Source organism: Mytilus edulis, chromosome 3 (genome assembly GCF_963676685.1).
Source record: "Mytilus edulis chromosome 3, xbMytEdul2.2, whole genome shotgun sequence".
Classification (NCBI taxonomy): domain Eukaryota; kingdom Metazoa; phylum Mollusca; class Bivalvia; order Mytilida; family Mytilidae; genus Mytilus; species Mytilus edulis.
This window is the reverse complement of record NC_092346.1, coordinates 34,723,641-34,867,819: the sequence shown is the minus strand read 5'-3', so window position 1 is coordinate 34,867,819 and position 144,179 is coordinate 34,723,641. Positions and strand designations below refer to the sequence as shown.

General features: G+C 31.9%; 4 protein-coding genes and 1 long non-coding RNA gene across 6 annotated transcripts in view; all 5 read left to right on the top strand.

The window, feature by feature from the left end:
• The window catches only part of LOC139516308 (leucine-rich repeat-containing protein 74A-like), a 15,923-nt gene extending 10,177 nt beyond the window's left edge, over positions 1–5,746 (top strand). The window contains exons 6-12 of the mRNA XM_071306343.1: positions 399–448; positions 915–1,082; positions 1,610–1,804; positions 2,998–3,093; positions 3,825–4,097; positions 4,727–4,812; positions 5,410–5,746. Of these exons, the coding sequence (XP_071162444.1) occupies positions 399–448; positions 915–1,082; positions 1,610–1,804; positions 2,998–3,093; positions 3,825–4,097; positions 4,727–4,812; positions 5,410–5,557 (1,016 nt within the window). The 3' untranslated portion in view covers positions 5,558–5,746. The remainder of the gene's footprint in view (positions 1–398; positions 449–914; positions 1,083–1,609; positions 1,805–2,997; positions 3,094–3,824; positions 4,098–4,726; positions 4,813–5,409) is intronic.
• An 11,491-nt stretch (positions 5,747–17,237) lies between these two features.
• LOC139516307 (leucine-rich repeat-containing protein 74B-like) lies at positions 17,238–42,434 on the top strand. Its single transcript, XM_071306342.1, has 12 exons — positions 17,238–17,596; positions 29,342–29,818; positions 30,414–30,601; positions 32,439–32,546; positions 33,161–33,254; positions 34,085–34,134; positions 35,907–36,074; positions 36,400–36,594; positions 37,822–37,917; positions 38,571–38,828; positions 41,464–41,543; positions 42,066–42,434. Exons 2-12 carry the CDS (start codon positions 29,434–29,436, stop codon positions 42,247–42,249), a joined length of 1,806 nt encoding a protein of 601 aa, XP_071162443.1. The 5' UTR covers positions 17,238–17,596; positions 29,342–29,433; the 3' UTR covers positions 42,250–42,434.
• An 11,649-nt stretch (positions 42,435–54,083) lies between these two features.
• LOC139515212 (beta-1,3-galactosyltransferase 5-like) lies at positions 54,084–55,160 on the top strand. The gene has a single exon (XM_071304777.1). It carries the CDS (start codon positions 54,084–54,086, stop codon positions 55,146–55,148), a length of 1,065 nt encoding a protein of 354 aa, XP_071160878.1. The 3' UTR covers positions 55,149–55,160.
• A 12,413-nt stretch (positions 55,161–67,573) lies between these two features.
• On the top strand, positions 67,574–134,985 carry LOC139516304 (microfibril-associated glycoprotein 4-like). Of its 2 annotated transcripts, none has more exons than XM_071306341.1 (5): positions 67,574–67,914; positions 70,071–70,201; positions 116,745–116,841; positions 130,195–130,359; positions 134,371–134,985. In XM_071306341.1, exons 1-5 carry the CDS (start codon positions 67,632–67,634, stop codon positions 134,610–134,612), a joined length of 918 nt encoding a protein of 305 aa, XP_071162442.1. In that variant the 5' UTR covers positions 67,574–67,631; the 3' UTR covers positions 134,613–134,985. The 2 variants fall into 2 exon arrangements, with proteins under 2 accessions (XP_071162442.1, XP_071162441.1); XM_071306340.1 differs by lacking the exons at positions 67,574–67,914; positions 70,071–70,201 and adding exons at positions 103,715–104,101; positions 105,127–105,257.
• On the top strand, positions 94,744–96,311 carry LOC139516306 (uncharacterized). Its single transcript, XR_011662939.1, has 2 exons — positions 94,744–94,976; positions 96,030–96,311. It is a non-coding gene; the product is annotated as an uncharacterized lncRNA (long non-coding RNA).
• Positions 134,986–144,179: the final 9,194 nt, after the last annotated feature.

Below are 144,179 nucleotides of genomic sequence, written 5' to 3'. Positions count from 1 at the left end.
CATGTTGTAAATATGTTTTTCGTTGCTATAGCATATATATGCTTTTTGCAATAAAGTATTCATTCATTCATTCATAACGTCTTGTGTGGATTTGCAAGTTATGATTAATTTTGTTCGTACAAAATCGTACGTCATCAAAAATAATTGAGAAGAAATACAAACACAAGAACAATGAGAAAATGAGAAAGTAAACATAAAAAGCAGTAAAAGAACTTCTTTCATTTTAGGAATAAGACAGTTATTTTCCATTCGTTTGATGTGTGTGCGATTTTGATTTTGCTATTTTTTAAAGGGACTTTTGGTTTTGAATTTTCCTTGGAACTCGGTATTTTTTATCATTTTACTGTTTTTTTACCGTACAGAAATTTTAAATAAATCATAATTGTTATGAATTTCAGGGAATGAAATAGATGACTCAGCTGCTGATGCATTCTATGATATGCTAGTGGTAAATATAAATATGCATTCTTCACCATAAAGTAAACAATTTATACCAGATTTAAAAAAATACATAATTATTTTTACTAGAGCCAATATTTCTACTTTTAAAACTCATTTAGTGTATTTGATGCGTTTTTACAACCACTAGGTTAATGACACTGCTTGTGAACCATGTTATCACCAGCTCTTTACTCATCACTTCTGTTTTGAACTGAACTGTCTTTGCTTCAATAATTTGTTTAAAAGTTTATAATAGTTTTGATTATTCCTCACTATGGATTTTCTACCCCAGACAAAGATCACCTGAGAAAAATTTGACAAAAATGGAAAAATATTTTTATTTCAAAAACTCGTATTTAGTTTTTACAGAATAAAGTATCTATCTATCTCATAACATCTTACTTAATTTGGTCTTTCGATTAGTCTGATTCGAGTGTAAATAAAATGAAATAACCAATATACTTTTTTTTCAGGCAAACTCTGAAATAAAAACATTGATTTTGAAGCATAATTGCTTTGAGGAGTATGGTGCTGATAGTTTCTGTAAGATAATGGATGAAAATGTGACTTTACAAACTTTAGATCTCAGCTGGAACCACTTCCAAAGCAAAGGATGCGCTGCACTGGCCGAAGGGATTAAGGTCAGTCTGATAATGATGTTTTCAATAATAAATATATTAGATCTTGATAAGAATGTGAATTGGAATAAAATTTGAGAAAAGATGGTGTTTTTTGCGTCTTATGTTTCATTTCCATTTGACGTATTATTTGCACTATGCTTGTAAATATTGAAAAAAAATGTTACTTCCGACGAAGATCACAGATAATCGCTTCAAATACTGATATTTTTATTAAAAAAAACACCAGTCAGGCGACACTTACCTTTTATGCATAAATTATGTTGCTGTTCTGTGCGTCTCTATTAAACAATAAGTGTTAAACATAAATAGAACCATTTAAAAAAACATGTATATCATGCGCTCAAATTTCAAAACTAGCTCATTATCTATCTATCGCTCTCTCTGTTACTCTTTCGCACACACTCAAGACCATAATATATTCAGACACAGGCACATGCATACACAATGTTTGTAACAGACTAATGGTAAAGTCTAATGGAGAAACAGGAAGATTCGGACGGTCATGTGTTCAGTTCTTTTTTTTGAAGTTGAATGAAGGACTGAAGTATTTAGATGTCAGTATGAATGGATTCGGTCTAGAAGGAGCACGAGCGATGGAGGATGCGCTAAAAACTAACAGAATATTAAGAGAGTTGCATTGCACGCACTGTAGAATACCTGTAGAAGGTGCACCTCACATAGCAGCTGGTATACAAGTCAATGAAGCTTTAGTTAAATTGTATGTAAGTAATAAGAACATAGAAGAGTTACTTGAAGGTTATAGAAGATGACCAAGAGTTAAACGTGTAGTGTAAAAGACGAACCAATATACAAATATTCATTAGCAAGAGAGCCAAATCAGGACGTTGCAGAGGCAGCGCTTAAGTTTTCTTATAATGTATCGACAATGCAAACGTTTCAGTTCAAACCATTCTTCGTGTTTGCTAATGTTCCACTTTTCTGTAAAATTGTGTATACACATTTTGTTTTATATAAAAATGGACTTCATGCTTTCCAGAAATACAATTGGCATACGTATTGTACATATATAAGTGCATTTTATGCTTTGTCCACATTAACTTGATTATCTACATCTAATAGAAATTATCATTGTTTGCATTTCTTACTGTAACTGATATGCTAAAGCTAGTACCAGTAAGAATACAGCATTTCAAGGGATGTTTATTTCATGTCCATGACACAATACAATTTCTTTCACTATTCAGTTTTCAATTGCATAAATTTTTGATAAATACGTAAACTGAAAAAGTGTAAAAAAAACCCACATGTAAGAGAGTCTGGATGGGGGTGGGGGTGGGGTGGGGGTGGGGTCTGTTATTCTGTAAACATTTAATTTTCACCCCTTTTTTCTCGAATCTTCAAAAAAATAACCCCTTTTTTCTCTAACCTCTAAAAAATTAGACCACGCATTTCTTTAATCTTCATTTTTTTTGCCCGTTATTCTCTAATATTCATTTTTTTTTTGCCCGTTATTCTCTAATCTTCATTTTTAAGGACATTATTCTTATTATTCTTTAATCATTTAATCCCATCCAAACCCTCATGTAATACTGATGCCGATTATCGTCTACATGAAACGTGTTTATATAGAGTAATCTTTATCATGTACATTTGAGACAAAAAGTTAAACTTGCCGCATTTTTGCGCCAGTTCCAAGTCAGGACCATTTGGCCTTTGAAATTGTTATTTTTTATTTTAGTGCATGTTTTGGAGTTGAGTATGACGTCCATTTTTACTGAACTAGTACAAATATTTATTGAGGGGCCAGTTGAGGTCCACCTCCGGTGCGGAATTTTCCCATTTGTGGGCTTCGGTTGTTATTTGCTCATAGGTCGGGATGTTGTTTATTTGACACATTCACCATTTCCATTCTCAATTTTAATCATCAAATTGATAATATAAATTTTATTTCTAGATTGGACATAACGAGTACGGCTGTGATGGAGGATTTTTTATACTAGAAGGCGTAAATAGAAATGACAAAAAGACATTGAAATATTTAGACTTTGCGGTAAGCTTATTAGAAATAATGATAATATATTTAAAAAAGATGAACCCCGCGAATCGACATAGCTTAAAAGTAAACATAAGTTCTACGTAATTTAAGTATTGGGTGTTTATTGCATTTTATAAATTTTGATCGAATATAATTCTACTTCGGTTATCTACCTTTGACCAAGACAAACAACCAACTGAACATATTTGACTTTTCCCAGAACCTATACTAGTATTGTTCTTTTAAATCTGATACTTGTATGTTCGATACGTAAGTGACGCATACATTTAACTTGTATCAGTTCTCCATGCATCTCTTTTATGATAATGTGCTATGTGGGAACCAGTGGGAGGCAGAGAGAGCTTGCGTCCACCTTCGATAGCCAAACAATAGAACATGTTCTCTCGATTAATATTTTTACAGCAAAGCAACATTTAAAAACATCGTTCGTAGCGCTTAGCTCGCCGGTATACATATGTTATTTTTTACAGTCTTACATCTTTTTCAAAAATCCTGGAATTTCCCCTGATTTTAGGCGTTATCTAAATAAAAGTAATAAGTATTTTTTTTTAATGTAAACACCTATTAGAGAAACTTAACTGATTGTGGTATTAACAGAAGAAAAAAAATATATGAAAAACGATATATAGATAAAGTAAGATGTGGTATGAGTGCCAATGAAACAACTCTCCATCCTAATAACAATTTATACGCATATACATGTATTTATTTTGCTATCAAAATAGAATTTAATGGTAAGAAGATCGTTTAAAGCATTAGAGAAAGAGTTGAAAGAAGACCGAAGTTTAGTCACAGTATATGGAGGTGTTTTGGTTGACGTGGCCAGCTTTGCTAGTAAAATACCCCGAAATCCCGAAAAATTATTAGCGTCAGATCCTATGACGAAGCTCAGAGAATATGTAGAGAAATCTGGGTATAGGATGATAGATTTGCTAAAAACGTTCGATAGAGATAACGACTGGCAGATATCTAGAGAGGAGCTATCTATGGGTGTTAAGGTAATTTTTTTTAAATATATAGATATAGGAAAATGTGGTGAGAGTCCCAATGAGACAACTCTCCATCCAAATAACAATTTATAAAAGTAAACCATTTAAGGTCAAAGTACGGCCTTCAACACGGAGCCTTGGCTTACACCGAACAACAAGCTATAAAGGACCACAAAATTACTAGTGTAAAAAAATAGATTATTATTAGACATACCATTTGTAAAGCTATTTATTTTTTTGTTACTTTCAGCTTTGATATATTTTTTTATTTTTGTTTACATGTAGCCAAGTAACAACAATTTCATTCTTTACATAAATATAGAAAATGATGGATAATCAAAATGTATATAAAACTGGTATACATTTTTTATGAAGAAGTTTTCATTTTTAGAATTAAACTCCAGAATATAAACAAACGAATCTTCAGCTACACAACATTTTCAATGTTTTGCTGCCATATAGCCTTTTTGTGCTAATGTGGCCTAAAGCAACCAACAATCAATCAATCATTTTCAATGTTAACTGACATTCTGGGAAATTAACTAAAACGATACAAGATCTCACATGGGAATTAGGTAGCTAATCCTAGTCCTATATGATAATTTTTGTCAAAATATCATATTTTTTTTCCAAAATAGAAATGTGAAATTGATCTAACTGAAGACCAGATTGACAAGTTGATGAGCCAGTTAGACCTAAATGGCGATGGTCAAATAGATCTCAGGTAAACAAAATTAAGTACGAGTTATTGTTCTTAGATATGTGTTCACATTTTCTTTCAAAGCTATCCTGGTCTTTTAGATTCTTCATTTTATGGCATTACTATCACTTTTTTTTTTTATCACAAACTTATTAAAGTTTTTATGACAATAAAGATTATTATAATGCTTAATAGATGTTTGGGCTTGTGATATACAGACAAAGAACAATAATTTCAATATTATTCTGTACTGGGAACTCCAAGTATATATGTTCAAACGTGAATTGTTTACGTTCATAATAAGACTTGGAAATCACACGTTCATATTTAATACATAACAGATATAAGAAAATGTGGTATGAGTGCCAACGAGACAACTCTTCATCCAAAACACAATTTATAAAAGTAAACCATTATAGGTTAAGGTACGGCCTTAAACAAGGAGCCATTACGTACACCGAAAAGCAAGCTATGACGGGCAGCAACAATGACTAGTGTAAAACGATTCAAACGGGAAAACCAACGGTATAATCTATATTAAAAACCAGAAACGAGAAACACTCATGAATAATGGCCATAAAGAACTTTAATACTACAATAATAATATTTCTAATTTTGCAGTGAACTAATGGAAGGAAAGCTAGAAAATACTTTACTACAACGAGAAGCTATAAGATATAGAGAAGAGGTTGACAAAAAGACGAAAAAACAAGAACAAATGACAGCAAAGGCTGATCCGCAATCGTTCATGGAAATGATGAATGATTAGGTCGGACTACTTCAGTGATACTCATGTTTTTACTCGGTTCTTAAATAAAGAATGAAAATTCTGTAGATTGTAAAATTGGCTTTTAAACTGTCGATCCATTATACAATTCGAACAAATAGGATTAATGTCAGATAATATGTGTTTGTTGCTGTATATATATCAATGTACATTAAAATGTTTGAAGGCTAAGTGTTACAGTTAAACTCTGTAACATTGCTTTTGTCATACAACTAGGTTTATTTGTATAAATCGGATTCTTCTTTGTCAGATTTTTTCAGAACTAACATTTTGATAACACATTGTTACTGAATTTTTTCGTCTAATCATCATGACAACTTTAAAGACTAAGGCGGAGATATCTCAATTCATATATAAAAAAGCGAACGAAAGAAGACTTCTCTACTAAATATTTTAATTGTCAAGAATTGTATAAGGCATTTTTTGCAGGATTTTCTGTTCTTATTTGATCATATTAACATTATTCAGTAAACTGTCTCAGAGTGTTTAACGTTCTTGTTTTATATCAATATTACTCTGACGCACTCCAAATTATAATAAAAGATAAGGGACATTATAAATTATCATCCTATAAGGAAAACGGTACTATTTATTCTGCCATAGGCGACAATATTAACATTTTCTAAATTTACCACTTTTTAAGATAAAAACCTGGATAAAACAGTTATATGTTGTATTAGTACTTTATTATTCTGTTTTAAAAATTAAAGCCAAATAGTATCATGACCAACTTCCACATTTTGTTCCAACGGAGCTTGTTAATGTTATCCATGCCCACCGTCATTTTGCACCAAATTTATGAAATTTTGGAAGTCTTTCCGATTAATTCTCTAGAAAATATTTCAATAGGTTTCAACATTTATATTGTAAATATACACACTGCAGTTATTAATTATAGATAAATAAAAAAATATATTTTATCCTTACATCCAATTACAGCGCTCCTAATTTGACTTCCTTCACCTGCGTACACAAAAGGCCAACCTAATTCTGGGAAAATTTGATTCTCCTGTTTTCCCTATAGAATATCTTGCTATTATTGACTCGAATGATTTTAGAGTAAAACAAGTGGAAACTAAAAAGGTAAAATTTAGTTGATATTTGTTAAAAACGTCCAGCTGCAAATATTTCATGCGTAACAAGAACGAGAACAATCATTTAAGTACTTTCCTTCTGACTGTATTTAAATAGAGAGAATTGCAGGAGGGAAATTAAAAGTAATTTAGGTAAAGCCAGCAGTTCATTTGGAAAGGGCAGTTACGAAACAACTGTTATTGTACGAGTTGTTAAAATGCAGATATCGCGACAATCTCTTCATACGTATCATCAAATCTAAACCAGACATGACGGAGTATGTATCCATCATTGAGAGTCAAACAAACGGACAAAAAATGGTGAGTGGGAAGGTCGACCTCTATCTATTTAAAAAAGTTCAACTCAACCTGTTTACTGGTTTTATCACCGGAGTATTTCTATAAAATAGATGACAGTGGATATGTCCCATTAAAAAGTTTTGAATTAACAGAAATGTGCATTATTTATTCTATTACCACAACTGTTGCAGTCGGAATCGACAATATTTTTTAAATAGAATTTATCCTTCTACTACGTCGAGAAAAAAACACTTTTTTTGTTGGTTTTCTTATTCCTAGTAATTCATTCTTCGTTTTTTTAATAAGTTTATCAAAAATAACAGTTTACGGTTATTTTATAGAAATACAGGTCATCTATTAAATTGAACATTTGTTAGAAGACAAGTTGACGCATAAATATAAGTTATTGCATTAAAACAAGACAATGAAATGTCTTCCCTTTTGATTGAGAAAAACGACTTAAGGTGGTACCCAAGTGAACACTTTCACTAAAATTAATTTGGCTCGTTTAATTTCCATAAAATTTTGTCAAAGTATTTACTTTGACCCTCTTACAAAAATATAAAAATTTCAAAAATTTTGAACCAACCGTTTTATCAGAAAAATTACACTGGTTATATAGCAGTTTGACAAACACCAATTTTGATCATTGAGAAGCTTAATATCCCTTTAACAAAACAACGTTGTTAAAACGTTTAGCTGATTTCACAGAGTTATCTCCCTGTAGTGTTAGGTACCACCTTAACAGAGAAACAATGGGGTCGTTGAAATTGGAATCATTCTTAGATTGTCGACGAAAATGTTAAACAACACATGTACTGTTTGTTGTCGTTATCTATTTAAGAAATAATTGATGCAAGCTATACTTTATTTTAACATGGGTAGGCACTATATTTGTGATTATTTTTGTCCGAGCGATAGTGATAGCGATAGCTACCCATGTTAAAACTACAATAAAGTATACATTGTAGCTTGCATCAATTATTTCGATTCTGAATAGGACAATTGAGGTAATTTCTATGTCCGATAAAGGTAAAAGCGTTCGTGTAGGCTCTTCGGCTGGCACTGTGATTTTTCAGACGGAGGAGTGTGAACAGCTGAGCCAGCATGAACGGTTGTCGTATCTAGGTCAAATATGTCAATTTTGGAATGCAACACTTTACAGTGTAATAAATGAATTAATAACATCATGTGCACCATTGAAAAGAATTTGAAAGTGTTTTAAAGTTAAGGAAATATATCAAGTGCATGATAATTTGATTTTATTGGATTTAGAGCATGGGTTTGTTCACAAAGCGAAAGAAACACGTCATATTCGAATCACAAATAGAAAATAAATATTATCTTTAATGTGTAAAAATAAAATTCATAGCTATTAAGTTGTTTGACTTATTTCATCGAAAATGTCCCTACTTGTATGCAAACATTAAATTATTTGATTAACTGTTGAAATTGTTTAGATTTTACAAAATTAATTATAAGCTTAAAGTTCAAACTCTCTCCGATGATATATAATTGTTTTAGGTATAGCCAGGACGAGAACAATAGGTAGTGGGATGCTGGGTTGAACTGGTAATCTGCTTCTGTACAATTAGGGTGTGTTCTTCGTAAAAAAAAGTTAAAAATATCTCTGGTGACTTTTTGTCTCATACTTACCCGGTGATGGTGATTTCAGATTCACGTTATGCCTTCATCAAATTCAGTATCATATACATTTATAGATTTGAAAATATCGACTTAGTTTTTTATTAGGTTTTGTCAGGAAGACTTCGATTGAAACACTTTTTAAAACTTTAACATATAACAGTTTGACGCATTTCTTGACATCTTGTTAACTTGTACATTCTAATTGACATGCAAACTTTAAATCAATTTGAAATACTAAGATACTGGACACGACATATTTGTTTATATTTGCTATTCAAAGCTTTTTATTAGGAAATCACAGATAAGTATTTCCTACATCGTGTTGGAGATACTATGTATTGTACAAACGAATCAATACTGCATCGGAAGCTGTAATTTTCGACCTTAAAACAGCACTAAGAACAGCAAACATAATGCATTTAATTTAAGAGAGACAACGTTTCTATCTCATTTGTAGTTTCCGGTGCTTTACGTTTGCGCCAAAATAATCTTCCATTTGCGCGACAAAGCATATTTCATTTGGGCAAAAATAAAACATATCGTTTCCGACAATAATACAGGTTAATGCATGAAAATGGTATAAAAATACCTATATTCAAAAGATACTTTCAATAAAACCAATAAAACAAAGTTTTTGATTGCATTAATAAAACATATTCCTCCAAAATCAGTCATATTAATCATAATGAAAGCACTTTACACTGAAACGGTCTTAATAGTTTCTTGCAGAGAGATTTCTAATTTACAGCTAAATAAGTATATTCTAATTCTATAACTATTACTGGATCAACATCACATAGGAGTAGCATACGCCTGTTTATTAGTTTTTCGTAGTTGTCTTATGAACAAGATTCAAAAAGACATGTAGGTGGAATTCGTTTACTGCGTTTTTTAATTATTATCAACGAGCCAAAATTATGTTATGAATCATGTGTTTATTGTTAAAAAAAATGTGTGGAGGAACATTTATGCTTGTTCATTCATGCTGAGGAGAAAACACTTTAAACTCACATCAAAGCTTGGTATTTTCCAGCTTGGAAGCTCAGAACTGTTTTCTCTCCTCCGTTTCTTTTCTTATACTAGAATTAATAGTTTTCATATCGAAGGTCGGTTGTTCCCTCCGAGTACTCTGGCATCTTCCACCATTACAAATTTACCACCAGGATATAGTCAAAAGTACTGTTAATGGGAGGTGGAAGTTACCATAGGGACACTCAAACGCCATGGCTAAAATGGAAAAAGACCAACCGACAAACGACAGTTCACTTAAGACAATATAGAAAAAAAACTTGGGCAACGCGAACCCCACCAAAACTAGACTTGATCTCAGGTGCTCCGGAAAGGTAAGCAGATCCTGCTCCACATGTGGCATCTGTCGTGTTGCTCATGCCAAAACCTGGTAACCAGTCAGTTTGAAAGGCAACATTCGGGGATAAGGGGACGGAATTTTTAATTACGATATTTGAACCGTATTCGCTGTGAAACAGGTATTCCATAACGATCAGCCAACTCTGCAAAATTTACGAAGGGAGGATTCATACTTCATGACATGGAACTCTTGGTTGAATATCTTCCTTGTGAGCAGCAACCATCTTAAAATGAAATCATGATAGAAAATACAAGTCCTACTGTAAATATCGTATCAACTGGTAGAGTTATACTCCGTATGCAAGCGCTGTTGGAATATTGTAAACATATTAATGGAAATTTCGCAATTGAGAAGCTGTATACCGATATCTCTTTTGTCAGAAAGTTTTGTTTTCAACCGACCCTAAATGTAATTTTTAAAATGTGAGTCAAGGTATGAAGAACACTTAAATGTTTCTGTTGTATCCAATTGGATAGATACGTTCAACATAGTCACCAATTTTGAATTATTTAGAGAGAGAACATCATCTTTATAGCGGAAAGTAGAATTAAACGATACTTTTAACTTCATTTCTCTTTTCCTAAGAAGTTCGTGTATGAAGTAACTTAAAGCCTCGTATGAATGATGGAACAAGTCGCCAAGAAGAGGGCTATGATAGTTGGTTCACATCATAAGAATGTCGATTGTTTATTGAAAAACTATATGGGTGGATTTTTCATCGAGGAGTCGCACGTTAGACGCGGGCCCCCCTTTCGTAAGAAAAATTTGGTTGATTATATAGGGAATCACTGAAGCATGACTGGAGAGCCCCCCCCTTAGGTCAGTTAGCGCCCCCCCCCCTCCTTAGGAAAAGTTCTGGATCCGCCACTGGTAGCTTTTAAAAAAACAACCTTTATATCGACAAAAAACGGACAAAATGGTGAATTGCATATGACAAGAATATAAGTTAAACAAAATAAACATGACCGGAACCAAACGGAACATATCTCAATACTAAGCCGTAAGCGTTTGTACGGTAACTTCGGGATATTAAGTTGAATGTGACAATGATTTTTTATCATGACGAAGATAATATATTGAGTAGAATATTAAAATGTATTATTCAGATTTCCGTATGTAACAAACAATTTTTATTAAGATTACAAGTGTGGACACAGATGAGTGTGGATAGTATGTATGGATGTTTGACAGTGTCTTATGACAAAATGAGTTCTATGTTTTTTCTATATGGTGTTATTAACTATGTTGCACGATGACAACCAATCTGAGCATTATGAGTGTTATTTATTAAATTTTTTATGCCCCCACCTACAATAGTAGATAGGCATTATGTTTTCTGGTCTGTGGGTCCGTTCGTTCGTTTGTCCCGCTTTAGGTTAAAGTTTTTGGTCAAGGTAGTTTTTGATGAAGCTGAAGTCCAATCAACTCGAAACTTAGTACACATGTTCATTATGATATGATCTTTCTAATTTTAAAGCCAAATTAGACTTTTGACCCCAATTTCACGGTCCATTGAACATAGAAAATGGAAGTGGGAGTTTCAGGTTAAAGTTTTAGGTCAAAGTAGTTTTTGATGAAGCTGAATTCCAATCAACTTGAAACTTACTACACTTGTTGCATATGATATGATCTTTCTAATTTCAAAACTCATAACTGCTCCAAAAGTAATCTGATAGAATTTCAAGCATTTTAAGCCAATATTATCAACATCTACTAATGAGTCTTAATATGTCTACATATCTAAAAAGTCATAGTATTCAAAAGGTAATGCAAAATTATTCCTTTTCATTTTTTTTTGTTATATGGATACACATTTGAGTGATACATGTACCAATACAATATATGTTGTGGTATGAAAGTGCAGTAATTAGCATTTACTGTAACTATGTTAATTCACACAAATTGAAAAATAAACAAATGAATGGACCAGATGCTCCGCAGAGCCCAGCTTTATACGACTGCAGAGGTCGAAGCCTGAACAGTTGGGGCTAGTATTGACACAACATTCAAGCTGGAAACAGCTCTGAGTTTGAATTGTGATTAAATAGATGACACAGCTTAGGTTTCTGACACAGAATGAATGTGGTCTAATGAACTTAAATATTTGTTTTGCTTTTGTGTTAGGAGCAATTCACTATGCTGCTGAATATTAATCCTTTCAAACAAAAATATCTAAAGAAATTTTCTTTTTAATTTCTGAAATGAGAAACATTTAGAGGAGACAAACTTCAGTTAAGAGATCAGAAACTAAAAAAATGTATAATTTTTCCATTTGTAAAAGGGCATACCCTAGAAAGTGCTTGCAATCACTGAATGGTTATTAATGACTGCTTTAATTTATCAGTTGGTAATAAAGTGAATATTGCATTGTATATTGTATAATTGATTTAAGTTGACTGAACAAAGAAAGATAACTCCAATTTTCAAAGAAGATTTCATAAAGCATTGGTATTAGGTAATTCAAGAACCATTCTGGACAAACTCCAATTAAGGGTCTTGAATTTACAAAAATGTTTGTTTTTGGTCCGTAATTATTAGACTGTTTGTCCCATAACCCACACAATATATCCGAACCTTCTACTTATGGTATTAAACATTGTGGTACAATTTCAGAACAATTGAAATACTTATACACAACTTTTTAAACCGACACTAGATTAAAGCTTGTTTTGGGCACCTTTGTACCCCTTATTCCTAAACCTTAGGGACCATAACCCCCAAAATCAATCCCAAGCTTCCTTTTGTGGTTATAAACGTTGTGTTATAATTTTGTTGATTTCTGTTGACTTATAATAAAGTTATTATCCAGAAACCATCTTTCGGACAGGATACCAATTTACGACCCCAAATTTTTTGTGGTTGTATAAAAATGTTGAACATGTGCAATGAAGTATAGTTTTAGAAATCGATTAGGGAGCTACCATTTGATTTTTATGGGGGGGGGCTAAGATGAAAAATTTTGTCCTGCCTTTTTTTTTAGTTGTAATCTCTGTCCTGCCTTTTTATTTTTCAGTCTATTCGGTCCTGCCTCTTTTTTTCTTAGCTTATCCTGACTTTTTTACAACAATTGTCATCCTGCCTTTTTTTTTTTTGCCAAGTTACTCATCCTGCCTTTTTTTTTTACTCAAAATCCTGTCCTGCCTTTTTTTTCAAATTTCATCCTAGCTCCCCCCATAAAAATCAAATGGTAGCTCCCTTAGACTGGATAGGCCTTATAATTTTTTCCCTCCTAATTGAAGGACCGTTTACACTCAGGGCCGAGTCATCAGCAGGCAATACAGATGTATTAAAACAACCTAGCATCATATTGCTAGTAGTGGGAGTAGCATTGTCCGGTAAATTTGTTCCCACTTTTTTTTATAAAATGTATGGTTCAAATCAAAATAGAATGCTTTTATCTCCTGAATACTTACATTGTACATAGAGATGATACTACTTTGACAAATCCTTGTCCATTAGAGTTGTCTGTCAAATCTTAATTTCACAAAGAATGAATTGCATAACAATGAACTGAGCTCAAAGCAAAGTACTTTAATAATACACTTAGACAAAGAGCTAAATCCAGTGATATACTTTGTACTACAGGTCCTTCATGACCATCCATCCACCCAAACCATATCTCAATAACATTCCATACTACATGATTGGATTCAGAAGTCCTGAAAAAGACATGACTTTTTTTATCTTGTTTTAAGTATATATGCACAGGTTAAACCTTTATTGTGGATATAATCATTCAGTATCTAGCAACTATCAATTTGCTTCATGCACATATTGATATAGGTTGATTGCTCCTCTGTTGGAAATTAGAACACACCTCCATCTAATTTTAGTCAACTGACGAAGAAAAATTCAAAACTATATAAAATGTTATCTAAGACTTGTCAGTGTCTATTTCCTTTGCCACTGAATAAGATTCCATATTTACAACCAATGAAAATCAAATATCCCTCTAATAGACTTAGCATTGAAATCGTTTTCTAAAATGGTAGTTATGTGGAACCTAGAACTAAAAAAATTGAAACAATATATCTTAAATATTTCAAATGCATGTACATTTAATAATTCTCCAAAATTCACTTTATTTTTCCTTTTTTGGTTTTCTGTTGGAGACTGTATATTGACCTCTATGTAGCCTTTTCAACTTATAAAAGGGGGGATACATTTCCATAGAATTAAACTTTTCTGAAAGAATTGATTCCATTTATTTTCAATAAACAATAAATATTGAAGTCTATAACAGGCATCTAGGAACAGGCTCAACATTATTTCTAAACATGTATTAATATATACCAAAATGTGGACAAACCTACATTAAATATTCTACTTCAACGACTTTAATTAGTGGAGTAGATCAAATTAAAAAGTCACAATGGTTAAAAACTCCAATGGCAGTCTTTCCTGCTAAAATCTTGATGTGTAGAATGTGATATACCATTTTTGGGTCTATATACTGTCCTTTAAATTTAGGTCATTTTGACACGGCAAAATATGAAAAAAAATGTAAACTATGGTCTGGAAAGCACACAGTTTGTGATATTTTAAGGTATCTTTACTAAGAAAACCTGCAAATCTCAGTGGCAGATCCAGAACTTTTCAAAAAGGTGTGGGGGCTCTGATGGACCAGAGGGTTGCCCACTCCCATCAAGCTTCAATGATTTCTTACATATATGTCATAAGCTAAATTTCCCCCACCCCCTTGGTCTGTCTATGCATCTGTTTATCGTTCTGCGAAATAGTACTAATACTAATTTTTCCCCTCCCTTACCTGGCCCTAGACAGTTGCTTACCTTTGTAAACATTTTATAATTATAGTCAGGTATATATTGATTGAGAGTAACTTACATAGTAGTTAATGGGACTCTTTTTCACACGGTTCTGTGAAATATAATACGGCAAATATATACCCGTACATACTATCCGCATAACACAGAAATCTGATAGATTTTCACTCCTCTGGGAAAAATCAACCTGTGAAATGAAATACCATGCCTGGAAAAAAATTACCGGGACAAATTATCCTCAGGATAAAATATCACAGAAGACGAAATAAACCGTTACATTACATGAGAAGCCGGTTTGGTTACAAATAATTATGTCACGTGAAGGCGCACTGACGTCACAATTTGCATTAATTTTGCAATACACTACAGTTCACTCATACAGAACCCATTATCATGCAAACATGCAACGTGAATGTGATTGGTTATCAAATAATACAGAATTTATGCACGTACAGTTAATATAGAAGAAATTAGTTCATCAAATGTGAGTTCGTGATCTTGTGGTTAAGACCGATGGCTACAGTGCTGAAAGTCCTGAGTTAGATTCTCACTTGGGGTGCTAAAAATATCAGTACATCAGAAGGGTAATTTTCACCCTCTCACACACATCTTTGTTAATGTTCCGGGATTGTTGAAAACTTGCATATTCATCAATATTTGATTTTGTGGTTTTAACAATCCAGACAGACAAATAGCAATAAGGTGTTTAGGAAAACATGACCTAAAACCTCCTTCATATATGACAAAAATACATGGGAACTCATATTGAATGGTCAAATGTGTTCAATATGAAAATTGAAATTAAGATGGTAAAATCAAATATTAGCCGTTACTGTAAATGGACTTAAAGTATGACTTTTCAGCAAAGGGAAATGACACGGAAGGGGCCAAATAGTGTTCAAGGGGAGCAAATGCTATTTAAATTAGTATGCAGGTTTTAAATATAGAGGGAAGTTGAGTCATCTTTTTGGGTGAAGTTAAATACTGACTAGTGTGTGGTTCTCATTGGGTCTAAGCGTGACCAATATTGACAATTTTTCGCAAGCGTGAAACGTGAAAGTCAAATTATTGTGTCATGAAAACGGGAAATGAGGTCTGTCGTGAAAACGGGAAATGGGGTTCTGCAGGACCCCGGAAATGACAAAAAAATGAAAATTGCTCATGTACATAGTGTAAGCGGGATATGGGAATCTGACAAAACAGTAAGTGGGATCTGGGATCAGAACACCCCCCCCCCCCCAATGAGACCCCCTTATGTAGATTTACCTTCTAATTCTATATAAAAAAAACACAACTAAGAACTACGTTTAATTCACTTTGACTACTGATATGCAAACCTAGAAATATTTCATAAAATAGTGATTGAAAGATTCATAACACTTTGAAAGGATAATTCAGACACGTGTTACGCGGGGAGCATGTTTTAAATTTGTTTACAAATAATAATGTCACGTGATCGCGCACTGACCTCAAGTTGCATCGCCCTTACAATTCACTAATACATGACCATTTTCATGCAAACATGCAACGTGAATGTGATTGGTTATCATATAATACAGAAATAATGCATGCACAGTTTAAGAAGAAATTAGTTCAATAAATCGATGCGATTTTCACTTTTGACACGAATAGGTCGGGTTGACATTACTGTCATCGGAGATAATATTGAGATAAATGGGATAAAACGGACCGTCAAAAAGGTCTAGAGGAGCACATCAGTAGAACCTTAACATTAATAAGTAATACTTACCAAAATTTCTCTAATTAAAGAACTATATAACTGAAATTTCACAAAGATAACGGTAAACATTTTGTTGATGGTGATGATGCTATTATCGATCCGTTGAATTCAGGGTCAACGGAATTTTTTGCGTTGCGTTTAAATCATTGAGGCCATCTATTTTTATTGCGGGTTCCACATATATAAATCGGAATTAAAGAAAAAATGGAATGTTGTTAGCAGAATCAAAACAGAAATGATGAACATTGCAACATTTTCAGCAAAATATAAATAGGATGGAGGATCTGTGTATTCACATTATTTGTAAAACTCTCCTTATTCTTGTGAAGCGTGTGCTTTACATCGAGGCTTGCTATGCTTATCATTGACGCCACAGTACTTCAACCAATCAGACAATGTTTATTTTGGGCATTTGACTTTTTATAACTCAGATTTTGGAATATTTTAATCGAAATTATAGAAAAATGGAATGTTGTTAGTACATATAAAATAGAAAATGATGAATACTTTTAGCTAAAGATAATTTGGATGGGGGTTCTGTGTATTCACATTATTTGCACAACTCTCCTTACTGATGCCATATTTTGGAATTTCCGTGACCTAAATGGTTCGCGAAAATTAATATTTTTATATATAGTATAGTAATAATATGATGTATATTTTGTGTCACTGAAGAAATTTACATGTTAAATATTCTATTGATACGGGGGCATAAAATGTAGACTATAAAACGCTTCTTTTTCACATTTGTCTAATATAATCTGCACATGTTATAATACCGTTTGTCGTGATATGCAGTCAAATAAAACTTTAAATGTCAGATTATCGACGGTAGAACACGTGATTTTAACATCAATACACAATCCAAATCTGCTTTGTGGATTTAAAAAGAAGTGGATAAAGATTTCAACATAACTGTTTATTTACTTAACGATGGTTTGATCTGTTATCTAAAGATCCGCTGATGGTCTGGATCAACGAACAATAAGAATTGATATTACATTTTATTATTTTCTGACGGTATTATCCAAGACAATTGGTTTTAACAAATTAATGTTAGATTAACTAGTGTGTGTTTTTAGTGCGAAACATATCTGGAAGCTAATGGTAAGTACAGTATATTTGATTTTAAAATTAATTTATATATAACTAAATGATATCCAATAGTTATACATGACTATTTTGTGTTATATGAATGTATATATTAAAAGTATTCGAAATGTTGTTTCTCCGATAAAGGAAAAGGCTTTCCAATTTGGTTCGTAAGTGTTTCTCGTTTTTCGTTTTCAGACCGTTGGTTTTCCCGTTTGAATAGTTTTACACTAGATATTTTTGGGGCCTTATAATTAAAGCTTGCTGTTTTCGGTGCTAGTCAAGGCCCGTGTTGAAGACCGTACTTTGTTATATTATTGTTCGTTTCTGTGTGTGTTGCATTTTAACGTTGAGTCGTTTGTGTTTTCTCTTATTTTTGAGAAATTGAGATAAGACGTGGCACGGTACTTGTCTATCCCAAATTCATGTATTTGGTTTTCATGTTATATTTGTTATTCTCGTGGTGTTTTGTCTGATGCTTGGTCCGTTTCTGTGTGTGTTACGTTTCGGTGTTATGTCGTTGTTCTCCTCTTATATTTAATGCGTTTCCCTCGGTTTTAGTTTGTTACCCCGATTTTGTTTTTTGTCCATGGATTTATGAGTTTTGAAAAGCGGTATACTACTGTTGCCTTCATTTGACCTATAATGGTTTACTTTTACAAATTATGACTTGGATGGAGAGGTGTCTAAGTAGCAATCACATTTTGTACCTTTTTCAAATTTACCGTCTTAAAGTCTGAAAAAGTCAAACCAAAATTCATGTTTAATCGTGTGACTGGTAAAAAACCGACAGCACTATATTTATATTTATTTTATGTATCTCATAACCTTTCTCCAAAAGAAATATTTCACACCTGTCTGTTATTTACGAAACTTACTTAAATCGAATAAATACTTGTGCAATTTGATTTACATATATTCAATTTATCTTGGATACAATTTAATTAAAAATAAAAATTGAAATGAAATTGACACGAAATTGACAGACACAGATTTAGTATATAAGGCTTATGGCAGAGATTATTATAATTGAAAAAAGAATAATATTTGAAATTCATAAAGAAAACAACAGATTGAAGTATTTTTCTAAACATTCAAATATTGACAGATTAACTTTTGCTATTAAAAACTGAGCTATTTTAGACTTATTTTAGATTGCGATTGATCAAGTGAGCTCTGATCTACATGTAAGCTTTAAACAAGTCATTTTTTTCAAAATATTCAAATATTGACAGATTTAATTATTAGCTGAGCTATTTAAGACGTAGAGATTGCGATTGATCAATTAAGCTCTGATCTACATGTAAACTTAAAAAATTAAAAAAATATTTTTTCTTCAAAATATCCAAGTATTGACAGATTTAACTATAAACTGAGCTATTTTAGACTTAACGATTGCGATTGATCAAGTGAGCTCTGATCTACATGTAAGCTTTAAAAAAGTTATTCTACGTTGTATCAAAGATTAAATACTGTTGTGATATATTAACCTTTAGCAACACGTATAATTTCAGCGTTTCAAATTCATAATTATTTAACAGTTAATCCATTACAACTGCGACTAATAACCCTATATATTAGCACCATTCAAGATTTATTTAAGAACTTAATTCACGAAATGGGACGAATGTCATTAAGTACCTAGACAATAAAAATGCATATCTATTGATTTCACCAGTGGCGTATTCATGGGGTCGTGTTAGGAAAATGGGGGGGGGGGGGGGGGGGGGGGGGGGGGGGGTAAAGGCCATACTTCACTCTAATTCGAATGGAAAATATTTCATATTTAAGTTTAAAGTTGTCCGAAACATTTCTCGAGTCGCATCGCTTGGCAATATATATTAAATTTTCTGCAATTTACGCCTCTCTTTAAAAAAAATCATGGATCCGCCCCTATTCACAACATTGAATAAACCCCCATTTGAATGAACATAAGCCATGACATACACCATAATTTGAGCATTGTCTTTTGGGTTGGGTTCCTTTCGTAAATTCGTGTAATTTTTTTTTTATATAGTGTTGTGCAGACTCGTTTTTCTTTTCGACATGTTTCTTTTGACTATGGTGTTGTCTTTATAGATGTTATATATTGACCTTGTGATCTTTGCTTTTCTCTGTTGTTTCTTCTTACATTTTTACGGATTTAATGGTTTTACTATCTGTCTTCCTCAGTTAGAAAACGACTCACAATTTGATCTTAAATAAAATGGCAACAATTGAGTCTCATTTTCCCGTTGAAGTTCAAGTAAAAACAAATATAGGCGGGTGTTTATTGCAGAGCATGGTCTGCTTACACTTCTCTGGTGCACCTATCGTTAGTTCGTCCCCGGTTTTTTTTTTATTGGGGTCATGTTGCTAAGTATTAAGTTTTTTGTGTATTGTTTTGTGACTGTTGTTCGTCGTTTTTGAATTTGTCATGGCATTGTCGGGTTTTCTGCTACTTCGTATTTTTAATTGTTTCATTAGTATTGTCTGCTAATTTTATACTAGTTTATGTTCAGTATCATTATTTACAGCAATGAATCCTGTAAATCCACTGAAAAATTATTTCGTTCGAATAACAACATTGTGATTGTAAAAATATAAAGAAATTGAAAAATTCAAAGAGACGAAGGTAAATTTAAAACTCGGAGTCTCCAATATGAAGTTGCAAACAGTTAACTTACTAATTAATTGGCATTCTTACCACCACACTTTTATTGCCATTGGTTAACTTATTTTGATATCCTGCATGGGGTTAACTATGTCTTTGTTGTTTGTAAACTGGGTTCGTCAAAACTATTTATGTACCGTTTGTGTCACAATGATACTATTTTATTACCAATCTTTTGTCTATTTATGATATCAATGAAGGATTATTTTCATTGTCCCTACTATCATAAAATTCATTTACACAAAGTAAATATAAGATAAGCTTAGGAGGGTAAAAAGGAGTGTTTTTATTGTGGTGTTGCATGTAGAAGAATATCAACAGTTAAAACGTTTTAAGTTACAACTGCTCAATAATTTATATGTATATTGAATTTCCTACATATGCTAATTTTAGCATATTTAAAAATAGTGATCAAAGGTACCAGGATCATAATTTAGTACACCAGACGCGCGTTTCGTCTACATAAGACTCATCAGTGACGCTCATGTTAAAATATTTATAAAGCCAAACAAGTACAAAGTTGAAGGAACATTTTCATGACTATTGGACTAAACAGTACTGCTTAACTCGGAAATGGTACAAATCGGCTTACTAACCAGACGAGGCTACGTATTTGTACATCCCAAATAGACAAATGCATGTCCTCTTTGTCTTTGCTGACGGACGGATGTAGTATGGGAAACATGTTTCTGTATCTCAATCACTGAAAAGGGCCGGGAGGTAGACAATGATTGATGATTACACTAAAAATGGCAATCAAAGTACTCAAATGCTAAATTGTACAGGGAGAGCTCCGTTTGCGCCAAAAATGCGCCATTTTGCGCCACAACTTTTTATCTCCAATGCTACGTTTGCGCCATAAATAACACATACGATTTGGCCAATTAAAAGATATATGACTTCCCTCCTCCTTTATTCTGACTTGGAACCGACAGTTTATACGGTCAAATGTTGGTACATGGGTACTTCCCAATGTAATGTATGTAGTTACTTGTAACTTCACTTTATTGTAAAAAAAAAACTACCCCAAACATTTAAGGAATGACTGTAATATTTTTTCTGTCTATGAAGAAATAACATAAAAAATTTGGTGCACACTGAATAACACGCGTAGCGGGTTATTTAACAGTGTGTATCACATTTTTTATGTTATTTCGAATAGACACAAAAAATATTACAGTCATTTCTTATAATTTAATTCTAAATTCCATTCTAAACCGTAGAAAACCACGAAAAAACGTTGATGACGTCACGGTCACATGACTAAATTATGTCTATGGGCTCATAACAAAATAACGTCAGCCAATCAGAAGACGCGTTACATCCAAAATTAAATTATTGAAGGATGAAATGCATAAAACGGTTCACAATAATTGCCGTGGAATGCTTCTGCTCCATTACTGGTACGTCTTGTTGTAGATAGACTGAGTTTCAGTCCATACGGATGGTGGGAACGAAGCACTGTGTCATCAACATATGTGGCTAAAACATTATCAGCAAAAGCTTCTATTTTCTTCTCTTTTGGCATAACTTGTATTAAATATTCAGCAAGGCAATACGTTTTCTTCCCTCTCTCTGTACATGGATTGTCTTATGCATTTTAAGTCATTTCTCTCCAGATGCTCATCTTCATGGTAAAATATCTTCAAACATATGATACTTTTTAAGCCAAAAATAAGAATAAATATTAATCAATACTATTTATGATAGATATATGTACAGGTAAATTGCGGCAAATGAGGAATATTGGCGCAATTGATACATTTGAAAATAATAATTTGGCGCACATGATAACCCTGCAAAACAGTAATTGGCGCAAAAGGACTGCTGCCATTGTACTGTGGTTCAAAAGTATTTCTCGTTTCTCGTTTTTTATATAGGCAAGACCGTTGGTTTTCACGTTTGAATGATTTTACATATTATAGTAATTATCTGTGGGTCTTTTAGCTTGATGTTCGGTGTGAGCCAAGTTTCAACGTGTAAAGGACCGTATCTTGATCTATAATGGTTTACTTTTATACATTGTGATTTGGATGGAGAGTTGTCTCATTGGCACTCAACTCATCTTCCTATATTTATACACTGACCCGTGAAAACTTGCTTTCTTTGTCGGTTTTCTTTAGAATAGAATCATTAGAAATATTCTGGGCACTTGCCTATCCAAACCATTATGTTTGAAGACCCCACGTGACTTTCAAGATGAAGAACATCAATAATTTTCACCTTTCTCTGTCGTGGTTATTTTGAAGTGTTTTGTCCTTAAATACACAGCAATATGCCCCTATAGGCTTATAAGGACAAAAAAAGTTAACATGATAGAAAAGTAGTCTCGATCATCCAGCCGCTTTATTTTTCAAAGTAGAGCGTCCGCTACATTTAAATATGCGTCTGGGTGATCGAGACTAGATAGAAAAGTTGCTTTCTTGCTTACTTCGATATTATTTTGGTAGGGGTGTGCCATTTTTGCCTAAAAAACGTACCCATTTTAATATAACATTCACTGAAATTCAGTACCTATAGTTATATAGATATTTAAGAAAGAATGACCTATACTTATATACAATATTTAAAATATATATATGATATTTTTAAATGTCAAATACTTCCATGCAGAAAGGTGCAAATTTAATCAGATTTGCAGAAGAATAGATTGAATTTATATATGATATGTAGATCATACCCCAAATCAATATACAGTTATCAAACGTGAATGCATTTTAATATAGGATGTCATTAAAAAGGAGGGTCATTTTTATATAAAATCTCGCAAAATTATGACCCATATTTTTGGCACATCCCCATATACCCAATAATAGGAAGTTACCCCCGTGCTTTCTTGTCAATGTAATAACAAAAGAAGATAAATTTCCTATCCCCATTCGCATCAAGTGCTTGTTTTATGTAACTTTCAGGACAGACAAGAGCAGCAATTAAAGACCACCGTTCTCTAGTGTTACATGGTTATTTTCAAGTCTACGTCTTTGAAGTGTTTACCCCCTGTAAATTCTTTCCCCCACCCCTTGTTTTAATATGTAAATGCACCACATGGTGAGAAAAGCACTTGCGGTAAGGAGCTACAAAAATGATATAATGACTTCAAGTACATTAAAATTTGACACTAATTGTACTTTTCCGAAACACAATTAAATAGTGAAACCTACAAGATATCTACAAATCAACTTAAATGTTTCTAGATTTCAATCACTTTGATAGATTTAAATGAAAATTGAACTTTTTCGTTATCACCATGTCTTTGTACAATTAAGTTTAGATCGATATAGAATTTCAATATGATAATACTCATACGTTATTGACATTTTAAACTTAAAGGACGAAAATTAAGATTTGAGATTGTGTTGAAAAGGTGAACTTACATGATGAAATAGGAATTGTTTGATATATTAGATTTAATTTTGTGTTTCACAATTTGATGAAACATGACAAGTTGCACTTTTAACATCAAATGGAAAAATTAACGACCTTGACTGGCTTTACAGCCCTTGCACAGTTGGCCCTATACTTTGCGCCATTTTGGCAGTAAATATTTTTTACCATGTGGTAATTGATTGACATAATTTATACTTTTAATACATGTTCTCTAGAGTTTATATATGATATCAATTACATCTAGTCATTGAATTACTGAGAGAGAAAACAAATTGTTTTTCAAGCGACCACACTTGCATATTTATAAATACAGAAAGAAATTGATCGAGAAAAAATCTAAATGAATTAAATAAAAAATGATATATTTTTACTGTTGCTCACGTATGAAATGTTTAATGTATTTTAATTTCAATGAAAAACTTCAGCCTTCTCTGTCAGACTATCCTTTGTGATTAAATTTATCAATTTAGTTTGTTATAATGTAAATCATTCTCTATTTTCAAACGTCATTGAAGTCATGTTGAAAGAGTGAAAGAAAAGTTAGATCGTTATCTTGTACATTTGAGTGCAGAAAATGTACACTTTAATCAATTATACAAGCACCATTTGTTTAAAAAAAATATTAATTAAAGAAAATTTAATACTATATTGTTAGTTTGTAACGATCGTTGCACAATGTATCAAAATCGGTCTGTCATTCATCTTAATATTTTTATCGAAAATTTACCTATATTTTTAACCAATTATTTTTACGCAAAAGTTAGGTTCTATTCATAAATGAAAGACTGAAACCAAATATTAAATAAATCAGATACAATATGTAATTTTAAGCAGGTCGGCCGGGATCAATGACGAATTACTAAGTTTGGACTGTATACGGAAAAATATAATAAAATGCGGAAATTTAGCTATTCAGCATTTTAACGTAATCTGTGAATTTTTGATGCAACGATTCCCTAATTCATACTAGGGTATCATAACATTCACTCTACCTACGCATGGCATCGTTTATTTTCTGACTGGACGTGGCTGCGTATCTTTACATCCCTCTCATCAAAACGGATATCTTGGACCTCTACATTAGCTCTACTGTCGGGGTTGTCATATTTCTAGATATGTATCAATCTTTGTATGCAATTTAACAAAAAAAAATATTTTTTTACATTTTTGAATTTGTTATCGTGTAATTGATCATGAGGGCCTAAAAAGATGTCAGGTGCTCCGGAAGGGTACAGAGATCCTGCTGCTGTAAGGTTCAAATTACGTCGTCCTCGTTTGGAAATATCTTATATATAAAATACACCAACACTACTATAGACTAGCTATGACAAAACATGGAAACAACACGCATTTTAAAATTCAATGCGTCCGATGCGCTTTTCTGGATTTACCTCCATCAGGAACGCTCAAAGCCAAATATTTGACAGTCAATGATGTGTAAACCGAACCAGTTGAAATGCTATATATATAATAAAAAATGACACAAAATAATAGCCAAATCCTTTTAAAGCTGAGGGGGATAGGACCTTTATCGGGACTCCTCGGGTGTTTTTAAGCTCGGGATTTCGGATTGACCGCTTCGGGATCCGGGAATTCTTTTTTTCGAATTTCGGGACCTCGGGATTTTGTGTTTTTAAGCCCGGAATTACGGGATCTGGTGTTTTAAGTACGGGATTTCGGATCAGGACCCCTCCTACCCTCCATCAAAGCTAACTTTGCCTGAGGGAGTTGAAACTTCAATTCCTTGTAATTTCAAAATTAATGAAGTTTGTATAATAAAAAATAATTGAGATACTGTAACACCTTATTGGTGTTAGGTCGAATGGGTTTATCTACTTCACACTAATATAGTATTGTCTATGCAGAATGGTAGTCTTCAATGATTTAGGAGGGGTCTTTCAGCGATCTAAGCATATGTTATTGAAAAGCATGATAAATGCAGGGTATCCAATTTCATTAAACGATATCTTGGTGTTTATAAACATGTCGTCTCAAGGTCTCAATAGTACATTGAACACCAAGAACGAGATTCAAGCATAGACCTTGAAGAAATATTTGCGTCTCATTGAAATTAACACTTTAAAGACGTATTATTTATTTCGGTAAAAAGTTTCCTCAATTTATCAAATTTTTTATTCACCGATTTTTCTTAAATCTATCTTTTCTTTACTCTACTCATCTGACGTCAATTACATTTTATGGATCTCACCATTGTTGCGGTAGAATTCATTAATGACGATGGCACCTCGTGTTATTCAAATTATTTCATTGACTGTAGTCTATTATTCACATATTTCTACGTATTGAAAGATTTTTAAATAATGACATATTCTCCACTAAAAAATCATGAAGGTCAAACTTTGAGTTCAATATTTTTTGTATAATGAATATACAATTCAACGTAGTTTCGATTTAGTTTTTGAAATAGCAGCTTGTGGGTGTTGAATTAATTTAATGCACACGTAACTTGTAGCGTCATATTTCAAACCTGTAAGACATGTCACGGTACTTTTCTATCCCAAATTCATGTATTTAGTTTTGATGTTATATTTGTTATTCTCATCGGATTTTGTCTTAGTGCTTAGTTCGTTTCTGTGTGTGTTACATTTTAATGTTGTGTTTCTGTTGTGTCGTTGTTCTCCTCTTATATTTAATGCGTTTCCCCCAGTTTTAGTTTGTAACCCGGAGTTTTTTTTCTTTTTTTTCTATCGATTTATGAGTTTCAAACAGCGGTATACTACTGTTGCTTTTATTTGTCCTTTGGTCTTTTATGGGTAGTTGTTTCATTGGTAATCATACATGTACCACGTGACGTCTCATTATTTTCATATTAGAGCGACATCATGATATATCAAGACCACCGATAGTTTCAGACCAGAGCATCCAAGAAAAATGCACACATTTGTTTTTACTTAAATAATTCGATTTAAACTTATACGAAAGTTTCTATTACAAAATAAAAAAATAAAAAAAATAATAAAAATTAAAAACCAATTTTTCAGAGAACAATTGAAGGTCTTTCCACCAAAAACAATGTGTTTTAATATGAAAGTTGTAAAATTTAGTTTAAAATGTCATTTCAATCGTCAAATGATAGCTTATTGTGCGCTAATTCCCAAAATATATGGTTTCTATACAATATATTTTAAATAAGGGAGATAATTTGTTACTTCCGGTTTGAAAAATATTACTTCCGATAATATTTGAATATTTACTTGACACTGATTCCAAAAATATCTGGTTCTATATACTTTTATATTAATAATTTTTTTTAGCTACTTTCGGTTTACACAGGATCACTTCCGGTTGTTTTTTTCAAAGTTAAATGGTTTGATACCTTTTGCCAAAAGTCTCATGGCTTTATCACGTATACATATGTGTTAAAAGCAAAGGTCAAAATCTGAAAATCAAATTAAGCTATGACCTTGAAATCAATTTCAAGGTCATAAACCAAGGACCTCAAATCAAAAGACCATAGGTCTTAATTATATTTGGTTCATGAGTTATATCACCATACGCATATTTTTAAATAGAAAAGGGGAGAAAACTCCCTTTTACGTTCAACGTACCTTTGCGATCAAAATTTACGTGTTACGACATGTCGTAACTAACAATTTAGTAAAAATAATTTGTTGTTATCTTATTCGGTTTTTGGGAATAAGTGAAAATAAATTATAAGCCAAATTCAAAAATAACAATAGACCTTGACCTTTGACCTTGACCTAATTTCCATTTTTTTGGACCAAGGACCTCAAATCAAAAGATCCTAGGTCTCTATCACTTATGGTTTACAAGATAGAAATGCATATCACTTATATCAAATGCATAAGGGGAAATAACTCTCATATGGAGCGTTCATATTGCTTCGGTCAAAATAGGACAAATCATGCGAAGGATATAACGAGCAATTTTATAAAATAAATTTGTCATAATCTTTTACGGTTGTGAAGGAGTAGTGGACACAAGGAAAACAGTGTTTGGGGAGATAACTCCTACAAAAAAAAGTATTCGGTTACGCAGGCACTGTTTTAAGATATAAAGTAATCTACGAGTTACACACAAAACGAGAGGGTAGGGAGAGAAAAATGATTATTATGATCAATCATTAAGTTCAGTTTTATAAGCATGCCTCTTTTATGTTTGACCCTGTTAATTCAAACCTTCTACATAGTTCAGTTTCAGACTGTTATGGTAACTGACAAAATGTTCGCCCTGCTTTTAAAATACCGTAGACAGCGTAATATATCCAATTTTGCTTGTTATATTTAAAAGAAGAATCATCTCGACACACTTGGGGTAGAGGTATAATTTATCGAAATAAAAGAAATCTATGATCCACTACAAAAGTCATGAAGGGTGTTATAACGCTGATGTTCCCAGGGTCTTTGCTCTTTGTGACTATCAGTTATTGGACAACCGCCATCTTCCTAAAGATATAACCTATGCATGAAGGTTGCTACAACTCTTCTTGTCAACCTAGCGGTGTATTGACGAATATTTAATGATCTTGTCATATTTGTTACATCAATGTGTATATACAAATTCCTTTGTGTATACACAATCGACAAGTGGGTTTAAGTTAAAACAATTAGTCCATGTTTAATTAGTAAACAACGTTAAATTGGATAGTTGAATAGATTATTGATAACAATTGTGTCAAAGAGTATGACAAATAATAATTAAAATTATTTTTATCTTTTGATAAACAATTTAGATAATGCTGTTTCATCATAAAAATTATGATTCCAGGTCGATGTTTGTAGATTTTTTTGGAAAATACAATTTTCATATTATTAATATTACTGGCAAAATGGCTGATATGTTTTTTTTGTTTTCAAACCTTCTATATGCAATAATAAAACCTTACGAGTATCAAATGTTTTAATATTTTACAAATTAAGAGAATTTATGGGGTTATTGGTTAACCAGACCAAATCCCAACGACACAATTAACCAAATGACATCTTGAAATACTTATGCAGGATGGTTGTGTCTTGTTCTTAAGTACGATACATGTTACCCATCCTGAGCACCTGACATCACCACAGTTTTTTTTTTGTGGGGGTCGTGTTTTCTCAGTATTTAGTTTTATAAGTTGTGTTTCTATACATCTGTTTGTCTATTTGTCTAATTCATTTTAGCAATTTCGTTATTAGTTTATTTTCGAATTAAAGGTTTGAATGCTCTTTTGCCTCTCTTTTAATAGATACATATGTCCATTATCAAATCTTGACTTCTTCCAATGCTGTGTATTTAAGACAAAGGACCATAGTCAAAAGTTAATCAAGTATACCTGAAAAGTAAACCTCATTATTTGAAAGGTGGTCTATTTAATTCAAAATGTAGTCAAGTATACACAAAAAGGAAAAAGTTTAATTTGAAAGGTGGTTTATTTTGTTCAAAATGTAGTCAAGTATTTATAAACACATGGCGATTATAAAATTAAAGTTTTTAAAATGACATGCAAGGAGTTTACAGTTACAATGTAGGACTAATTCTATATTACTACAAGATTAACGAATTAAAATATACAAGGCTATAATTTGAACTAACGGAATCATGTTTACCCTTCACAGAACACACCATTGATTCTTATATAAACTTTTTTCCTTAAACTTGATACATGTTGTTAAATTCTCATTTATATCAATTATTCATTCATATCTAGACGTTTTTATGGAATACATTTAAACTGTTTAATTTTGATCTTGATTTTTCAGATTTAGACATTTCAACATAGAAATTGATATCAGAATTTGTATGCGTATTATGATTTAAAAAAAATGTAAAATCGTAAAATGATTAAATAAGAATGACATCATTTGTACAAGTGACATCTTCTGCGCCTAGTAATAATAATAACAACAAGATAAAGACCGCAAGACAAAAGCGATCTTCAATATTGTCTCCCCTTCCTGAAGATAGCGACGAAGAAGAACCACAAGCACCAAAACCTCCTACGCTAGACGATTTCATTCCTACAGGGCAAGGGGTATTTCTCACGGAGGGAGATGATAGTTTTGGAGATGATAACGGCAACGGCCAAGAAGTGTGTTCCGACGAAATTACTCTAAATGGACTTAATGGTGATTGTTTTATTGATAATGAATTTTTAGACGGAGAATTTGTTTCGGATGATAGTTCTGTGCAATCTACTGACGAGGATTATGATACCGACTTAGAGGTCAACGAAGAAGGTAGGTGAATCGTAAAAACCCGAAGATAATTGAAAAGGGCAATAACATTTGCAACCCTAGCCTCTTTCATAGTTGTTACCCGTATAAACAATACATAAATTTACCGTAGTATATATAGGTAGTAGAAAAGATTCATGGCTCATAATTTGATATTTGGTACGTCAGACGCGCGGTTCATCTACACAAGACTGATGATTGACACTCGAATCAAAATAGATGAATGACCAAATCAAATACGAAATGGAAGTGTAATGAAAACTAAAAAAAATTCCTCAAACGTGTGCTCTTCAGAACATTTGACTGACGCAGTTTCTGGTACGAATACATGAGATTCCAACTTTGATAATAAATGAGCTATCCCGGTTGAGTTTAATTCATTTTTGTAAAATACGCGTCATTTATATAGAACCATTTGATCTATAATACATTTTTGCTATGTGACGTCAATTTTTTTCCGGGCAGGAGATCAAAAATTGAATGCATGTCGTCTGTCATTTTCAATATCAAAATTCAAAAATATTATATATACAAGAATATATACAGGAATATATACAGGAAAAACTTAACTTTTAACTCCAATACTTTTATATTACAGAATGGTTACATCCTTCGAAGAACGACTATCATGACACAACGGGGAAGAAAAAATACATGAAAGTGTGTAGTGACATGGGTATACATCCTGTATCATATATTGTAAATAACTTAGAACAGAAAGAACTCAAGCTTCGATTTCACGGTCTTGATCAACTTAGTATAAAAGCAATATCTATCCCTCTGGAGGTAAATATTTCATGTGTTGCAGTAAGTTATGTGTTATCATGAAAAAGAAATACCATATATAAAGTTTAAAGTTTGCCAAAGAAACTATAAAATGAAAAAGTAAATATAACATAAAACATAAAAGTTATCATCCTTATTTTAGACAATGAATTAGTTTTGTAGCACGAAAGTCCGTACGAGTGGTCCAATATTTTCCTAATTTTAAGGCAGTTTCCGTTTATCTTTTAAACAACTGTTACGCTGGCAAATTCTCGTGAAAATGATGGTAAAATTAGATTTTCACGTGATGTTTTGGTTTCTATATTCTGTAGTCGTTCATTACTCATTATATTATTGTTCGTTTCTGTGTGTGTTGCATTTTAACGTTGAGTCGTTTGTGTTTTCTCTTATTTTTGAGAAATTGAGATAAGACGTGGCACGGTACTTGTCTATCCCAAATTCATGTATTTGGTTTTCATGTTATATTTGTTATTCTCGTGGTGTTTTGTCTGATGCTTGGTCCGTTTCTGTGTGTGTTACGTTTCGGTGTTATGTCGTTGTTCTCCTCTTATATTTAATGCGTTTCCCTCGGTTTTAGTTTGTTACCCCGATTTTGTTTTTTGTCCATGGATTTATGAGTTTTGAACAGCGGTATACTACTGTTGCCTTTATTCAAATCAGTATTGTTATAAGTAGTATTAATTTTTCTGTATTCAATTGTTTTCACCATCATTTCCAATTCTGTCACCCCATCAAAATCCTCGTACATCAGTAACAGGAAACTGCATGTTACTGAATCTAGAACATATTTTTCTATCATTTCAACGGTTAAACTACTGTTGTATTTTACAGTGTTTCAAATATTGAAACCATAAAACTTGGTCTTCATAACTTACGAAGTTTGAAAAAAAAATCGATATTGGCAGGCAGCTTTTACTTTTCTAATGAACACATAGTTCTACATGAAATAGTTCTTTAATCATAAGCTTTACCGTATCACAATAATATCAAGGATCTTTGACTTTTACAAAGCTAACATCCGGATGTCAGTCTTATTTGACAACACGTCTGCCTTTTAAAGCGGCATGACTTCCGGTGAAGCAGAATTTCACACATTATTAATGTCTTTGAAGCTCATGTCTAAAGTCAATTAGGCTGGTTCTACTCCTGTCATCTGGGTATTTTCCAAGTCAGATCTATATGTCAAACATAGTCGGTTGTGAGCAGAATGATTAACAAGAAAGCCTGATAAGCGCGAGGTTAATGTATTTTGTTCTCTAAGTATATCTTATGATATAATTGACAAGTTATTGCTGGACTAGGTCATAAAAAAAACTGTTTCAGAACCAAATGTTGACTGATATATATATAGGTAACATCCGACCATCGAAAGATTTATTGATTGGAGCCTAGGCTGTCGAGTGGTCTTGCGCATCGGATACAGTGCAGTCGATTTGGTGCCACGATATCTCAGTAGCATGAGTTCGAATCCCGGTGAGGGAAGAACAAAATATTTGCGAGAGAAAATTTACAGATCTAACATTGTTGGGATGATGTTTAGACGAATTATATATAAAATAATCTTTCTTGTTTATTTCGGTGCTTTTATAGTATTCTATATGGCATGGTTTTGCCTATTGTTGATAGCGATTTATACATTGTTGCTTGCATCGTTGTCTGACAGTCTCCGGTCCCTAGTGGATAGCTGTCTAATTGGCAACCAAACCATGCACATCATCTCATTTTTGTATTAATAGTTGTATGTTGTCAATATTATACACGAAGTAGTTGCCAGTGTACTTCATAACCGCCATGATTAATCTGAAGAATTGAATCTTCTTTTTATTTGTATTTTTAGACAAATACAAATGTAGAAATATTAAACTTACAAGGAAATGGTATAGATCCCCTAGGAGCTAGATGTTTATGTAGGGTTCTCCGAGAGAATCTCTTTTTGACAGAAGTGGTAAGATTCTTTTATTTTTAAAATAAGCATTCTTAAATACCCTTTCAATAAAAAGAATAAATAACATTTGTTTCAAGGTCGATGAACACAAAATAAATCGAAATAGCATTTGTATTCCTAACATATATTTGGCTCTGTACATATTCTATAAAAGTCATTTTAGGAATATTTAGAGTATGTCGAAAATAACATTTGTTTTGACATTGATAACGATTTATTTTGGAATAGTTCAGACCAAATGAAGGTTATATTTTAGAAATATAGGTCGAACAAACTTTTAAGATTGTCAAAAAACATTTTTTTGTATTTCAATGATCAAACAAACAGTTATCAAAGGTACCAGGGTTATAATTTAATACGCCAGATGCGCGTTTCGTCTACATAAGACTCTTCAGTGACGTTCAGATCAAAAAGTTTATAAAGCCAAACAAATACAAAGTTTAAGAGCATTGTTTTCAAAACATAGTTATTCGTTGAAAAGTGAAAGCACAGTAAGCGTCTAATTCTTTCACAATGTTCAATACTTTCTGAGCTGTGAATTTAGATTGTAAAGTTAATTAGAAGTCTACAGAACCAAACACAATCATGATTAATGTAAACATTGCATGTTGCAGGTGCTATCGGAAAACAAGATTGGAACAGAAGGTGCTATAGCATTATGTCAATTTCTTAAAGGAAATCGCAACTTGATTAAAGTTGACCTTACAGGTGAGGTACCGAATAACTGTTTGAATAGGATTAATCGGTTATGATTAAATACATTTGAAATTAGTTTATTAATAAGTTTGTTTAAAGGATAATCAATCATTATGGAAAATACTCAGAAAGACAATATCAGGCATCAGAATGATTTTCATTAATGTTTTGAGTATTTTATACAATTTGCATACCCCAATTCCATCAATATTTGATGTTAAAATTTCATGGTAGCTATAACTGACCCCATAACTGTTTTTGAAAAGAAATTGAAAGCATACAATAATAAGAAGAAAAACAACACGTCTGTCTGTACTGATTTGCCCTATATACTTTGTTTTTGCAAACTTGTACATTTTATTTTCACGATAAGCGGACGATACTTGAGGTATAACTCTAACTCTGAAGACGAAGACAAACAACGTCATGGCAAATGCTCAATACGACTATATACATCTATGACATACTATATTGACATTATACTATTCCCAGTTAACATTAGAAAAATATAATATATACAAAAAATTGATCCAAGTGTATTTAGAAAAACAAGTATTATCTAAACAAAGAATTTCAAAAGTAATAGAGCAAAGGCAAGCATTAGAGGTAATAAATAATTTTTAAAATAAGCGCTTAAACAAAGGACAGGAAAATCTTTAAAAAAAACCTATTACAAAGACAATCACCTCAGAGCGTACGAACGATAATGAATTGTAAAAACAGAGAATGGCATCAGGTCCTCCTGCCATTTCCCTAACAAGAAGTTTAAATACGAAATGAATAAGTAATGTCCTATTCATCAAAATTATAACTTCTTTTAAAAACCAAATGTTTGTTTACAGATAACGAGATTGGAGATTCTGCGGGACAGAGCTTCTACGAAGTGTTAAAGGTATGAAAACACTACAATATTTTCATAAGTTTTAACGATCAATGTAAAATATTGATATTAAACGACGGAGAAAGGAGTAAGGGCCGATTTTGGCCTCAAATTTCAGGTTCATATAACGAAAGTTTTTGGACACTTTTTAAACACTTAAGTGTCTATTTCAGTTGATTCGATTAGTGTATGTGAAATATTTTAACTGATTTAGTCATTTAAAACGCTCTGATTCAACTTAAATATGAAAAATTTATCAAATGTGCCAAAAAACGTAACTTTTCAGATGGTAATTTCAGGAAATATTCTATTGAAATTCATGCAAAAACGTCACTTTTTTTTACCTGTCCAATATTTTGTTGTGTTTTTTTCCTAACTGAACTTTTGAAAATTTCACTACGATAAGGCCAATGCAAGGCAATGAACATCTGAAGGAATCATTGGAACAGCATAATTTGGGCTTTAGATTGGCATCGATCATATTCGTGTACCAACATACAACTTCGGATTTTAATTTTTCTAGATTTATATATATTTTCTTAGATATTTCTAAATCTGATATATACTCGTCAGTTCATAAATGTTATTTCTAATTTAATCAAGTTAATAACTCTGTGATTAGTTACGCTAATAAAATCATGGATACTTATTCCAATGGCTAACTATCCGTCATGAAAATGAATCAAAGGACCAATTATTGTAATAAATTTTACGAATAGGAAGCTGGATATTGGAAAACTATTTCCACGTTACAGAACAAACAATTAAAGTAATTAAAACATCAATCTTAAATATGGGGAGCAATTTAAGAAATTGATTATGATTTGTTAAGAACAATTATCTTGGGTTCATATTTCAACTGTAGATATAAATACATTTATGCTGTGCAACCAGTGGTAGTATATTATGAGAAAAAAAAACTAGCAATTACATTTTAAGTTTTAAGAAATTTGGTTAATTTTTGGACATAATTATAATAAAACCCTGTTTAAATGATTTTTTATATATAATCACACAAATGTTCAAACCACCTTTCTTTATTTACGTGTCACACTCTATAGAGCCTTTATTCCAGAGGATGTCATAGTTCCACCTGCCAAGGCTGTTGTGTGTTAAACGTTATAAGCTGTATCTAAGGCCATTATTTATGATTTTTTGCTCTATTTCAAATTTTGCTATCTCGATTATCGTATAGTGATATATACGGTATGAGTTTTGTTTATGAACGTATGACGACCTGCAGTACTAGTTAACATCCTTATATTTGATAACACAATGCTCTTCAATGGGGACGTAAAATCCGCTGCCTCGTTGACATTTCTTTAAAGGTTCCGTATGCGAACTGTTGCAAGGCTAAATTACGGTCCATATGCAATGTACCCCATATTTCAGGGGGAAATCAGATTCCCCGACCTTTGTCCCATATGGTAACTATTACAAGACTAATTTGTTGTCGTCCTGAACATGCACCAAACATTTACAAGCAACACTCAATCATTCATATTTGACGGATAATTGTCATTCAAACCCTATTTGTTTTTATTGAAGTTAATATAGGTTAAAGTAAAAACATACTGTTATTTTTTTTAAAACTTTCACTGCATTGTCATGCAACCGTTTGAATCCACTTTCCATTATAACACTAAATCTGAAAGATTGTATTTCAAACAGGCGGCTTAGCATTTTAACTGACTGGTTTCGTTATATCTGGGAATGTTATAAGGACTAATTTACTTACAGGACACCATTCAAAGATATGCAGTGTGTACAATGCTTTTTTTCAGGGTAACAAGTCATTAAAAGAATTATTACTTGGTAATAATCACTTTGAAGAAAATGCCGCTACATGGTTCAGAGATGGTTTGTCAGAAAACGACACATTAGAAATTATTGATTTAGGCTGGAATCCGTGGAAAACGAGAGGAGCAGTATGTCTGGCCGAAGGATTGGCGGTATGAATTCATCAAGACAATGTCAATATTCATAAAAATGAAGAAAGAAGCATTTTATAATATTAAGATATAACGGAAATCTATTTCTCGCATAATCAAATTGCATAAATTTTTAAAACGGCGAAATAGATATTTCCAACACAAAATGTATAAAGAAAGACAACACAAATATTTTCCCAAACTTTAAAATTTCTGGTAATAAATAAGGCGCTTACTGTGTCAAGTAAAAAAATATGTTGAAGCCAAACTCAAATAAATTATTGTTAATATATTTGACTCGTCTGATTCAGTTCATTTTTAAATATGATTTTTTTTTAATTTGTAGGAAAATGTCGGACTACGGCGTGTTCGGTTTGTAATGGCAGGTCTGGGAAAGTTGGGTGCGCAGTCATTAATGGATGCCCTTTTACATAACAGGACTCTACAAGAGCTAGATATAAGCTATAATAGGATACCAGTAGAAGGAGCAAACTGTATAGCTTCCGGACTGAAGACAAATGATACTCTTAAAATATTAAAAGTATGTGCCCTAAAGGTCAAATGAGTCATAATGACGGGTTTTCACCTCAGCTTATATTGGTCAAGAAGGCAAACAAAAAATCCCAAAAAATAATAGAAACAACAACTACTAGTAAATTGATTTTGAACTGCAACATTCATTTTGATTAAATTCAACCTTTCATGACTAGAAAAATTCAGTTGTTCTTGTTTGTTTATTTCAATTAATTTTCAGATATATTTCTCACAGATTATTTACTCTGTTCTTTCATCTTTCTTGCAGAAATTAAGATATAGCCAGATAATATATACTGTTTAAAAGAGAATGAACGGAATTGTCTGAAAATGAAAAAAAAATCGCATTTTTAAATGTTATGCGTCCATAGCGCTATACTGAATTCGCCCTAAAAAAGCAAACCATAAATATTAAAAACCAAGTATGTTTAACTACTTGTATTTATGTGCAGCTAAATGACAAACAGGGATCTACAAGAATAACTGAATTCGCCTAAGTTCAACTCTGTCTGTCGGCATTCGACCTTATTGAAAAGCGTCAACTAGTATATAAAACTGGATATATAGACCACTTTCGAGTTTGTCCTTCACCGGAAAAACCCGTCAATTATGCGCGCCTTTATGACGTCATTTACCAGATAGAGGGGATCGCCTGTGTCCCTGCTCTGTTAAATCTCATCAAGCTTTTTAGTTATCGTCATTGTGCAGGATAAACTAGAAATAATGTTTATTCCGTAGGTAGTTAAAAACAATTCCCTGATGACAGCAGTGGTGATTGTCAATTATGAAAATTCAATTTGCCGAAAAAGTCCTGTAATATAGCGTCATAGTTTTCCAACCACTTGTTCAACATTGGAACGGAAGTGACGACGCCCCTAAACGCACGAATGATGTTCACTAAAACGAAAGTTTTTGACAGAAAGGCATCGAACTCGAAAGTTGTCTATTGCTAACAAAACATTTCTACATTTACCTCGAAGAAACTACTCGAATAATATCATTGACTAAAAGTGACATGACTTTTTATGTAAAAAACAAAATAATTAAAATTTTGCTATTGAACTGTAAGAAACAAAAAAGAATTTCAAGTAATTCTCCAGGTCGGGAGTGTGACAGTTGTTGTCATTCGTTCGATGTGTTTGAGCTTTTTGTTTTGCCATTTGATTGTGGACTTTCCGTTTTGGATTTTCCTCGGAGTTCGGTATTTTCATCATTTTTACTATTTACCTTATAGATAGGAAATAATCCATTTGATGCAGACGGTGCCATGGTAATACTGGAAGCCGTTGAGAGTAATGAAACATGTGCAATAAATCTTCTAGACTTTAGTGTAAGTATTGAACCCTCGTTAACAGTATTAATCTAGCATGGAATTTTTGAAACGCGTTTCGTCTACAAAAGACTCATCAGTGGCGCTCGAAAAAACAAATGTCAAAACACAGCATTAAAAATATTTAAATAGAATTAACATTATTGAACTAGCATTAACAGTAGTATTCAAATATATATTCACCTTCATTTAAGGTCATACTTTTTTTCTAATTTCATCATAGATAGTCAGCACTAAAATTTTAGAAAGTCAAATAAGTTTAATTTCACTATGAATTTTACTAAAAATATAGCGTTATTTTATTCAATTTGATCATTTTCTTAATGTAATTTCGACATAAGTTTGCTGAAAATGGAATCTTCTTATTCATCTAGATGTTCAAACATTTTCTCGGAAACTTTGTATAGGTAAACTTATTCTATGAAATCAAGCTTGCAAATGTGTAGTGGTAACCATTTTTTTTTTAACAATTGAGCTATTATATTACAAAAATGTCAGTATGTATAGCTAGGTACCTTAGAAGTCAGAAGCCTGTTATTTTACAAATGTAGAAAACTTAAAAAAACAAACCGTAGGCAGCCTTTTTTGACAAAGCTAAAGTCATTTTCGATACTATTGATATTTATCACATTTTCTTCCAATTATCTTTTCAGAATATCATGGTTAAAATAGAATTTAAAAAAATACAGGATAGACTCATGACTGAGCGAAATATGAAAATAACAAACGAAGGCGTTCTTCCTGACACTCAAACGGATCCAGAAACATTTGCAAAAATGACAGCTTTCCGTAAAGATCCAATTGAAGCTTTCAAACGGCATGTTTATAATTGTGGTGTCAATATGTGTGATGTGTTTAATGTGGATAATGATCTAAAACTTTCCGTCGTAGATTTCAAAGATTTAATAAAGGTAAGGTTTAATTATAAGAAGGTCTTAGGTAGGGGATATTTTTTTAAAATAAAATACCATAGAATAAATTGTAAACGGTTTGGATGAACGGTAATAATTTATATTTGAAGAAATTCCTTCTTTTTTCAGTTTGAAGACAATTCCATAAAAATAAAAACGTATTTATGTCTAACATAGGTTTCGTTATTGATAACTACCGTTTAGAAAGTAATAATTACATTATTTGTAAGTTTCGTTGTAATAAGTCATTTTGATTGGCTAACAGCAATCCCGCGTCACTCTTAAATTAACCTTAATTTTAAACACGAGCTTCCAAATAAAAGTGCAATGATTAATAAAAGAAAAACAAGATAGAAATCGTGTTTTCATGATACAAGCCAACAAATGTAATTCCAAGTAATGAACGCTACGTTTAGTTACTTGATATGGTTGTAAAAGCGTGCACAAGTGAAGAATGAACGCGCTTCATAGAAAATGTACTTAGGTCAACGTCTTTAGATCATAATAAATCTACAAAAGAAGCATTTAATTTTTCATGAAATATTTTTTTATTCAAAATGAACCGTACAAAGTACAATGTCATACCAACAGATTTTTGGGCAAAATGTGTTTACTATTTAGAACCACTTAGCGAGAAAATATTCAATCAACAAGACTCAAGTTGTGCGTAAGCCTTTTAACATTACCATTGCAAATTTTTACACAGAAAAACGACCAATAGCCCAATGACGGTATACAAAACGCAACATAGAAAACATAAATCTGAGAAACTAGGAACCCCGATAAAAACCGGAAGCTAAGCTAATAGGGAAATAAATAAAGACAACAGTAGTAAACCGCTGTTCAAAATTCATAAATCGATAGAGAAAAAACAAATCCGGGTTAAAAACTAAAACTGAGGGAAAAGTGTCAAATATAAGAGAACTAAGACACAACAGAGAAACAACACCGAAATGTAACACACACAGAAACGAACTATAATGTAACAATGGCCATTTTCCTGACTTGGTACAGGGGATTTTAAGACAGCGTTTCTATTATAAATATTTTAATTGTTTTCTCTCTTTATACATAAAGGGGAACACAGATCGTAAATTGAATAATATCAATATTTTAACGTCAATGATACACTAAAATACCGTAAAGATAAAACAAAAAACACACAGAGGAGACCAAGAATTTTTTCCAAAGTACAGAAGTAAATTAACGAAACGCCATGTTCTAAACGGAGAAAACTATGAGAAGGTCCGAATATAATTTTGTATAAAGCTTTACTTCAAATTGGACATGACAGTTTTGTTTGAAGAATTACAACAACGTTGATCATAATAATATATTCATACGGTCACATTGCAAGAATAAATCGGTCAATCAATTTTATAATCAACACTTATTTTCAAATTGCAATTAATCTTGAAGCCCTGAAGGCTGTACATTAATGTGTTGAAACCAATTATATTTGTTTAAGTCATAAATTATGAGCTTATTTACTTCATTCTTAAAGCAATTGCTGCAATACCTTATCAATAGGGATAATTGAGGTGATAATTACTTAACCAGGATAAACAAAGCAGTTAAGTCATTATTGGATAATTGGTACCTGCAAAAATTTCAATTAGAAATGAATTAACATAATTATCGTAAAGAGATCAAGGAGGTATTACTACAAAATCGATACTGTCTTAGCTAAATAGTAGATTAAATAGAAGGGTTTTGGTCCGAGGTTTTGTTGTAAGGTATTTAAGATTAAAAACTACTGATCCATATTAAAATACAACTTCAGACAGTATAAGACGCTTAGGGAAATGTAGAACAGTTTTTTAATAATTCGGTTAAATGTGCATTGCTACATGTATACAAAATCAAACTTTTCTTCTAAACCTAAGGATGTCTTATTTTAAAGACCTAAATATCTCATTGCCAAAATATCCCCCTTTTTTTCAAAGAGAAAAAAAGATCAGAGGTCTTTCTTCTAAACTTTTTTATGTCTCTAAATGTTTTTTGAGCAATTTTTATGATAAAATTCTTTTTATGAATTTTATAAGTTGGCCTTCCCACTGTGTTGTTTCGAGACCCACTCGCAGTCTTGTTTAGACTAAAGCGCGTCTAGTATTCTAAATAATAAGTATGATATACTTTTACATTCAGTAATTTTTGTTAACAAAAAATCAATAGCACCATTTTGATGAAGTGCGCCATCGTTGTTCGAATCCATAAATAGAACTTTTAAAAGAGCGAAACCCTATTCGTTTACAACATAAGCCTCTTCTGCTATGCATGCGTCAGATGTCCCTATGGGGAATAGGAGACGATGTATTTTTTTCTATCGTAGATCAGATAACTTTTCTTTTATCAAAATATCTTAGACCGGTAAAACATGTTTCAAGTTTCGAGCTACATACCGGTTAACCTATTTGTGTCGATTCCAGTAGTTATTCCACATAAATAAAGGCAACAGTAGTATACCGTAGTTTGAAAAAAGTCATATTCGATTGATGGCGAATCATTTCTTGTGAAGGAAGAACGCATATGTAAATCAATTCCGCAAAGTTTGAACATACACGAGCATAACATACAAAACGTAAACTACAGCTGTTCCATACCAATGTTAATTGTTCGGTTTCAATTTAAACAGGGTGCTGGCATTGATATCCAGGGACAGCATTTCTCTTTTTTGATGAGAGTTTTAGAAGAAAATGGAAATGTTAATTATTGGTAAGAATCTATTTAAGCACCAATAATGTCCACCTTCAAAGTTAGAGATTCTGTTTAACAAATGGTAACCACTTTGTAACTCTTAATTCTTTAACACATGTTGGTCCAAAAGTTTATGGATAACCAACATTTGCATGCATATTGATTACATTTTCTAAAATGTCTAAAGTTTACTGTAAAATTGAAGTTTAAAATTGTTAATCGACAAATAAATAAATGTGTCAAATTGTTTAATTGATTTGCTAATATGACACTAGCCAGTCGCGATTGTCTTTTAATTATTAGGCATTGATTGGTGGTTATCAAATGCAGTTTTATAAGAAGGGTTCAAATAATTTTCCGATACTGTTGTTTAGTTTTTTCGCCTGTTTCCTCTTGTTAAATATGTTTCCTAACTTTTTGAATACCAATGATTTCTATTGCTCTTTGCAAATAATTAAAAAATAATTAAACTCAAGCAATAGTCAATTTCAATATCATATATAACTTTTTAATTATAATCTTGAAATATTCTTGTTTTAGGCGTTTGTTTGATAAAAATTCAAACGATGAAGTTATGGAATCTGGAAACCCAGGAAAGCCACGTGTTACAATAAAAATCGTCGAAGAACCGCGACCAAAGGGGAAAAAATCGGCAAAAGACAGAAGTGAATCAGCTAAATCAACCAAAAAGAAAAAGAGTAAAGATAAAACAAAGAAGAAATAATATTTCATGTCAAAATTGCATTCCCCTTTCATTGACCTCATCAGTGCCATAGAATTTCGCCACTTCGTTTCATGTCATAACAGTATACATGCATTTATTACAAGGTTATGGCTTTTTACAATGCTTTGTTATTCTATTCTTATAGTTGTTGATATATGCATTAATAAAGTCAAAATGAAACATAACCATTGATTTTTTTGTTGTATTTCTTATCACATTTTTCTATTGAACTCATCGTAAATGCTCGCAATGAAATCAAACATAATGATGTTTCAAGTAAAAGTCAATGCATACTAAAAAAATATATGTACACGTTTCCTTATGAGACTGACGTTATCTGTTGTTTACCAAAATTCTTAATGTTTTATTGTTAGTTACTCTGAACGTGCATTTGAACAGATAGTCGATATTCCTGATAATGAAATTAGATTTATTTAATGATACAAGTGGGATAATTTTTTGATTTTATCATTTTGCTTGAAAAATACGAGATTTTTTTTAATAATAATTCAAGTTAGATGACTAATTGATTGTTGTTTGCTAAAATAAAATCTAGAAGATGTGGTACGGATGCCTATAAGACAACTTTCCATCCAAGTCACAATGTGTAAAAACCAAACAATCGTTGTAACGAGTTGGTTGACCGTTATGGGATAACCTTTTCACAGATGATATCGGATATGTTCCTTACGTCGTAACTACAATCCCTTCCCCTTTCATGAATGTGACCTACCGAATTAGACTATTTACCGGATTTGTTATAACATAAGCAACACGACGTGTGGAGCAGGATCTGCTTACCCTTCCGGAGCACCTGAGATCACCCCAGTTTTTGGGGTTCGTGTGGCTTATTCTATATTTCTATATGTTGTGTCATGTGTACTATTTTTAGTCTGTTTGTCCTTTTCATTTTAAGCTATGGCGTTGTCAGTTTATTTTCGATTAATAAGTTTGACGGTCTCTCTGGTATCTGTCGTCCCTCTCTTGTAGGTCAAAGTCTTCAACATAGAGCATTTACCCACACCGAATTTCAGTTGCAATTTATCATGAATATTCAGGAGCAAAACTATAAACAAAACAGTAGGCACGTATTGAATTTTATGTCGACTGGAATGAATGGTTTAAAATATGGACTGCCATAAAAAAAAGTAAAAAAAAGGAGTATTGATACATATTTGCTCTTTGGAACATATTTCCGGGATAAGGGTATCGACATATTGAGTAAAATTGTAAGCTATTCTATTTAGATATAATCTTTAAAAAAAAACATAGAATTGTAAGATCTTTATTTAGATAAAAGTATAAACATTGTCGCATTATATATGTCGTGTAAGTGAAATGATTTGTTAATTGGAATAGACTGTCCACATGACTTTAAAACAGAAATATCGCCTGAATTTTATATCGTATGTCGGTACTCTTAAAATTAATCATTTTACTGTAAAACATCCATCTGTATGCTTTATATATCATGTACCGTATTACGACGCTAGACAAAAGCTGACGAGGATATTCGGTAACACCAGGCCATCGAAAAGTTATTGTAGAACCTAGGTAGACGAGTGGTCTAGTGCGTTGGGCATAGTACAAGCGATTTGATGCTACGATATCTCAGTAGTATGAGTTCCAATCCTAACCTGGATAAAACAAAAAATACTTCAGGATAAAAAAACAAAGAGATGTTATATGATAACCAAATGAGACAATCATTCTCCAAAGTTCAAATTAAGTGGTTGTATTTGAGGATTGGCTTTTCATTTCTATCTATCATAACGTTATACACGCTCACATTTCAGGTTGACCGACAACTATTTTCACTTTTGTACACAACTGTGTCATGCACTTTGTGTTTATTTACTTACCAGGCCAGAATGTTATTTTTCTAAATTTGCCTGCACCCCTCTTCCAAAAAAAAAAAAAAACAACAACAAGAAAATCAAAAGATTGTCGCAGCTGTTTCTGGCAAAACTTTTAGGAATTTTGGTCCTCAATGCTGTTCAACTTCGTACTTTATTTGGCATTTTTAACTTTTTTTGGATTCGAGCGTCACTGATGAGTCTTTTGTAGACAAAACGCGCGTCTGGCGTATATAGACAATTTGGTCCTGGTTTCTATGATGAGTTTATTCATTAATGATGAAAATGACAAACATAAAATTACCTTCGACTTTGAAGCTAAAAGTTCATTGAGGAATTAATTAAAACTGCATATGGATTTGACTGAGTTCATTTAGTAGACAATTAGTCCATTATAAAACATTACATTTTCTAGATAAGAGAAAACGCGTTTCCGTTTATAATTAAGAGTAATAAGTTGCAGTTGTCTCTCTTACCATAATATTAAAATATTATTGTATTCTCCCTTTACAATTTAATTCAATATTTGATCATTATAAAAAAAATATCGAAATACTATATACTTATAAATGCTTATTAGTATACTGTTAATTTAATTACAGTGGTAATTCAGTCACCTTTGTGGTATCACAATAGCAAAGGCTAAAACAGTTGACTAAATTGCAGTTAAATTTTTTCTCCAAAGAACTGGTCAACTGGTAAATTGTTTTAGCAGATTGCTTAAGTGAAAGTATGAAGTGAGTGCTGTGAAATAAAAATTATTACATACAATCCTTTTTTTTTAATCTTTTATTCTGACCATCCTGTTCCAGTTAGATGATGTCTTTGTCATAAATTTCAAACAAAATGATGACTTAACATAAAATGAGTCACTGATCTAGGAGGTCTAACTGTGGCATGAAAACTTCTATCAACAATAGATCTTATAGATAATTAATTAAAAACATTGTTTTGTAAGTCTATAATGTGTAGTTCTATTTTCCAACAGCAAGTTGTGCGTAATAGTAATTTTAACATTTTTTCTAAAGCATTGTTTTTAGTCTGCTACTATTAAACGAAAATAATTCCAATTACAATTAAATCAGCAAAATATTGTTCTGTCTGACAAATATCAACTTCCGTTATTTTATAAGTAATTTGTTTGTAACATTATTTCCCTGATTATTAAACTATTATCCTTTGTTCTTGAAATATCACTGAAATTTATTTTTAAGATGATTAAAAAAAACCCCAAAAAACATGTTTAACGTATTTTGTGGGACACATTCAAAGTTCTATAAATCATATAAAATCCTTTGTAAATTTAGTAGATATCACCTGCTCGAAGTCAGAAAATCCTATATTGACATAATTTTTAATTGATATGGAAAAATTATAGATTATCTGTTTTGCAAAACTTAAAATTATTCAATTGAGTACTAATGAGTTTCTACCCCCCAGAATTAGATAACAAGTATAAGCATTATTTGGCAAAACCTTTCGTAACCTTTCAATGCTCTTAAACTTGTAATTGTACTAATTTAGCATTTCAATGTTTTTTTTAATCAAGTCGTATTGATGTTTCTACGCAAGCTAAATCATAAAATTTGGCTTTTATTATTCATTATATTTTTTATACAATGCCTCAATAAATATTTCTTCCCCTTAATGCCAGCAGATCAGTAATTCTTATAGAAAATGTTATTCAAATAAACTCATCATAGATAACAGGATTAAAATTTTATATTTACGCCAGACGCGCGTTTCGTCTACATAAGACTCATCAGTGACGCTCGAATAAAAACATGTTTAAAAGGCCAAATAAAGTACGAAGTTGAGGAGCATTGAGGACTAAAACTTCCTAAAAGTTTTATCAAGTACAGCTGAGGTAATCTATTCCTGAGGTAGAAAAGCCTTTGTATTTCCAAAATTCAAATTTTTGTTAACAGTTAATTTATAATTATGAACATATCGATGATAACTCAAGTCAACACATAAGTACTGACTACTGTGCTGGTGATACCCTCAGGTAAAATAAATCTCCACCAGCAGTGGCATCGATCCAGAGGTTGCAAATAAACTCATCTTAGATACCAGGATTAAAATTTTATATTTACGCCAGACGCGCGTTTCGTCTTCATAAGACTCATCAGTGACGCTCGAATAAAAATATGTTTAAAAGGCCAAACAAAGTACGAAGTTGAAGAGCATCGAGGACCAAAAAATTCCTAAAAGTTTTACCAAATACAGCTAAGGTAATCTATTCCTGAGGTAGAAAAGCCTTAGTTTTTCAAAAATTCAAATTTTTGTTAACAGTTAATTTTTAATTATGATCATATCGATGATAACTTAAATTACAACTACACATATATATATGTTGTGTACAAGTTAAAATGTTGTACAAATTATAATTTGTACAGAATTTTTGTACAAGTTATCAGTGTTTTATCACCTGCTGAACAAAAATGGATGATGCAAGCACACAATCGTTTGCTCCGCATATTTCTGTCAATTTTTCACAACTTCATGATACAGTCTAATACTGAGCATTGATACACAATCATTATAAGACCTCACAAAAATGTTGTATAGATATGAATATGGTATAAGGAAAAAAATAAAATTAGAATTCAAACCATTCAGGTATCCTCATTTCCAGTTTGAAGGCAAGGGGAATAGCACTAAATGTTAGGTTGACGTATATTTCTTTGAATTTAAAACATTACACTGGTACATTTTATAAGTTAAACCTGTATCACCTGTTGCAAGAAGGTAGGTGTCAAAAAACTTATATCTTGTACAAAAACCCTGTACAAATTATAATTTGTACAAACTTACATCTTGTACACAACATATATACTTCATCTTAGAATACAAAGCTATAAAATATTGACCTAGTCAAAGCAAGTTTTGAACTTTTATTTTTTTTAAATCTATTTATGATGAATGTTTTCATGTCAAAGTAAGACCTTCTAAATCATCGACTCATATTATAGTAAGGCATTTTTTTGTTTGTAATTTATGACATAGACATCATCTAACTGGAACTGGATAGTTAGTATCAAATTTTATTTCACAACGCTAACTTCATACTAATAACCTTTCACTTGTCAAGAGCAGTCTGCTGAAATATTATACCAGTTGATCAGTTAGATTAAGAAGAACTCAAACTGCAGTTTGGTTAACTGTTTTAGTCATTTCTATTGTGATACCACAAAGGTTACTGGATAATCACAGTAAAAAGAAATACATTACAACTTTTGCATTCTTGAAAAATGTCACAGAACATGTTTGATCCCTAGTTTAGGGTATTTGGATAAAGGTAAATTTCCAGGTTGAGGGTAATTCCTAGATAGGTGTATGACAGGACCACATGTTCTTGATTTAATGTAAGCAAACTACATTAATACGTCATCCAATTTGAATTATAATTACTCCCCCAGTGCATTTCATACAAAATGATCAAACCAAAAAAACGATACACTTGTATCTTTAAATAAATCTATTTCGTTATCAAGGATTCGGTTAAAAAAGGCAATATACAGCATTTAGGGAATGAAACTTTGAAACCTCTTGATACCGGATTTCGGAAATAGTGCAAACTAGAGCTGGTTCCTATTTCAATTTTTCTAAGGGGTAACATATACATAGGTGACATTATTTAATATCTTGGCAGCTATGATTCTTATTTTGAGTAAAATGAATGCACATGTGTAACTAATTTAGTAGTAAATGCATAACAAATATAATTCATCAATAAAACTTACGATCTCAAACAATAGATCCGTTTCTAAATACTTGTAAATATACTTTTTTGAAAAAAATGAAATGTCTAGGATAAGATTTTTTCGTAAGAGTACATTATCGGGCTAGAAGTAATTCCCAGATAAGTGTATAACATTTGTTCCTTCGAAATTAACATCAACTATTGCAACAAAATGAAACTGCGAAGCCGAATTATCACGAAATCAGTAAATATTCTTTTCTATAAAGGAATACCTCGAATCGCTATCCAAGGTAACCAATTATTATGTTATTTAAATGGAATTCTTTTTTTTTTAATCATCAACTGATTCAGAGCAAAAACATGAGATTTACAATAGAAATACATCGAGAGAAAGAGCTGTAGACAGGAAAAACAAGTCAAATACAACGAAATAATCTTTAAACGCATTAAGGTGGTACCTAACACTACAGGGAGATAACTCTGTAAAGTCAGCTAAACGTTTTAATTACGTTGTGTTATCAAAGGAATATTAATCTTCTCAATGATCAAAATTGGTGTTTGTCAAATTCCTATATAACCAGTGTATTTTTTCTGACAAAACGGTTGGTTCAAATATTTTTAAATTTTTATATTTTTGTTAAAGTCTCAAAGTAAATACTTTGACAAAATTTTTGAAAATTAAACGAGCTAAATTAATTTTAGTGAAGGTGTTGGGTACCACCTTAAAAGAGTTTACAAATATATGAACTATACTGGCGAAAAAAAGTATAACTTATGCATAATTTGCAAAAGAATATTTTATCAAGTGATAACAAAAATTATTTCACGAACAACTCTGTATATACCTTCCGTTTATCTTGAAATATGTTTGTTTAGTAATTCCAATACGATTATTATGTGATTAACAAAGAAAAAAAATCCCAAGAGACTGGACTTTAACTGTTAAGAAACGTTTAATTCGGAATATACCGGCCAGCACGAATAAAACGAATAACAAAGAATGGAAATATTGTTCAAACAAATAAACACAAGAGTGTATGACCGCAAAAAATGATATAGACAATACGAATACACTGAACGTTTTTTAGAGTAAAAGTTTTAAATTGGTTAAATATGCCGCTTTAAATCCAACAACATAAGATTTTCTAATATATTAAGCCCATTATATTTTTTTAGTAGATTCAAAATTGGAAAAAAATAAATATGCAAAAAACAATGACGTATTTTTGTAATGAAAAATATGATTTTTTTTTATCTAATCGTAAGTTTTAGGTGTTGAACACCACTTTTAAACACTCTAAGACATATCATTGCATTCGATTTTTATTGATCGAGAATTTCTGTGGACCTAGAGAGAAAACTTATCTTTGATAGGCTTGTGATCAATAAGATGATCTACTCAGATCGCCCGATTGGGTTACCCTTGCAAGATAAGATTTATCGATTGTAGCAAGATTTATCGATTGTAGCAAGATTTATGCTAACTAGTAGTTATTTTATGCATATTTTACTTCGACGGAGAGTTGTCTCATCGGCACACATACCACATCTTCCCTAAACCTACAAATATTTGGAATAATGCAGAATTAATTTTGGATTATCAATAATCAAAAAAGGTAGTTTTAACACTTTGAAATTCTTGAAAAATATGAGTAAAATAGAACCCCTTATTAGCATATGATTCTTTAGTCTACTTTAATGAAGAGTCTTTTTGATTAACGACGGGGGTATTTCATAAAATTTGTTGTTTATAATCCTTATGTTTTATATGTACATTGTGCTGTTACGTTTATACTCCGTTATTGTTGGAGCATTGATATGTGTTCTTAAGGAAGGAATTGATAGTAAAAAAGATAAAGGATGTGGAGATACACCATAGGCCAGTAAGTTGACGCTTTTTAAAAGATGTGTTATAAGTCATTCTTCACCAACTTTGACATAAACAAAAGTAAACAAAAAGATTCATATAATTGGGTTCCGAAAACTATCAAAACCGTAACAAAACTTATTATTTATAAGATTTCAAAAAAGAATCCTTCTTTGTTTGCGGTATAGTAACTTCCCTTCTGTTAACTGAAAAACCAGTAACAAAAGACAATTAAGTAAGACTAAATTAGTTGGATGAGTTTTAATTCTCGTTACAATTTTGAATAGTATGCTTTTTTTCTATTTTTTCCCCTTTTTTAACTGTTAAAATGTGCGAGGCTGGCTAATACAAATATTCTATTCTGTTCAACTTCAACCACTTTCCAGAATTCTTTGGTACACAATTACTATCCTTATAATTTCAAAACAGAAAATGCATCATTCTAAGATTCTAAGATTCTATCAACTGAGACAGAGAATTAAACTTTGAATAAAAAGTAAAAATGGATTAAGAAAAATTGCAATTGCGTGGCCTTGTATTTATTTACCCCCATACGCTATCATCCGTCCCTCTGTTGTAATTATGCAATTTGCAATTTAAAAAACAAAAACGGCTACAGTTTAGAAGCAATTGGGAATGATGCCATCCGCTATTGCTTGCAATGGCAAATCTAGTTTGTTTCTGAACAACCGAAATCCCCTTTCTTTTGCTTTACATATTAATTTTACGCATATACTTAACAAAATTGATGCACAAATATATGCATCTCTGGATGAAATGGAAATAAACTCATCATAGATACCAGGACTAAATTTATTATATACGCCAGACGCGCGTTTCGTCTACAAAAGACATTTTAGATGAATAAATATTCACAAGTAATATTATACATCTTGAACAACATATTCTGGGTAATCGTGTTGCTGATCGGAAAAAAATTAATAAATGCTTCGGATAGAAGAATCAATCATGAAGGAAATAAGGGCTGTTGTAAGTTATATAGGCACAAACTTATTAAAAGGGTAGGCTATTCAAAAAGGCATCTTAGATCTTTTTAGGATTTTTCGGCATGCGGATATGATTTGTAAACTAATCGTTGCTAGAAAACTACGAAATATTGATTGCAACGTTATCAAATGAATATATTTACATTAATTATGTTAAACAAATAGATTGGATATACGAAACAATTGAAAATCATTGATTATTTAATTTTAATATGCTAACCAACTCCACGTGGTCTTTGCTACGTTTTCTTATATGACAACTTGGAGTAATATTACATAGACAATAACTTTTAAGTGTTTTCAAATATCGGATGTGTTTGTATGAGGCTAAGAAACAGATATACATATAATGTTTGCTTCAGTCATCTTTTACTCCTTATTCGAGCTGATTACAAATACAGATGATATTTAAAGACTAAATAGAGCTTACCTTTATCATGCAATTGATTGCGTTCATTGGTTTTGCTTTGGAAGACTTAACAACTCATATTTATTACATTTATTCTCGATTTAAAACCGTTTGAATATAAAGAAAGAAGATGTGGTATAACTGCCAATAAGACAACTCTCCGCAAGATCATACATGACACAAAAACTAACAACTATAGGGCACCGTTCAGCCTTCACAACTGACGCCTACTTACTGATATTAAATAACAATTCACACGATCAGTTCATAACCGATAAGCCAGAAAGAATTACAAATGGTCAGCAATATTACATCGACCAAAATAAATAATTATTAATTATGATATAGCAACTAATTTTAACAGTTAAAAGAATTAACAAAACATTGTCTGATTAAAGAAAACGTGTTTGATGTATATTACGCTTCAGTATTTCGAACTGTCTGTGTATTCACTGATTGTTGCAAGGTTGATTTTATGTGTTACAAATTAACACATTTAAGTTTGATTGAAAATTGGCGCAGTTGAAAATTGAGTAAATCCAATCATTCGAGAATGTCTCTGAGCAGAAAGTTGGTTTGCGTATCAGAGACTTGGGGCTATCACAGACAAAGCAATACATTATTGGAATATGATTGTAATCCACATTTTCAGGTCACAAAAATACTCACAACACTCGTCAACTGCAATACACAAAAATAGTATTCCGGCAGTTGTCGGACCTTTGAAGCGATTTCTTTATAGTTTACCAAGACAGACTAGCGATATATGTTGGTTCTTTATAGTATCCAAAGACAGACTAGTGATATCTGTTGATTTACTAATGTATGACACTCAAATGCAGGGTAAAATAGCCAAAGCCGTTTATTTGTTGTTTCTGTATAACTTCATTAGAATGCACTGTTTAGACTATCTGATAATTTTATTTTTTTAACGTTCAAGGACAAAAATAGCATGCATGTTTAGAACGAACACTCATTAGCAATGAACCTTTTAGCTAGGATCTGCAAAATAGATTAATTGAAAATAAAGTTAGAAATTAGACAAAACCCTAAGGAAGGGATATTTTTGATTGGAACAGAAATACAACAACATACAAACGAACCACATCAAAAAGATAGTTACATGGGTTCTCTAACGCCTATGATTTAAACTGGATCTGATGCATATTGGTAATTAGATTCCGGAATGTAGAGTTAAACTTTTCAAGAAAAAAACTCATTTATTTAAAGAATGACAGTTATATTTTTCCTGAGTGAAAATTTAAAATGTGAATAAATAGTAAGTTAAGTGGGCTATTTAAAAGTGTGCGACATATTGTTTAGGTATGATTGCCAATGAAAAAACTCTCCACAAGAGACCAAATGACACAAATTAACAACTATAGGTCACCGTGCGGCCTTCAACAATGAACAAAGCCCATATGCTTAATACTGATCAAGCATGTACATTATTCGAGGCTATACCGACATAAATATATCAACTTTATCATTTGTCAGTTTTCAAGAAGCTTTCAACTTTTGCTCTACGTGCTATTGTAGACTTTATCCTCAACAAGCGTACACATTACGCTATAGAACGTCGTTGAAATCAAACTATTTTGAACTGAAAGATAATGATTTGTGATAAGTGTATTAATGCTCCAAATGAACTAGAAGAAATTAAAATGAAAACATTTGATATAAAAAACCCAGATTTTTGTTAACCATGCTATTCTGTCAACGTATATCTTTTCCGCCTTACACAAGTTCAAATGGAAACTTTGTTATAAACAATGTCATAATATCTGTTCTTGTTGTTACAAATATTCTATACTCTTTTTTGCTAGGAACATATACTTTAATTTATATTCCGTAAGGAATATATGCTGTATATTTATTTCGTTAGGAACATATACTGTAATATTATTCCTGCGGAAAAGGTCTATTAGAACTTATATTATGAAAGAACGATTGTTTCGTGACAATTCAAGTAAAAGACTTGCACGTTAAATGCAATAATCACATTGATTGCATTGATATACTCTCAGTGCTCCAAAAATAAATTTAATACTCGTGTTCGAGACATTTGTTAATGACAACATAATATTCTACGACCTAGACCTTGACCAATGTCAAATATATTACTGAAAAATAATGTTTCACAAAATCTCGGCAAGTTATGAGTTTGAAGAATCGTTGGGATAAATGGTGTAATTTATAATATATCAGTTGCATGTATGGGTGTATTTTGTAAGTACCCTACAAGTAAAATTAATGTTCATTCATTGCAAGTTTATGGGATTTATACAGTAAAAGTCTGTATGCTTTTAAGGTAGGATGGCACTATAAATTAAAACAAATAGAATGTGTTCATACTTCGCAAAACCGTAGTATATCTTTTGATATGTTAAAAAATTATGATAGGTCACTGAGCTTTTTCTCGAACAACAGGTTGAGAAAGACACCGTTCCTACCTCAAACATCAATAGATTCGCCTTTGAGAGAAAATAAACATGTGAACACCTAAGGAAAGGAATTGATTAGAATATTATTTTAACAAATACTAATTATTATGCACCTAGTCCTAATTCCTAAATATATGTACATACCAATATCATAAATAAGTTTAAGAAAATAAATTTCAATTTTGTGTCTGTTTGTAACTCACGTTTTTTTTGCTACAATATATACGAAGCAATTTATTATTTTCATTTTCTGCATTTACCCTTGAAGGCTACGTTTAATAGGATGCACCCAGTTACAACTAAAACCAATGAAATAAATAATCCGATATTCTGGCTATATCGTCCAAATATGAAGAGGAGGGGCGGATCGTATTTGTCTGTTTTATTGTTGATTTTCAATTGATAATGCAAAATCACACCTAAAATAAACATTATCTGAGACATTTTCAATTCCTTATGCACACACTTATGATAGTTTATAGCGTTTAGCAGTATATGTTAATTTTATATCACGCTTTGCATAGTTTAGGTGCAAGGTTTGGACAATGCGTAAGCAATACATAGTTTCCTGTTCGTGTCTCTTTTTCATTATAACAACATCTGCATTATTCAACATATTTTCAACATTTTTGTTTAAGTATACACCAATCATATATGAAGAAGAAATTGACCAGGCATTTCCGGATAGAACATCATTCCAAAAAACCTTTTATTATAAACCAGCTGGTAATAAAAATAGGAGTTCATTACTAGGAAGCGACCTATCCAGCATTTATAGCGAAGAATTTGTGAGAGCTCCAATCAAATCGCCTTTGTTTGATCGAGAAATTTGTGGAAATGCCTCTGTGTACCTTTTTATACTTATATTTTCAAGTCCTGGACATTATAATAAGAGGCAAGCAATTCGTGAAACTTGGTTATCGAATGTTAACAAATTTACCAGATATACGTTTGTAACAGCATATAGCAAAAGATTCAATGAACCGTTGGGAATCGAAATTCAAGAGAAAAAAGACATTGTCCAGTTTGATTTCTTAGACACGTACAAAAACCTGACTTATAAAACAATGTCATCATTTAATTGGATTACAAAGATTTGTCCGCAAGCTTCATACGTGTTAAAAGTTGACGATGATAATTGGTTAAACACTAAATCTTTACTCGAGACTCTCAAACGGGGTATGGTAAAAAGCAAAGTTGGTGGCAACTGTAAATCACGTGGATCTCCTAATCGAGATCCGAGCAATAAGTATTTTATCCCAGAAGCCATGTATCGGGAACATATGTATCCTCCGTACTGTTCAGGACCAGCGTATGTTCTTTCAACAGATGTTATAATACAGATTTTAAACATCCACAAACATGTGCCATTCTTTCCATTAGAAGATATTTACGTTGGTCTTTGTTTGAAAAAATTGAATATTAATGTAATTAATATTTGTGGATTTAATAATCTCCATGTTTATGCGAACCCTTGTTGGATGAAAAGTAAATTTATAATTAGTGTTCATGAAATGTTGCCCGTGGAATTAAGTAAGATTTGGACAACAAAATGTAAGGGTCTTTACCCCCTTCAAAAACTAAAAGGTCTGATGCACATGTATATTTGAGTATAATCGATTTTGAAGTGGTATTCAGGTGGTACTAAACACTTTGGCTAACATTAGTTTGGCATGTTTAATTTTCATTGAATTTTGACAAAACATTTACTTTTATACTTTGACAAAAATTCTATAATTTAAAACAAACTTAAACCACACACTTTACTGGAAAAATTTCATTACATATATAGCAGCTTAACAAACATTAATTATAGTCATCGAGAAGCTCTAAATTTCCTTAACAATAGAACGTGATTAAAACGATCATCTCAGTTGTACAGAGCTATCTCCCTGTAGTGTACCATCGTTATTTCTTAAAATATCCAACAAATGGTTAGATGATCAAACTGTTATCTAAAAATATGTGCAATTAATGTGAGAAAAACAATAAAACTAAACTTTTACACAATAAATGAAAATAAAAGTTTTAAATCCATTTTTATACAAACAATATTGATATTTCTCTTAATTTACATATAATTATACACTAGTACTAGTATATACTTTTAAATTGTAAAATGACAATATCTGAAACTAAAATTTTAAAATCTCACTCATATGAACAATTTAGATTTATTTTTTATTTACAAAATATTATATATTTTATTAATCTAATAAAATGATAATTTTATTTGAACACTTGCCTATTGTGAATATTGACATAGTTTTACTCTTAAATTCATACGAATAAATTTCATACGTTCCTACAATGTACATATATTGTATATCTGTTGTCCTTTCAAAAGCACAACTTTACATCAAAGTTAGAAATAATCTTATTTTGTTATGTATTTTAATCATTCGCAACACCGCATTAAGCTGTTACTAGTAAATTTGTCTTACAGAAAAAAATTATTAATACTAAATGTGCATTTATTTGATAATAATTTGATCATAATTTATAAGCTAATCAACAAGTTAAGGTGATCTTTCTTTTGGCAGATGTTCAGATTCCTCTTGTTTTTATCAATATATTGCTATTCAAAATAATTTTGTTGTTCATAATTTCATAAAAAGTAAAATCACAAAAATACTGAACTCAGAGGAAAATCTAATCGGAAAGTCCATAATCACATGGCAAAATCAAATGACAAGACACATCAATAACGAATGGACAAAAACCTGGTATATTCCTGAATTTGTACAGGCACGTTCAAATGTAGAAAATGGTGGACTTCAAAATAATTCATAGTTTAGTTACCCACTGATGAAAATTGAAAAAAGCCTCATTATTATTTAAATTTTAAAGAATGGAAAAAAATGTGTCAGTGATAACTGTATGTTTTCCTTTAAATTGTCAAATAGGATTAATACCATCATTGATTTGTCCCTATTATTCTTTGTCAACTTTGCATTTTTGAACTTTAAGACAGAATTGAATTTTGTTTCAAATAAAGAAATACTGGGCATGAGTTCAGCACTATCCTGTACAGTACAAAAGACACTATTTCGAATAACATTTCATTTCATATAAGAGAAATCATTACTATTAACCAATCAAATTTCGCCTCTTTTTTTGTACTTGTGTGCAAGGTTTGGTAACCATGTTATCTCAAGTTTTCAAAATAATATATAGAAACTCCAAATCAAAAATAATGGTGCTCTGAAATACCCAAGATATATGTTTATGACCCAGAAATGTTTTACTGGAATAAAATGTAGAATAAATTAACTTCAACTATCAAATTCAAGGAAAGACTTGTTACGACCATTTTTCTTATGCAACTGGCTGTGTATTACTATGATTTTGGTGGTATTACACCTCAATGGCTTAGATTTTAAAAACAAAGACACAAACCCTTCATGTAATGTTTTTTTTGTTAAGTTATACATACAACATTCTTAAAAGACTTTTTTAAAAGCTTCTTATTCAGAAACAGAGTAGCAAACATCCTTAAATCCGATTCGACTTACTTAAAAGAATAAATTAAATATATTAAGATCCAAACGGAAATTGAAATATTAATAACAAAAAGAAAAAACCCCACCATAAACCAAATAAAAAAAATACGCGATTTAAAAAATATTCACATCATAAAAAGGGTTTAAATGAACATAAATTAATAGTAAAACAAGTCAAATTGACATAAACCTGTGTCTGGTATATAAACACAAAAAATCATAACGTCGCTGGGCTTTCAAAATGTTGTAAATTACATTTTTCAGGAAAAAAATATCTCACAAATAGGTTTTGAAAATTTGGACAAAATGCATGCTTCCAAAATTTCTTATGTGAAGTTGAAATTTTTTGTAAATAGCAGTGAAATAAAAGCTTTGACATTTCTGGATTATCTGTGAACTTAAATTATTTTCACAGAAATAAAGAAATGTACAATTAATTTATTCCCAAAACCATTATACAACGATTTTTAAGTTTTCATACAACATTTTGGAAGCAAACTTTACAAACAACTGGCTTTGGCAATTTTGTAATATGTCTTATTTCAAATGTTTTGATTGTTCTAACTGTATGCTTTTTGTAATACCAAAGATATCCTCCCGAGCAGACCACTTGTGTCAAAAAGTATTTCTAGCGAAAAAAAGTCATATACGACATTTTGGAAGCCCAGCGACGATAAACGGTATACCCCAGGAGTAGATTACCTTAGCCGTATTTGGCACAACCTTTTGGAATTTTGGGTCTTCAATGCTCTTCAACTTTGTATTTGTTTGGCTTTTTAACTATTTTGATCTGAGCGTCACTGATGAGTCTTATGTAGACGAAACGCGCGTCTGGCGTATAAAATTATAATCCTGGTACTTTTGATAACTATTAGCTACACTTGTTATTCTTTACCCGGATGTTTATATACTTCTCACATTCACATTCACATTAAGAAAAAAATAACACACCTAATTAAATGGGCATTTAGAAAGTCAGAATGTGAATATATATGTTCAAACTCTTTAAGGTCATTTTTTAGTAGCAATAAACATAAAAACCATGTCAATTGGACATGCTTTGATACTATACATGCCCTTTAATTTTTACTAGATAACATTTTTGTTCGCTTTGAAGATTCCATATATCGCCAGGTTATCGGAATTCCAATGGAGACTAACTGTGCACCACTTATTGCGTACCGTTTTTTTGTATTGCTATGAGTTACAATTTATGACAAAAATCAGCAAAGACCCATCGAAACAACGTCTGATGGACAAATTTAATAATACTTTTAGATATTTGGATGATATTTTAGCTCTTAATAATGACGACTTCAGCATGTATGATCATGTATACTAAATAAATGTAACCTGTTGAACTTACTTTAAATAAAGCTAATACTAACAATGACCACTGCGCTTTCCTCGATCTTGATATCTATATCATTAACGGAATGCTTAATACTAAAATTTAGGATAAAAGAGATGATTTTCATTTCCTATCGTTAATTATCCATTCTTAGATGGTGACATTCCCTTGTCACCATCTCACGGTGTTTATTTATTTCAACTTGTACGATTCGCTCGTGTATGTAACAATGTTTTAGATTTTAACGAGAGAAATTTATGTATCACTGAAAAATTATTACACCGATTTTCGATATCACAAACTAGTCAAAACATTTACTAATTTTTTTTATCATCGGTATAAAACAATCATTCGAAAATATAGCTCAACATGCAGACTTCTTATACGTTCAGGTATTTCACAACCAATCTTTTATGCAAATATTCTTTATAAAGCACAAACATGTCAGTATTCACCTCAGAAGCTAATAAAATCTTTGAATAAACTTATTAAGAAGGGATCTAGTCACGATACTGTTGTCAGGTCATTTAAAATTGCATATTTTGGCGTTAATATTGATTCACTTATAGGGTCTTTGCATCGGAACTAAACACATTCATTTAAAAACCAGTTGTTGGCATGACACGGGTTATGTTCTTCTCATATATGTTATGAAGGTATAATACTTAACCCCTGACGGGAAGGATTGTACCTGATATTCATATGATGACGACATAATATTTCAATCAGTTTAATTGAAGTCTGGAGCTGGCATGTCAGTTAACTGCTATTAGTCTGTTGTTATATATGTACTATTGTCATTTTGTTTATTTTCTTTGGTTACACCTTCTGACATCTGACTCGGACTTCTCTTGAACTGTATTTTAATGTGCGTATTGTTATGCGTTTATCTTTCTACATTGGCTGGAGGTATAGGGGGAGGGTTGAGATCTCATTAACATGTTTAACCTCGCCGCATTTTTGCGCCTGTCCCAAGTCATGAGTCTCTGGCCTTTTTTAGTGTTGTATTTAACTTTAGTTTCTTGTGTACTATTAGGAGTTTATTTAGCGTTCATTATCACTGAACTAGTATATTCTTTTAGGGGCCAGCTAAAGAACGCCCCCAGGTGCGGGAATTTTTCGCTGCACTGAAGACCTGTTGGTGATCTTCTGCTGTTGTCTGTTCTTCTATGATCGGGTTGTTGTCTCTTTGACACATTCATCATTTTCATTCTCAATTTTATGTTCTATTGATAAATATTTTCATTAAGAGATATTTTATATTTTAAAGGCGGAATATCATTTAAAGTTTTCATCTGAAAAGTTTTCAGTCTTTTGTTTTGTTTTAAACACTATAAAATCTATGATTTGCACATATCGATAAAAAGTGAATTAATGTAAATACCAAATACCAAGGAAAATTTTAAACTGAAAGACCCTTATTAAATTGCAAAATCAAAAGCACAAATATATTTGTTTATTTCCCTTAATACAATTGGGAACTGCTGTCTAGAACTTTTGAAAAATACAAAATATACAAGTGTTTAATTTCTTTAAAGGAAATGGTCCCTTTTTCAATTTCATGGTAATTTTTTTTCCTTAAAAACGGGTTAAATTTCATAATCATATGGTAAAAATGACCCATTGATATTCAGTTTTCCTTTCTCTATGTTTTATTTTATGTTGTTTCGTTTTGCTGGTTTTTTTATTTATTAATATCTTCCCTTAAGCGATTTTCTATCAAATACTACATGAAACATGTAATTTTATTCAAATATGTTTATGCAACAAATTAAGTAAGGAACGCATAAACGAAGAAATGTTCCCTTATGTTTGGCACAAGGTGTTGGCAAAGATATATCTAATATACAAACATTCAAATCGAATCAATTATAAAGCCATTTTTTAAAAGGCTTGTCAATGTTAAAACACAACATGAAAAATATCAGATTTATGATTTTTACGTATCTGCAGAGGCTCGTTGCACGTACTAGAATGTTATTCTTTCAAAACCACAAACATACAGTAAAATGGTATGGTACTGTTGTAGGCTTATAACTGGGTTCTAATGACATGAGCAACATAACGGGTGCCACATGTGGAGCATGGTATATTTACCCTTAGATCACTCCAAGTTTTTAGTAGGGTTTGTTTTGCTAAGTCTTAAGTTTTCTATGCTGTGTTTTGTGTACTATTGTTTGTCTATTTGTCTTTTTCTTTGTTTGCCATGGCGTTGTCAGTTTATTTTCGATAAATGAGTTTCAATGTCCCTCTGGTATCTTTTACCCTTCTTGTAATAGAATGTACACAATATATAAACGTCGTTGATGTAAGCATTATCTGTCATTCTGCTTTAACGAATCTCATAGTTTTTTTTCTCGAAACTGACACCACCGAAAAATACTTCTCACCTATTTTTACCTGTTAATGGGCATGCGCGGACGTGATCATATTGAGCATTAATGTATGTTACATTTATTCTGTAATAACGGAATTCAAGAAAATATTTCGATATTTGCAAAATAAAAGTTAAAGCATCAGAGGCGCTTTAGTAGAACATCTGAAATAAAACGAAAATTCAATTCGTCCATCTTTTTAAAATTATCGTTAACAATCAGTCTCGAGTGATTGCATATGACTGTCATTTGTGACGTCTTTTGACGTTTACTGATCACGTTGGATTGTGGTCGCTCTTTCATTGACTTCTGATTTAAAGATACCTTGGAGTTATATTTTTGTTATACCTTTTAGCATAATCGAAAAAAATAGGCATTTTATACACATTTTTGAAATATTTTTTGTTTTTGTTGTTCTTAAACGGCTTCTGCAAAATTAATCATTAAAAAGATATAATTTCAAAAAGGAGCTAAAAAGACAGTGTTGCGCTTTTCTTAAAGTATCCGTAGAAGTTAGAAATTATTCAGAAACAAAGTTCCGATTTCAAGAAGGACAAATTGTCATTGATGGTTTTTACTATCATTCATGTCCCTTTTGTTCATTTATCTCCTCAAGCATGCACACATGCATTGCTGATAAATGCTACTTTATGCGTTTATAAATTTAGAAAGACGCACAACACATGTATGAAGTGGGGTTGTAAATAAAACATGCAAAAACATCTTTATAATGTCACTTGAAAATTTTTAAATGTTTGGGACTTAAAAAAGTTAAATTAAAATTCCCTCTATAAATTACGCTACCAGATAAAACATAACCTAAGATTAAACAAAAAAATCACATGCATGGCCATTATCTAATAAATCTTCTAAAATAACTATGCTTGAAGAGTGTTTTATAGACATTTCTGATTCGAATGTAAATTTATTTGTACTAGGCATATATTTCAAACAAATCGAAACCCTCACATGAAAGAAAACAATACATCAATATCTTATAAATCATGTAAAGTTATAAGACTAGTTAAAATTTAGTAGAATAAAACCAAAACTTCCACGTTAAGAACATATTCTGACATTTTATGCATTTAAGTTTAAAGTTTGATTAACAAAATTTCAAAATGTATGCAGAAATTTATTTGACTCGGCTTTGTTAAAATATATTATATATTAAGAAAAATATTTTTGTTGGGCAGAATATTATTAAAATTTATTTATAAAGAAAAAGAAGGAGGGTTTCAAAATAAAAAAGGAAGTTAAAATGTAAAATTTATCCGCTTAAAACAGTTTTTGGTAAGATAAAGTTTGAAGTATGATGGCCTCAAGATCTATATTGGAATTAACCAAAGCGTGGTATATCATTGGAAATATATGAGCACATTTGATGTATTAAGTTTCATAAAATCAAATCAGAATACCATTGCAAATAATTTTTTTCTGAAAAAAATTGGAATTTAGTTTTCAATACAGAAATCAGACGGATTATTTTTCTTTCATTCTGTGAATACTTGTGTCAGCTTATAATCCTGCATGTTCTATACAAAATCCGTCCAACAAAAAATGGTACTTACGATATTTAAATGCTAACAAGATTTATCTATAATAAAGGTCACATACATCATTTTTTAAATTTCAGTGCATTTGGGTCTACTATAGAATTAATTTTGATGCAATCAATGAATGTTGGAAATAAATTTGAGGCAGTTTTATTAAGTATTCCCCCCTTCGATATCATGCCATAATTTTTTTAAACTTTATTTTTTTTTTTACTTCTAATGTTAAAATATCCTTGATTTTTCATTAAATACATTTATTTGGGGTAAGATATATTTGATGCCTAAAATAATAATCAGCATATAACGATGTCGGAGTCTCATATACCAAGTAAACTTTGATGTAAGTTTATGTAATTAATTCATTTTATTAAAAAAAAAATTGTCACGCAATTATAGTCCCGTTTATAACAAACGCTAAAGAGTCAGTGCAGGTGGACTAGTTCGGAGAACATGTTTAATTATAATATATATTTAGGACACAACCAATAGAGAATACTCAATTTGCATTATAAGGTAATAATACCAAATATACCCCCCCCCAAAAAAAAAAACAAAACAGAGATTCCCTTCTCAAATGGCAAAATTAAAAGTTCAAGCGAATGGATAACAACTGTCATATTCCTGATTAGGTGCAGGCATTTCCTATGTAAAAATCGTGGTTTAAACCTGGCTTTATAGCTGACTACACCTCTCACTAGTTTGATAGTAGCATAAAAATTTCATTTTAATGACAACAATATGTGAACGAAACAAACAGACATAATTGGTATGAATGTCAAAGTAAGGGGTACAGCAGTCAACAATGTGTAAATTATCACTTTAAAAATATTTCAACATAGAAAAGCTAAGGCATATAGACAAAACACATGAGTAACTACAGCTATATTCGACTTTTATTGCATTTTCTTCATTTAACTGGATTGCAAAAAAACCAATTTGAAATATTCATAACTGGATTGCAAAAAAACCAATTTGAAATATTCATCAATGCTATTCTTTTTCGTGATCAATTTAATATTTAAACCTTTGTTTTTATTCGAGCGTGACTGAAAACACTCTGGACTGTAGTAACAACCCACAGCCTTTTATATTTTAAAAGTATTTGAATGCAAAAATCTGCATTTTACTTTTGATAAAAACAAATCATATTTAGAGAGTATGGAAATTTACAAAAAACAAAGATTTTAATGCAGAAAACTAATACGAACTTGAAATGTGTTAGTTGTTCGAGGCTATTCGTTGCACTGACCTTCATCAAAATATACTTCAAATAACTTGTATTCTTTGATACAGTTGTTTTTTAATTCATTAGTATAAATGAACCAGAAACTTTCATGTTCAACTATTAACAAGTTTAATATAGATTTGTACTTAAACATGTTTGCAGAAATTTTTGATGACTAACTCTTCATTACCCGCATTAAAATTTTGTATGTCATACACGCGCTTCGTTTAAAGGGGCACTAGTTGCCAAATTCATGTTAACCGATTTGACTAAAATTCTCGTATTTTATTTTAAACAATGTTAAACATTTTTCCAAACTATCAAAAATATCAAATAAACAATTTACAGGAAATAGTCTCAATAAGATATTGCTTCGTTTCGTGTGAAATTTGGCCAAGACGCCATCTAATTAACTATCAAGTTGACCTTCTATGACCATATATGCGATGTAAACATAAACACAGATATAAATAGATTAAGGAACTCGTGCAATAGAATGTTTATAGGTCTGTTAAATTTTGTATTATAGATTAAAAATTTATGTTTATCGTCGTTTTTACCTTTATAAGAATAATTTTGTGTGGATCAAATCAGTTAATCAAACTATTTACCTTTGTTTCACTTTCAATGTTGACATTCTTTTCCTTTAAATAGCCGTACACGGACAATGCATGTTTATTAGCTTAATTCGACAAAATTGAATCATTTAAGCTGATAAAATAATATTATTTATTCACTTTTTCACTTTTATTAATGATTGAACCAAAAAAAATAGATTTTTTATATATCTCGTAGCGAGTGCTCCTTTAAAAAAAACATTATCAAAACAGTTATAATGGCTCGATAAAGAACGAAATTGAAGAACATTGATGACTTAAAATGCAGAAAAAGGTTTTGCAAGCTATATCTGTTCTACATCCTAAGTAAATTTCAAGTTTCGAAACAGTTCAATTTTAAATACGACCACATCAATAATAATTACCGAGAATTAGTACAACCCAGTGGGTGTAAATAAATTATTAGTATTATTTATTTATTATTACACAGTAGTTATAACAGCGCATTATATAATATCAAAATTACCTTGAGCGCTATACAACATATCCATTTACATATATAAGTATCAACAATAAATGAGAGCCAATGTTATGAAATCCTAAAAAAACCAACAGATTTCAAATAAATAACATATAAAACTATACTGATAAATAATAATATTTTTTTATAAAATGGGCATGGTAAAAAAGGAGACATTATACCCGTACATATAAAAATAAGATAAAAATGCAAAAAAAATAAATATATTTGCTAGAAAATAAAAAAATTACGGTGATATAAAATATGTTTAGAACTACGACTAAACTGTTTTTACACAGTTTTAATATCTTTGTCAGAATAGGATCTTATTTGCAAGATTTGGTCGGAGCTTTAAAAACAATTTTTACGTACTTCCTCTACAGATGCAGGTGTGAAGAAGGTGGTGGTTGGTCGATTCACTCACTAAACATAAATTGGTCCTTATTGTTTCGTTTTTTCCAAGGAAAAAAATCCGAATCTATTTGATAGTTTATTTTCACTGTGTTGTGATGACAAAAACACCTGATTTGTGTTTTCCATTATACCGTTTGTGAGCGTAAGCAGTTTCTTTTGATCGTGTTCAACATTAGAAATGTTATTTGAAAAATAATCCGTCTTCAAGTTGCACTTAAAGAGCAGCTTACTTGTCTTGGAACAATGTTCTTTATGAATCTGTTTATGAACAGATGAACTTTGAGCTTTGTTTTCGCATTTGTCGCGCAGCTTTGCGGCGTTCTCGCTTTTCAACACGCTGTGTTTGGTCGCTGAGTGATAACTTTTGATTATTCTAGAGCATGCCAGTCGAGGACAGTTCGAATCACCAGGTCGTACTCAGCAACACAATGTTCAACCGCAGTATTTTGTTCTTTTAGGAGAAGAGAATTTTTCATATTCTAACGATATTTTCAATGTTTATTTCCTTGACTTTCCGAAAATTCATCATAGATCCCAAAATTGACTTTTTACGTGCGTTTTAACAAAACCTGATTAAAATGTGAGAACTGACAAGACCCATTAGTGACCTTCGGCTGTTGTCTGCTCTATGGTCGGGTTGTTGTCTCTCTAACACATTTTCCATTTCTATTCTCAATTTTATTTCAAGTGAAGAATCCGAAAAACTAAATACAATTCTAAAAATATTAGTCTCCATGAGCAACAACCCACTATCAAGGAACTGATACATTGGAATAATGATGAAATGAATTGATTCTCGTGAAATTTAACCTGTTTTTATTTTCCAAGTTTTTAAAAAAAAGTTTGTAATTTCTGTGTCAATAATTGTTTTTGCTTCATACATTGGAAAATGGGAAAATGAATTGATTCTCGTGAAATTTAACCTGTTTTTATTTTCCAAATTTTTAAAAGTTGGCAATTTCTGTGTCAATAATTGTTCTTGTTTTTTGTTTATTATTCTTTAATATTGGATTCTTATCGAATTACAAAAAAAATGTATTTCATCATAAAATTTCATATGATAATATTAACAATGTTGAAATGGCTTTTATCGTAACATACTTTAGAACACTTTTTAAAACACTTGAGGGGGCTCGCGGGTCTAATTTTTTAAAATTTAATATAGGATTTCTCTATATTTTTCTATAAATGAACTTTATCTTATACTTAATAGAAAAATGAAATAAAAAAATGGGTCACCGTTTATTTACGCTCAAAATCTGCCTTCGAAAGAAGCATACATTTTTGTTAATGTCCTTTTTTTCTGTAAAACTAATAGGAGAAATAGCGGTAATATCGAAATAAAAAAAAGAACTGAATTACAGAAATCGCTTAAATTTTATAATTATTTAGTTTATGTACAGCTTATTCGAAAACAATAATAAAAAATACAGGTCACCGATGAGTTAAAAAGATATCTCATTTTTAATGCCAAAAAAGGCATTTTTGCACCAAAGGGAGATAATTTGGAGCTTTTTTAATGATATCTACATGTTAAAATTCTCCTGGAGCCAACACGAATTGATTTTTTGGAATGATTTTTGTACCATATGATAAAGTAACAACTACTTAAGGTAATAAACAAAATTTGTAATGAAAAATTAAAATTTAATTTTCTTCTGAAAATCTTATACCCACGATCCTCCTTAACAGTTTATCTGTCTGAAAGTAAAAAAAAACCAAGCTTTATATCACTGTCCCAGGTTAGGAGGTGGGTTGGGATATCGCTAACATGTTTTACCCCGCCACATTTTTTTTATGTATGTGCATGTCCCAAGTCAGGAGCCTGTAATTCAGTGGTTGTCGTTTGTTTATGTGTTACATATTTGATTTTCGTTCATTTTTTTTTTATATAAATAAGGCCGTTAGTTTTCTCGTTTGAACTGTATAACATTGTCTGATCGGGGCCTTTTATAGCTGACTATACGGTATGGGATTTGCTCATTGTTGAAGGCCGTACGGTGACCAATAGTTGTTAATGTCTGTGTCATTTTGGTCTTTTGTGGATAGTTGTCTCATTGGCAATCATACCACATCTTTTTTTTATATTTATCTTCAACATTTTTTTTTCATCTAAAAATTAGAATTAAAATGGGGAATGTGTCAAAGAGACCAGAAACCGACGAAAGAACAGCATAATAAACCATAATCACGTAATTATATTGAGAAAACGTTCACATGTTTGAGGGAAGGTTTCGATTAGTGTCAGAAGCAATTCTACAACGACATCACTATAGCAGCTTTTATTACTTAATGTATACCACTTAAATGCCATCATACTTTAATTTATATTTGATATAAATATATTGCGTTTTATTAGTACAAGGCATGTTTTGAATAATTGATAATTTTAAAACATCAAAATTAATATAAGTACCGGATTTCTTGATACTTTTCAGAGATCACAAACGGAAATTAAATTATGTTTCTTAATTCATTACGTTGTAAATTATTCTCATCATCTGAAAGTTTTTTTTCTACAAGAATCAGTATATCTTATATAAAGTTAAGAGAAAACCTTGGCTAATATAGTTGAGAGTTGGTTTACTGAAAATGGAAAAGTGTTTGCTTTTCATAGGATTAATTTGTGCCGTACTTCTCGCAGGAGTAAAACCAACTAGTACCAGAGATGATATGGTAGAAACTCCTGTGGTCGATAATCAAAATGTCCCTTTGCTTGCAATGTTTGACATGACAAAAGTAAACAAGCGAATTAAGGAATATATATCAGACGCATTCGAAAATATGAAAGAAAATTTAACAGTGAACATAAAGAAGGAAATTAAAGACTATTTTAATGATATGAAACAGAATTCCACTGATGCTATTTCTGAAGGTAACTGCATTTATTATATTTCGTATATATGATAATTACTAAAGCAACAACCATTCATTTCTTGTTGTAACATTATTTTTAGTTCTCTCGACAGTTTTTTTTCTTTATTCACAAATTATTCCAAATTTAACAGGTTGTAACTATATTTGAAAATCCCTTCTAAGACATTTTATTTGATTTCAATAATTGTTTTATATATAAAATAAATTAGAAACCTATTGTCACTCATACCACATCTTCCTCGCATATTAGTACTCTTGAAAAATAATATAAATAAGGTGTATTTTGAATGATTCTTGTAATCACAATCAAAATCAAAACCTATAAACATACACTATTTAAGGTAACGGGTACATACTTTAGTGATTGTTTAGACTTTTTATGTAGTTTTGGAAGAGTTCACACACCTATTTTATTGTCTTCTTGTGTAAAACAATAACTGTAAATGTCTTTTTGATTCAGAACAGAACAGCACATCCTACATAAATCTGTAATCATGTTTAACATTTGAAATTGATTCCATTTTAAACCAGAGTAAATCATGAAAATACGTTCATGACGTCACAGTCACATGACAAAATTATGTCAATGATCTGATAAACAAAACGACGTCAGCCAATCAGAAGAAGTGTTACATCAAAAATTAAATTATATGTATATAAAAGTTAAGATAATGAATCAGCTAGTTCATTTACATGCATATGTTTTTAGAAGAAGAACCCGCATGGTTTGAAAATACAAATATATACACCGTTACCAACACAGCTCTATATTGATATTCTTGTAATGGAAAATTAAGAACACTATTACAAATTCAATCCCAATTTTATATTCTATTTTTAGAAATGTTTCTGTACTAAAGTAAATATCCCTCGGTTTTGGTATGTGACCCGGATTTGTTTTTTTTTGTTTAATATATTAATTAGTATTGGACAGCGGTATACTACTGTTTACCTTTTACAGCCAGAAGAACTGCGGAAGAAAACATTAAAAAGGAAATTAAAGACTATTTTAATGATATGAAACAGAATTCAACTGATGTTATATCTGCAGGTAACTGCATGAGTTGTTTTTTCTTATTTACGCTATATGCTTAAGCCCCAATCATAAATTTCTTGTTGGGACATTTTTTTCTTTATTTGGAAATTATTTTTTGTTTCACAATTACAATCAAAATTCGAACTTAAAAACACAATATTTGATGTAACAGGTACATACTTTTGCAATTTATATGCTTTCTATGAAATTATTCAAGTATGGACAGTCAGTAGATTGTATTCGATAATTTAAGTTTTTATGTAACCTTTGAGTAAGAACAGAACAGCACATCCTACATGTACATAAAGCAATAACCATGTTTGACATTTGAAATAAAGATATGATCGTGGTACATTAGCTGATTGTCAAAGAGACAACAGAACTATCCAGTAAAGACAGGAAAGCACAAATGCTAGTCACTACATTTCACCAATCAACATTCGACAATGCGAAACACCTAACCAGTAAGTTACAAAAACATGATTACAGTGTAACCTGCATAATCTGACACCTGAGTATTCCAACATCCCGCTTTAACTGACACATTTTCATGGACCCAAAATATGATTTTGATTTATGACATGTATGATGTACATGTATACATATTGTTTCTCTTTTTCTTTTTAAAACTATTTTACCATCAGATCATTCATAAGTTAATATATGCTGGATTTACTATTATTTTATTTACAGGTAAATTTTAAAATCCCTCATTGCAAAAATTCACTTTTTTCCAACATTCTAATTACCTGTAATAAAAAATATCAAATAACATGAACACAACTAATATAATAATGTGGGACAATCAGAACTCTAAAAATAAAAAAAATGGAGAAATCAAGGAATGAAGCTTATCGGCAATATAAATAATATATGTCTATGCACTCCCTTTTTTTTTTTTTTTTTTTTTTTTTATAGATTTATGGATGCAATCAATTATAATATGTACATTTCATGTTGCAATACAATTTAGCATTTTGAAATTAGTTTGAGTAAATTAAGGTCGATTCTAATATTCATCGTTTTTACTTTTTTTGCGGTCATCAATTGTGTTTCTATAATTTATATCTATACTGAACTACTTTGAAACTTTGATTTTGATTCTTCTCGAATTTCAGCGCTTACTCCTCGGGACTGCTCCGACTTAGATAGAAGAAAGATCGGAAGTGGAGTGTACAAAGTTTTCCCGGCGGGTAGAGCTGGATTTAACGTGTACTGTGATATGACGACGGACGGGGGAGGATGGACGGTAAGACTTTTACGAATTTCAATAATTGGCTGATATTTTTAAGCACGGAAATATATATCACGCTTAAGGTGGCTCGGGTGTCTGCCTCCATCTTATATCTTGAAGTAGCAGATACCAATTGGTCTGGATCTTTATTGAAATGTGCACATTTTTAGTGTAATGTGTATTTCATGTTTAGGACGTATAATTCTGTTAACAAAAATATGCGTTTAATCGTATTTTCGGATTTATTTTCTACAAAACACAATATTTTCATTCAACTCATTTTTTCTTTTTGTCAAATAAGGGGAAATAAGTTAGATAGTAGGAGAGTTAACTCAGGTAAAGTAATTTTATAATAGAAAGTGTTGCGAATTTACCTCTTTTTGATGTAGCGAGAAAACAAGTTGGGTGACTCCATTGTGTCTGTTTATTATCTGAAAGCATGTTCTAAGAGCTATCTTCTCACATTTTAACTTCAAATTCTATGGTGTAGTTTTCTTTTTATCAAACAGAATTTATACCTGCAAGCTCCCTCAAATGCAGATTATTCTAGTTATTTGTATTTCAAGTATCATTCTTGTTCCGTTCTAAACTACGTTACACCTTACACTCATGTTAATATTATGTGAAGAGTTGCGTATCGTTTCAGCTTAGATCGATTTTGGGTTAAGTGCGCCTATATGTTTTATTTGTCAAACTTCCAAAGGAGTAGGTCCATTAAGACCCGTTTTTCGCCCCAAAATATAGCAGTTTTACAGAATTTTTAAAATGTAAACGTTTAGTTATTCATTGGAAAGTATAATGCTTCTGCTATATAAATATGGGTTGTTTTTGATAATACAAAGCACATTGTAGGTTACTAGCATCATTAAGTCATGCTGAATTACTGAAATCTTCACAATTTTAGCAATTGAGTTAAATTTTAGACATTTCCGTCTTCAATGAAATTTTTGTTCATTCTTAATATTGAAATGTGAGTTGTATTTGATGATAATACATAACATATATAAAGGTTGAGGATGGACATGAATGCGGCCACTTTCATTTTTGACAAAAAATCATCGCATATTTGATAGATTTTTCATATTTAAGCTTTAATCGGAGTGTTTAAAAAGAGTCCAAAATCTTTCGTCAGATGAACCTGAAATTTGAGGGAAAATCGGCTCTTACCGGACCTACTCCTTTGCGCTTCTATCATGTGAAATATCAACGTACATGTAGGAGACCCGCAGGTTGTATGCGTCGATTCTTTAGCAACCAGTTTGATTAAAAAATCAGACTATAGAAATCGATATTTTATGAAATGTGCAAATTTGGAGAATAGTATGAAATGTATGTGTAAGACTTTCCATTTTAATATATGTTAATCGTGTCTTTTATTATATTTACGGATGTATTAAAATCAGAATATCTATGTTTGATTATCTTTGTAAAAAACTTTGCCACATAATTATAAGGGATGATAACTCATGTACAGTAGGAGACAACTCAGATAGAGTAACGTTTATAGCTAAATCATATGTGAAATTACCTATTGTATCATGTAGCAAGAAAACTAATCCGGTGACCCAATTTTTAATGTCTCTTATCTGAAAGCATATTTTCAGAGCTATTTTTCTTATCTTTACGTTCTATTTCGTAGTTTTCCTTTTAATCACACACAATTGGGTTTTTCATGCGTGATGGCAGTTTTGCACAAACTGTTGCTTGAAAACCCCCAGTTACCCATACTTTTTCTTACATTTTTTGAAAATGTTTTCCAAATGTCCTTCCTTTCATCTACTGATATTTATATTTGGGGAAATCCACATTCTAGCTAAAAGGAATTTAACATTGCTAAAAAAAGCTTTTAAATAATTCATAAAAGAAAGATGACAGATACTAGAGTGTCATTTAAACTCATACGTTGACATGACTAAAAAAGAAAACAGACAGTACAAAAACACAAAATAGACGTAAATACTGAGCAACACGAACCCCACCAAAAACTGGGGGTGATCTGAGATGTTTTAGAATGGAAAGCAGCTCCCGCTCCTCATGTGGCCCCAATTGTGTTGCATGACACAAGATTGAAGAAACTACAAGCTTAAAATTTGAAGCAAAATTTTGAAAATAAATATGTCATTCATGTTTTAGTTTTCTAGAGTCGTCCATGGGGTTGATAGTATTATATAAATAGTATATCAAATTATGGTGGCGAATTGAGGCGTATGCAGTTTTGTTTTTCGCATCATGCTAAAAAAAAAGTTATCAAAGGTACCAGGATTATAATTTAATGCGCCAGTGAGCGTTTCGTCTACAAAAGACTCATTAGTGACGCTCAGATCAAAATAAGCTAGATAACCCACAGTATACTAAATATTTCGTTAATCAACTCCTAGCCATTGATAGAATTGTTTAAAGTTTTTTAATGGACATTTTTTATTATCTGATAATCGGCTAGATAAGTGTCATATTGTAATTTATCTCTGTTAATGCGTTAGTGTATATGTGACATGTTGTACTTATAAGTATCTCCCATTATAACCATATAGCAATTGTCATACTACCTGGGAAAACATTTTATGTTTCACACAAATAAATTTTTTGTTCATATAATTAGTTTTAACATTTCATAACTTAGGTTTTTCAGCGCAGACAAAATGGTAAAGTAGGTTTCTATGGCGGCTGGTCAGAGTATGAAAAGGGATTTGGTGATGTCAACACCGAATTTTGGTAAGGTCAGTACTTGAATAATTTATGTAAAAGCAAAAATATATGAAAAACTTTTTACGGCTTACTAGAATGAATCAAAAATGTCCTTCTTGTTTCTAACCTTTAACAGAACAGATAAGTGCATTAACTTGTATGTGACATTAGTTGAAAGTTAAAAATCGACGAAAATATGAAATAAGAGATTGAATTTGTAAATACGAGTGGCAAGTATTACAAGGATACTAAGGACGAGAACAAGTCAATAGGATATAAGTATGAATTCTGCTTTGCCGACACGCATATCACTATTTTAACGTGCTGTTTTACAAATAAACTGGCCAACAAGAAGACCACCGAAGCGGTTCAATACACTAGAATTAACTGTTACATCCAATAATGTGTCTGTAACAGAAATGAATAACTTTTTATTTATTGTGATCGTTTTTTTTTATGTGTTTATTACGAGGGGATTCCTTGCTTGGTTTTAAATAAAAAATAGTCAAGGTAAACAAAAAGATGAAGCATATGTTGGGAGTATTTAGAGAGTGCTTCCTACATTCCGTTAAATCACGAACTTTAATACACAACACTACTAGTATTTAAATGTTTTATTTAGATTTGATGAAGTTACAAACAGAAGGAGATTAATGTATACCCCAAATAGTAAAAATAATAGGTAAAATGTATACGGTTACAGAAAACCGAATGCAAAAACCCGGGTACATTTCAATTATGTTCGACTTAATGTCTAATATGTGTTTTTACTTTGTATATAGATATAGGAAGATGTGATGTGAGTGCCAATATCTTGTTTTGATCATCCACGAAGGCAAAAAAGAAAACACTTCCCGATTTGCATTAAGGGGAGAACAATGATTGAAATGTTTATATATATACATATATTTAATTTCTCTTTTTCTGTGATTTGATTTTTCGTTTATAGGTAATGATAATCTTCATGATTTGACATCTCAAGGAAGTTATGAACTCAGGGTAGATCTGGAGGATTTTAATGGTGATAAGGCATATGCCAAATACTCTACCTTCAACATCGGTGATCAGTCAACTAACTACATACTGACTGTCAATGGCTACAGCGGAACCGCAGGTAATATTTACATTTTTTCAATGATTATCGTTAAAGGAACTTGAATGATTCCTTAATGTTATTTCAAAGTGGGATCTTCTTTTAACAATGACTGAATCAGTGTAGGACACTTTAATACACATATTGAATGAATAGACAGAAAATGCTAGATAAGACATTTTTCGCAATTTTACTCGTCTTTTATGTTTAAAAAATCTGATATAACAAAACAGTACTCAGTTTCCTTTTTTCACATTTTAGTAGAAAACCAGTTGAAAAATTACGTTTTAATTTTAAAACGTTATTTTTCAACAAAAAAAAACATTGTAAGTTGTATTTACGATATAAACAAAGTGAGCCGGTACGTCACTAGTGATACTGTCTTCCGCGTTATAACACTTAGTCTATCTTGGTCTGTAAGTTTTCAGTCAACACGGCGGTACCAAAAATTTTCACCAGATCTACAGAGTTACAAAAAATCTAGACTAATACAACCCTCATGACAGAAGTCCAAAGACCGTTATACTGACAAATATGATCAACAGAAACACAACACAAACTCGGTCTATAAGTCTGCATTATTAATTCGTACATGTTCATACAATTATGTTTGAGTCCTGATCAATAACAGGAATAATAAACAAAGCAAAGACAACTGTTTGATTTCAAAATGACAGAATGACGGACTCTATAGGCACCGACCAATTAGATGCTCGGTCATGGAATTATCATAATGCTAACGTATGCTTATATTCAACGCGCATTTATTTACCTATTTCTGTGTATGAATAAAATTTAAAAGCTGTTTTTGAGTCAATATGTCGAAACATCAATAAGGAATGAAAATCTATAATTCAAACAGCATTTTAATGCTGTCTGTTTTAATTGATAACAATGTCGATTTACATTTTTGATTTTATACAAACATAGGCAATGCTCTCAATTACCATAACAAGCAACCTTTCTCGACGAAAGATAAAGATAATGACGGCTATTCTGGCGTTAATTGTGCAGAAGATTACAAAGGAGGTTGGTGGTATAAAACCTGTCATCATAGTAATCTTAATGGTCTGTATTTAGGAAATAAACACAATAACAAAGGCATACGTTGGTGGCAATGGAGGAGAGATCAGTCAATGAAAACATCATCGATGATGATTCGTAGGATTTAATCATAAAAATGACAGCTTCCATTTTGACAAAAAAAAATCATTATGTCAAATTCTTTTGTGAGATTTATCTTATTTGTTTTTTGTTTGTTTTTTTAATGATGTTCAATTTAATAAATGAATGTACGCGGACACGTCTTTGCTGTGTTTAGACCCATTGTTAGCGTTTGGCTATTTTCTGCTCTTTGGTCCGGTTATTGTCTCTTTGACGATTTCGTAGTTTTTATTCTCAGTTTTACAGGTTGTAAAACTTATTTCACGAAGTTAGCTAAGTTTTATATCTCTTAAAAGGTCAATATGTCAGATGATGAAATGTTTGTTCATGAGGTATTACGTTCCAGTGATGCATCGTTTTTGCGGACAGCGTTTGAATGAAAAATCAAATCAAGAAATGTACCACCCTTATGATTAGTTTTGATTATTTGTTCGAAATGGCGTTATATCTTTACTATTTTTTATCAGCTCATAAATGCTCGAATAAGTTTTGGTCTTTCAAATAGTTTGGCCTCGATCATCACTGAAAAGACATTTATTATCGAAATGTACATCTGGTGCCGTTAAATTGATGTCGTTAATATCATACATAGTTTTTTATCGATGGTTTTCTAATGGAAAGTCATATGTGTACACAATTGTGGCTGCTGGACCTCAATTATTATCTCATTAATCTATCATATCATTTCGGTTGTTTAACCAATTTTGTTAATATAACGGAACTATAAACAACTGTCATACAAGTGTGAGATTTATCTAGCTTTAAAACCAGGTTTAACCTTCCACATGTTCCATTCTCTTTAATTGGGAAAATGCCTATACGATTTAACGAACTTGTCAGTTGTTTTCCATTCATTTTGTTGGATTAGTAGTCTTCCATTTGATCTTTTCAGGTTTCATGGATTTCCGAATTTTAGAACATACCTTGTAGTAAGGTTTTGTTGTTATATTTCTTTTCTTCTAAATATACGGTTATAAGCGTACCCGCTACAAATTATTTATTTAACACGATATGTGCGTACGGAATCATTTTGTAATAACATTTTTGAGATCAATAACGCCCACACACATGGACCAAAAAATGATTAAAATGGACGAAGGATAGTTATCACAATGATCAATACCAGTAAATATTTTGGATAAAAAACATCCTTAATCGGTACCATATGCAGTATTTCAAACATCAACCAAGGTATCAACCGATTGAATTCATTACGAAAACAATAATGAAATTGGTAATCTATTTAGAAATCGGGCTAGACAGAGGTTCAGTTTAGCATCATTTTAAGTTGGCATATTCATTTTTTCATAACATGCCTCTTTTAAGGATGTTTGCTGATTTTGTTAAAAATGTTGTGTCAGATATTCGGAATCCTTTTATTTTGTCCATGTAGTGTCATTAAAAAGTTTGCCGACCAACTGCTTTTCTTTACATAACCATATTACATTTACTTCAGTTAATTCATGTTGAGAAATCTTTGTTATTTTTCATAGTTTTATTAAAAAAAGTGATGCAATACAAAAAGGTATGGAAAGTTTAGAGAGAATCATTTGCCGCCAAATTTTCAAAAGCATATATGTCCAAAAAAATATTTATAAGTTTACTTTGATAGTTACAACCGGGTTGTTAAGTAGGCCACACAAAACAGGTCTTACAGAATTTGAGCTATATACCAAAATTGGTGGTTTTGTCAATAGGCACAGAAATTTTGATTGGTAATGAGTCACTAATGGATCCCTCAAAGAGTTGGAAAAAAATGATTCTCTCAACACAAATGATTTAATTTAACAAACAGACCGGATTTGTATGAGAATTTAGTACTTACAAAAACGGAAACCAAATACCAAATTGAATGTCAATTAAAAATTCAATTAATGGCTTAAACGTGTGAAAGTAATTTTCCATGATTTTCTGCTGTACATTATGTCTAACATAAGCTAAAGACCTACATATCTCATAAATAACAACAATATAAACATTGAATCAAAAAGTTTCCAAAAAATTGAAATGAATGATAAAAAGAAAAATGAATAAAATCTTGCTTTGATAGCTTCGATTAATAAACCATAAAATCAAAGCTCAATGAAAGTCAAGAACATAAAAACAATGTGCTATTAACATATTAAGAAAGATGTGATGTCTGAACCTAAGAAAAAAATACCAGACCGGACTGTTACATTGATATACTAATTTCCTCGCCAGAAAACGAATCCTGATATTGGTATAAGTAAAAATAGGAAAGCACCAGGAATCACTTTCAATATCAGTCGGTCTTTAAATTGAGGAAATAAAGCTTTATCTTATCGGGTCCTTTTATAGCTGACTATGCGGTATGGGCTTTGCTCATTGTTGAAGGCCGTACGGTGACCTATAGTTGTAAATGTCTGTGTCATTTTGGTACTTTGTGGATAGTTGTCTCATTGGCATACCACATCTTCTTTTTTATATTATATTGCAATATGGGATTCAAAAGCACTATAAAAATAAAAATATGTGGTTTAATTGTAAATAGGACATATTTCTACCAAATAAAGTAGACGTTGATATCAATAGATCATCGACTTTACAATATGCCCAACCAACATAGCGACATGCAATAAAAGTTCCCGACATGATTAATATAAATAAAAAAGGTAAAACCTTGTCTTGCCTACAAGTCATAAACAATATTCACAACTCATACAGAGAATGAGATGTGTGCTCGAAACACCACAGGTTTTTTTATTCAATTTCTGGAATTTCTTTCTGGAAATTTTTTAAAATGTTTATTTTTTTTGTCTTCTTTTCTGAGACAAAATGTGATTTGTATATTGAGAAGGATATAATAGTTAATATGTAATTAATATCCAAGTATGCTGTATCTTCAATTTTGTACCCTGTCACTAAATTTTCAAGGCTTATAATGTCTTTTTCAATACCAAGGAATTTCATTAATTTTATTACTATTTTTAGAAAGTCATCATTATATGAGCAATTGACAAACAAATGTCCATAATCTTCCTTTGTTTTACAATGCTTACATGAGTTGTCCTCAATTATTTTTCACTTTTTTAAAAGTTCATTACTTGGCAGTATGTAGTGAATAAGTTTCCATTTAAAAATGTTCAATCTGTTATCAGTGAGATATTGAAAAATAAAAACAAAAGTATTTTTCAATTTAGAATTTAAATGTTTTTCAAATATTTTTTCCCACATAAGAAACCCATTTGGTTTATCACAACTACCTTTCAGTGTGAATATTTTATAGAGTTGTGCTCATTAAGGGAGTAATTGTCAAGTGCATAATTTTAAAGTCATTTATAACTTTAACTTTATAGTTTCGAATGAATCGTCAGTGCAGAGAATTGTTTTCAATCAATTGGTATTGTCTTTTTTAACATATATATTTGCCTTATCCAATTTTGTTTATCTGTTTAAGTTTAGATAAGATGATAGTTTCAGAGATATTGCCCTGTTCATCAATACCATCATTTATATTAATAATGTCACCTTTTTCCAATATTCCGTTTTTTCCATTAAACCAGATATTATCGTTTCCCACAAAACTTGTTTTCTAATTTCAAGAAAATGTTTGGGATATTTTGTGGTACCTCCCTTTACACTTATTCAATCTTTAATAAGTTGTTTATAGAAGTCAGGTAGATATTGTAACTTACTTTTATGAATGTCGTTTATATTCTTTAAATTCATTTTAAATACAAGAAGATTTTTTTCTTTTTTGTTGAGGTAAAATTAGGGAATAATTGTTCAGTTATCATTTTTATTTTCACTTAATTTAAGAATCCAGTTGATATGCAGTGATTTTATATTAAGCATCACTGTCTGTCATCTTAAGTCAACCTCCCAAAAAATCATTTGAAAGTGTTGATCATTTTATTCTATCTCTTTTGCCTTTCCAAATAAAATTGTATATTAAAGTTTTAAAGTCTTGCAATATTTCTTTAGGAATAATAGTGCTTGATGCAACATATTTAAGGTTAGGCCAGTAAGGTCAGTACCCATCTAGTGTAACATTGTTATTTTTTTTAACATTTTACTCCTTGAGTATTACAATATGAAATGTTCTTATCAGGAAACAGATTAATATAAGCTAACAGCTTGTTTCTTGTTTTCCTATTAATTATTTCACTTGTATTATTATGTAAATGCCTATGTATGTACCTGAATATAATTAATAAAATATGTTTACACAAAGGTCAGTATGTATAATCTTTGGTAGCAGAGCTTTTAATCTTCGTGCTGAGGCATAAGCAAATAATTCAGCATCATAGTTTTAAAGATTATTAGGTCTATAATTGTCTAGTGAAAAGGGATCATCATTTTTTTTAGGAATAAGAGATATTAAACAACTTTCTGAGTTTTAGATAGTTCTCTTTTTTCATAGCAGTAATTAAAAATGGAGACTATAAAAGATTTAAGTTCATCCCACAATGTTCTGTAAAATTCCACATTCAGTCTGTCAAGCCCGGGCGCTTTATCAAGTTTCATTTTAAAAATTGCATCAGTACATTCATCAACAGTTATTTCCCCTTCACAAGAATAACTTTCACAGTCACTTAATTTCTTATATTCCTTGAGAGAATCTGAATACTTTTTAGTTGCTTCTATTACAGGTTTTTTTGTAGAATATAATTTTTTTAATAGTTTGCTTCTAATTTTATTTTTTTGTCTTGATCTCTTGTAACTTGACCTTCATCATCATATAATTGGGTTATTCTTTTTCTACTCTATCTAGATTTTTCCATCCCTATAAAATATTCTGATTTTTTCTCTCCTTCTTCAATCCATTTTACCCGTGCTCTTATTTGTTTCCCTTTTATTTTTTCGTTATAGAGTTTTCCTATTTCATTTATTATATTATCTATTTCTTTTAATATCTTAAAATTCCTTTTATCATTGCATGTGTCTATAATATTATTTGGTTCTGTTATTTTTTTTCTTTCAAACTTGCTGATTAGATCTTTTTTGTTCTTAGCCTTTATTTTGCAATAGCTTATTGTCTGGTCCCTAACTTCTTTTATGATGCCGTTAATAATATACATAGTTTATATCGATGGGTTTTTAATGGAAAGACATATGTGTACACAATTGTGATTTCTGGACCTTATTTATTATTTCATCAACTGTTTATATTTTTGTTGTTGTAAATATAACGGATCTTTAAACAACTGTCGTACAAATCTGAAATTATTGTAGCTTTAAAACCAGGTTTAAACTACCATTTTGTTCAATTGTGGAGATGCCCAACTATTTAACGAATATGTCAGTTGTTGTCCATTTTGTTGGATAATGTAGTCGTACATGTGATGTTTTAAGGTTTCATGGTTTTCCGAATTTTATAACATACATTGGAGTATAATATTAATCTTCTTCTAAACATATGGTTATAAACGTACCCGATATAGATTATTCATATTACACGATATGTGTGCACGGGATCATTTTGGAATAACATCTTTGAGATTAATAACACCAACACATGGACCCAAAAGTGATTAAAAATGGACGAATGATAGTTATTACAATACTTAATAAATATTTTGGATAACCAATGACCTTTAATCAGTATCCTAAGCCATATTTCAAACAACAACCACAGTATCAATCACTTGATTAAAAAAAACCCACGGAAAATGGTTATCTATGAAGAAATCGGGCTAGACAGAAGGTACAGTTAAGCATATTTTGAGTTGGCATATGCCTTTTTCGTAACCTGCCTCTTTAAAGAATGATTGCCGATCTTGGTTTTTTTTTTCAAAACTTTTTGTCGTATATTCGGAATCCTCTTATTTTGTCCATGAAAAGTCATTAAAAAGTTTGCCGACTATCTGATTGTCTTTTCATAATTATACAACATATTCTTTAGTTTAAAAAAAACCAGTTTTGATTTTTGTAGAAAATGTGTGGCAATGAAAAACGTATAAGAAGTCTAAAGAGAACAATTTGCCGCCAATTTTACAATGGCATATATGTCAAAAACAAAAGAACAAGTTTATTTTGATAGCTTCAACAGGGCTTATTTAGAAGGCCACACAAAATAGAACTATCAGACAGCAGGGCCATAATTTGAACTATAGGCCGTAATAGATGGTTTTGTCGTTAGGCGCGGAAATTTTGATTGGGAATGAGTAACTAATGGATCCCTCAAAGAGTTGGAAAATTGATTCTCTGAACACAAATGATTTCACTTAACACCCGGACTGGATGTCAGTACGTGTATCGAACAGTTAAATGGTTTCTGTTCCTAACTGACAATATCTATAACATGGGTAACATCGGGTTCAGTGTTTTACATCATGTAGACAAAACATAGGCTAATTTTTTTTCCAACAATACAATTCTACAGAAACAAACAAGTTGAAAACTACTTACTAAAGAAAAAGGAAACCAAATACCAAATTGAATGTCAAATAAAAATACAATTCATGGCTCAAACTCGTGAAAGTCATATTTCCATGATTTCCTGCTATACAATGTGTCTATCATAAACTAAACACACTACGACCGAGAAATCTCATTAAAAGTAATAATAAAAAACATTGAATCAGATGTAGTTTCCAAGAAAACATGAAAATGAATGATAAAAAGCTAAATAAGTAAAAACTTGCTTTGATAGTTTCGATTAATATGAACCATAAACCGTGAAATACAAGCTCAATAAAGTCATGACCATTAAAACAATGTGCTATTATGAACGATTTAATGTCTGAACATAAGAAAACCAATATTACCAAACCGAACTATTACATTGATATCCTAATTTCCTCACCAGAAAACGAATCATGAACGTTAAAAAAGGAAAACACCAGGAAACTTTTTTTTTTAATCAGGTCGTCTTTAAATGATTTAATTTAATATTTGAAAGAAGATGTGGTATGATTGCCAATTAGACAACTCTCTACAAGAGACCCCAATGACACAGAAATTTACAACTTTAGGTTACCGTACAGCCTTCAACAATGAGCAAAGCCCATTCCACATAGTCAGCTATAAAAGGCCCCGACATGACAATGTAAAACAATTCAAACGAGGAAACTAACGGCCTTATTTATGTACAAAAAAAGAACGAAAAACATAGTAAGGTTTGTTTTAAAGAAATTTATAATTACGAAATCCGTATCACTAGACATAGATTGCGTATATTGAAATAAATAAATAAAAATAACCCAAGAGCAGTGGAATTGCGAACGAGATAATAAATACACACGATACACAAACCACAAGAAGGCGACCATGCTGCGACTAGAAAAGAATTAATGCAGACAAAATTTCTTATTTTGATAACGTTTTATTACTAAACACACAATCTGTGAACAGTTTCCCTCTATATGTATGGCAAGCTGTATGAACACAAGAACATCTAGGTCGCTTCAAAAACTTCACAAATGTATTATACCAGAATCTAAATAACACAAACACAATATTATATTTATTAAATCCCAACCACTTCAAACAGTCAAGAGACAATCAGGACAACCACATAAATAGTGTGAAGATTTGCGTATAGTTTTTGAACTGTCTTGGATTAAACGACTAAAATCAGCCTATCACCTAGGACTAAATGACAATGTATTGGGCAAAGGGAACACATCTATAACTTCTTTATCAATATCATGACTAGTGTTGATAAAAGACAACGCAATCATTGGTCTCATAACAAACGCAATTACCGTCAACAACGAAGAAAACATCATTCTAATATTACACTTGAAATTATTTTTATCTATATTTAAAAACAATAGTAGATGTTAATTATTATGTAAACTGGGACAATCCTAGTTATTAAATAACATGATATTTATAATGAGTCTGATACATTATCGTTGTTCAGTCTTAAATATAAGTGTATACAAATTAATATAGCTTTTATCACCATTCACTGTTACCTCGACTCAGATTGACAAACCTGAAATTTTATTTTTAATTATACATCAGTTACATAAGACGTCAGTTTTAGAATAAATATACCTTTAACAATAAACCATGAAACAACAAAAAGTTAATGTGATCCTTATGATCATGTGATTACAGGGACCTCGATATCATTTAAGATCGAAAGGTCATAAACTTTCTGGGGAAAAAAATCACAAACAATTGTCCACCGGCAAAATTAAATTGAGAAGAGTGTTAAGTTATTAAAGATGCTGTTTCATCCTATCGTAAAAAATGGAGGAAAATCATAAAAAAAACCTCCTAGGAATATTCAAAAATGAAAGTCCCTATACAAATTGCAAAATCAAAAGGTCAAGCACATCAACCGAATGGATAACAACTGTCTAATTCCTGACTTGTTTCATGCATTCTCGTGTAGAAAATGAGGGATATAATCTGGTTTTACAGCTGGCTTAACCTCTCACTTGTATGACAGTCACATCAAATTCCATTATATTGATAACGATGCATGACCAAAACAAACAGACACAATAGGTAAACAGAGGAAATCCCACAAAAAACTCACTTGATTACTTTTTAAAGATATATTTTTGGTACATACCAGCTGACAATGCAGCCACACAATGTGATGGTGGTATGACATAAATACTACACGGTATTCCTGAACCTGATGTTCAGTGGTTGTCTTTCGTTGATATGGTTCACAGGGGTGTTAGTTTCTTGTTTGTTATATAGATTACACCGTTAGTTTTCTTGTTTGATTAGATTTACATAAGTCATTTTGGGATACTTTATATCGTGTGGTTCGGTGTGAACCAATGATTCGTGTTGAAAACCGTACTTAGACCTTTAAAATATCTTTTACACATTGTGACTTCTTAAATATTTATATAAACTATATAAGGCTAAGGTAATCTATTCATATTTGCCTTATTTGTTTTTCGTTAGTTGTTTTGTTCTAAGTTAGGTCTTTAGTTTTCTCAATTGAAATGTTTCGTATTTGTAATGTCGGGGGCTTAATAGCCGACCATACGTTATGTGGTTTTCTCATTCTGAAGCCCCGTAAGGTTACCTATTAATGCTTACAACCACCTTGTTTGAATTTTGGTAGATAGTTGTTTCATTTGCAATCATACCTCATTTCCCTATTTTAAATTGGTCTGTGGATGTCTTATGTAACATGTGTATCTCAAAATTTGAGTCATTTATTGCATGTTTGAATATGTACCGTAAGATAACGCCCTTTCTCTAATTCTTCGTAAATTTATCTCTTTCTGCATCCATTGTATAAAAACATAAGCAACGTGTGGTTCATTTGATCCCAGTTCATCATTGGTTAAAATTCGATTATGACGTGGAATTTTCTTGCTTTCTTCTGAATTTCCTATTGTGACTGCATGACAAAAGGCGACCATGCCTGATGACGTCACATAGAAAGAACACATAGTTTTGCAAATCATTCATATAGAAGGAATAAATTTGCTTGAATATTGTTTGAAAATCATTAGAGAAACAGATTCTAACACCAAATATCGTGTAAAACGATATTTATTCATTCTCGACAGTTTAATTTTAAATATTTAAAAAGCTTGGCGAGCCTCGCGTTTTAAATTTGTAAATTTAACTGTCTCGAGTAAATAAATATCGTATCACACTCGATGCAGTTGTAGAATCTATATATAATAATTCTTGAACAAATATTATATTAAAAATTAACGAACAAACAACTTACACATAAATGTATAAAAAGTTTAATTAATTAAAATAGCGAACTCAAAGGAAAATTCAAAAAGGCAAGTTCTTTATCAAAAGGCTGAATCAAAATTGCAAACACATCAAACTAATTGAAAACAATCGTACATGTTAACAGAACAAACAGTATCTAAACGGTTGGATAAATTTACTGATACGTTTAAAATAAATGTACTTGACATTACGAACTGTATTTTACAATTGAAACGAGAAAAACGATGGCCCGATGTAAATAGGAAAAAAAACCGGAGAATACAAACAAAGATAATACAACACTAGTATTACAATGTTTGCTTGAACTAGCGGATCTCATGGATGGATTTAAAAGAAGTTATTAGGTTTATTGGATTGTTGTGTTTTACAATTCTGATGTTGTTCATTATACAACTGACAGTGTAATGTTCATAAAATATTTACAAGAAGATATTTTGTTAAAGATCGGATCATATCGATTATTTAAGGGAAAACATGAAAAAAGATGATAAGGTACAATGTAGGGCAGTAAAAGGAACGTTTCGATCAATGACCAAATAATCTTAACTAGTATGCACGTGCAAAATGCTCAAGAATCTGGTCATTGTTATAATATAGGTCGTTTCTATGTGTTTTACATTTTAACGTTGTGTTTGTTTTGTGTCGTTTGATTCCTCTTCTATTTGAGTGTGAATTCACATTATTATAAGACGTGTCACGGTACTTTTCTATCCCAAATTCATGTTTTTAGTTTTGATGTTATATTTGTTATTTTCATCGGATTTTGTCTAATGTTTAGTTCGTTTGTGTGAGTGTGTTACATTTTAATGTTGTGTTGTCATTCTCTTATATTTAATGCTTTTCCCTCGGTTTTGGTTTGTGACCCGGATTTGTTTTTTTTTCTATCGATTTATGAGTTATGAACATCGGTATACTGCTCTTGCCTTTATTTAAGTTCAAACAATAATTAGGTTCACATGAAAATGTTTTAAATATAGAGATAAAAGTAGAACATTACTAAAGTACGTCGCCGTAGTTCTGTTGAATAACTGGGACTATCTACATGTCATTAAAGCGAGACATTACAGGAACATTGCGTTAATAATTTAGAGATAAAGCTTTTTCTTATCATCTTATTTATTTTGTTAACTAATATTCACCAATTACTCTTTTGTTTCATAGTATAATAGATAAACGCTATCATCTGTTTTGATATATATAATATGCAATTGTTTTGATAACGCGTTTTGTCAGTATTTGCGTATATGATATAATGGATTATTTTTGGGCGTCAAAGGGGCTATAAGTAATTTCTTGTCATATTTTCAAGAGATTATTAATACTGATTAGATAAAGTTTAAAATTTCATAACTTTGTAAATTATTCTTTACTCATCTTAAAGTTTCCACACGAACCAGTATATCTAATTAAAGTAAAAGAAAACGTTGGCCAATACAGTTGACATTCAGTTACTCAACATGGGAAAGTGTTTGCTTTTTATAGGATTAATATGTTCCGTACTACTTGAAGGAGTAACACCAACCAGTACCAGAGATGATATGGTAGAAACTCCTGTGGTCGATAATCAAAATGTCCCTTTACTTGCAATGTTCGACATGACAAAAGTAAACAAGCGCATCATTGAATATATCTCAGACGCTCTCGAAATAAAAATGTCAAATTTGGTTAAAATGAAGTTAGAAGAGGTTTTGCTGTCATTAGAAATAGATGAGGATGTGAAACAATACATTGAAAATATGAAAGGAAATTTAACAGTGAACATTAGAAAGGAAATTGAAGATTATTTTGATGACATGAAACATAATTCCTCTGATGCTATTTCTAAAGGTAACTGTATTTATAATTTTTCTTATATACGGTAATTGCTTTCGCACCAACCATTCATTTCTGATAGGCACATTACTTTAAAAATTGTTCCAGAAAAAATTATCACAATTTTAAATGGTTTCAACTATATTTAAAAATCCCTTCTAAGACATTTCAGTTGTTTTCAATTTTGGAATCACATTATATCTAAAAAAATATAAATTTCTTGTTCTGGGTAACGCGTTATTATAATTCTTATTTTCTGAAGAACCAACTGACTCTGTTAGAAAATATACTGCCGATGATATTAATAAAACACTTGACATTTTGATCGACAATATTATAGTGTTATTAACTGGCTGTTTCGCTATTGCTCTGGTATAGATTCGAGGTTTTCTGTATTGGCCCCGAGACATCTGACCGAGATTCTATACCAGGGCAATACAGAAACAGCCAGTTCATAACACTTTTATTAAATGATTTAAACTTACCGTTAAAAAGAATCAGGACATAGGGAATCTTACTGATCAGTTATATCCTTCCACGCTGCCAAAACTGATGAGATTTCTGATTTCCATTCCAAGTACAAAATAAATGCTAATTCTATTTAATGTATCTAGCAGACATAAAGTACTTGGGGAAGAAAATATTAGATATTCAAACTGTTAATCATTTCTTTCGTATTGTCTGCTTTGTTTTTATTATGCACGGACATGACGTTAGGATGATAAATTGAAACTGTTATCGGAAAGACTGTGTAATATTTCCGATTCTAATCATATAAACAAAATAAGTATTTTTCCTTCATTAGGAATAAAATTTGTATGATAAAAATGAATCCTTTGTATCAAAAAACATTCTGCATTTGATGAAGCATCAAACATTTATAATCGGAAGTGAAAACTCCGTATGAGCCTGTCGATATAAATCACATGATTTATATTGCTTTTCGGCCCGGTCCGTATTGGACCGGGCCGTTAAGCAATATAGATCACGTGATTTATACCGACAGGGCAGCGTCACCAGTATTACACATGCCGATTTTTTCGTATTAGGGCTGATTTTGTCGTATCATTTAATAAAAATATTTGTTTTTGGTTTGGAGGATTGATATTTCAACAGACAGTCGGTATTAGCCAATGAGTACTTATTTTGAACTTCGACCGGCAGGTTTAGTTAGTAATCGTGTTTAGCAGAATTTATTGAGAAGTTTCTTACAGACAAAAAAAAGCACTTTGAGAAATTCTTTAATTTTACTTTCAAATATATTAATGGTGTTCTATCACTGAATACCTCAGATGCCAGTTAGTATTTACATCCAATATCTCCCAGTGAACTTGAAATGAAGGTAACTACATATATTAATAGACTTCAACCAGCCTTAATATCTTCCTCGATATTGACACAATTTGATGACTTCATACTAATATCTATCAAAAAGTGGATGATTTCAACTCCCCATTTACCAATTTCCCTTTTCTCATCAGTAATACACCCTTTGCCCCATCGTATGGTGTTAACATATATCAATTGATACTGTTTGCTCGTGCATGTTCACACTATACGGACTTCATATACAAAGGTGTGTTCTTTCAACAGAAATTGCTCTAAAAGACTTATGAGGTAGAAAGATTAAAACTAATATCATCACGAATTGGTTGATCTATACAAGGTGTCTATGTTTAAACTATCATTTTGATCACAGTTAGATTGTGGTAAATCAGTATTTCAAATGTTTCAAATCTTTATGGAATTATTATACAAAATAAATAAAATCGTATAATAAAAAGAAGGAAAGTGAGTTTGTTACATTTTATGTATGCCTTTTTTGTGTTTCTTTGTTACATCTATTTGTTTTTATAGTGATTTAGATGATAACAAAAGTTTGTCTGCTGTACATTTATTTTTGACATTTGTACCTATTGTGTCTGTTTGTTTTGTTCACGCATCGTTGTCAATATAATTGAATTTGATACAACTGTCATACAAGTGAGAGGTTTGGCAAGCTATAAGACTAGGTTTAATCCCCCATTTTCTGCATGAGAAATGCCTGTACCAAGTCAGGAACATGACATCTGTTATCAATTCGTTTGATGTGTTTGAGCTTTTGATTTTGCAAATTGATCAGAAACTACCCTTTTTGAATTTTCCTCGGAGATCAGTATTTTTGCGATTTTACTTTTTACAATCTACGTCGTCTGGTATGCTAAAAAACGAAAGAGAGCTATTCTGGAATATTACTGTTTTGCCCAGTATAACTTCGCAATAACAAATGCAATCCAATTCTATAATCTATTTAAAGAAATTTATCTGTGCTAAAATAAGCGGTCCTAAAGTATGTTATGTTTCAGTGGCGGATCCAGGGGGGGGGGGGGGGGGAGGGGGAGGAAGTGGTTGGAACCCCTCCTTTTTTTTGGCCGATCAATGCATTTGAATGGGGACATATAGTTGGAACCCCCCTTTGTCCCGGGTTGGAAACCCCCCTTTTTTAAAATGGCTGGATCCGCCACTGTGTTTTGTGGCGTAAATACTTTCGTATGATGCACAATTCATATTTCGATTGTACTGTACGGGTATACTGTCATTAACTCATTGAAGTTGTTGTCAGTTATTATGTGGTATGTATTGTATTGCTTTTATTTCTGCTTGCCATAAAACCTAAGACAGAAGAAGGCAGTTAGTATCAAGTCTATGTATGTTGGCGTTTGTTTTTGTAACAGTTCAGTATTTCTGTTGTTCCGTCGTTTTCCTCTAAAAGTTTATATGCTTCCCTCGATTTTGTTAAGGGACCCGGATTTGTTTTCGTTTAATCGATTGATCACTGTTGTCTTAATTTACAGCCAGTAGAACTGTGGAAGAAAACATCAAAAAGGAAATTAAAGACTATTTTAATGATATGAAACAGAAATCCACTGATGCTATATCTAATGGTAACTGCATTTATTATATTCTTATTAACAGTAATAGCTTAAGCACCAACCATTATTTCTAGTTGGGACATTTTTTTCTGGATAATACTTTTGTTTTAACTTTCTGTGCTTATCTAGTTACCTTTGTGGTATCACAATAGCTTTGGGCTAAATCAGTTTACCAAATACTGTTTCAGCTATTGCTATTGCGATACCACAAAGGTTCCTGGATAAGCACTGTTAATATAATCCCCCTATTGTTGCAGATTTCAATGATATTTTTGAAGGTACTTTCTTTGACATTTCAATTCTTTTCAACAAACTCAGAATGACACAATTCGTTTGACAAAATGTTATCAACCAAATTGTACGAGTAAAAAAAAGATCAAAATTGATTTGATATAATAATCCCCCGTTTTTTTTTAAATTTAAGTAAGAGGTACGTCCTTTTGCATTTTAAAGGCTTTTTATGACAATATGGACGTATCTACAGCCAATAGATTAAAATCAATAATCTTAGTTTCCTTAAAACTGTATGAACAAACAGAATATTCAACAGTGAGCAGTAATTTTGTTTAAAATTTGAAATGATAATATGATATATGATCGTGCTACATTAGCTGATCGTCAATGAGACATGTGAACTATCCAGTAAACCAGGAGAGCACAAATGCAAGTCATATATTTCGCCAATCGGCATTAAACAATGCGAAACACCACCAGTTAGTTACAACAATTATTAAAAGCATTTACAGTTTAGCCAGTGAGTCCCTGTATCAAGTCAGGTAGACAACATTTGTTATACATTCGTTTGATTTGGTAGAACTGTTGATTTTGCCATTTGATAGAACTTATATGCACGATTGTATTCAATGCGTAGAAACTGCTCTAATAGATTTATGAGGAGGGATGATTGAAAATTACTTCATCACGAGTTTGTTGATCTATACGACGTGTCTGTGTCGAAACTACCTCACGACATTCTGAACACGTCTTAGATTGTCGTTTAACGTCGTCTGGTCTGCTAATAACCGAATGTGACCTATTCCCGAATACAACTGTTTGCCGAGTATAACATGTATAAATTTGCACTGCTACGAGAATTGTCTCGATATTCATACATTCAATTTTCATGTATTTAGTGATGATGTTTCTTTTTTAAGCTCTATTGAATATTGTGCAATGTCTTATCGTTTGTGGTATACATTTTATTTTCTATATGTATATAAAGGTTTAGATAATCATTCAGTTAGTGTATTTTCATAGATATGATTTTTGGTTTTATATTAAAAAAAAAGACAACTCTCCACAAGAGACCAAAATGAAACAGAAATTAACAACTATAAGTCAACGTACGGCCTTCAACAATGAGCAAATCCCATTCCGCATAGTCAGTTATAAAAGGCTTCGAAATGACAATCTTAAACAATTTGAACGAGAAAACTAACGGCCTCATTCCTGTACAAAACGTGACAGAAAAACAAGTATGTAAGACATAAACAAACGACAACCAATTTATTACATGCTCTTGACTTGGGACAGGTACATATATACATACAGAATGTGGCAAAAAATTAAACATGTAAGCGGGATCCCAACCCTCCCATAACATGGAACAGTGGTATAACAGTACTACATAAGAACAAAGTATAAAAATCAGGTGAAATAGGCTTAACTCATCAGATGGACAAAAAAGCATATATGTAGGACTCAAATCTTTAGTGGGTTTCAAATCTATGGCAGATTTCAAAATATGGGGCAGCAGATTTCAAAATATGGGGCAGCAGATTTCAAAATATGGGGCAAATATAACGTCATGCCATCCCAAAATCTATGGCAAATTTGTGCCAATGGAAAACAATGCAGTACACATACGACTATTGACTTGTAATACACCATTGCAATGGAAATATGCGACAACGGAAGCATGTCTATAAACATTTGTGAAATAAACATTCCGTTATTAATATGGGCAATCAAATCGCAATGGTAATCAAAACGTTTCGTTAATGATCATTTACCTTAATACCGACCTCAAGATTGAAATGATGTGCAATAATATTTATTTCATGGTTGATATGTATCTTTTTTATTTGATGACAGTTAAAATTAAATTGATATCTGGTAATTTTATCTTTCACTTTATAAACATTTCAAGCAATAGACGGTCAAATATTTTAATTATTATACTTTAATTTCTTTTCTACGATATCCGGTACTTAAAGCTGCCGGCTCCGGTTGGTACATCACATTTTGTCCCTTTTCCGGATAATAGTTTACATCTTCAAATAAACAATTCGCAAATTGTTGTAGAGGTAAATAACGTTATCTGGAATGGGGTCTCGCCATTGTTAGCGGCGGCGACGATGTATTATGGCATTATTCAATTGTGACGTTATATGTTACTCTTTTCCCCGGAAAATTACGCAATTTCAAGATCTACCATAGGTTTGGGGAATACAATATATTTGATATGTTTGACGTTTTTAACGTCACACTTGCCATAGATTATATAATTAGGAATCTGCATTAGATTTGGAACCTGTCACAGACTTGAGTTCTACATATATATATATACATTGTATTTAGGATTTATTTGTTTTTATACAGTTTTGATTTAAAAGAGCAACGGCATGGTTTGAAAATACAAATAAATACATCGTTACCAACACAATTCTATGTTAATGTTCTTGTAGTGGTACACACAATACACAAAATAACACAATTACAAACTCAATCACAATTTTATATTCTTCTTTTAGAAATTTACCTGTGCTAAAATAAGTGTCAGTAATATACGTCGCGTTTCGTGGCGTGGATACATTCGTTTAACGCACAATTCATAATTTGATTGTACTGGTATACTTTAGTAAAGTCATAGGAGGGTTTGTGAGTTGTTATACTGTGGTTTGTACTTTATTACGTTTATTTGTACTTGCCATAGAACCAGGTTAAGCCTATATTTTTTCTCAAAATGTCCTGTAAAAACTCAGGAATATGGCAGCTGTTATCGATGCCACTGCTGGTGGACGTTTCGTCCCCGAGGGTATCACCAGCCCAGTAGTCAGCACTTCGGTGTTGACATGAATATCAATAATGTGATAATTTTTATAAATTTCCTGATACAAAACTTTGAATTTTTCGAAAAACTAAGGATTTTCTTGTCCCAGGAATAGATTACCTTAGCCGTATTTGGCACAACTTTTTGGAATTTTGGATCCTCTATGATCTTCAACTTTGTATTGTTTGGCTTTATAACTATTTTGATATGAGCGTCACTGATGAGTCTTATGTAGATGAAACGCGCGTCTGGCGTACTAAATTATAATATTGGTACTTTTGATAACTATTATCAAATAGTCCGTAAGCGTTGGCGTTTGTAATTGTAGCTGTTCAGTATTTCTGTTGTTTTCCTCTTATTGTTTATACGTCTTGTGTTATAAGGGATTTGTTATTGTTCAAATGATATCTACTATTGCATTTTATTTACAGCCAGTAGAACTGTTAAAGAAAACAGTAAAAGGGATATAAACGACTCTTTTATTGATCTGAAAAAGAATTCTACTGATGCTGTATCTAAAGGTAACTCCTCAATTATATTCTTCTAAACGGTAACTGCTTAATCACTAAACATTGATTTCTTATTGCGGCATGTTTCTTTCCTGAAGAAAAAAGTAAGATATAATCAAAATTGAAATCTAAATAGTTAATCACTGGTTTGTATCATGGTGCTTTATTATGACATATGATGTATACATATTGTTTTTCCTTTTTTCCCTCTTAACGATTTATCCATCAGATCATTCATACATTTGTAAGTTAATATATGCTAGATTTACTGTTACTCCTCCAAAATATTTTTTACCTGTATAAACAATATCAAATGTTAGAAAAACACAACTAATGTGATAATGTTAGACAATCATCATGATCATTTTGTTTATGTTGGACAATCAGAACTCTAGAGTTCAAAAAAGGGAAAAATCGGGAATAAACCCTATGCATCGGCAATATAAAACGATAGATTTCATTTTTATAGATTATAGATGCAAATACTATGTACATTTTGTTATACAGCACATTACATATTTTTTTAATTAGTTTGAGTAAACTGGAATTGTTTTTATTAGTTATTGTAAATACTGATTTTTTTCGGTCACATATTTATGTATTTATGTATATACTGACCATACTACTTTGAAACTATGATTTTGATTCTTCATTTAATTTCAGCGCATATTCATGGGGACTGCTCCAACTTAGATAGAAAAAAATTCAAAAGTGGAGTCTACACAATTTTCCTGGACGATAGAGCTGGATTTAACGTGTACTGTGATATGGAGACGGACGGGGGAGGATGGACGGTATGGTTTTGAATACTTTCTCTAATTGGCTGTCTATTTTATATGTGGACATATGTTCACGTTCAAATGCAGATTATTCTTTTTCTTTTTCTTTTTCTTTTTCTTTTAGCTATCCCTTCCGTTCTGGTCCATGTTATGTAATGAGCTTTTTAACTAATCCGTGGATAAATTTATAGATTGCATCTGGTAAAAGCTTATAATGGATGGAAATTTGAAATTGTGGATTGATATTTGAAAGTAAAGTTGTAAATATTATATGCATTTAAGGATGAGAGCATGTATATGGGTATGAGTATGATTCCTGTGCTGTACCTTATTTACAAGAATATCAATATTTCAACGTGCAATTTTTCAAACTCACTGTCAAAAAAGAAGGCCATCGAAGCGGTTCAAAACACTTAAATTAAATGTAACATTCCTTGTTTCTGTAACAAAGATGGAAATGTTTTATTCATTGTAAATGGTTTTCTATTTGTTGATAACGAGAGGATTCGTGCTTGGTTTTACACAAACACATAGTTAAGGTAAAAAAAGATGAAGCATATGTGGGGAGTATTTAAAGAGTGCGAACCTAAATTTCGCCAAATCACGAACCTTGATACACAACAGTACTAGTATTAAAATGTTATGATTTAGATTTGATGAAGTAACAAACAGAAGGAGATTAATTTATACCCCAAAAAGTTTAAAAAAAATAGATTAAAATGTACACGGTTATACAAAACCGAATGCGAAAACCCGGGTATATTTCAATTATGTTCGACTTAATGTCCAATATGTGTTTTTACTTTGTTTATAGATATAGGAAGATGCGATGCGAGTGCCAATGTCTTGTTTTGATCATCCACGAAGGCAAATAAGAAAACACTTCCGGATTTGCATTTAGTGGAGAACAATGATTAAAATGTTTATCTGTATATATATATTTGATTTCTCTTTTTCTGTGATCTGATTTTTTTTTCAAGGTAATGATAAACTTCATGATTTAACATCTCAAGGAAGTTATGAACTCCGGGTAGATCTGGAAGATTTTAATGGTGATAAGGCGTATGCCAAATACTCAACCTTTAACAGTGGTGACCAGTCGACCAACTTTAAACTGACCGTCAATGGCTACAGCGGAACCGCAGGTAATATTTACTTTTTAGTCAATGATAATTGGACAAGGAACTTAAATGATTCCTCAGTGTTACATGTGTTATTTCAAAGTGGGATCTTCTTTTAACAATGACTGGACCAGTGTAGAACACTTTAATGCACATATTGCATCAACAGACAGAAAATGTTAGATAATACATTTTGTCACAATTTTACTCGTCTTTTTCTTTTTTTATAATCTGACATAACATGACTGTACTTATGTTCCTTTTTATTCACAATTAAGAAGAAAACAGTCGAAAAATAAATTTTTAATTTTATTACGTTTTTTTTAAACAAAGAGAACATTGTAAGTTGTATTTACGATATAAACTAAGTGAACCTGTACGGCACTTCTGGTACCGTCTTCCGCATTATCGCGCTTAGTCTAAGTCGGTATGTAAGTGTTTAGTATACACCGACGTACCAAGACTTAAAGCTAGATCTGCAGAATTACAAAAAAGTCCGGACATCGTTCAAGAAAAAAGTCAATGGACCGTTATACTGACAAATCGATCAACAGAAACAAAACTCAAACTCAATCTGTAAGTCCACATTATAAACTCTCACAATAATGTTCGAGCCCTGATCAATGTCAGGAATAATAAACCAACAATTATAACTGTTTGATTTCAGAATGACAGAATGACGGACGCTTTGATCAATATCAGGAATGATAAACAAAGAAATTATAACTGTTTGATTTCAGAATGACAGAGTGACGGACACGTTGATCAATATCAGTAATGATAAACAAAGAAATTATCACTGTATGATTTCAGAATGACATAATGACGAAAACTCTATACACCGACTAATAAGATGCTCGGTCATAAAATAATCATCATGCTAACATAGTCTTATATTCAACGCGCATTTATTTACCCATTTTTGTGTATGAATAATATTCAAAAGCTATTTTTGAATCAATGTGTCGAAACATCAATAACAAATGTCAATTTATAAATCAAAATCTAAGTTCAATGTTGTCTGTTTTAAGTTATATCAATGTCAATTTTACATCATTGAATTTTATGCAAACATAGGCGATGCTCTCGCGTACCATAACAATCAGGCCTTCTCGACAAAAGATAAAGATAATAATAGCAATTGTGCAGAAAATTACAAAGGAGGTTGGTGGTATAAATCCTGTCATCATAGTAATCTTAATGGGCTGTATCTGCGTTATCAACATAATTACAAAGGCATACGCTGGTGGCAATGGAAGGGAGATCAGACAATGAAGACAGCATCGATGATGATTCGTAGGACATGACCGAAAAAGACAGCTTTCATTTTCAAAAAATAAAATCATTATGCCAGTTTTACTTACTTTGTGAGATATTATTGATAAGTTCTTTTGTTTGATAGTGATGTTCATTTTAACAAATGTTGTAAAACGAACTTTATGATGTTGATTTGATTTTTAAATATTTCTTAAAACGTCTATATTTCTGCTGATGAACTGTTCGTCCACGAGGGTATGACCAACCAAGCAATACATTGCTTTTACAGAAAATGTTTGAATGAAACATGCTGTTACATAACTCTAAATAAATATTAAAATCAGGGAATGTATCTTCCTTATGCTTAGTTCGGATTCCTAGTTCGAAATGGCATTACTTTAGGTCTTTATTATTTCTTAACAGCTCATAAACGCTCGTATAAGTTTAGGTCTTTCAAATAGTTTGGCCTCGATCATTACTGAAAAGACATTTATTATCAAAATATACATCTGGTGCAGTAAAATTGATGCCGTTAATATTATACATTATTTTCTAATGGAACAACTTATGTGTAAAATTGAGAAAGGAAATGGGGAATGTGTCAAAGCGACAACAACCCGACCATAGAGCAGACAACAGCCGAAGGCCACCAGTGGGTCTTCAATGTAGCGAGAATTCCCGCACCCATAGGTGTCCTTCAGCTGGCCCCTAAAAATATGTATACTGGTACAGTGATAATGAAAGTCATACTAAACTCCGAATTATACACAAGAAACTAAAATGAAAAATCATACAAGACTAACAAAGGCCAGAAGCTCCTGACTTGGGACAGGCGCAAAATTACGGCGGGGTTAAACATGTTTATGAAATCTCAACCCTCCCCCTATACCTCTAGCCAATGTAGAAAAGTAAATACACATCTTTGACTTCTGGACGGTTTTTTATCAATGTGATCAATATAACAAAACTATAACTTGATTAAACAGCTGTCGTGCAAGTGTGAGATATTGCTAGCTGTAAACCAGGTTTAACATACCATTTTCCTTTATCGGGAAAATGCCTATAACTTTTAAAGACCATGTCAGCTAGCTGTTTTCCATTCGTTTCGTTGGATAAGTAGTTTTACATATGGTGTTTTCAGGTTTCATGGATTTCCCATTTTTAGAATAGACCTAGGAGTTAAGTCTTTTTGTAATATTTCTCTTCTTCTTAACAGATGATCGCAAGCGTACCCGAAACAGATAATTCCTTTAACACGATATGTGCCCACGGAATCATCTAGTAATAACATCTTTGAGATCAATAACACGACCACACATGCTCCTAAAAGTTGTTAAAAATGGACAAAAGATATCTATTACAATGATCAATAAATATTTTGGATAACAAATATCCTTAAACAGTATCCTATGCCGTATGTCAAAAAGTTTGCCGAATAATTGCTTTTCTTTTCATAATTATATAACATTTACTTAAGTTAAAAAAGGCATTATTGATTTTTGGAAAATCCTTGTTATTTTTCATAGATTTAGTAAAAAAACGTGATGCAATAAAAGAAGGTATGAAAAGTATATAAAAGTCTTTGCCGACAAGTTTTCAATGACATATGTATTCTACTTTGATAGTTACAACTGGGCTTGTTAAGAGGGCAAAACTAAATAGGTCGAAAACTTAGAGGTTGCACTTTGTAAATACAGCTGTTTCTCAAAACACGCCTCTTTTGGGGAGTAATTGAATATTCATAGAAAATTCATTTTGTTTACATACTGGTTCCCAGTTATGCTCTCTGTGTTCCATATCGCAGAGACAGAACTTGGGAATGTTACCAGTTAATAAACACGTGCATATTGTTTACATTGAAATCTGTGGTAACCTTTCATTCGAGGTAGGGGTAGTTAAGAAAATTAGTGTAAGTTTAAACTCTGAGAAGTTCAGGGCATATAAACGTTGAAAATATGCCGCACAGCCCTATATTTTGACCTTTGAAAAAAATTGTGGTGCATATGAACTTTCAATTCTAGGATAAGATTTTTTTCAAAACTTCATAGTAAAAGTGGTACAGTTTTAGCCATAAAAGGAGTTCGTCAATATTTACAGAAATGCAACCTAGAAGGGCGGGAATTCGAACTATAGGCTGAAACAGATGGTTTTGTCGTTAGGTACGGACATTTTGTTTTGGAGTGAGTCATTAATGGACCCCTCGAATAGTTGGTAAATTAATTCTCTTAACACAAATGACTTAACTTAACACCCGGACCGGATTTATCTGCGAATTAAGTACGTGTATCGAACAGTTAAAATGGATATCTATTCTAACTGACAATATCAATAACATGGGTTAGATCGGGTTCGGTAATAAAAGTAAAAGGGTTGTTTTACATCATGTAGACAACAAATAGGCTATTAATTTTTTCAAACAATACAATTCTACAGAAACAAACAAGTTGAAAAACTACTTACAAAAGAGAAAACCAAATACCAAATTGAATGTAAAGGGAAAAATACAATGCATGACTAAAACTCGTGAAAGTTATATATCCATGATTTCCTGCTATACAATGTGTCCATCATTAACTGAACACACTACGACCGAGAAATCTCAATAAAAGTCACAATAAAAACAGTGAATCAGGTGTAGTTTCCTAGTAGAAAAATAATTAAAATCTTGCTTTGAAAGTTTCGATTAATATAAACCATGAACCATGAAATCCAAGCTCAAAAAGTCAACATGACCATAAAAACAATATGCTATTAGAAAGATTTGATGTCTGAACCTAAGAATTTTTTTTTACCAAATCGGACTATTACATAGATATCATAATTTCCTGACCGGAATCCTGATATTAGTAGAAAGTGAAAGAACGAAACACCAGGAAACATTTTCAATATCAGTTCGTCTTTTAATTATTTAATTGAAGAATTTAAAATGCAGTGTGGGACTGAGGAGCACTATACAAATAAATATGTGTTGTCTAATTGCCAATAAGACAAGTTTCCAACAAATGACATAGAAGTTGGCAATTATAGGGAACTACCTTCTACAATGAGCACACCAAACATAGCATAGCATGTCATAAAAGGCCCCGACATAAAATATATATATATGAAAAAAAAAATAAATAAGAAAAATAAAAATATCTTGCCTTAAAGTCACAAAACTTCACTCAAAATTTAGAACATAAAAATACATGCTCGAAACACCAAATTCTGTTTTTTTAATTAGTTGAATTATGACAATCGTTTGTTTGCATTAAATAAAAACAACAGTAGTATACCACTGTTCTATAATTTTAAATCAATAGAGAGACAACAATTTTCGGTAGCCACGGGAAACACTTCAACTATAGGAGGAACACAACGGAACAACATACACACTGAAGTGCAACAAAAACAAACATACATACATGTAGAAACGATCTATTTGATAATAACTGCCATATTCCTGTTTGGGTATATATTAGTTATCTAACGTACCAGGATTATAATTTAGTACGCCTGACGCGCGTTTTGTCTACATAAGACTCACCAGTGACGCTTATATCAAAATATTTATAAAGCCAAACAAGTACAAAGTTGAAGAGCATTGAGGATCCAAATTCCAAAAAGTTGTGCGGCTAAGGTAAAACTAATAAAAAAAACAACAATTTAAATGAGAAAAGTAAAAATCTTGCGTTAAAGTAACAAAACTTCACTCAATACTTAGAGCATAACGATATATGCCCTCGTAATTTAAAAAGCTATATAGCGATTGATGTTTTTATGGACAAAATTAAAAACAATGTCAATATCAATATCGACTCAGACAGAGTTAACAGCTCAAATACAGATCTTTCAACCTTCAAAAATTGTATTTAAGGATGCATTATTTTCATTTAACGTAATGCTTATATACGAGTTCTTCAAACTACTACATCGTGAAAATCAAGAAATGATACCTCGTTTACAATGCGACCAAAACTTCATTTTTTTATCTATTGAAAGATATAGTAAAGTTATTGCTTAAAGAAATTTATAATTACGAAATTAGTATCAGCTAGACATCGATTGCGTACATTAAAATAAATGAATAAAATTAACCCAAAAGCAGTGGAATAGCGAACGAGATAGTAAATACACATGATACACACACCACAAGAAAGCGAAAATGTGGGGACTAGAAACGAATTAGTGGAGACAATATCTCGTTTTTGCTAATCTTTTATTACTAATCATATGATCTGTTATCAGTTTCCCTCTATATGTATGGCAAGCTGGACGAATACAAAAACATCTATATCGCTTCTTCGGACATCAAAATTAAAAAGTAAAAAAAAAACCACAAGCACAATATTACAATAAGAAATCCGAACCAGGACAATCACATAAATAGTGTGAATGTTTCTATAAACTTTATGAACTGTCTTGGATTAAACGACTAAAAATAGTCTATCCCTTAGGACTAAATGACAATATATTGGGCAAAGGGAACACATCTGTAACTGCCTTTATTAATATCATGACTTATGTTGATAACGCAATCATAGGTCTCACAACAAACGCATTAACCGTCAGCAACGAAGAAAACATCGTTATAATTTTACATTGGTAATTTGTTTATCTGTATTTACAAACAATGGTAGACATTAGTTATTATGTAAACTGGGACAAATACCAATTAGTAAATAAAATGATATGTATAACGTGTCTGATACAGTATCGTTGTTTAGTCTTAAATATGAGTGTTTGAAAATTAATACAGCTTTTGTCACCATTCACTCCTCCCTCAGATTGACAAATCTGAAGATAAAAATATCATTTTTCAAGACTCCAAAGAAGCTTTAAAACCCCATTAATTAGAAGTTTTATTTTTAGTTATACATCAGTTAAATAAGACGTCAGTATAAAAATAAATGTTCCTTCGGCAATAGACTGTGAAACAACAAAGTGTGGATGTGATCCTTATGGTCACGTGATTACAGGGACCTCAATATCATTGAACATCGAAAGGTCATAAACTTTCTGGAAAAAAATCACAAACATTTGTCCACCATCACAAAAATAACTGGGAAGAGTGTGTCAGGTTATAAAAGATGCTGATTTATCCTAATGTAAAAAATGGTTTAAACATTTAAATCACAAAAATACTGAACTGCTAAGAAAATTCAAAACAGAAAGTCCCTAATCAAATGGCAAAATCAAAAGATCGAGCACATCAATCAAATGGATAACAACTGTCAAATTCCTGACTTGTTACAGGCATTTGCGTGTAGAAAATGGTAGACAGCACCTGGTTTTACAGTTGGCTTAATCTCTCAATTGTATGACAGTCACATCAATTTATATTACATTAACAACGATGCGTGACCAAAACAAACAGACACAATAGGTAAACGGAAGAAATCCGACAAAAAATCACTTTATTACTTTTTAAAGATATGTTGAGTTCATACCAGCCCAGAATGTAGCCAATGTGGTGGTGGTATGACATAAATACTACACGGCATTCCTGAACCTGATGTTCAGGGATTGTCTTTTGTTGATGTGGTTCACAGGGATTTACAGTTTTCTGTTTTTTATATAGATTACTCTGTTAGTTTTCCTGTTTGAATGGTTTTACATGAGTCATTTTTGGACCCTTTTTATCGTGTGGTTCGGTGTAAACCAAAGATTCGTGTTGAAGGCCGTACTTTGACCTTAATGGTTTACCTTTACCAATTGTGATTTGAATAGTCCATTTGCCAATTACCGATTTGATTCTGTTATTATCCACTTTTAAAAAAAATACTTCCCTTTGTTAATCTTAGACTGGTTCCTTTCCGGACAATATTGGCTTTTGCCAATGCACAGTATGATGAATTTAAAATGATATATCGGCGGTTTAACTAATTTTTCATGAAATGTTTTTCTGATGTCGTTAGTATTCAGCTAAATAACAAATAAATGTAATTAAAAGATTTCAAAAGCTTAAAGATTACCCACATTATGCACAGGTAAATTTTCTCTCTCTGCTAGCTCTTCGTTGTTAATAAAAATTAATGTCCCTGATAAGTGAGATAACTAAAAAAAGTTTCTAAATACAGGGTCAATTACGGGGATTGGAAAATTGACTATTGAGAGTTGTCTAATTGACGCTTAGATCATATCTTCTCATATAAATTAACCCTGCTAAATTCTTTATGTGCCTGTCCCAAGTCAATAGCCTGTAATTAAGTGGTTGTCTATAGTTCATTTTTATCTGATTCGATTTTCTTTAATTGTTTTGTTCTAAGTTAGGTTTTTAGTTTTCTCAGTAGAATTGTTTTATATGTGTCATGTCGGGGCTTAATAGTGCACCATACGGTATGGGTTATTCTAATTTTGAAGGACGTAAAGTTGCCTATTATTTGAATTTTGGTGGATAGTTGTTTCATGTGCAAGCATACCTTATTTCCCTATTTAAATTTGTTCTGTGGATGATGTCTTATGTAACTTGTGGAACTCAATAGTTGAGTCATGTATTACATTGTTTTTTTTTTAAATGTACCTTAAAATATGATACAGCAGTGGTATTATATTTGCAGCTAGCTGATCTCATGAATGAAATATTTAAGTATACGTTTAAACTCATAGAAAATATATAAATGTAGAAAATAAGCCTTTATATTGTCACAGTGTGAAAATATTTTCCAATGAAACAACTATCTACGTCATATGAGCTGTCTTAAAAGGGGAACTCGACTTTACAAAAGGTAATTAACAATTCATACGAGAACACTGATTAGATGGCCTGATTGAAATACAAAATAAACAACAAACAAAATAGGAGAACAAAAACAAATATCATACAGCAATAATATTATATTTGAGGCTAGCGGATCTCATGAACGGAATTCAATGAAGTTATCAGGTTTTTGACTATTGTGGATTACGTATCCGAAGTCGCTCATTATACTACTGACAGTGTAATGTTCGTTATAACATTGCCAAGAATATTTGTTAAAAATGAGATCATATCTAATGTTTAACAAAAATGTAAGAAGATAATAAGCTAGGGCACTACAACGTTTCGAACAAGAACAAAAAATCCTTACTAGTCTGCATGTGCAAAATGCTCAAGACAAATCAAAATTTGGTTCACATGATAATGTTTAAGTAATAGAGATAATGGTAGAAAAGTACTTAAGTATGTCGTCGTAGTTCTGTGAGAAAATCAGGCATTTAAGAAAGACACTTCAGGAACTTGTGTTAACAAATTGAGTGATAATAGCTTTTTCTAATCATCTGTTTCAACTAATATTCAACAATTTCTCTTTTGTTTCATAATGTATACTTGTTAAACGCTATGAGATTTAAAACATGTAATGATTGTTATTAGTTAATGCGTAAATAATATAATGGAATATATTTGAATGCCAAACTGACTAATAATTGTTATTAGTTAATGCTTAAATAATATTATGGAATATGTTTGAATGCCAAACTGACTATAAGTAATGGAGCTTTTGTCGTCAGACATAATTAACACACAATTAAATAATATTTCTTGTTTGATAACATCATTTTTGCTCATCTGAATTTTTTTCCACAAGAATCAAAAATCTTATTCAAAGTCAGAGAAAACCTTGGCCAATACAGTTGACAGTTTACTGAAATGGAAAAGTGTTTGATCTTTATAGGTTTAATTTGTTCCATACTACTTGCAGGAGTAAAATCAACCAGTACCAGTGATGATATGGTAGAAACTCCTGTGGTCGATAACCAAAATGTCCCTTTGCTTGCAATGTTTGACATGACGAAAGTAAACAAGCGAATCAAGGAATATATATCAGACGCATTCGAAATTATGAAAGGAAATTTAACTGTGAACATAAGAAAGGAAATTAAAAACTATTTTAATGACATGAAACAGAATTCCACTGATGCTATTTCTGAAGGTAACTGCATGTTTTTTTTTTATATTTCCGTATATAAGGTAATTACTAAAGCAACAACCATTCATTTCTTGTTGTGACATTATTGTTAGTTCACTTGACGTTTTTTTTTACCTTATTCACAAACAAATTATCCTAAATTTAAATGGTTGTAACTATATTTTAAAATCCCTTCTAAGACATTTTGTTAGGTTTCAATAAATTTCGAATCAATTTTTTATATCTAAAAGAAATCATAAACCAATTATTACTCTTGAAAAAATAACATGAATGAGGTATATTTTGAATTATTTTTGTTATCACAATCAAAATCAAAACCTGAAAACATACACTATCTAAGGTAATCGGTACGTAATTTTGTGATTGTATAGGCTTTTTATGTAATTTTGGAAGAATAACATGTTTGCGAACACCTTACGAGTAAGTTACAAAAAACATGATTACAGTGTAACCTGCATAATCTGACACCTGAATATTCCAACATCCTGCTTTAACTGACACATTTTCATGGACCCAAAACATGATTTTTATTTATGACATGTATGGTGTATACATATTGTTTCCCTTTTTTCCTTTTTACCTATTTAACCATCAAATCATTCATCAGTTAATATATGCTGGATTTACTATTAATTTTATTTACAGATAGATTTTATAAATCCCTCATTGCAAAAAATCATTTTTTTCCAACTTTTATTTTACCTGTATAAAAAATAACAAAAGTTAGAGAGACAACACAACTAATATAATAATGTGGGACAATCAGATTTTTTTAAGTGGGACAATCAGAACTCTGAAATTAAAAAAAATGGAGACATAGAGTAATGAAGACTATCGGCAATATAAAATAATATATGTCTATGCACTCCTTTTTTATAGATTTATGGATGAAATCAATATGTACGTTTCGTGTTGAAATACAATTCAGCATTTTTTGTGGTCAGCAATTGTGTTTGTATAATTTATATCTATACTGAACTACTTTAAAACTTTCATTTTGATTCTTCTCGATTCTTCTCGAATTTCAGCGCTTACTCCTCGGGACTGCTCCGACTTAGATAGAAAAAAGATCAGAAGTGGAGTGTACAAAATTTCACCGGATGGTAAAGCTGGATTTAACGTGTACTGTGATATGACGACGGATGGGGGAGGATGGACGGTAAGACGTTTAAGAATTTTTCTAATTGGCTGTTATGTTTAAGCGCGAAATATATATCACGCTTAAGGCTCGGGTGTCTGCCTCCATCATAGATTTTGAAGTAGCAGATATCAATTGGTCTGGATCTTTATTGAAATGTGCAAATGTTTAGTGTTATGTGTATTTCATGTTTAAGACGTATAATTTTATTACCAACAAATATACGTTTTATCGTATTTTCGGATTTATTTTCTACAAAACACAATATTTTCGTTCAATTCATTTTTTCATTTGACCCAAATAAGGGAAAATAAGTTAGTAAGTAGGAGAGTCAATCAGATAAAGTAATTTTATAATAGAAAGTGTTGTGAATATACCTCTTTTGATATGTAGCGAGAAAACAAGTTGGGTGACTCCATTGTTTCTTTTTATTATCTGAAAGCATGTAGAAGTCGACACATGTAGAATTCTAAGAGCTATCTTCTCACATTTTATAGTGTTGACATAAATATCAATAATGTGGTCATCATTATAAATTTCCTGTTTATAAAACTTTGAATTTTTCGAAAAACTAAGGATTTTCTTATCCCAGGCATAGATTACCTTAGCCGTATTTGGCACAACTTTTTGGTATTTTGGATCATCAATGCTCTTCAACTTTGTACTTGTTTGGCTTTATAAATATTTTGATATGAACGTCACTGATGATTCTTATGTAGAAGAAACGCGCGTCTGGCGTACTAAATTATAATCCTGGTACCTTTGATAACTATTTACACCACTGGGTCGATGCCACTGCTGGTGGACGTTTCGTCCACGAGGGTATCACCCGCCCAGTAGTCAACAATTCAGTGTTGACATGAATATCAATAACGTGGTCATTTTTATAAATTTCCTGTTTATAAAACTTTGAATTTTTCGAAAAACTAAGGATTTTCTTATCCCAGGCATAGATTACCTTAGCCTTATTTGACACAACTTTTTGGAATTTTGGATCCTCAATGCTCTTCAGCTTTGTACTTGTTTGGCTTTATAAATATTTTGATATGAGCGTCACTCATGAGTCTTATGTAGGCGAAACGCGCGTCTGGCGTACTAAGTTATAATCCTGGTACCTTTGATAACTTTTATCTTCAAATTCTATGGTGTAGATTTCTTTTTATCAAACAGAATTCATACCAGCGAGCTTATTATGTGAAGGGTTGCGTATCGTTTCTGCTTAGATCGATTTTAGGTTTAGTGCGCCTATATGTTTTATTTATCAAACTTCCAAATTTGCGTTTCTATCATGTAAAATATCAACGTACATGTAGGAAACCCGGGTTGTATGTGTCGATTCTTTAGTAATCAGTTTGAATGTATATAAAAGAGGGACGAAAGATACCAAAGGGACAGTCAAACTCATAAATCTAATATAAACTGACAACGCCATGACTAAAAATGAAAAAGACAAACAGAAAAACAATAGTACACATGACACAACATAGAAAACTAAAGAATAAACAACACGAACCCCACCAAAAACTAGGGGTGATCTCAGGTGCTCCGGAAGGGTAAGCAGATCCTGCTCCACATGTGGCACCCGTCGTGTTGCTTATGTGATTACAAATTCGGTAAATAGTCTAATTCGGTGGTCACATTCATGAAAGGGAAGGGGATTGTAGTTACGACGTAAGGAACATATCCGATATCATTTGTGAAACGGTTATTCCATAACGATCAACCAACTCGTGATGGCGTCCGTAAAATTTACGAAGGGATGATTTCAACTTCACCATTTGGAACTCTTGGTTTAATAGCTTCCTTGTGAGCAGTAACCCTCTATCAAGAAAATCATGATAGGAAACGCAAGCACGGGAATATCGTATCAATTGGGAGATATATACCCCGTATGCAGGTGCTGCTGGAATGTTGCTACTTAGAAATGGAAAGTTCACAATTGGAAAGCTGAAATCATCTCTTTTGTCGTAAAGTTTTGTTTTCAACCGACCCTCATTGTCAATTTCTAGATGTAAGTCAAGATATGAAGCCGACTTAACTGTATCTGTAGTATCCTTTATCTCCAATTCGATAGGATAGATGCGTTCCACATAGTCACCAAATTTTGAATTGTTTAGTGAAAGAACGTCATCTATATAGCGGAAAGTAGAGTTAAAGGATATTGCTAACTTCTTATCTTTCTTCCTAAGAAGTTCCTGTATGAAGTCAGCCTCATAATAATAAAGAAATATATAAGTCGCATCTTGGAATTTGAAAAAAAACAGACCATAACAATCGATATTTTATGAAATGTGCAAATTTGGAGAGTAGTATGTAATTTATGTGTAAGACTTTCCATGTTACTAAAGTAATGTATGTTAATTGTGTGTTTTATCATATTTACGGATGTATTAAAATCAGAATATTTATGTTTGATTATATTTGTAAAAAAACTTTGCCACATAAGGGAAGATAACTCATGTACAGTAGGAGATAACTCAGATAGAATAACTTTTATAGCAAAATGATTTGTGAATTTACCTATTTTATCATGTAGCAAGAAAACTAGTCCGGTGATCCAAGTTTTTTGTCTCTTATCTGAAAGCATATAATCAGAGCTATTTTTTCTTTTTTTTATCTCAAAGTTCTTTAGCGTAGTTTTCTCCTAATCACACACAATTGTTTTTTCCATGCGTGATGGAAGTTTTGCACAAACTGTTGCTTAAAAAAACCCTAGTTACCCATACTTTTTCTTACATTTTTTGAAAGTTTTTCCAAATTGCTTTCTTTCACCTACTGTGATTTTTATTTGGGGAAAGTCCACCTTCTACCTAGAACGAATTTAACATTGCTAAAAAAAAAAAAAAAAAAATCTAAAACAATTCATCAAAGAAAGGCGACAGATACTAGAGTGACATTTAAACTTATACGTCGACATGTCTAAAAAAGAAAACAGATAGTACAAAAACACAAAATAGACGTAAATACTTAGCAACACGATCCTACCAAAAACTGGGGGTGATCTCAGATGCTTTAGAATGGTAAGCAGCTCCCGCTGCTCATGTGGCACCCGTTGTGTTGCATGACACAAGATTGAAGAAACTACAAGCTTAAACTTCGAGCAAATAAATTATCTAACTGCTTTAAACACTAATAATTGATATGTGAATTTTGCTTGTTTACACATGTTACAAGTCAAATTTTGAAAATAAATATGTCATTCATTTTTTAGTTTTCTAGTGTCGTCTATGGGGTTGATATTATTATATATATGTCAAATTTTGGTGGCAAATTGAGGCGTATGATGGTTTTTTTCGCATTATGCTAGAAAAAAGTTATCAAAGTCAAGTATGCGTATCAAATCAGTTCTTTAATTTCGTTGTATACGATACGATTCTCTGCAAATACATAAATTATAAATCATAAATAACAGTGAAACTAAATTCCGTTATCCATAAAAATAATATACAGCGCATTAATTACTTCTCAATCATAAAAATATAAAGAAACATGTTTCCTGATAAAAGTACAAAGTTTGCACAAATGATTAAATCAATATACTTCATTTACGGAACATTGTTACAATTCTTGCTAAAGAAATGAATGATAAAGTCGGATTAAATATATTCTTACCGATTATGAATTATATTTCATTTACGGAACATTGTTACAATTCTTGCTAAAGAAATGAATGATAAAGTCGGATTAAATATATTCTTACCGATTATGCTCTCTTATAAAAAACATCTTGTGTGTCCAAATAAAATCCAAATAATAAACTGCTGTAAACAAATTGAAATAACATTCATAGGAAAACATAACGTCATAAAGACGGACGGCAAATACAGCAAATATATTTAGCGCCGTAAACGTCAATTATTACAAAGAAAAAATAGCTTTTACAAAAAGCTTACCTATAGATTAAAAAGTGACAGCCAAGTGACGATCTATACACTATTAGTGCTTATATATAAATGTATCTTCTATCAAATATTAAAAATAAGAATATAAACAAATATAATTCTTACACTCCTCACCATGAAATTCTATAATTTCATAAAAAAAAAATATCAACACACACAAACAAAAATATATATACAATCTATAAATCTGAACCTTCTAGTAAAAATAGTTTTGTTATTGGTCTTACTAATTCTGATTTGTGAGTTTTGACAACACAGCTACGTACATGCCCATCCCGACCCACTTTAACCTCGGTAACTCTGCCCAACGGCCATTGTCCTCTTTGCACATTAACCTCAGCTACAAGTACGATATCGCCTTTTCGTATATCAGTGTTCGGTCTTTGCCATTTTGGGCGCATCTGCAATATTGGAAGATACTCGCGAATCCATCTTCTCCAGAACACGTTTGCGAGATATTGGACCTGTTTCCACCATCGTCTAGCATAAATATCTGTCTTTTTGAATATACCACTAGGAATACAGGAATTTGACTTCATTAATAGTAACATATTCGGTGTAAGTACAGATGGGTCGTTGGGATCATCGCTCACTGGCGTAATAGGTCTGTCATTCAAAATTTTTTCAACCTCAGCCATCAACGTTAAAAGCTGTTCATCATTTAAAAGCTGTTCCTTTACTAACGCTTTCAAAATTGTACGAGTGGACCGAATTAAACGCTCCCATGAACCACCCATGTGACTTGCTAAAGGTGGATTAAAATGCCATTCAATCTCCTGTTGTAACATGTGTCTTCCAATTTTTGATTGGTTCCATTCTTTAATTGATTTACGTAGTTCACTGTCTCCGCTTACAAGGTTAGTTCCATTGTCGCTGTACATCTTTGTTGGTACACCTCGTCGGCTTATGAAGCGTTGAAAAGCGGATAAAAACGACTCCATGGTTAAGGTGTGGGCCACTTCTAGATGAACTGCTCTTGTTGTGAGACATGTAAATAGGCAACCATATCTTTTTACATGTGAACGACCTAACTTTACCAAAAGGGGTCCAAAATAGTCGATTCCGACAAATGTAAACGGGGGTTTGTCAGCAATTATCTGTTCATCAAGAAGAGGTGCCATCTGTTGTACGCAAAGTGGACGATGTTGACGTTTACATGGAATACAGCATCCGATTACTTTCTTAACAAGACTAGGTCCTTTTAAAATCCAGTATTTCATACGTGTGGCTGCAAGCACCTGTTGTCTTCCTACGTGACCCTGATTTTCGTGATAGAAACGAACAATTAACGAAGTGACATGATGATTATCTGGTAGGATTATGGGGTATTCATCATGGTTTGAGGTACTTAAGCGTCCTTTTGCTCGGATAAGCTCATTATCGAGTACAGGATTAAGAGAAGCGATACGGCTGTCTTTTTTCACGGGCGTATCCTTCTTCAATTTGATTATTTCGTCTTTGAAGTAAGTTGATTGTACATTAACTATTATTATACCTTACATATATTTTAAACAATTCTATTGGGTGAAACGGTATCACGTGACATGGAATAATTCAGTTGTTTTTCATTCAATTGCAAGGAAGGACGAATAACCCTAAAAATTTGCACAGCGGTGAATAACCCTATTATTCACCGGTGAATAACCTTTTCAGTTTGTTGATTTGTACTTGAGTTACCTCCCATGAAAATGACGTCACAGACGTAAATAAACAAAATGGCAGCGTGCACGTTACACTGGAAGCCCACCGAGAGAAATGGAAATAAGGCAGTGGTCATGAAAAGAGTGCCAGCAGCCGTGTCTCTTATAAACGGTCCTTTTCAGGGCCATCAATATTTTACAAAAAGATTCTACCTTTGTTGTACATTCGAGAAATTCTAGAACACAAAGCCGTAAAGGTATTTTCAGCTTGTGTGTTTGTGTTGACTGTTGTGTAAAGTCTAAAGAAGTGTTCGAAAGGCCTTTCCAATGTTAGTTCGGTATAATAAAGCAATTGTGGCCCCTTAGAGTCGATGAATATCCAAAATTGTCAACCCTTAAAAGTTATTTCACTTCGGGCTGCGCCCTCAATGAAATAACCTTCTCGTGTTGACAATTTTGGATATTCACCTCTTCAACGGGCCATAATTGTATAATATTACATTGCTAGCAATTTTCAGTTCTGACAAAGTGAGATCACCAGTTCTGCACTGAACTTGATGATTAAGGTATCGTTGTCTGCAATAAAACTTGAACCTAATCAACCACGCTGTTGCTCGTAGTAGTTTTGTCCAGTCGGAGAAATAGTTCATTAGATAATCAGTGGTGTTGTTTGTCATAGCATGGATCGCCACCTCCTTCTTAAGTTCGGTGTCATTTTCTGTTACCTCTTGTAGCTCATTGCGTAAGTCTTGTGGCCAGTATTTTGAATCTTCCAAGAGAAAGTTCGGACCATTTAACCATATATTTAGTTTCTTACTATCACAAGCGTCTATTCCTCTTGATGCTATGTCCGCGGGATTCGAAGGGGAATCTACGTGACGCCATTGGTCTAGACTAGTTGTATTGTGCATTATGCTTAATCTATTAGCTACAAAGGTTTTGAATCGCCGTGAAGTATTTCTAATGTAGCCCAACACTATAGTCGAGTCTGTCCAGAAGGTAACGTTATCAACCTTTATTTCAAGTTCATCATTCAGGATTTGGTATAAGCGGCATGCAGTGACAGCTCCTGATAATTCAAGTCTTGGTATTGACATCTGTTTAATTGGTGCTAGTCGTGCCTTTCCTATGATTAAAGAGCAAGTAATTTTGTCATTTCCATCAACTAGTCTCAGATAGGCACACGCTCCATAACCAAGTTCTGATCCATCACTGAAAAGGTGCAATTGAGCGTTCTTAATGTGTTGAAATTCTTTTGGTCGAAAACAGCGATTCACAGACAAACTTTCAATACAGGGTAGACTCGTTAACCAATTTTTCCATTCGTCACAGTAATGTTGTGGAATCTGTTCATCCCATCCAAGCTTCAATCGGCATAAGTTCTGTACAATTGCTTTTGCTCGCAGTGTAACTGGTGACACAAGTCCGAGAGGATCAAATATTGAACTTACAATGGACAATATACCACGTCTAGTTAACGGTTTATCTGTTAACTTTACTTTAAATCTGATTTTATCTTCATTAACATCCCAGATTACACCCAGGGCCTTATCGTTCGGCAGCACATCTCCAGGGCTAAGATTTACTACAGCAGGAGAAAGTTCAGACTCCGGTATAGCTTTTAATACATCTCTACTATTACTGAGCCATTTTGTTAGTCGGAAGCCACCCATTTTCATAAGTGACTGTAAGTCAATAGCAAGTTTAATAGCTTCCTGCTCGGATGACACAGACTTCAGACAATCGTCAACATAAAAATTTTTCTCTACTGTAGTAGATACTTCCAGATCAAAAAGATGGGAATTATCTCTTGCTGTCCGTTTTAATGCATATCCTGCACAACTGGGTGACGATGTAGCTCCAAACAAATGTACTTGCATGCAATAACTTCTGGGTTTTTGGTTTAAGTCACCGTTAGGCCACCATAGAAAACGCAAGACATCACAGTCCTCCTCTTGCACACGAACTTGATGGAACATAGCTTCGATGTCGGCTGCTAAGGCTATCTGCCCCTGTCTGAACCTAATTAAAACACCAACTAAACTGTTCATGAGATCAGGTCCTTGTAAAAGTTTACTGTTGAGTGATATTCCTTGATATTTAGCTGCGCAGTCAAAAACTACCCGTACTTTTCCTGGTTTGTTTACATTCGTGACAGGATGATGAGGTAAGTACCACATTCGTTTTGATTCGGAGTCGATGTTTGACACTTCTTTTGCATAACCCTTTTCTATATATTCATTTACAGTGGTCGTGTACATCTTATGTAATGTGTCGTCACGTTCCAACTTACGTTTCAGCTGCTGTAAACGGGCTTGTGCCATAGCTATATTATTTGTTAACGAAGTGTTTTTATCCCGCCAAGGCAGTCCTAGTTTGTAATGTCCATCCTCGTAAGTAATGGACGATTCCATAATGTCCAAAGCTTGTTTGTCTTCTACAGACATCAAATTTTTGTCATCGCTCTTGTTATCGTTAAAATCAGTTGTCCACATACGTTCCAGTTGTCTCTGTAACAGAACATCTCTTGACTCTTCAAAATGTACGTTTATAACATTAGATGAAGAGGTATTTCTAATAGGTCCGCGAATTGCCCAACCGAGGCGTGATCGAATTGCATAGGGTTGTTTACCTGTACCGGATCTTACTTCCAACGGTATATGAGCTTCAGGTGAGTCAGTGCCAATCAGCAACATTACATCATTGGCGTCAATTTTCGGAATATCAATATCAGCTAAATATGCTAGTTTTCTAATGTCGACGTTTTCAGCTGCTGAGCGGGTGGATATCGGAAGCTTTTTCACTGACCAAACTTTTTGTAACGATACGTCTTCATCGCCATCGATAGGTCTTACCTGTAAATCGAATTCTTGGCCGTGAATCGTACTACCGGACGAGCTTACTGTAGACATATGAAATGTGACTGGTCTGGTGGCGAGATTTAGTTTTTTCAATAGCCGCTCATCACACAAAGTTTTATCCGCACCATCGTCTAATAAGGCATACGTTTGACAAGAGTTACCGTCCCCACCCCTTACAAGGACAGGAATAATCCCCAGACAATTTCTGATAAGAGAACTATCAGTGGCAGCACAGTTAACAGAAGGAGAAGCTGTATTATCAGACTCTGGTTTTACCCAACTGTGTAATAATAAATTGTGTTTTACATTACAATCACTAACAGTACATGATTTTGGTTTCCTACAACTATTTGCAAAATGTTTACCCTTTAAACAATTATAACACAATCTATTTCTACTGACAAATTTCAGTCTATCTGCTAAGTTCATTGACTTGAACTTACTACAAAATTCTATATACCTACATGTACCATTACAACAAATACACTTTTGCTCATGTTTGACATTTTCACTTGTATGTAAATTATTTGTGGCATATGTCGAGACTTTTTCTCTGACATAATCATGCGGCTTATTTCTCATGCCACTTGAACCTTTAATATCAGCCTTTTCTTTAGTAAGATCAAGCCCATACATAGACGCAGCTATGCGAGATTTCTGATCAATAAATTTTGTAAGATCTGTAAAACGTGGTTCTCTACCTGACTCTGTTATAGAGTGTGCAATATCTACCCATTTTACTCGTAAGTGCATTGGTAACCTCTTTACAATTTTTCTCAAGTTGTCTGAATTATCGATGTCAGAAATAAAACCTAACTGTGATAATGTAATTTCACACTTTTGCATATCAAGGGATAGTTGTGACAAAGAATCTAGATCTTGTGCATTTATCTGTGTTTCATATACCAATTTTTCAATGTATGACCTAGCAATTATATGTGATCTACCATAACGGGAATATAATATTGACCTAGCTCTCTTATAACCATCAGTTGGTTCTAACAATACGCAGTCTTCAATAGAAGACTTTGCTTCACCTTTGCAATATTGAATTAAGTAGCTTAACCTCATTTGATCGTCACCTACTCTATTTTCTACATTAGTTTCAAAATTCTTAATGAATTTTGTATAATTAATTGGTTTACCATCAAATGTCAACAGTTCAGGTTTTGGTAAATTAAATCCTTCTTGAAGAGTAGACGCCAGTCGCTGGAACGCTGAGTCAATACTGCTGATGTTGGACTTTGAACTTCCGGCTGTGAACTCGCACTTTTCGTCTGAATCGGTCTTCGTTGCTTTCGTCTCTGAAACCTCTTGAATATCAATGTTATCATTTATCAAAATATTATTTCTACGTGAAGAAACGGCTCTTTCTGCAATGATGCCTTTATTTTGATTTGTGTTTATAATGTCATTGTCTTCGTTGTACGCTTCTTGCCACATTTGTTCCTCCAATTTTGCTTCTTCAAGTTCACTACGTTTTTCTAATAATTGTTCTTTTATTTCTAACTCCCTTTTTTCACGCTCTAACTTGAGTTTTTCTTCAGTTTTCTTTAGTTTGTGTTCGGCTTTCAATCGATTAGCCCTTGCCGTCCTCAATTTTGCCTTTGATGAAGAAGAACTCGACGAACTTATTCGGCTGCCAACCTCGTCATCGGCAATATTTTCCATTGATCCGTTGATCCATTCTGAAAATCTTTCCCGGAACTCCTTCAGGTTTTTCTGACAGCTATCAAAGTTCATCTCCAAAGTCTCCACTACATGAACATCGGGGCATAAATCTAAACAGTTCATATGAGCTGTTTTAAATTCTTCAAAACGGTCACAAAGTTTGACATACAAATTTTTCACAGTTTCCTTGTTATCTCGGGAAATCATTTTCTTCTCAAGTTCATTATACAGTTTCGTCAACTGTGACAAATTAGTTGTACGTTGTCTTCTAACTGTTTCATATTCATAAATATGACCATCGCCGTCCGAATGCTCCTCTCTATCCATCTTTTCTTTATAGTGAATCGAGAATTGTTTGGACCACACAGTAAATCAAAAAACAAAGTCAAGTATGCGTATCAAATCAGTTCTTTAATTTCGTTGTATACGATTCGATTCTCTGCAAATACATAAATTATAAATCATAAATAACAGTGAAACTAAATTCCGTTATCCATAAAAATAATATACAGCGCATTAATTACTTCTCAATCATAAAAATATAAAGAAACATGTTTCCTGATAAAAGTACAAAGTTTGCACAAATGATTAAATCAATATACTTCATTTACGGAACATTGTTACAATTCTTGCTAAAGAAATGAATGATAAAGTCGGATTAAATATATTCTTACCGATTATGAATTATATTTCATTTACGGAACATTGTTACAATTCTTGCTAAAGAAATGAATGATAAAGTCGGATTAAATATATTCTTACCGATTATGCTCTCTTATAAAAAACATCTTGTGTGTCCAAATAAAATCCAAATAATAAACTGCCGTAAACAAATTGAAATAACATTCATAGGAAAACATAACGTCATAAAGACGGACGGCAAATACAGCAAATATATTTAGCGCCGTAAACGTCAATTATTACAAAGAAAAAATAGCTTTTACAAAAAGCTTACCTATAGATTAAAAAGTGACAGCCAAGTGACGATCTATACACTATTAGTGCTTATATATAAATGTATCTTCTATCAAATATTAAAAATAAGAATATAAACAAATATAATTCTTACACAGGATTATAATTTAATACGCCAGACGCGCGTTTCGTCTACAAAAGAATCATCAATGACGCTCAGATCAAAGTAAGCTAGATAACCCAAAGTATACTAAATATTTCGTTAATCAACTCCTAGCCATTGATCAAATTGTTTCGAGTTTTTCAATGGTCATTTTTTTTATTATACGATAATCGCCTAGATAACTGTCTTATTGTAATTTATCTCTGTTAATGTGTTAGTGTATATGTGACATATTGGACTTATAAGTATCTCCCATTATAACCATATAGCAATTGTCATACTACCTGGGAAAACATTTTATGTTTCACACAAATACATTTTTTTCATATAATTAGTTTTAACATTTCATAACTTAGGTTTTTCAGCACAGACAAGATGGAAAAGTAGATTTTTTCCGCGGATGGAGAGAGTATGTAACAGGATTTGGTGATTTAAACACAGAATTTTGGTTAGGTCAGTAGTTTGAATAATTAACGAAAAGGCAACAATATATGACAAGTATTTTAAAGTACAGCTATTTATGAGATCCAGACAGGAGGTGATTCATGTATGTCTCAGAACTGCTTTATTCTTTTATATAATAGGCAGCTAAAATTGAAAAAAAGTTTGCTAGGTTATTCTTTTAATTTTGTTGAACGGTTGCTATGGAAACATGCAGCCATTTTTTTTAGGGATTTATGCTGAAATCAGACATGAAAATTGGAAAATGTCTACTTTTTGGTTGCAGCAATTTGATAATAATGACAATTTCAAGAAAAAAAATTCATTTCAACATATAATTAAGCATTAATTGAAGTTTATATTTTGATGTTGAGGTTGTGAACATTTTTTTTTGATATAAGGCTAAAATGGTATTTAAAAAGGTGCAAAAATCTGTATTTTGACATCTTTTGATAACCATGGGAACAAAAAAGTTCAGATTTGATACAACCATCATGTGCCTTATAATATCTGTTTTGCAGCCTTGTAAATGGACTTCTTTCAACCATAATCAACAAGCAATTATATGTCTCTATATTTACAACTCATATCTCTTGATTTCATTAAAGGGTCAATTGGTTATTGTAATAACAATGTATGACATAGAAATTTTATATGGAGAGACATAGTTAATAATGTAGGACTGCTGAATTTGGTGCATGGTTCCTCAAAACTTTGTATTCCTGGATTTTTCTCAATATCTCAAAATTCAAATTGCATTTTGGTCTAGAATCGTAAAAATAAAACGGTACGTCTAAACACTGCTTAGGACTCCTTAGTGTACAAAAGACGTATACAATGCCACTAAGGACTAGAATGAGTGCTGTTATATGTATTATTTTTACATATTATGGTAGAGATAGATATTTAATGCAAAAAATTCAAATTTTATAGAAAAATAATCATAAATAAATAATAATAATTCTTTATTCCTTTACAAATATACAGCTCATAGGATTAAATACATACACAAATTATACAGTTTACATATACATATACAGCATTAATATATAGCGGAGTTTGGCATACAATTTACATTGGTAATAAAGGTACATAACAAAAAATCAAGTGTTACGAATTTTCTCTGCCTCATACAGGTATTTACCCAGATTATTTAATTCTTTAATATTTCTTACAGATATTAATTGAACTAATTTGAAGGTAGATGGGTTTCTATAATAATATATCTTAATATATATACTTCTGACATTTACATATTTATCACACTCTAATATAAAATGATATTCGTCTTCGATTACTTTCTTATTACACATATTACAAACACGCTCATTTCTGAAAATATTAAATTATCTTCCAGTTTCTACATTAAGTGAATGTGAATTGATTCTATATTTAGTTACATATGACTGGTATAAACTGTTCAATGGTCGAATCAAATAAAATTGCAAATATGTCCATCATGTTTATATTGATATAAATTACATTTTGAAGTATTTAAAAAAAAAAAAATGACAAGCCTTCAGCTATATAATTATCAACAATTCTTTTTTTTTTTAAATTCATGCAAAAATAATTGACTATTTCCAACACTTTGTGCTAACCATATATCATTAAATCCATACCTGTTTAGTATGTCTCTTATTTTACAACTCCAATTGAGTTTATCATTTGGTTTATCAAAACTAGATTCGTACATGTCGTCACAAATACTATTCAATATACAATTATTAGATACTAATAACTTCAACCAGTAACGTACCATTCTTACATATCTATTTACATACAATGGTAAACACCTAATAATATATTCAACATTATTTAGACACGTACCTGTTTTTCTTTGATATGCCGAAAAAAATCAATAAACCGATTGACACGTGCCAAATAACATAACAACAGTTACTGATTAAACAATCATGATCTTTTTATTTAAAGTAATTAACAATAATTGTTTCGAAAAGATTAATGCTTAATATTTATAATTAAACGTGTAAATTGTTCTTTTTTAAAATGATAAAAAGGCCAAATAATTTTGCTTTTGTTTTATTTATTTCCCGACAAAGCCATTGACCATAGGTTCACGACTCTGATGTACGCCAACTAATAAGTTAGGGTGTTAAAATGTTTATGTAAGAGGCACGAAGACATATATTTATAAGTGTTTTGTTTTTATTTTGATTCAGACAGATGCGTAGTTTCACTAAAAATATGAGTAAATTCCGAAAAAAAACTATAAAATCATTAAGATAGCTTTTCCAATTTTAATAAAATTGAGAAAGGAAATGGTGAATATGTCAAAGCGACAACCACCCGACCATAGAGCAAACAACAGCCGAAGGCAACCAATGGGTCTTCAATGTAGCGAGAATTCCCGCACCCGTAGGTGTCCTTCAGCTGGCCCCTAAAATATGCATAATAGTACAGTGATAATGGACGTCATACTAAACTCCGAATTATACACAAGAAACTAAAATTTAAAATCATACAAGACTAACAAAGGCCAGAGGCTCCTGACTTGGGACAGGCGCAAAATTGCGGCGGGGTTAAACATGTTTATGAGATCTCAACCCTCCCCCTATACCTCTAGCCAATGTAGAAAAGTAAAAGAATAACAATACGCACATTAAAATTCAGTTCAAGAGAAGTCCGAGTCTGATGTCAAAAGATGTAACAAAAGAAAATAAATAAAATGACAATAATACATAAATAACAACAGACTACTAGCAGTTAACTGACATGCCAGCTCCAGACCTCAATTAAACTGATTGAAAGATTATGTCTTCATCATATGAATATCAGGTACAATCCCTCCCGTTAGGGGTTTAGTATCATACTATCATAAAATATATGAGAAGAACATAACCCGTGTCATGCCAACAACTGTTTTTTTAGAAATAAATGTGTTTAGTTCCGATGCAAAGACCCTATCAGTGAATCAATGTTAAGGCCAAAATATGCAATCTTTAATGACCTGACAACAGTATCGTAACTATATCCCCTTTTAATAAGTCTATTTAAAGGTTTTGTTAGTTTCTGAGGAGAATACTGACATTTTTGTGCTTTATAAAGAATATTTCCATAAAATTTTGGATGTGAAATACCTGAACGTATAAGATGTCTGCATGTTGAGTTATATTTACGAATTATTTCCTTATACCGGTGATAAAATTTAGTAAATGTTTTGACCAGTTTGTGATATCGAAAACCCTGGTGTAATAATTTTTCAGTAATACATAAATTTCTCTCGCTAAAATCTAATACATTGTTACATACACGAGCGAATCGTACAAGTTGAGATATATAAACACCATAAGATGGTGACAAGGGAACGTCACCATCTAAAAATGGATAATTAACAATAGGAAATGAAAAATCATCTCTTTTATCATAAATTTTTGTATTAAGCTTCCCGTTTATGATATAGATATCAAGATCGAGGAAAGGGCAGTGGTCATTGTTATCATTAGCTTTATTTAAAGTAAGTTCTACAGGATAAATTTCTTTAGTATACATACTGAAGTCGTCATTATTTAGAGCCAATATATCATCCAAATATCTAAAAGTATTGTTAAATTTTTGTATCAAATGTTGTTTTGATGGGTCTTTGCTAATTTTAGTCATAAATTGTAACTCATAACAATACAAAAACAGGTCCGCAATAAGTGGTGCACAGTTAGTCCCCATTGGAATTCCAATAACTTGACGATATACGGAATCTCCAAAGCGAACAAAAATGTTATCAAGTAAAAATTCAAGTGCATAAATAGTATCAAAGCATGTCCAATTGACATAGTTCTTTTGTTTATTGCTACTAAAAAATGATCTAAAAGAGTTTGAACATATGTACTCGCATTCCGACTTTTTAAATGCCCAGTTAATTAGGGATGTGAATTTTTTCTTAATAAGAATATGAGGCAAAGTGGTATATAGGGTAGAAAAATCAAAACTTTGAACAGATTCAAAATCACCAATATATGCATGCAATTTATCAAGTACTTCCAACGAGTTTTTGACACTCCAAAAGTAATTAATTCCACTATTTTCAAAGGCCTTATTTGAACAATTTATTATCAGGTTTTTTATTGTACCAAGTGTACTAGTAAGTAAAACAGACAATTTAGTAGTTGAACAATGGCTGGAAGATGAAATAAATCTATATTTGTAAGGTTTTTTGTGCAGCTTCGGAAGCCAGTACATAGTTGGGACTTTCATTGTGTTTGGTTCTGCTTGTAAAGAAGTAGCTAAAAGTTTATGTTTGTTACAGATGTCGTTTTCTGAAAATGAAGTCAGTTGGAATGTTGGTGAATTCGTGATTTCCTTTTGCAGAACTTCTATATAAAATTTACGTCAAACAATAATGATATTATTCGCAGCTTTATCAGCCGGGACAAAAACAAATTCCTTGGCTAGTTCTGTTAGTTTATTTTTGATACGCGAAATAGGGTTTTTATAGTTTTTGTTGAGGGTAAAATGTTCTTTACAATGTTGTATTCGAATATCAACTCTCTTCATTACTGAATTAAAAAAAGAGTCCAAAGATTTTTTGTCAGCTTTTTCCCGTTTTACCCATTTCAAACAGTAGGCGCGGAGTGAGTCGTTGATGATATTACGACACTCATTCCAGTTAATAGTTGACGGGGGACGATATTTAGGTCCTTTACTGAGGAATGATTTTAACTCTCGGTCGCGAACGATGTTAAGGTCTCCTGTTATAACATGGGAAATTGGTCCATAGGTGTATTCTGAATTACTGCAATTACACGACATAGGTGTATTTTCAGTGATATTTACATCTTTACACAATTGGCTATAATTAAACACATATTTTCGGGTGGATTTCTTGTAAATATAACAAATGAGAGGGAGTTCAGTATTATCAAAATATCCAGGAATTTGGTCTTTAACAGAATGGTCGTTAAAAATACCGGCAATATTTACAAAATCAAAACCTTTATTGACATACTTTATTTTAATAAAATGTTTTTTATGATCTTCAGGGCGATCAATTTTTGGAAACAGTTTAGAATAACAATATGCCATTATAATTTGGACAATTTCATACTTAGGACTGTAATATGAAATTGTGTTGCAATCCTCTAAAATTTTATTTAATTTATTTATAGGTAAAGAACAAAGCTTGGTTAACAGATAATGTCTGCCGTTGTTTTTTGAAATGGAAATTAGGTCCGAAATATTTGTATGGTTGGTCCGAAATTTTCTTTGATTGCGATTTTTTCTGCGTCCATGAGAACGATTTTTACGAACAGTTTTAGAAACTATATCCAAAATGTTAACAGAATCGGTTCTTGATATATTGCCAATTCCCATGATATTATCATTAAGACCGAGAGGGTAGACTGTCTGTAATTTTTTAATCCAATTTAATTCATTTATTTTTCGTGATCGTACAAACTTGGAATGAGATTCACCAGGCTGCTTATTTACTACTTCTAAAGGTTGAACTGTTAAATATTTAATAGGATGACTGTGCTTCTTAAGATGTTGATAAATGATACTTTTGAATTTATTGGGTCTTTTAAAACGATACAGGTGTTCTTGCGTGCGTTTAGATAAATATCGCCCAGTTTCACCTACGTACTGAATACCGCATCCCGGTTTGTTTCATGTGAGTAAATAAATAATACTGTTTGTTTTTCAAGTAATATCAGTTTCAAAATTTAGAGAAAATGTGCGACCATTAAATGTGGACCTTACTGTATTGTTGGTGGAAAGACGGGGACACGTAAGTCATTTTTTGGCATGACACTTATCGATAGAAGGGTAACCACGATTTTTATTGTTAAAAACGTTAGCTATTGTAGTATTTTTAGATAAGCGATTCTGAAGATTGAGACGTGTAGATACCCTTTGAACGAGTTTAGTATTTAATATTTTTCCATTTCTAAGCTTCATATTTGTTTTTTGGTATGTAGATTTATTACAAAGGAGCAAAGACTGGCGTCCAGAATATGAACCATCACACAGTAGATTAAATTGTGTAAAAAAGATAAAACTGTTCGGCTCAAGACGTCAAATGCTTATTGTCATAAGTTACCCGACAAATTTAACAAAAGATAGGGTATATCAAGGTAGCGACTGACGTCTGACTAAATAGATGAATGGGGCTGAATATTAAAATACTACTTTTTGATAGATATTACTAAAGTAATGAACATAGAGAAGTTCTCGCTCGGACACACACTCCATAATCTAGTATAATATAAGAGCATAAACCTTAAGCACGGGGAGGCACTCTACTGTCTCCACACGGCACTAAAGACAAACTCTGTAAAAAATAAAATTGAGAAAGGAAATGGTGAATATGTCAAAGCGACAACCACCCGACCATAGAGCAAACAACAGCCGAAGGCAACTCATGGGTCTTCAATGTAGCGAGAATTCCCGCACCCGTAGGTGTCCTTCAGCTGGCCCCTAAAATATGCATAATAGTACAGTGATAATGGACGTCATACTAAACTCCGAATTATACACAAGAAACTAAAATTTAAAATCATACAAGACTAACAAAGGCCAGAGGCTCCTGACTTGGGACAGGCGCAAAATTGCGGCGGGGTTAAACTTGTTTATGAGATCTCAACCCTCCCCCTATACCTCTAGCCAATGTAGAAAAGTAAAAGAATAACAATACGCACATTAAAATTCAGTTCAAGAGAAGTCCGAGTCTGATGTCAAAAGATGTAACAAAAGAAAATAAATAAAATGACAATAATACATAAATAACAACAGACTACTAGCAGTTAACTGACATGCCAGCTCCAGACCTCAATTAAACTGATTGAAAGATTATGTCTTCATCATATGAATATCAGGTACAATCCCTCCCGTTAGGGGTTTAGTATCATACTATCATAAAATATATGAGAAGAACATAACCCGTGTCATGCCAACAACTGTTTTTTTTAGAAATAAATGTGTTTAGTTCCGATGCAAAGACCCTATCAGTGAATCAATGTTAAGGCCAAAATATGCAATCTTTAATGACCTGACAACAGTATCGTAACTATATCCCCTTTTAATAAGTCTATTTAAAGGTTTTGTTAGTTTCTGAGGAGAATACTGACATTTTTGTGCTTTATAAAGAATATTTCCATAAAATTTTGGATGTGAAATACCTGAACGTATAAGATGTCTGCATGTTGAGTTATATTTACGAATTATTTCCTTATACCGGTGATAAAATTTAGTAAATGTTTTGACCAGTTTGTGATATCGAAAACCCTGGTGTAATAATTTTTCAGTAATACATAAATTTCTCTCGCTAAAATCTAATACATTGTTACATACACGAGCGAATCGTACAAGTTGAGATATATAAACACCATAAGATGGTGACAAGGGAACGTCACCATCTAAAAATGGATAATTAACAATAGGAAATGAAAAATCATCTCTTTTATCATAAATTTTTATAAAATAAATAAATGAATAAAATAAATATTTAATTTAATTATATCTAGTACGAACTAAGATTGAATTTAAAAAAGCATGTGGCGTGTCCTTGGTGTTTATCAAAACCACTAGTTTCCAACTAGTCTGATATCTGTTTACAAAGGCTTCATATGGTACTATGTGGTATGTGCTTTATTCACTGTTGAAGGCCGTAGGGTGACTTATGGTTATTTATTTCTGTGTCATTCCGTTTCTTGTGAAGATTTGTCCCATATCATACCACATCTTCTTATTTATATTGGTTGCATGTACATAGTACAAATTTATTATCATATTGAACTCGTTTTTGTCCAAAAATGTATTGCTCAAACGTGTTCTTCATGTGATAATAAATTTAGAAAATTAACCATAGTAAACGCAAAAGATATAAACTCTGTCCAAATACGTCTGTTTACATGCAGCTTGCAGTAAATAAGTTTGGTTCCACGTAGTAAATATTTTTTATCTTATGGAATTAATTTTTGTCCTGAAATATATTGGTAAAACTTTTTCTTCATATGATAATATTTTTGGAAATGAACCATAGCAACCGAATAAGATAATCTTTGCCCAAACAGGCGATTAACTGGAAACCACAAAATATACCAGAACTTGTGAAAACGCTCCACGAACAAGATAAGCTGGAGTTTGCAGACTAAGACGAGCACTGTGCCTGCTGCTTGGATATTTTAAGTGCCACCAATTGTTGTATCAATGCTAGCTTACAAAAAACATCTGATGAAAAAGATCGCCTTTTTCAAAAAACGAATGAAAGACATTGACAAATCTAGTTTGACTTCAATAAAATCAAAAATAGTGACAAGTACTCTGTTTGACTTTACCATGCCATTACCTCAGAGACTTGCCAAGAAATCATGTAAAAAAAAAAAAAAAACAACAACATATGGTTGCTCGAACACAGACACGATTTTGAACATTTGTATGTCTGATCTATGAAATGTAATTTAAATAACTGTAATATATATATATATATGAATTAAAATAATTAAATATATTTATATTTAAGTAATTTATTAATATGAACATCAAATAAAAAACCCGACATCTGACTGTCCTTGTCACTTCAGTTTCAGTTAGGAAATGCTTAAACCAAATGTTTCCATTATTGGTTTGTAAGCTTATATTTATAAGTGAGATTTCAAGTTGAGTATCTTGCTGTTTGGATTACATTTGGTAGATTTATTGCGCTTTGAACATTAATATTTTGCTAAAATTTCTTAATTTCTAACCAGTGGTAAAGGACATTATATTGTCAAAGCAATACTTTCAAAAATTGCATGTACCTTGACAATAGGTAGAATGTGCTACACTAAAATAAACACGAAACGAAGCTATGTCTTTTCATACCAGTGCTTTGTTTATTTTTTATTTTAGACTTTTAATAGTTTGGAGAAATGATTTACACTGTTATAAATAAAATATTAGAAATTTGATTAAAATCGGTGAACATGAATTTGACAGCTAGTGCCCCTTTAAACCTGGTTTTATAGCTAAACCTCTCAATTTTCCTTATAAGGATCTCTGAAAGATCCAAACAAAAACTACCCAACTGTCACTCTTCCCCCAAAATGCTACTGTGTATATTTAAATCTGTTGAGTCTTGTCAATGAGCAAAGACAGTCATGACAGTACTGAGAGTGAAACAAAGCCAAGCATGCAGTTATATTCCCATTATAAAAATGAACATTATTAACATAATAATATGTAATTTTCTACATAAAATTATTTTATATATCATATGATTGGCTGTTATTGGTGATATTGGTAACCATGGCAACTGTTGTAATTATTCTTAATGATTGTAGTTTAGAGTTTATATATTATGCTTCTATGTTTGTTCATAAAGTTTTGGAAACAATTGAGAACATTGAATATCCTATACTGCAGAATTCAAGAAATGATAACTCTGTTTCCAAGGGGAAAATAAGTTAACATGGTGATAAAATTCAAGAGAGCCCACTTAATGTGTTATCCATTTCGGTCAGGTAGTATTCAAACTTTTTTTCTACAATGCTATCCATGCTTTACATATTTTCATTTTTCGGAAAAACACACGAGAAAGTTTGATAATTTCACATACTGATAACTTCAGGATTCTGGAAAAATTAATGTTTTTTAGTTAGTATATTTTACAAAAAATCTAAAAGTCGGCGTTGAACTGCAATATTAACTAAGCACTGAAGCTAAAACCAAGTTATATCGATGTAATATATGAAATATCTGAAAAAAATATTGATTTTATTCATAATCAGGCTCTCCGACTAAGCGTTATCTTTTCAGAAATCTACATGTATGATTTTTGTTTAAAATAAACCTACCCCCCCTTTTTTCCCAAACCTTCGGTTCCAACCCCAATGTTACATGATATGTCACATGTGTTGAAACTTTTGAAAAGAACAGACAAGACGGTGAATAAAGCAAAGCATGAAGTCATATTCCAATTTGAATATAAACACCCTCTATATATGTATTTTGTTACATACATTTCTATTGATACATTTTAAAATAGATGTTGCTATGAGTTATATGTATTTCCATGGTAACTATCGAAGTCAGCAAATCTTAACGATATTAATTTAGAGTTAGCTTATGCTTATATGTATTTTCGTTTATCAGCTATGAATCAATTCGGTACATTTAACCTCTAACACTGCCATATTATGCAAATAAAACTCCGTTTCCAAGGAAAAAATCGGTTGCCATGGTGATAAAACTAAAGAAAATTGTCACGCATATATCTATTTAATTTGGTAAAGTAGTATCCAAACTTCATAACTACAGTGCTTACTATGCTGTACACAGTTGCTCTTTTCTGAAAAACAGCAGAGAAAATTTGATAATTTCGCAAAAATCCCAAATTCAGAAAAGTTGAAAATATGCATTTTTTGGCCAAATTCTTCCAAAAAAATACAAATTTGGTTTACATGCAATGTTAACTAAAATGAAGCTTAAACCAAGTTTTATCAATGTTACATATGAAAATTAACGAAAGATGCTGGATTCTACTCATAATCAGGCTCTGAATTGTAGTGATTTAGCTGATTTTTGAAAGATTTTACTATGCTTCACAACAAAAAAATAGAGTGTCCGTTACCATAGCAACCACTTGTATTTTCCACTCACATTCTTTTTAACAGAATTCAGTTACTGCTTCTTCTAGGCCATTTATAGATAAAATCAGAAACCCTCATAATTCACAGGTGTATGGCACTCTGCCTGGTTCTTTTAAAGAGCTGTACTTAACGACTTACTAGTCTCGAATGAATCAAATATATCTTTCGTATTGCTCACTTTTAACAGAACACATAAGTGCATTAATTTATATGTGACATTAGTTAAAAATCAAAAATCGAAGAAAATATGAATCGATTGAATTTTTAAATACCAGTGGCAAGTATTACAAGCATTTTTGTACGAGAAAAAGTCAATGGGATATAAGTATAAATTCTGCTTTGTCGACACACATATCAATATTTTAACGTACTGTATTACAAAATAACTGCCGAAAAAGTAGACCATCGAATCGTTCAATACACCAAAATTAATTGTAACATATGGTGGCCGGTTCAGGCCGTTTCGCGTCTTCGTATTCATATTATATAGGGCGAAAACGAAAATAGTGAAGTCGAAAACGCGAAAAGGCGAAATAATTTTACTTTATGATTTCGCGTTTTCGCGATTTCGCGATTTCGCATTTTTGCGTTTTTGCGTTTTTGCGTTTTCGCCTTTTCGCGATATACATGTAATTATAGCATAACATTTTAAACATAATTGGAGACAAGACTACAAAGTATATGTCATTTAAATGATTATCATATAAATTTCATATCTGTGACGTACTTATAAATATTTTTAAATGTATACAGCAACACATGGCTAGGCTTCAGAATGTATGTCCAGTCTCATTTTATCAGCTTCTGCAAATAAAAAATACAATACGAAATTTTCATCCTCAGATAAGTTCTTTATTCCAAAACCAAATACAGAGTTGTATAAGTCTTGTTTCTCGTACACTGGACCAAAAGTATGGATGCTCTTCCTAATTCAATTAAAAAATCAAATTCAGTATCAGAAATTGAACATAACTACACATCAATGTACTTTTAACATTACCATGATATTTGTACTGTATTGCCATATCATAATTGCTTTTTGTATTTTCAAATTTTATTTAATGTATATTATATATCATTATTATTGAAAATTTATTGTTTATTTTTAATGTAATTCTAATTGTATTTAGAGAGCCTTACTGAAAATTGGTGTAATTCAAATAAGTTACTCTCTCTAAATAAAGATATCATTATCATTCTTCTTCTTCTAATTTTTATTTTTATTATTACTAGACAATTCCTTTACATTCTTTGTTGACTGAACAAATTTTAAAACAGATGCATTTATATAAAATGCCTTTGAATATACAATTTGCTTAAAGTTATATTTTGGTCATATTAAAATAAATGAAATTAATCATTATAAGTATGTTACTTCAAATACACAATCTTTCATTTCATGCTCTTTTTGTAAATCATAAGACACTAGAGTATCTTATGACATGTCTTATGGTCCTCTAAGGACTATCCAGACCTCGGCAAAAACTTTCATAGGTTGATCTAAGCAAAGATATCCTAAACCTGTCGCAAGTTCTTTTAGTTCAAACAAAAAGTAACCTGGATTTATGGAAAATTCATGTAAATGTAGTATGTGTTTCCTAATTACTTAACGCATTGATTAATATATCAAATTTTTAAAAATGGAAATTTGTTCATCTACAGGACACACAAAGGGGACAAGGGATATAATGTTGAATGCGGTAGACAATAACAATAATCCTCCCCGTGTCAGAACCAGATGAACAAAATAAATTAGAAACTGAATCCGGTCATATAACAAATGCATTTTAAAAATGTCAAAAATATGATTCCAAGCAAATTGTATATTCAAAGGCATTTTATATTATACAAATGCATCTGTTTTTAAATTTGTTCAGTCAACAAAGAATTTGAAGGAATTGTATAAGTTTTAAAATATTTAAAGTACGTCACAGAAATGAAATTAATATGACAATCATTTGAATAACTACTTTGTAGTCTTGTCTCCAATTATATTTGAAATGTTTTGTTATTATAACATGTATATCGCAAACAGGCGAAAACGCGAAAAAGCTAAAACGCGAAATCGCAAAACGAGAAAACGCGAAGTAGAAAACTCGAAAACGCGAAGTGGAAAACGCGAAAACGCGAAGTCGAAAACGCGAAATCGGAAAGAAAAAATATTTCGCCTTTTCGCGTTTTCGACTTTGTGTTTTCGCGTTTTCGACTTCGCGATTTCGCGTTTTCGCCGTATAGAATATGAAAGGCGAGAAGGCGAAAAGGCGAAAACGCGAATTGGCCTTAACCAGCCACCATAGTAACATCTAATAATGTTTCTGTCAAAAAATTGATAATTTTTTATTATTGTGATTTGTTTTTACATGTTGATTACGAGGGGATTCTTGATTGGTTTTAAACGGTGGGCATTTATAGAGTACAAACCTAGATTCCGTCAAATTACGAATGTTTATACATAACTAAGTGAAACAAATGTTTTATTCAGATTTGTTGATGTTACAGACATAAGAATTATTAATACCAAAATAGTCTAAAATAAACTGCAAACATACGGTTATAAAACACCGGATGCAAAAACCCGGGTACATTTCAATCATGTTCGACTTAATGTTTAATATGTGTATTTACTATATGTATGTCATGTTTTGATCATCAACGAAGGCAAATAAGAGAAAGCAATTCTAGATTTGCACTTAGGGGAGAACGTTAATTAAAATATTCATCTATATACATTAGACATTTATTTGATTTCTCTTTTTCTGTGACTTGATTTTTCGTTTTATAGGTAATGATAATCTTCATGATTTAACATCTAAAGGAAGTTATGAACTCAGGGTAGATCTGGAGGGTTTCAGTGGAGATAAGGCGTATGCCAAGTATTCTACCTTCAACATTGGCGACCAGTCAACCAACTACATACTGATTGTAAATGGCTACAGCGGAACCGCAGGTAATATTTACATTATTTTCATTTACTATGTGACAAGGAACTTAAATGATTTCTTAGTATTATCTTAAAGAGGGATCTTTTTTTAACAATCACTGAATCAGTGTAGGACAATTTCATACTCATATTGTATCAATAGACAGAAAATATAAAATGATACATTTTTCGCAATTTGACTCGTTTTTTATATTTAAACAATTGATACAACATGGCTATGCTTGTTTTCCTTTCTTCACATCATAGAAGAAAACAAGTTAAAATTTACGTTTTAATTTTGTTACGTTATTTTCAACAAAAAGAACATTGTAAGTTGTATTTACGGTATAAACAAAATGAGCCAGTACAACACTAATGGTCTGTAAGTTAACAGTATACATTTAGGTACCACAAATTATCGCCAAATCTTCAGCGTTACAAAAACGTCCGAAAAAATACAACTTCATGAAAAAAGTCCAAGGACCGTTATACTGACAAAATCGATCGACAGAAACAAAACACAAACCCGATTTGTAAGTCCGCATTATAAATTCATACAATTTCTTTTTAGCCAATTGTGTAAAGATGTTAATATCAGTGAAAATACACCTACTTCATGTAATTGCAGTAATTCCGAATACATTTATGGACCCATTTCCCATGTTATAACATCGTTCAAGACCGAGAGTTAAAATCATTCCTCAGTAAAGGATCTTAATATCGCCCCCCCGTCAATTATTAATTGGAATGAGTGTCGTAATATCATCCACAACTCACTCCGTACTTACTGTTTGAAATGGATAAAACGGGAAAAAGCTGATAAAAAATCTGTGGACTCTTTTTTTAATTCAGTGATGAACATAGTTGATATACGTAGTCAACATTTTAAAGAACATTTTACTCTTAAGCCTCGGTCACACCTTACCGGATAGCACGAACGGACGCCTAACGGATGAAAATAAAAGTTGTCCGTTGACAAAATTGTTATCCGTTGGGAGTCCGTTGATGTACTGACCGAATAAAACGGACGTGCAACGGATGCCTAACGGACACACACCGGATATGCAACGTACGAGAAACGGATACGTACCGGACAGAACGGATGTCGAGCGTACATCCAACGGACGAGTACCGCATAAAACGGACACCTAACGGAAGCGTACCGGATAAAACGGATGAACCAGATATATGGAAAAATTAAAGGCGACATTATAATACATGTTAACCGCATAAATATTCAAAATGTTTCTGTGTAACTTGTTTTGGTTTGTTCTTCAAATTGCCGCCATAGGGCAGTGTTTGGCCTGAATAAGAGCTGCTTGATTGTGAAGACGTGCCTTTACCCTAAGATCGTTTATGAATAATAAGAATTCACAACCCTTAATTAAGAAATCTGACATATCAATAACTGGCATTTCTGATGCGGAATTTTCAACTGGCATTTACCGTTTGAGATCCGTTCATCATCCGTTTTATCCGTTATACGTCCGATGGCGTTTCTCATTCGTTCAACAACCGTTTTATCCGATAAACGTCCGGTAGAAGTCCGTTGGAGAATTTATCTTCCAGACCTTCAACGGATGTATGACGGACAAGTAACGGATATAAAACGGAAACGAAACGGACGAGTACCGTACAAAACGGACGCTTAACGGACGTTCAACGGACATTTTATCCGTTGGACGTCCGTTCAAAGTTTTGAACATGCTCAAAATTTTCCACCGGACAGAACGGACGTCGACGGGTAAAACCTACGCTTAACGGACATGCAACGGATATGGACGGACGTCTAACGGATAATAACGGACGTCTAACGGACATGAACGGATTGAAAAAAAGTTATCCGTTAGGCGTCTGTTCGAACTATCCGGTAAGGTGTGACCGAGGCTTTAACAATAACCACAATAAACCTATTTCTCGTATCAAACATAAACTAAAAGAACTAGCCAAGGAATTTGTTTTTGTCCCGGCCGATAAAGCTTCTAATAATATTATTATTGTTTGACGTAAATTTTACATTTAGGTTCAACAAAAAGAAATCACCAATTCACCAACATTCCAACTGACTCCATTTTCAGAAAACGATATCTGTAACAAACATAAACTTTTAGCTACCGCTTTACAAGCAGAACCAAAAACAATGAAAGTCCCAACTGTGTATTGGCTTCCGAAGATACACAAAACACCTTACAAATATAGATTTATCTCGTCTTCAAGCCATTGTTTCACTACTAAATTATCTATTCTTCTTACCAGTACACTTGGTACAATCAAAAACCTGATAATAAATTGTTCAAATAAGGCCTTCGAAAATATTGGAATTAATTACTTTTGGAGTGTCAAAAACTCGTTGGAAGTACTTGATAAATTGCATGCTTATGTTGGTGATTTTGAATCTGTTCAAAGTTTTGATTTTTCTACCTTATATACCACATTGCCTCACATTCTCATTAAGAAAAAAATCACACACCTAATTAAATGGGCATTTAAAAAGTGTGAATATATATTCTATGTCATTTTTTAGTAGCAATAAACAAACAAATTATGTCAATTGGACATGCTTTGATACTATATCTGCCCTTTTTTTACTAGATAACATTTTTGTTCGACCTGTTTTTGTATTGCTATGAGTTACAATGTATGACAAAAATCAGCAAAGACCCATCGAAACAACATCTGATACACAAATTTAATATTACTTTTAGATATTTGGATGATATTTTGGCTCTCAATAATGACGACTTCAGTATGTATACTAAAGAAATTTTTCCTTTTAACTTACTTTAAATAAAGCTAATACTAACAATGACCACTGCCCTTTCCTCGATCTTGATATCTATATCATTAACGGAAAGCTTAATACTAAAATTTATGATAAAAGAGATGATTTCTCATTTCCTATCGTTAATTATCCATTTTTAGATGGTAACGTTCCCTTGTCATCATCTTACGGTGTTATATATATCAACTTGTACGATTCGCTCGTGTATGTAACAATGTTTTAGATTTTAATAGAGAAATTTATGTATTACGGAAAAATTATTACACCAGGGTTTTCGATACCACAAACTAGTCAAAACAGTTACTAAATTTTATCATCGGTATAAGGACATCATTCGTAAATATAGCTCAACATGCAGACTTCTTATACGTTCAGGAGGATTGTGCCTGATATTCATATGATGAAGACATAACTTTTATATCAGTTTAATTGAAGTCTGGAGCTGGCATGTTAGTTAACTGCCAGTAGTCTGATTTTATTTATGTATTATTGTCATTTTGTTTATTTTCTTTGGTTACATCTTCTGACATCAGACTCGGACTTCTCTTGAACTGAATTTTAATGTGCGTATTGTTATGCGTTTACTTTTCTGCATTGGCTAGAGGTATAGGGGGAGGGTTGAGATCTAACAAACATGTTCAACCCCGCCGCATTTTTGCGCCTGTCCCAAGTCCGGAGCCTCTGGTCTTTGCTAGTCTTGTATTATTTTAACTTTTAGTTTCTTGTGTACAATTTGGAGTTTAGTATGGCGTTCATTATCACTGAACTAGTATATATATTTGTTTAGGGGCCAGCTGAAGGACGCCTCAGGGTGCGGGAAATTCTCGCTGCATTGAAGACCTGTTGGTGACCTTTTGCTGTTGTCTGCTCTATGGTCGGGTTGTTGTCTCTTTGACACATTCCCCATTTCCATTCTCAATTTTAATAATGTTCGAGCCCTGATCAATACCAAGAATAATAAAGAAAGCAATTACAACTGTTTGATTTCAGAATGACAGACTGACGGACAACATATATGCGCCGACCAATTAGCTGCTCTTTCATAAAATTATCATAATGTTAACATATTCTTATATTCAACAAGCATTTATTTACCTTTTTTTGTGTATGAATAATATTTAAAAGCTTTTTTTAAGTCAATATGTCGAAACATCCATCAGGAATGACAATCTATAAATTAAACTGCAGTGTTATGCTGTCTGTTTGAATCTATATCAATGTCGATTGTACGTTTTTTAATTTTAAACAAACATTAGGTGATGCTCTCGAGTACCATAACAAACAGGCTTTCTCGACCAAAGATAAAGATAATGACAGCGATAGCGGGAGGAATTGTGCAGAAGTTTACAAAGGAGCTTGGTGGTACAACAACTGTCATGAAAGTAATCTGAATGGGCTGTATTTGGGAAATAAATATGATGTCAAAGGCATGCGTTGGATGCAATGGCAGGAATATCAATTAATGAAGACAACATCGATGATGATACGTAGGATATGATCCTGAAAAAGACAGCTTTCATTTTGGAAAAAATGAAATCATTATGTCGATTTTACTTACTTTGTGAACTATAAGCTTTTTTGTTTACCAGTGATGTTCACTTTAAAAGATGTTGTAAAACGAACTTTATGATGTTAGTTTAATTTTTAAATATTTCTAAAAAGGTCTATATTTCTGTTGATGACCTGTTTGTCCCCGCGGGTATTACCAACCCATAGCTGGTGTTTTACGGAAATTGTTTGAATGAAATATGCTGTTACATAATTCTAAATATTAATTCAAATCAAGAATGTATCCTCCTTATGCTCAGTTCTGATTTCTCGATTGAAATGTCATTTATTATTTTTTATCAGCTCATAAACGCTCGAATAAGTTTTGGTTTTTCAAATGATTTGGTCTCAATCATCACTGAAAAGAAATTTTATGATCGAATTATACATCTAATGCAGTTAAATTGATGTCGTTAATATCATACATAGTTTATATCGATGGTTTTCTAATGGAACGACTTATGTGTACACAATTTTGGCTACTGGACCTCGATTATTGTCCCATTAACCAATTATATCCATTTCGGTTGTTTAACCAATTTTGTCAATATAACGGAACTATTAACAACTTTCATGCAAGTGTGAGATTTAGCTTGCTGTAAAACGAGGTTAAGTCTACCATTTTCTTTCATCGAGAAAACAGCTGTAACATTTAACTTACATGTCAGATGTTTTCAATTCGTTTCGTTGGATAATGTAGTCTTATATTTGGTGTTTTAATGTTTCATGGGTTTCCCACTTTCAGAATAAACCTAGGAGTTGGGTCTTTTTGTAATATTTCTCTTCTTCTCAACATGTGGTCGCACGCGTACCCGAAACAGATTATTCTTTAACAAGATATGTGCGCAAGGAATCATCTTGTAATAACATCTTTGAGATGAAAAACACGAACATACATGCACCTAAAACTTGTTAAACACGGACAAAAAACATCTATTACAATGATTAATAAATATTTTGGATAAAAAATATCCTTAATCAGTATTCTATGCCGTATGTCAAACAACAACCAAAGTATCAACCGCTTGAAATCCTATAGAAAAAACAGTGAGACCAGTAAACTATGTATAAATTGGGCTATTCGGAAGGTACTGTTTAGCATAATTTTGAGTTGGCATATGCATTTTTCATAACCTGCCTCTTTTAAGGATGATTGCTGATTTTGTTATATTTTTAAAAACTTTTTGTCAGATTTTCCGAATCGTCTGATTTTGTCAATGAAATGTCATTAAAAATTTTGCCGAATAACTGGTTTTCTTTTCATAAGCATATAACATTTACTTAAGTTTAAAAAGGCATTATTGATGTTTGGAAAATCCTACTTATTTTTCATAGATTGAGTAGAAAACGTGATGCAATAAAAGAAGGTATGAAAAGTAAAGAATTTTTTTTGCTGCTAAATTTTTGATGACATATATGTTCTACTTTGATAGTAACAACTGGGCTTGTTAATAGTCCCAAACTAAATAGGTCGAAAACATAGAAGGTCGGGAATTCGAACTTTAGGCTGAACATATGGTTTTGCCGTTAGGCGCGGAAATTTCGATGAGGAATGAGTGACTAAGTGATTCCTCGAAGATTTGGAAAATTGAATCTTTTAACACTAATGATTTAACTTAACACCCGGACCGGATTTGTCTGCGACTTGAGTACGTGTATTGAACATTTAAAAGGGCTTCTATTCCTAGCTGACAATATCTATAACATGGGTTACATCGGGTTTGGTAATAAAAGTAAAAGTGCTGTGTTACATCATGTAAACAACAAATAGGCTATTAATTTTTTTTCAAACAATACAATTCTAAAGAAACAAAAAAGTTGAAAAACTACTTACAAAAGAAAAAAAAACAAATACCAAATTGAATGTAAAGGAAAAATACAATTCATGACTAAAACTCGTGAAAGTCATACATCCATGTTTTCCTGCTATACAATGTGTCTATCATTAAATAAACACGCTACGTCCGAGAAATCTCATTAAAAGTAACAACGAAAACATTGAATCAGATGTAGTTTCCAAGAAAAAATGAAAATGAATGAACAAAAGCTAAAGAATTAAAATCTTGCTTTGATAGTTTCGATTAATGTAAACCATGAACCATGAAATCTAAGCTCAAAAAGTCATTACCGTAAAAACAAAGTGCTATAAGAAGGATTTGATGTATAAACCTAAGAATTTGTTTTTTTTTACCAAATCGGACTATTACATAGATATCTTAATTTTCTCGCCGGAATCTTGATATTGGTAAAAAGTAAAAGTACGAAACACCAGGAAGCATTTTCAATATCAGTTCGTCTATTAATCATTAAATTTATGAAGGAACTACCTTCTACAATAAGCACAACCAACATCGCATAGTATGCCATAAAAGGCCCCGATATAAAAAAAAAACACAAAAAAAACCCAACACTTTAAATGAGAAAAAAAAACTCTTGCCTTAAAGTCATAAAACTCTACTCAATACTCAGAGCATGAGATATGTGCTCGAAACACCAAATCCAGTTTTTTAGTTGGTTGAATAACGACAATCGTATTCTGGCCTTAAATAAAGGCAACAGTAGACTGTTAAAAAGTCTTAACTCGATAGAGAGAAAACAAAATCTCCGTACTGCCTTCAACATGTTTAACAATGAGTAAAGCCAATACTGCAAAGTCAGGAATAAAAGGCTCCGAAATGACAAATGTAAAACAATTCATACAAGTAAACTAACGGCCAGATTTATTTACAAAAATGAACGAAAAATAAGTATGTAACACACCAACAAACAACAACCAGTGGATTACAGGCTCCTGATTTTGGACAGACACCCAATTACAGAATGTGGCGGGGTCAAACATGTTACCGGGATTACAACCCTGCCTTAACATTGGACAGTTGTGAAACATAGGCACGAATTAATACGATTAAAATCAGTTAAAAACTCCTCAGGTGGATACAAATAGATATAGTACAAAGAGTGGAACTGACCGGGTCCTGTATATCCCAATTTGTTGATTATCTTTGCTCTTTAAAGTGTCTATTGATCTTCTTTGTTTTTAAAATATCAATGTAAAAATAAGAAAAAGAAAAACAAGAAGGTAAATATCGTCATTAAATAGCGCGCACTACAAAAAAAAAGGAATCCCTTGACGATTTCGGCCTTGTTGACTTGTTTGAAGATTTCGTATTGCTGATACTTTCGTTTTTTTGAAGTTTATTAAAGTCTTCAAGATAATAGACAAAAATCTAAAAGTTTAGTGAAAGTCATAATTCAATAGAAATAACTCCAATCAGGAGTCGACCGACAATTTTGGCCATTTGTTGTCTTTTATTTAAAAAAAATCCCACGAGATACAAACTTTATGTGCTCTGAACTTCTAAGAGTTTAATCTTAAACTAACACTATACTATGTACTACCCCTCACATTACTGTCAAATGGGTCTTCTTTATAATAGTTCAATTTCGCCGCTACCATGAGTATTTATACTGATAAAATTTCCAAGCTATGCCTCTTTGAGCGGAAACAAAGAGATCATATCTGGGAGCAAGTACGTCAACAAAACAAAATCTATACTATTAAATGAGAAGACATCATTTTGTACGTCGCTTCTCTTCCTTCCACAATTAATTGATGGTCATGCCAATGTGTCCTAAAGGTATCATGCATAGTCGCGTTTGTCATCCATTCTTTTGACTATTCAGTGTGGGTTATTTTGGGAGAAAAACGAAAATACTATCAAATGGCAGAAACCAAAGCTCAGACACAACCCAAGAATAAAAAAAAACAATCTTAAATGTATTTATAATAGCCAACGTAGATAGAATCACAAATGCATTTTACAATTCAAAACCGATAGCTCGATTAATGTACAAAACAAAATGAAAAATCAAAAAGGAAACATAAAACTGTTACGCGCGTCTGGTGTAAATAAAAACATTTATCCCGGTATCTATGATGATTTTATTTACAACCACTGGGTCGATGTCATTGCTGGTTGAGTTTTCTCGATGGTATCACCAGCCAAGTAGTCAGCACAAGAGTGAATTATCATTGATATGGTCATATATATATATATATATATATATATATATATATATATATATATATATATATATATATATATATATATATATGAAGTAACTGTTTACAAAACTTTTGAATTTTTGAAATACTGAGACTTTTTTTAACTCAGGAATAGATTACCCTTTAAACAAACCATAGCCAATTCATGTAAACTAAGCAACATTTCAAAGTAAATAAACCATAACTGAGTGTTCAAAGTCAAATCATTTCCATGGCAATTAGATTTACAAATGATAATTTAATTGCATACCAAATATCATTGACCTAACTCTAGTAATTCTCCATAAACCAACCTTACTTCAAACTAATACATGAAAACTGAGCAAAAGCGATAGAGTCAATAGATCATACCTGAGGATGCAGTGCCAAATAATCTCACTGGAAATGAGATATGCCAATGCTTATATAATTGCAAAGCAATCATCATTAACCTACCACAAGTGGTTCCCAATAAACTGACCTAATCACAAACTAAAACATGAAAACTAATAAAAAATTTCAAAGTCAATAGACCATGACTGAGGTGGCAAGGCCAAATAATCTCAATGGAAATAAGATATGCAAATGCATATACAACTGCATACCAATTTTCATTATTTTACCACAAATGGTCACCCATTAACTGACCTAACTAATACTTGAAAACTCAGCAAAAGTTTTAAAAGTCAATAGACCATAATTGAGTGGGCGGGGCTAGATATTATCCATGATAATAAGATGTGCCAATATCAATACAACTGCATACCAAATATCTTTCACTTACCACTAGTGGTTCACCATAAACTAGACGTTATCACAAACTAATATATTGTTGACGCCATTGCCGATGCCGGAAACAGCATACGTATGTCTCATTTTTTGACTCCGTCAAGAGAGACAAATATTATACAGTAGTAGTTTTATGAGTGAAGCTAGTAGATTTCATAAAGAGAATTAAATGATATTATCAGGTTTAATCAGAATATAGTGTATTGCGTCTACAAAATTGTTCGTGACACTACTGAAAGCGTGATGAATTTTAACATCAGCACGAGACAAATATTTTTTTTGAAGGAGGGTTTCACATCATTTATTTCGGAAATATATTGGATGGTTATATAGGCAAAATAAGAAGGATTGGAACAAGGCCAAATAGCTTGCAAAAGTCTGTATATCAAACATAGCTTAAGTTCACAAGATAAGGTTTTAAAATAAAGAGATAATGATATAAAATACTTTAAAAGTACGTCAACTTAGTTCTGCATGTATAACCAGTATTATCTACGTATGTTTAAAACGATTTTACATAAACATTGCTTTTATCATTTTTTGATAATATAGTTTTGAATGGTTTTGATATCTTATTTTTTTTCCTATTTTCAATTTATTTTCAACAATTACTTTTTTGTAAGATAATATTTCTTAGTTTAACGCCATAAATCTTTGATATCTATATGCAACTATGCTGAGAATGTGTTTATTCAGAAAGAAGAATATTTCGTTTAAAATTGGATCTTTTAAATGTTAAAGATAATATTAGTACTGGAGATCTTGTTATTTTCCAGAGAGATTACAAACAAAAATTAAATTATGTTTCTTTTTACATAACGTCGTAGGATATTGTGTATTCATCTAAAAATTGTTTGAAAACAATCAGAACATCTTATTCAAAGTCAGAGAAAACATTGGCTAAGATAGTTGAGAGTCAGTATAATGAAAATGGAAAAGTGTTTGCTTTTTATAGGATTAATTTGTTCCGTACTACTTGCAGGAGTAAAACCAAACAGTACCAGAGATGATATGGTACAAACTCCTGTGGTCGATAACTAGAAGGTTCCATTGCTTGCAATGTTCGATATGACAAATGTAAACAAGCGTATCAAGGAATATATATCAGACACATTCGAAAATATGAAAGGAACAGTGAACTTTAAGAAGGAAATTGAAAACTATTTTGATGATATGAAACATAATTCCATTTATCCTTTTTCTGAAGGTAACTACATTTATTATATTTCTTATATAAATGGTAATTGCTTAGCATCATTAGTTCTTTTCCATTTGGGACATTGTTTTTCTCTGGAATTTTCTTTTAAACTTTATTCAAAAACACATTTTTCCTTGATTGGTTATAACTATTTTTAAACATTCCTTTATGACATTTTATTTATCTTTTAATAAATTGTGACTTGAATCTCAAAGTATTTAGAAATACAGATTTGTGATGATTCATTCTTTATGCGGTCATAGATCAGACATTAACCTCAATGCTAACGACATTCTATACCAGCATTTCAATCAGCCCGATCATTCCACCGTTTCTATGACAGTTCACATTATCGAAAAGATATACCATAGCTCTAACAATCCTAATCTTTCAACGACTCTCCGTAGACAAAAAGAAGACTACTGAATTAGACAATTGGGAACTGCAACACCGTATGGCTGCAATGACAAAATTGATGGTATAGGTATTCTATCTAGTCCTTCGTGTAACTCGGTGAATGTGATCAATATTTTCAACTCGACTCCTCGACGTAGACGCAGTCATGGTCATCGTCATTATACATCACCTTCTCTGCATGATGTCTCTATTAATGACTTGCTGTCATTCATACAAAAGCCGTTAGGTATTCATCACATTCGCACGAAACTTTATTCATTACCCCTTTCAAAACTTCATTCTCTGTTCAATTTATGTTTGGAATCCACTGTTACAAACCCTCATTCAAACCAATACAAACTTCAAGCTATAATTTCGGATATTGCAAGTCACAGACTTTTCAAGCCAGTTCGCATTGGAAAAGATGAAAAAGAGAAAAGATCTTTTCTAAATCTTTCCTTTGCCAACAAAGGTCTCGATGGCGTCAACCTAGGCATAATCCTTCATCATAAATTAGTTCAATCGAAAATACCTCTTTATTTCAAAGACCAGTCTGTACCAATAATTTCTTATACCTATACCAAACCTATTGCAACTAAAATTTTCAATTACAAACGCGTTTTGCAGAATCTCGATATTGACGACTTAAAGTCTAAACCTCCTGATTGCACTTGTGCTAGTTCCCAATTCACATATAATCCTGCTGGCCACGTTATCACCGGTGACCTTAACATTGTTAATAACACTTCTCTACGAAATGTGTTATCGAAAGGTCCGAAATATCGTGAGCCTAAATCCATCAATTGGAAATACAACTTTAAAATTGTGATGGACTCAGTCGAGGATTATGCCAGGCAATGGGCTAAACGTGAAAAGGAAGACGTAGACACTCTATCCGAATGGATTAAGGCAGTGAGGTCGTTAATACAAATCAGAAATAAGAAACTGAATGGGTCCATCAATGCCCATGCTACGTCAATCTTTAAAGACCCAAATGTTGCTAAACACTTATCCGACCTCCATGATAAATATGTTGTTGTCCCCGCAGACAAAACCCCAAATAACATCGTTTTTGTCTGTAAAAGTCACTACATTAATTGCTTGATAAACGAATTAGGTATAGACAATTCACTTGGAAACTCAACATATACCCTCACGACACTTACCAAAGAGGAAATCCTGGATAATCATAGGTCTGTTCTTTGTTCCTTTGGTATTTCAACCAAAGATGAAGAACTGGATCTTCCATCACTGTATTGGATACCTAAACTACATAAGTGTCCTTACAAACAACGGTATATTGCTGGGTCTTCCAAGTGCTCCACGAAACCTCTTTCTAAATTATTAACATCTATTTTATCAGCAATCAAAGACGGGCTTCAAAGTTATTGTGAAACTGCCTATTCTAGAGGTGGCGTGAATCAGATGTGGATACTTAAAAATTCCAAAGATCTTTTAGAGTACATACAATCTAACTCTCTTTCATCTTGTAACAGTATTAAAACATTTGACTTTTCTACTCTTTACACAAGTATTCCACATTCCAAACTAAAAGACAAATTGAAAGAGTTGGTATTACTTTGCTTCATAAAAAAGATTGGCCAACGTAGATACAAGTATCTTGTCTTAGGGAGGGATAAATCATACTTTGTAAAGAATCACTCTGATTCAAACAAAAAATTCTCTGAAACCGATATTATCAAGATGCTTGATTTCTTGATTGACAACATACTTGTAACGTTCGGAGGACGTGTTTTTCAATAGAGTGTCAGCATCCCAATGGGAACAAACTGTGCCCCTCTACTTGCCGACTTGTTTCTTTATTATCATGAGGCTGACTTCATGCAGGAACTTCTTAGGAAGAAAGATAAGAAGTTAGCAATATCCTTTAACTCTACTTTCCGCTATATAGATGACGTTCTTTCACTAAACAATTCAAAATTTGGTGACTATGTGGAACCCATCTATCACATCGAATTGGAGAAAGGATACTACAGATACAGTTAAGTCGGCTTCATATCTTGACTTACATCTAGAAATTGACAATGAGGGTCGGTTGAAAACAAACCTTTACGACAAAAGAGATGATTTCAGCTTTCCAATTGTGAACTTTCCATTTCTAAGTAGCAACATTCCAGCAGCACCTGCATACGGGGTATATATCTCCCAATTGATACGATATTCCCGTGCTTGCATTTCCTATCATGATTTTCTTGATAGAGGGTTACTGCTCACAAGGAAGCTATTAAACCAAGAGTTCCAAATGGTGAAGTTGAAATCATCCCTTCGTAAATTTTACGGACGCCATCACGAGTTGGTTGACCGTTATGGAATAACCGTTTCACAAATGATATCGGATATGTTCCTTACGTTGTAACTACAATCCCCTTCCCTTTCATGAATGTGACCTACCGAATTACACTATTTACCGGATTTGTAATCACATAAGCAACACGACGGGTGCCACATGTGGAGTAGGATCTGCTTACCCTTCCGGAGCACCTGAGATCACCCCTAGTTTTTTGGTGGGGTTCGTGTTGTTTATTCTTTAGTTTTCAATGTTGTGTCATGTGTACTATTGTTTTTCTGTTTGTCTTTTTCATTTTTAGCCATGGCGTTGTCAGTTTGTTTTAGATTTATGAGTTTGACTGTCCCTTTGGTATCTTTCGTCCCTCTTTTTTAAAATCACAAGCATAAAACAAAAATCCAAACCTTATGACGTCACATAAAAAGAGCACACAATTTTACAGACCAATCAAACGGAAAGATTAAATGTAAAACTATTGACCAGATTTTTGTACAAAATAATGAACAAAAAAACATTTATTAATACAGACAACCACAAAATTACATGCTACTTACATTGGACAGGCACATAAAGAATGTGGCTGGCGGAGTTAAAAATGTTAGGAGGTGCCCAATCCTCCCCTAACCAGCTGGAGCAGTTGTGTTACAGTACAACATATGGACAAACTATAAAACAAACACAGAGTGGGCGTGGCAGGTAACTTCAATCACATCCCTTACGACAGAAAGACAATGAGTACAGATTTCAGAGTACTTGCAGTTACTGACAGCTGGTTCAAAGC

What these genes read in the sequence shown, in the direction of transcription:
- LOC139516307 (XM_071306342.1), top strand. Translation starts at nt 29,434, where the DNA reads ATGACATCATTTGTACAAGTGACATCTTCTGCGCCTAGTAATAATAAT. An exon ending in GCTTCTACGAAGTGTTAAAG is followed by an intron (nt 34,135 to 35,906) that starts GTATGAAAACAC and finishes GCTTTTTTTCAG; the next exon opens with GGTAACAAGTCATTAAAAGA. An exon ending in ATACTCTTAAAATATTAAAA is followed by an intron (nt 36,595 to 37,821) that starts GTATGTGCCCTA and finishes TTTACCTTATAG; the next exon opens with ATAGGAAATAATCCATTTGA.
- LOC139515212 (XM_071304777.1), top strand. Translation starts at nt 54,084, where the DNA reads ATGCGTAAGCAATACATAGTTTCCTGTTCGTGTCTCTTTTTCATTATA.
- LOC139516304 (XM_071306341.1), top strand. Translation starts at nt 67,632, where the DNA reads ATGGAAAAGTGTTTGCTTTTCATAGGATTAATTTGTGCCGTACTTCTC. An exon ending in AAACACAGAATTTTGGTTAG is followed by an intron (nt 116,842 to 130,194) that starts GTCAGTAGTTTG and finishes TTCGTTTTATAG; the next exon opens with GTAATGATAATCTTCATGAT. An exon ending in TGGCTACAGCGGAACCGCAG is followed by an intron (nt 130,360 to 134,370) that starts GTAATATTTACA and finishes AACAAACATTAG; the next exon opens with GTGATGCTCTCGAGTACCAT.